Source organism: Manihot esculenta, chromosome 3 (assembly GCF_001659605.2).
Source record: "Manihot esculenta cultivar AM560-2 chromosome 3, M.esculenta_v8, whole genome shotgun sequence".
NCBI classification, from domain to species: Eukaryota; Viridiplantae; Streptophyta; class Magnoliopsida; order Malpighiales; family Euphorbiaceae; genus Manihot; species Manihot esculenta.
In genome coordinates, this window is record NC_035163.2 from 566831 (window position 1) to 688782 (window position 121952).

Below are 121952 nucleotides of genomic sequence, written 5' to 3' on the forward strand. Positions count from 1 at the left end.
TCTTCTTTTTCAGCTCATCAGACTCCTGATACTCTGCAATACATTGCTCGCGCACTAGTTGAGCCTTACCTTCAACATGCTTTACTACCCCAAGCAGGGCTGAACACTTGCGCTCTAAGGTCCTGACTTCATGGTTGAGTTGCTGGTGGCGAAGGTTGAACTCCTCAGCCGATGAAGCCAGGTCTCTGATACGATCAGAGCTCGTGCTCAACTCCTGCTCAAGGACCTCCACCCGAGCTAGGGCTGCTTCCTTCTGAGCCTTCACTTCCTCCAGCTGAGCTTGAAGCTCTTCAAAATCAGCCTTTAAGGCCCCATATTGTTGCTGGACCTCAGCTTTTTGCCTCACGGCCTCATCCCTTTCGCTAAGGGCCTCTGTCATAGAAGACAGCTGCTTTAAAACTCCTTCGCAGCGAACCTCCAAGGCAGCTGCCCTCTCATCAGACACTTTGAGAACTTCGCGAGTCTGAGACAGCTCTGCTTCTAAAGACTTGGTATGCCCTGCTATCTCAGCCGCCTTCTCATCAGCCTTTTAAAGGGCCTCTAGCGCCGAATGCAGCTCCACTTGGAGGGATTGGATTTGCTCTCGAGCAGCTACCAGATTACCCCTTGCGTCACTGGTTGCAGATAAGTTCTCTTCCAGACGCGCCTCCTCAATCCGGCGGTCTACAGACTCCTGGAGGGAGCGATCACGAGCATCCTCCTCCATAAAGAGGCCTGTCGCCTAAAAAGGAAGAACAACTGTCAGAAAAAGAAAAGAAGCAAACCTAAAGAGAGGTGAAAAAACAACTTACCATCAGAAGCATTTCTCTAATTGAAGATCCAAGCTCCTCACGAGAGCGAGATCGGAAGGACACTTGCTCCTTGGTAGAACTGGCTAAAAGACCAGTCAGGGCAAGAAGACGAGGATCCGAAGCCTCTGTAATTTCGTCGAACATTCGCTCTCTGAGAAGTTCGGCGACAGCACTGGCCGGAGACTCGGGGGAAATGTCCGATGCATTCAGAACGTTGCCGGAAGGAGACAATGAAGGCACAGCAGGAACACCTTTCTTTTTCCCAAGGGGAGGAAGAGCTGGAGAAGGTCCTGTGGCAGCCCTGGATTTCTTCCGAGCTGGAGATGGGGCAGATGTTTCGGATGGGGCTGGGCGTTTATCCCAGGTCTTTGGTGGAACGCCCTCAGATCCCTCAGGCCCAGTCCTCACAGAGGCAGGGGCATCTTGAGCAGAAACCTCTGAGACTTGGTCATCTAGGAGGATGATCTCCATTCCTGTCCCAGAGGCCTCTTTGTCTTCAGTAGCAGGAGACTTAGATTTTCCCCCTGGTACCCCTCCAGGAGAATGGGCAATACCCTGCTCCACTTGATCAGAACTTTGGGTCTGCTCCACAATAGCTAGGGAAGCTTCCCTCACGACCTCTGAGGAGGCTGGAGCAGATCTAGACCCTTCAGCAGGCCTCGAAGTTGAGCTCGGTCCACCTTGGCTAGGCAGCCGAGATGACTTGGTGCTGCGAGAGCCCGGCTTCGAAGCTCTAGAAGAAGCCTTGGCTGGAGGTCGGCTAACCTTCTTGGAGGAAGCAGCTTGAACCATCTCCGCGGCAATCTCAGTCACTGAAAGCCCATCCCCAAAGGCGTCGAAAATGGCATGCATATTATCCCGAGACAGGACAAAGTTCTTGGGGAACTTGATGTCATCCATTTTTACCTCAGAAGCTGCAAAAGAAACGAAATTATAAAGAATCAGCATACTTCCCGATATTATGAGCAAAGAAGCAACAGAATAGTCGGACAAGGCATTATACCCGTGTCCTGGATATCCCTAAGATTGGACGCGAACATACACTTCTCGACGTCATACTTCCTATCAACGGAAGTCAGTCGAAGCAGCCCGACCTGCTCAATAAGACTCAATTGGGGCAGATCGTGGCAACCCGGAAAGATCTCCCCCCAACTTAGATCCACCTCCCACGTTCGGGCGGACCCTAATTTTAACTCCACCACAAGAAAGTTCTCCACCCACCCCTTTATGGAGTCCTTGTACCCCGTGAAAAGAGATAACCCAGTACGGGGGGAAAAATAATAGAACTTTTGGGCCGCCCTAACCAGACGGAAAAAAGTGACAAACAGACAGGCCGTGGGTGTGAAACCCCAACTCAGGCAGATAGACTCAAAACAGGACATGAACAAAATGGAGTTTGGGGATAACATCCGAGGAGTTACCCCGAAGTAGTCAAAGACCTCAATAAAGAAAGGGGTAAAAGGAAACGGTAGACCGAATTCTCTCTGCTTCAAGAAAAATACTATGCGACGACCCTCTTGGGGATCTACCAAACCCGGAGGGGGAGGGAAAGGAAGGACTATCCTTTCATTTGAAAGAGGTGCTCGAATGAAATACAACGGAGCATCTAAAAGTCTCTGGGAAATATACTTAGTTATGTTGAAGGGTGTAATATGCGACTCAAGGTTACCAACATCAGGAAGCCTTGAACTGGCCATGGAAGAACAAGGAAGCGTACCTGAGAACACAATGGGGTGAAAAATGCAGAAGGAGTTGCAGGAAGACAGAGAGCAGAAAAGAGCTAGTTTCTTCAGAAGACAGAAGGAATTCGAGATGAAAGGCAATAATGAGACGGAACGTGGATCTAAACAGTTTTGTCTTGGAGCGGCGCGATCATTAATTACTCTCGAAGTTTACCCTCTCAACGGTTAGATAATTAACCGGTGAGAAGGTAAAGGGGCAAAAAGATGATTGTTGGGCTTCTCCACATCCGTCAAGGGCCAGATCCGTGATTACAGCCCATCAACCAAAGGCCCGTTCACCACCTACAAGCCCAACTTAGCCCGCAGGAACAACTCAACCTGTGAAATTCACCACTCCGCCACCTCCATGGTAAATGCCAAGGAAACAGAGGGGCAAGTCATAAAAAGACTCAAAAGTACAAGCAAATGGGAGCATGATAAAGGTCAGACTCGCTCATCGCTTAAAAAAGTTATAAGATTTGACTTATCGTTATTGAACAAAGGCTGCGAGATCGGAAAGAGGCGAAAAGGGCACCTCGGAACTATACAGAGCTGAGAGCTCAGAAATCAAAGGTTAAAGACCGAGCTCACAGGTCGGATTAGTCCAGCTCGGAAAACATAACTTGAGAGCTCGGTCGGCTAAAGGAGGCTCAAAGCTCAACCCATCAAGGATTAAAGACTGAGCTCACAGGTCGGTTAGTCAAGCTCGGAAAAGTAAACCGACCGTCCAGTTGGTTAAGTAGCCCAGAGCTCGGCTCATCGACTAAAGGCAAGAGTTCACGAAATATGGTCAGTTCAGCTCGGAAAAAACGAAACAAAATTTAGTTGGCTAAAGCTACGAAGAAAAGCAGTATCAGTACTCTGTCCAGGACAGAGAAAGAACAAGTATGAGTAAAAAACAAGAACTTCATTAAAAGAAAAGTACATTACAGCACATTACAAAGGCCTACACTACGGGATGAAAGACTATCCTTAAAGGATTTACATAACCACATACGCCATCATCTACGTTTACATCACTGACATCTGCTCTACTATCTTAGTCTTAATTCCGGGGACTATCCTAGTACGGAAAGCGAGCTCTACAGGTCGGCTGAGCTCTGTCTTGTTATTATAGGGGAACTGAACAAGTTGATTTCCATAAGCATTTCTCACTGTTCCCCTGGGCAAACGTTCGGTTACCCAAGTGTGATGCACGGTACATTCGGATAAGGTCGGATATTATATGCCGGCCGTGCACCACACATGAAAAACATAAGTCTTCGAGTTACGGCTCCGAAGAGATCACAGAGCATACATTCGAAGGCATCGCCAGAAGCTTGACTGAGCGCAGCAGATCTCAGTCTCGCATAATACTGGTACTTCACATCGATGGGAGCAATAAGCTGATCTTTCTCGCCACTTCCATTTATATCAAAAGAAGATAACAGGGGCACCGGAGAAATTTCTTTCTCCCTCTTGAGGGAAGGCAAAGTTAGAGCAAACTCCCCAACAGCCCAGAACCTCTTTGAAGCCCGGACAACAAACAGAGGAGGAGGCCGGCCAGACGACCTGGGTAAAACAGTCTCAGCAGTTTGCCGAATAGCCCCATCCATCGGCCGCCCTACCAGAAGGATCCCCAAAGCACCGTCCAGACTCCTTAGAGGTAACATCAAATTTGCAAGAATTTTGAACTGACCCATTCTTATCTCAGGTACTGCAAAAAGTTTCAAAACAGACACAAGTCAGAAACAATTCTCCATCAAGATGATAAAAGCAAGACTGAAACAAACCCCTGGGGCAACAAAGCAATACAAACTCAAGCTCACCTCATTCCGTTTGAAGAAAGCGTCAAATGGATCCTTTGCAGATAAAACAGAACAATCTCGCTAGAGGAAAGAAGCAGACAGAGAAACGGAAAGGAAGAACCTCTTGTTCCAACAGAGGATTTGAGAATGAAGAAAAGTTAGCGTTGATATATACCCAGAGTCTGAGGCCTTAGCACGGGGCAGAGCTATGCTAGACTCTAAGCTAACGGCGTCAGGATTTTAAAAGATAGTCATGGAAAAGGAAAGAAAGGACATGTCCAGATAATGATGACAGAAAAGCAAAGACAGCAAAGAACGCGAAGAATGGAGAAAAGCCAGAAAGGGGAAAGAGCAGGTAGGATTCGAAAACTGCACAATGACAGAAAGATGAAAGGATGTTATTAAGGCACCTGAACACAAACAGGCGTGGTCATAATGGTTCTTGATATTCACCCCCTCGGCAGTAGGAGCAATAACTACCGAGAAGGTGAAGGGGCAATTGATGACCGCTGGATTTCTTCACCCCAGATCAGGGGCTTGACCACAGCCAAAGGCCCATAACGTAGAGGCCCACACACCTGATATGCACAATAAGCCTGGCTCATTCAACCTTCAAGGCCGGGCTCAACCAAGCTTCTTCATTCGGATCGGCCCAGTCCGCGACCAGCAGGCCCTCTCCTCTTAGGTTCAGCGTCCGGCCCGACTCTCGGCCCAACCCAGTTTCTAGAGCCATACTCAGACAACCTAGCAGATCCGCTCGAGCGTACGCACAAGGAGAATCAGAGGCCATTACGCATGGAGCAGGCGGCTGATACCCTCGTACGCCCGAATCTGTATGTCAGAGACGCGTGTCCCAATCATGGAGAGACCTTTACACGTCACCAGCAAGCATAGCGAAATGGATAAAAGGGGAATCCCCTCCCCAGAAAGTTTAAGTCTATTTTTCAATACCAAAACCCTTGTAAAACCCTATTCTATTGGATCTCAGATCATCACCTAGTATCTAAAGAGGTTACAAATTGAATACATTCAAATTCTAAAAGGGAAAAACTCGATATATAGTTTATATGTATTCTAAGATATAAATTTATAATAAGATCTATATAACAACGGTATAAACTATTCATTTATTCTTAATTTATAAAATTCTATCAAAAATATCAATTCGACATTTCAACAATATTTTCTTAATTTTTTTTAGTGAAGAAAAAAATTTAATACGTGCTTCCTCGTGGAAAATAATTTTATTTTTTATTTTTTATTTTTATTTTTAAAAAAACTTTAAATTTTATTCTACATGAAAGGTACGAAAAAATTTTAAAGAACGTATTCACCTGTAAATAATACAACGCAGTTTTGTAAAAGTAAAAAAATATTTTTCATAATTAAAACACAAATCATTGTAAAATATATTTAAAAACATAATTTGCTTTAAAAAATTAATATACGTTATTAATATATTTTAGTAATATAACTAATTATAATTATGGTAAATAGATATTTTTTTTGCATAATTATTTAACAATTATGAAAGAGTTATAATACAATTTTGACTATAGAAAAATCAATTTTTTATTTAAAAAAAGTTGAACCGCATTAATTTTTTTTATAAAGAAAAACAGTATAAAAACTCCTTAAAAATTATTTTCTAAATTTTAGTTAATCTTTAAAAAATCGAAAAACTATTTCCCTATTTTTCTTTTAACAAATCGGAACATATAAATAAAAAAATGATGTTTTTCAATTTTCTTAGAAAACTAGCTTAACTTTGTACAAGTGAGCAGGCATGAATCGTTAAGAACGTTTTTTGAGTATAATCACATATTCATTTAAAAAAATATTGCCTTTCAAAAAAAAATATTGAAGAAACATAATAAACAAATTAAAAAAATAAGAAAAACAATAACAAAAATGTGTAGCCACCCAAAAATGTATCCAAGAGATCAGTTCTTTTAGACGTGATTCATTTAAAAAAAATATTTAAATAAATTTTTTACATGATTTTATTTTTTGAAAATAAAAATTTTATAAATTAAAAAAATAATTTTTGTATTTTAAATTAAAAATTAATAAAAAATAATTAAATTGAATTGAATTATTATAAATTTTTTTATTGAATTGAAATATTCATCTATTTAAACTTTTCTTATTTTTTTAACAGAAAATTAAATAATTAAAAATTTGAATTTAAATCTACCTAACTACTAGATCGAGTCAAGTAATAATTTTTATTTTATTTATTGTATTATAAGATAAACACTTGACTGATGTGCTTGAAATATTAAATCAACTACAACTTGCAGGAGCAAATCCAATTTTTCCAGCAGCAGCATCATACACTACCTCCAAAGTCTTTTGCTGTGAATTTCCATAAATGAGGACATCAGTTGCGTCACTGTTTCCGGCGAAGGCTAAGCACACTTGCGATGCACCATTTGCATACAGAATCCCTCTCACATCAACATCTACACTAACTCCGCCATTGAAGAACAAGGCAATCTTCGGCACAGTAATTGTATTATAGTTGCTAAAATCATAGCAAGTATCAAGTATTGATAATGCAGGTGCTCTCGGATATTTGTTCATCAATTGTCTAAAGGTTGATCTTAAAGCAGAGTATGCGGCAGGTGGCAACCGTGTAATGACAGTGCCGGAGTCAATGATTGCACCAGCAGTTGAAAACACTGATTGGGAAATTGATAAACTGCGGCCTCCAACTTTGATATCAATAAAGTCTAGGGCATAAAAAGATGAGCTAGTGGGAAAAGAGGCTAATGGTGTGAATTTAGCGGATTTAGAGGTTGAGCCACCGAAGGTGAGGAAGCCAGTTGAGCTAGTGGAGGATGGAAGACAATAGGAGAAAAGCTTGTTGTATTTTTCAGCAGTTTGCGAGACTAATGATAATGGATCTCGTCCTAAACCAAGTAGGCCGGCAGAGCCTCTAAAGAGACCTTGATTATTTTGGCCGCAGCCGAAGTAGAAGTTGTCAAAAACATCAGTTGGGCTTAACGTAAGCTTTTCTTTACCAAAGAAGCCGATAGAAAAAGAAGAGTCTCCATATTGGATGCCATATACACATGTTGAGGAAGCACATCTTAGTGAATTGCCTGCATACAAAAATTAAACAAGGTTTTCAAATTTAATTTTTTTCCCACAACTATAAATAGCAAAATAAATGATTGTAAATTCGAATTTAGTTTAATTATCGAACTTGAATTTCTCAAGTTCCTGTTCCAATTTTTTTTTAAAAAAAAAAGAAATTAAAGATGTGGGTACCTGTTGCAGAAGCAAGAGAATCACAGAGAGAGGAGCCACAGGAAATGTTGGTGTATGATGTAGACCGAGAGGGATCAAAAATAGGCTCAATTTGATCATAGCAAGACCTAACACAGGGCTCACATTGCGTCCAGTTGAGATCGCTTCCGGTATCAAAGATAAGAGAAAGGTCCTTTCTTGGGGTGCCGAGTCCTACAGTCACGACATAATTGCCTGTACCAATGCTCTTGCCGTCCTTCACCGGAAGGGTAGCCGCCGCATCTGTCTCCTTTACGTCTCTGCTGCTCGATAACCTTGATTGAATAAAATTGACTCTAGATTCATCTTGCAGGAGGATCTCTGTGTGATTTGGAGCTTTGCCTTGATTTAGTTGCGAGCATGGGCCATGCTTGTGGACTACTCTCAGTGATGTCTTCTTCTCCACTGCTGAAAAACAGGTAAACACTAACGTTAATAATTTTTCATAAATTTTTTATTACTAATATTAAAATTTTCTTCATATTGTGATATTTTAAGTTTGAACTTCCATAAAAATAAAATTTTTTTAAAAAAAAACCTTCACATTTTTTCCCCCATTCAATACCTTCACTAGCTGAATAGTTTTCTCAACTAACATGGGTGAGATTGAGTAAGTTTTTTTTTTGTTTTTTTTTTCTCCTTCTGGGTATATGCCAAAAACGTTATAGAAAGTAAAGGAGATTAAGAAAATTATGGATCTATAGTTAGCTGGTATGATTTTTCTGTATGATGGTAGCCATTAATATTAAGCAGCAGAGAAGAAGTTAAAAAGCTAGAGTTATGTAAGTAATGACCTTTAACAGTTGAAGGTTTGCAAGAGTGGGATGGGAGTAGAGAGCTGACTTCAATTGTATGGCTATGGTGAAGAAGAATTCTTTCTGCAAGATTTCTTTCTTGTAATATGGCAAATGAGAAGAAAAAGCACAGAGAAATAAAATTGGCAAACAGGAAAAATCTCAGACTGAAGGAGATGGGAAAAATGAAGTAGAGAATGGCCATGGATCAACCTCTTTATTATGTTTCATGCACTTGCCCCATATTTATAACCCGAGATATTTCTTTTTTACATTGCGTCTATCATAGATTCAATATAAAATATTTAATGAAATTTTATGTGTAATTTATAAGTTTTATATCGAAATAAAAATTCGTATGTAATTTTATTAAAATTGGAAAAGAATTATTAGTATAAAAGTGGATTACAAGCTATGAATTAAAGGATTATAATCTGGTTTATTCATAGTGGATATATATTAGGATCCCTCACAAGCTCATAGCAATTTAAATTCACTTATATAGATCTTAGTGGAAAGGCCATTTTCTCCACTTTACCATTTGTAATTTATAAATGATCTTAAATTGGCCACTAATTAGCACTTCCCACTTGTCAGAGTTCTTAGGAATTTTTTTTTCTGATCATAAAATCCTGAATTTTTTGGATTTTTAAATTTATATTATTATTTTAATTTTATAAATTTTAGTATAAACTATCATTGAAATTTTTTTTTATCTAATTGTCTACTTTACTGTATTATATATATATATATATATATATATATATATATATATAGAATTAATTCTAATAAATATAAAAATAATATATTTTATTTATCAATTATAAAAAGCATAAGATTATTATATGTTCTGAAACAAAAAATTATTGTTTAGTAACGTTAGAAATAACTAAAAACTTATAATTTATTTTCTTGATTATATATTTGCAAATTACTTCCACTTGCTAAATTAAGTAAACAGTAACAATATTATAATTTATATTAACATTTTACTAAAATCAAATAATATATATTTTTATAATTAATTTAAAATTTTATATTCCATAATTTTTTTTGAAATAAAAATTAGAGATTAGAGAGTAGAATCAAATCTTTATCTCATAATTTTTTTAAATATTTTTTTATTATTATTTTAAAATTATTGTCCATTTTTCAATTTTATATATAGTTAATATATAAATAAATTATTATAACTCTATTTAAATTTACCATATTTTTAAAACAACATCTTATTACATGGTCTTAAGAATTCCAATAATCAACACTTTGTCTATGGCTGCTTCTACCAACCCATAAACAAGTGTTGTTGCCAACAGAATTTGGTGCATATATGTTGTATTTGATTGGGTTTTTTAAGGGAAAATGAGTGTCTAGTGGGTTTGGCTCACTTCCTTAAAACAATTAAATAAATGAAAATTTGGCAAAATTAGAAATATCTTCAACTTTGAATGAGTAGAAGTCATCACATCCTAACCTCTTTTACCTTTTTTTTTTTCCTCAGATTTATTTACCCACTTCTTTCTATGTGTATATGAATGTAAAGATACTTGCAATTAAATTAAATGTGAAGTAATAAATAGAATTTAACTCATTATTTTTAAAACTGATAAACTTCAATCAGAACTTAATTATAAATAAAAACGACTAAATATACACTAAATTCGTGAAAGCTGAGTGTTTTGTCTCCATTGATGTTTGGATTATTTGCTTTTGATATGTCTACATCTTATTTGAAATTAAAAATTTTATATATTTTTTTTCATTCCAAAAAAATATAATTATATATAATTTTATAAAAATTTATTTAAATTATTTTTATGCAAAATAAAACATATGCCAAACAGAAAGTTAATCATTTCATACTCAAACCCTCAAATCAAGTAATTTTTTAAGACCTTGGAGTATTTAACTTCCGAGACTAAATTAATTTATATTCTAAAATAACTCACAAATGAAATTAATGAGTTAAACCTCCCCTTACATTCCAAGGCAATACAGACAATAAATCCCATGATACACAAGAGACAATAGAAAAAATTATCTGAAGAAATAGGATACATCTCACTAGTTAGTTCAACCACAAGTATAAGCATCATGATAAAAGTGAAATCCTTATCATGACTAACAAAATTTAAGAAATTAATACAAATCCACAGGGATGTTAGATGAAGAAAAACAACTACCATTTAGTCCCTACAACAAAATTCAAACACCAAAACTAAAATATCGAATCCCTGTGGCGAAGCTTTTCGTGTATCTCGACAACTTCGATGCTTCTAGTAGAATCTTAATCTTGGATGGAGGAAGATGTATGAGCTCTCGAGTTGATGTTAATACTGTCTATTCCTGTCCAAAATCAAATGAAAGAACCTCCTCTGCAACATCCAACAGCTCCTCAACTTCTATTTCTTTGGCCTCGTACTCCTCTTCTTCGTCACTGGCTTCTCCATCCCTCAACTTCTGTCTCTCCAATTTTTCTTCTTCATGCAACAGTTTCCACTCATTCACCCATTTATCCCATTCATCCTTCAACATTCTCCGCTTCTCTCGGTCTTGCTCACTCAATTGCAATGAAACGTCTTGGTCCTCTGCCTCATATTTCTTACTATACTTCTTCAAATTGTTTGCTATTTCTTCTTCCTTTTCTGGACTCAAAAAGGAGGGTGGCCTTGGGCGCCACAAGAACTATAATAAATGATACAAAATCGATAGTCAAGCAATGATGGCAATATGCGAGCCAAGGAAAACAAGCAACAAGACTCTTATTTGTCATGATTCAACACGTAAGAAAAGTTCATCCATTTTAACCAAGACCAATATACAAGAAACCCTCTCTTTGAATGCCACTTCACTTAAAAAATGAAGTATTAATATTACCAAGACAGTTCAAATTAGTAGATATCCTGGTCGATTACTCACTTACATTATGCCAAGAATTCAGGAATTGAACTCCACTAGGTTACTCCATGTCATGTAATCCAGCACAGAATCAATAAATACACAAGACAAGTGAATATTCAAGAAACTACAGTACCAGTATAAAGCGAACGCGGTTGGACAACTAAATAAGACAACACTTCTACGGTCCTGCCAATGCAACTAAGTGAGCTCTCTGTAGAAATATTAATCTTACCTGGAAGAAATGATCCTTAAGTATCCGATAGAGTAGCTTGCCACTGAAAGACCAGATATTGAATCCATTTTCCATTTCATGATGAACTGAAGTCACTGAAGTTGCAACATACCTACAGATGGGACATCCATCACAATCATAATAAGAATACAGGAGTGAAGGAATCTTTGCTTGATTGCTTCCAATTATCAAGATAAGATAAAACCAAATACTATGCATTTAAATAAATAGAATTATATCTGTGCACTTTCATTCACTTCAAAAACAAAACCACAATCATGCTCAAAGACACCTCCTGTATTGTCTCTACAAAGTTTCTACATAAAATTACCTCCCTGTGGGATCCCATTCAATGTCTGTTGCCATAAAATGCTCAGTTGTTGCCATAGTCTCAAGCTCGTCTACATTATAGAATTCCAATTGTCCATTAAAACCCTTCAGCCCAGCAAGTAATATATAGTGGCCAGCAGGTGACCAGAAAAGAGCATTTGCCTGTTTGCCTTTGAGCGTAGTAAGCTTTGAAACCCGGCCAGTATGATGAGCAGTCCTCATTGAATAAAAGCTTACATCAGGCCTTGGGCTATCCCCATGAATAACAGCAAACCTATGACCCTTTGGCTCCCAAGCAAAGGCAATGATCTTGTCATTCTTATTGTCAAGTTCCAACACCTCAATGGGTATGTCTCGCTCTTTTATCCGGAAGAGCTCAAAGCCCGTGTATGTGGTCCTCTTTGATTTTGTATACCGATCAACCTTTACAGCAAGATAATCCCCATTGCTTTGCCAGTACATTTTACAATCACTAACACTGAAAAGATTCTTCTGCCTTAGTTCCTCTTTACTGGGAATTTGAACAAGAGACACCTATGGATTTCATGATTATAGAAAAGAGGTTAGAACAGCACTAGGAAAATTCATTTCTTATTCTCTTGGAGACAAGAACTCACCCTGGCAGGTTGGTTACCACCAGCAAGTTCAGGAACAAAAAGTGCCAGAATGGGATCAGTGGGCGACCAACTGAAGTCCATAACATTTTCAACCTTCAGAGACTTCTTGTCAATCAGACTGAAGGTCTCAGTCTCATAGACAGAAATCATGTTTTTCCCAATTTTGGCAAAGTATTTGTCATCTTTTCCACCACCCCACCTGGAAAAGGCAAAGTAATACTCCCTCAAGCATAATAACTAATGACAAATATGTTCCATTTCAGCACCAAACAGAGAGTTTAAGGAAACCTGAAAATGGGCCACGACACCCCTGTAACACCACCAGTTCCGCCAATTGCAAATTCATCAGCGCTACCCTTGAAATCTCTCATCACTTTCCCAGTTCGTACATCAAAAATATTTATCACAATCCTCTGAACAGCAAGAAATGTTAGTATAGAAGGGGGAAAAAAGGAACACACACACAAAACAAATCATGAATGGCAAAATAGGAAACCTCACATTTGCATCACGAGGATTGCTTGGTTCATGGCTGCTGTAGGTAACCAAATATTTCTCAGCAGGAGAAAAGTCAATCAGTTTAACCTGCAGGAGATATTATTAAAACCAAGTATCATGAAGACAAAATTTCAGATAAAATACAGACATAGAAACTGAGGCCATACCTGAGGATGAGCATATCGCATTAACCTATTAAAGGCACTTGAACCACCCCAGACAGCGGCACCCTGCCTGTGAACTGTTGCCAAGTATGTTCCAAGGGGGGACCACTGTACAAAACTCTCAGTCCAATACTGCAAAGGTAAACACGAATGAGATCATTCACCAAAATGAAATCAAGAACAGGAGAAAAAAAATATAACTTGTAAGAAATGACAAAAGTGATCAATAAAACTTCTAAATAATATTCTTGGCAATCAATGAGAGTTAAAAAATCATTAAATGATATTATATAAGATGTGGTACACCCTGCTAATCTTTAGTATCTCTCTCCTCTGCTGACATACCTCCACACATGATTATGGAGGAAAAAAGAAAGAAAGAAAGGGTAGGGGGTGGAGAGGAGGAAGAGGTATTTTTTTCCTTTTTTTTGGAAGGGGGGAGGCAAAGAGAGAGAATATCTAATTGCAGAGTAACTAATTAAGAGAGCTTATAACAAAGTTTTTAACTCACAGAACGTTTGTAAACAGGATCAGGTTTCATCTGTCTTGCGTCATTCCAGAAAACCTCAGTATCTGAACCAGCACTTATTACAAATTGATCTCGGGCTTTTTCATCAGTAAGCCAATGTTGAAGATTTTCCTGTGATGTAGAGCAAGCAACATGGTAGATATAACTTAAAAACAGCGCACAAAGCAATCAAACGAGAACCTCAAACAATGGCACTCCATAAAACAAGAACATGACCTAACAAAATGGATATGAGAGCAAATGAAATAGAACTCCAGTGAGCACTTTCATGGCCTCTATCAAGTACCAATAACATGTCTAAACAAAATGCAAAAGAAGAGCCACTAAGTCGATTGGATGCCAAGTGGATCATTTACATTCAGGATAAGCAAATGATAAAGATAATCAAGCAGAATAGTGAGATAAATAGTTGAACTAATTACCCCGGGAACATATGGCCTGAATTCAGGAGGAGCCCACTCATCCGGAACTTTCATAAATTTTTCAAAATCATCAAACATGCTGACAGCAAAAATATGTGATCTATCCAACTTGTAACCATTTGTTTTCTCCTTAGCTAGCTCAGCTTCCTATAATTGAAAACACACAATTAATTAACCACTTAGGAACTTATTTCATAACTCGTGAACTAAAAAATAATGGTTGCAAAACCAAAATATATATATATATATATATGTATATAATGAAATGAGAGGAAGTAGCAGTTCGCAAACATGTGAATGAAGAACATAAATACCTGAGGAGTGTTATACTCTATAAAGCAGTAACCCAAGGTTTTCTGGGTTTCAGGATCAACAGGCATCCAGAGACCATCCTCCTTAATTACACCAATCTGGCCATAAATTTTCCGAATCACACCTTCAAGCTTATCAAATTTTTCTCGGGGAACAACTGGTAGATTATCAACAACAATAATGTTACCAAAGCCAGTCTCAAAATCCAGCTGTTCTTCCTGGTAAACATCTTCATCATCGCTGCCAAAAAAGCAAGGCAGAAGTCAGAATTGAACATGCTGCAGACTGATCAATCATATCATAATGGAATTTATATTGCATAACCTATGTAAACAGGAACAACAAGAAAACTGAACAACATAGCTATAACTAATTTTAGGAGCAACCCCCCCCCCCCCCCGCGAAAGGAAAAAAAAAATTCCCAACCCAGCTGGGAAACTGGGTAGTTATCTACTATTTCAATTATCCTCAAGTGCCACATTAATACAAATTAACGCATGTAGAAACTAAAAGACAACTGGCCTCAGCTGGTCACAGTACTGCAATAACCAAGAGATAGAAGAGGGAATTCAACTTCTTCAAGTTCAATAGAAGTTTACTTACCTAATGATTCCAAAATTTTCGCCACGAGGAAGCTGAATGGAGTTGAGATCGACGAGAGAGAGATCAATACCAGCCGCGGCCGCCCGAGACTCAATTTCATTCATTATCATAACGTCCGCCATGATTTCCTTCCTTCGCTTTTGGGGTCCTCTCTCTAGAGTCTAGAGAGAGAAACAGAAGCAATTGTTGTCTGGAGATAGTGAAATATGGATTTCGAGTTCTGGACTGCCGGAAGACTGAGAAACCATAGACTTGTGTTTTCTTCTTTAGGGTTTTTGGCAGTTTGATTTTTGAGACAACGGGTCGGTCGGTTCCATGAGTAAAATTACGAAAATAGCCACAAGCTAATCAAGGGTTATGTTGGGCCTTTCGCGAGACAGATTGACCCAAAACTTCCATCCAACTTTTTCCGAAATTCACGCTATATGAAAGTGTTTTTTTGAAGTCTAAATCCTCTCATATATTTTTTTATTAAGACTAAATAAATCTAATTTTAAATTTTTATCAAATAAACCTACAATTTTGTATTAAAAAACCAACAATCCCTAAAATTGTAAAAATATTATTTTTATAATAAAATATTATTTTATATTTTAAATATAAAATATTAAATTTTTTCTGAATAATTAAAGAAATTCAGAAATAATCTATTTTATTGTTAAAAATTAGAGAAATAATATTTTATTATCAAAACAATTAGTATTTTAATATATTTAAATTTAAATTTTATTTATTTGTAAAAAAATTATATTTAAATAATATTTTTTATAAAAAATATTTTACAATGATATAAAATTATTTCTTATTATTAAATTTTAATTTAAAAATAAAATTTATTAATAAATTTATATAAAAATTTAATAAAAATATTAATACGTAAAAATGACTTTTTAAAATTATTTTTTATAAATAATTTATTTTTTATAATTTTAATTAAAAAATATTTTTTATTTATTAGATTTTTTAAATATTCTAAAACACTAAAAAATATAAATAATATTTTTTTAAAAGTAAAACTATTTATTTTATTAATAAAATTAACTATCGATAAAGAATTAAGAATTTTTATTTTTATAAAAAATAAAATATTCGACTTATAACTTAAAATAAAATCTTTTAATATAATAACTATTTAATTATTAACGCCATAAATCTGTCAAAATTATTTATATATTTTAAAATTTAATTGAATTATATGTGAAAAATATCTTCATCATACATAAATTATAAGTGATGGTCGGAATATTTGTGAATTTTTTAATAGAAATAATAATATTTTTTAATAATAATTTTTTTATCGATAGGCAATATATGTATATTGTCTTTTTTTAGAGAAGAGAAAATAAAAAGTTAAATTTAAAAAATATAAAGATGAGAGTTAGAATCACAAAAAATGAGAGAAGAATTTTTTTTTTACTCTATAAATAATGTTTTTTAAAAATCTTTTTCATAAAATAAAATAAATGAAACCTTATTGATAATATATGAATTTATATAGAAAAAAAAGATATTAGAAATTTGATTTTTCTTTTTTCGGATATGAAAGTTAAATTTACGTAGTCACTGTAAATTGAAATATTAATTAAAAAAAATAATTTAGTTTTTAAAAAATTAAATTGAAATGACTGCGTCCCTGCGTGAGGCAACGATGATTTTAGCTTCTGCTTAAACCCTAGTGTCTTCCCAACCCAAATTATCAAAAATTGGAAAATGAAGATAGCTGTAGAGGGATGTATGCATGGAGATCTGGACATCGTCTACCAAACAATCCAACACATGGAAAGATTGAACGGCATCAAAATCGACCTTCTTCTCTGTTGCGGCGATTTCCAGGTAAAATTCGTATGTAATTGCAGTTCAAGTTTGTCTCTTTTTAAGAAAGTTCATGAGATATTGACTTTTGAGTTGCCAATTAGGCTGTGAGGAATGCGAGAGACATGGAGAGCTTAAATGTGCCGCCTAAATATCGCGAGATGAAGTCATTTTGGAAGTACTATTCAGGACAAGAAGTCGCTCCGATTCCGACCATTTTCATCGGTGGGAACCATGAAGCTTCCAATTATTTATGGGAACTGTAAGTAAATTTTATATTTTTAGCTTTACTTTTATGAGATGATTCTTAGAAGAAGAGATGCTGAGGGCACTAACATAGAAGACTTCTTTTAGATATTATGGAGGATGGGCAGCCCCTAATATTTACTTCTTGGGATTTGCTGGGGTGGTCAAGTTTGGCAACGTACGTATAGGTGGCCTTTCTGGGATTTATAATGCGCGAGATTATCGTTTAGGTTGGTTTATTTCCTCGTTCTTGAATACTTGGCTATACAATTATTTGGAAGCATTATTTTCAGGGAATTGAGACTGAATGAGATTTTGTGATTTTGGTGAGCAGGACACCATGAGAGGCCTCCCTATAATGAGAATACTATAAGGTCTGTATATCACGTTCGTGAGTATGATGTCCACAAACTCATGCAAGTTGAGGAACCCATTGATATTTTTCTTTCACATGATTGGCCTCTTGGAATCACTGATTGTGGGAACTGGCAGCAACTAGTTAGATATAAACGACATTTTGAAAATGAGGTGATTATAATCCATGTGTCAGTTAAGGAATGACTTCAGTGAGATTGCTATAAGTGATTATAAATTCATAATATTTCATACTGGAACAAAAATAATATAGGAGTTTATATTCTGGTATTTGAGAAATCAAATACTTTGTGCATGGAAAGGAAGGTGGCTTGCCAGACTACTTTGCCTGATAGAAATAACCATTTGGAGTATTTCTATCACGATGGTAGCTTTTTTTCACCACCAATTAACTTTTACACTGCCCAAACTCATTGTTCACATACAAGTTCTTCACTTTGCGTGCAGATTCGGGAAAGAACTCTTGGAAGTAAAGCAGCTGCTCAGCTGCTGGAAAAGTTGAGGCCTCCTTATTGGTTTTCGGCTCACTTGCACTGCAAATTTGCTGCCCTTGTTCAACATGGGGAAGGTGGCCCAACAACAAAATTTCTAGCACTTGATAAGTGTCTTCCAAGGCGCAAATTTTTGCAGGTGTGCATCATATATGTTATTGCCGATTATAACAAGCTTGAGCCATTGTTGGAAGGCTTGTCCCATCAATTCTGATATCCAATGATTTCACAGATTATTGATATAGAATCAGAATCTGGACCTTATGAGATTCAGTATGATGAAGAATGGCTGGCAATAACCAGGAAGTTCAACCCTATCTTTCCGTTAACATATAAAAATGCAAATTTTGGGTGTGTATGAATGTGAAATGACTATGCATTTGTCTTTCTTATTAGAGAGAGAGAGAGAGAGAGAGAGAGAGAGAATTCCCAGTTTTTGGCTGCTGATAACTTCGTGTTTTGATGTGATAGTGGTACACAGATTGAGATGCAAGATTGTCGACAATGGGTTAGGAGCAGGCTGCAAACAAGAGGGGCCAAACCTTTTGAATTTGCACAGACTGTTCCTTCTTATGATCCCAGCCAACTTGACTCAAATAATTTGTCTTTTGGTAAGGGTAATTTAGTTTTAGGCTTTTAGCTAGTGGTCAGTTGGCTTGTGTTTTGAATTGCTTATTACTTTAACAGATAAATTGTGAAATCTTATAGATGTAGCCTTGCAGCCTCCATGGCCTGTGAATTAAAGGATAATTATTGCTGTCATTCATTACCATTCTGGCATATGCATCATTTAGTTTAATAATGAAGGTTCAGAATGTGCAGGCTCTTTATATTGCTAGCTAAGCTAATTTCTCCTCTGCTGCAGATTGTCCTAGGAATCCTCAAACAGAATCTTTATTGCAGCTTTTGGAACTCCCTTATCTTCTTGATAGTGTATCAGAATCAAGGGGAACAACTTATGATCTTACCCCATTAATAAGGGGAGGTAAATTAATTTTGCTTTTCCTTGATAAACCTGTTACCGTAAATTTGATTTGGATGGTTTAAATAAGTCATTTATCAAAGTCTTTGCCTTCTTAAATCAAATCTGTTCTCTGGTTCCTGTTTCCTCCCGATACTTTCAGCTGGCAAGTTCTCCTGCAACACCAGCATCTCAATTTTAATCGTTCTCTATAATTGTTATTGATTAGTTTATTTGAATGGAAACAGGAATTGATCTTCTGTAGCGGAAAAAGTTGGTCATACCTGATAAATTTCTTCAGCATGAAACTAATGGAGAGATGTTTATTATTTGTTTATGTTCATGGTTGGAATTACTTTGCTTAATTTGTTGCTAATTCATTGGTTCCTGAAACTTGGTGCGTCTGCATGTATTTACATTGATAACACAGAACATTGTTTCTCCGTATGCAATTGATGCAAATATGGTTTGGATTATATTGTTTAAGATGTGTAATTTCATGAGATTAATATAGTTTGGCTATTGATTGTATTCTGTATTTTTTGAAACTAATTTTACAAATCTGTAGCCTCTTCTGTTGAGAATAGTGAAGAAATTCCCATTGATGATGTGGATGAGTTAGAAGAATCCGCAGAGGTTGATGATACAGAAACTTGAAACGAGTAATTTGGGAACTTGGACAAGGGTAATAATATCTTTTTACCATCTTTCTTTTTTCGGCTAAAGCTGTTATCATATCTAGCTCAGATTGTGAGCCTTCCTTTCCCCCTCGTTCTCTCTCTCTGTCTCTCTCTCTCTTCATTGTGAAATGTTTAATGAGTTATGCTGATTTTTCTTTGTTGAAAATATGTAATTGATTAACCAATATGCTTATGAAACACTTGAGAGCTTGTAATTCAAGGAACAAAAGTAGTAAATGGGGCCTTAATTGAACTAACTTGTTTTCAATTAAATTATCAATGACAGCTAGGAGAAGATGAAATATTGTTGTTCTCATCTATGATGCTGCATGTGAAAGAGTGAGTATTGCAGTCAATGAGTTGCAGATGCAAACGAGTTGGTTCACCAACTTTGCATCCATGAATGATGGCTGAAGGAACCCACAGATAAAGATGAAGCCGTGTTTGAGGTGTTGAATTTCGCTGTCCCATGCAAACGATGATGATTATTGATGGACAAAGAGCAGAAACTGAAGATTATACTTTTAGCTCAAATTACCACCCTAGTGGTTCTAAGTCATGTCAGTTTGCTTTGGGTTTTTCAATTTATAATGAATACCCGCTTCCACTGATTGGAATACTATTCTCCCAGCAAGTACCGTTGAGTGTCATATATATGTGATTAAAAACATTTACACACAATACTCTTCTCGCTCTCTCCTCTGTGTATCTCCAGTATTAATGGTAGCTGGAAATCTAGTGAAATTTTGAATTGTTAGTTTTAGCTGGCATTCACCTGCAAACGAATGAAATTGACGGAGCTGTCTTTGCTATATCAGGTAAGAGTTAGAATTTGATATTAGACATGACAAGGCCTTCAATGAGTCTAAGTTGTGTCCGGGTTAAATTAATTTAATAAATCATCATGAAGATTCAGCTGTTTTGGAACTCTGGTCGTAACTCTCAGTAGGGTGAACCAGAAAAGTCAATACTAATAAATTGTCAATCCCAAATAGCAAGCAGCTTCGGTGAATTTTTATGGACAAGCAGATGAGGAAGAGGTTAATATGATGAGCCTCAATTTTCTATTGGTGACTGCGAGACTAAAACCCCCCGTAAATGCATCTACAAATGCAGACATGTTTAGGTGGTCTCACCCCTGTTTGTCCCTTGAAGAGCTGAAATGCCTCGATTCTAAGACTAGAAGTGGTGTTCAAGACAGTAGCAAGCCACCCAAAATTGTCACGGAGACAACCATTAATATTTTCTTCTCTACCCATTTCTGTTAATTTTTCTCATTCTTGTTCTCTTCAGTCTTTGCTGCTGCCGAAGCTTCTGCCAGCCTTTCTTTTAACTTCTATGATGCTATACATCAGTTTAAATCCATAGTTACAAACACAGTGAGATCAGCTTCCTCTTCTGATCCAACCATTGCAGGGAAGCTCCTCCGCTTGGTTTCCCATAACTACTTTTGTCGAGGTAACTTTCATCTAAATGCAGCAACAATTAGCATATTATACTTTCAAGAGATTGTTACAGTCGTTGAACCACATGTACAACTCTTATTGATCAATTGCTCAATAAAGAAATGACCAAAATTGTGGCCAAAAAGATATTGCAATCCATTCGTTCTTGATACAATCTAGATATTGCACTACCAAGAATTTGTTCATGGATATAAGATTGCTCATGAGAAAAAATCTTCCTTATAAAATATTTACAAATGCCTGCGTCCAAAAAAGAATAGATTATCCGGTGCAGAGGCCTACTAAGGTTCTGTTTATCATTGTTGTTTAGAAAGCTGTCTGGAATAGCATCACCTTTAATATATTAGTCAGAGGTCATTGAAAATTGGTTTTAACTTAAATTTTTCACATATTGTGGTCATAAATACCTTAAAAAGACCAAACTGTTCTACAATTATTTTCGCTAACTGTTTTTGTAATCGCAGTTCCAAATAGGCTCTAATCTATCAACAAAATCTTGACATCACCTTTGCACTCTAGACCGTGTATGATTGTCCAAAGTTTGGCACCATTGTTTTCCCCAATTACGCCAAAGAAAACCCAATAATTATCCTGCAAACCAAAACGAAAATTGGTTTTATCATCACAGCAGAATATAAAACTGAAATGGTTGCAATGTTGTGCCGCATCAGTGCATTGGTGCTGCTACAAGGAAACGAAACAAAGCTAAGTGATCCAGCAAACCAGTCTCTTGGAGCTTTTTTCTGTTATGGATTCAGCTAAAAGAATACTTGAACTAATCTGTCCAGGGACTGTTTAGCACCCAGAGATGCTGGTGCCATTGCAAGAATTCTGGCGTTCATGTTATTCCATTACTGTTTTATCTGCCTTTTTTCTTTTTCTTTTTTTTTTTGGTTGATTATTCTATATGCAAACAGATTGGAGGATCTATCATCCAGATTCCAAAAGGTAGGAGAGATGGGAGGGCAACAACAGCAGCAAATGTGAGACCTAATATTTTAGATACAAGTCTTACTATCGTTGAAATCATAAAAAGTTTCTCCTCTGAAGAATCGAGAGTAGTTTTGTTAATTTGAGTTTCTGGCTCTTTACTTTTCTATTCTGCTAGCGTGTGTGTATACAGGCTTTGCCATTGCACTTGCTCACAGTGTGGGAGCAGCTCACTGCAGCACATTCAGTGCTCAGTTCAATTTTCTACCAATTCTTGTCCCCTCTCCCAAACAGAGCCTTAGCCGTTCAAAGCCTAACCACCAGCTGATTAAATGTGCAGTTAGCCATCTTTAACTATCACACCCAAAAATTAAACATATATATATATAACTGAAGCATTAATGTCCTTCAATTGATATCAACAGTTCCAGCAATTGAGCTAATAAGGTGATTGCTCATTCGAATAAGATAATCTAGAGGCTCTGGAGTTCATAGAAGATAGAATGTAAAGTGACCAGTTTTTACCTGTTCTTGATTGAAGATGGGATGAGTATCATCGAGGCAATCCTGTGATAGAATCAGTACTACCGATGCTTGAATGTGAATGTCTATATGACACTTCAGATTCAACCCCATTCAGTGTCTGCAAGAAAGTGATGAATCAGGTCCTTAGGCCAATAAGAGAGATTCTTGCATAAACTCAATCCACCACATGCATTTTCTATACTAAGTACTAACATGATTACAAGTATGTTATTTGACAAATTTTAAGTGGCATTCTTAGGAGATAATTTTTAGCAAGTTTTTGCAATTATTACCCATGGTCAAAATTTGAAATTTGAGGTTTCTGATGCAACATCTCATATAGTTAAAATTAGTTGATAATATTATGGTGTGCACCTTTATAAAACACTTTTCGACTTTTTGCAATTGCAGCCTCTATTTTAGAAGTTTGTACTAATTATAACCAATTAACGAATTGATTAAAAGTTAAACTTTTTGTTAACGAAATAAAAATAAAATTTCCTCTCCCCCCTACCCACCTTCTTGCTTTCTCTTCTCTATCTCCACCATCCTCTCAATATTAATTTTTGACTAATTTAGGTTAAAATTAGTGAGCTATAATTGAAAATGAACTTTTAAATTTATATTATAATTGCAAAAATAAAAGGTTTACATTTTTTTATTATTAGATGGATGCCACATCAGCAACGACATACAAAATAATGAATTTTTGCTTGGTTAAATGACATGCCAGCAGCCCCAATTCTTAATATTGACCTGAGGATATAATTGTAAAAAATATTTAAAATTGGATTATACTTTCCTAATAAAAAGATTGCATATATTTGCAAAAAGCAATAAATCTTTGGATTTTTTTTTTTTGACAATGAGGCCTTTTTGTCTTCAGGTATATGTACAAGTGGTTAGCCATAGTCCATATGTCATTGCTTGTAAAGATAACAAATACAGAGTACGAAAAAATAATAAATAGCAGTAAAAGCTAGAATTTTAGAACGTCTAAATCCCAGCTAACAGATGCATTAACCTAGAATACTAACCTGAATTACTTGTTCCAAAACATGGAAAAGTCCCCGAGCATGTTTTCTTTTTGCAACAATGTCATCCTCTTCCTGCAATAGCTCTTCGAAAAGGTTGTCCCTAATTGTTGGCGTTAAGAAATGTTCAATATTTTGAAATCATCTATTCATGCAAGCATTACAATATTGTCCCAAGAAAGTAAATCCCTCCCATGCTTCCACATTCTGCATTTTATGAGCAAAGTCAAGGGATCAATGATTCAAAAATAGATGGCCCTAAATTTGATACTTTGCAACTTTCCTATTCCTCAGGTTGCACACCTTTTTCACCACCCAACAAATACACTTCTATTATTATTAATTTATCATTATTATTATTATTATTATTATTAATGTCAATACTATTATGAATTGGTAGGATGCTTATATCAATAACCATTCAAAACATAATAAAAACACAAAGTGGTAGATGTTCCAAAGCTCTAATCAATGTATATGCACACCACAAGGTCATTATCAATAAAAATTTTAGAAAGTCTTTTGGAAATGAAATTCTAATCCCATAGGAATTCAAGAAATTTGACAAATATAACCCTAATATGATGCTTTATCAAAAAAACTTTAAACTATACTAAAAATATCTTTTGCATACCTGTAAAGTTTTTGTATCAAAGTGTTGTGAAGTTCCCTTTTTGCATGATTGACCTAAAGCATGTGAAAAAATTAATCCATTTAGATGAGCTGGGAAAGGTTTCAAAAGGAAAGAAAAAAAAAATTTAGAGCTATGAAGCAAAATGATGAAATGACCCTCACATAAAACTGAGTCAATGGACAAAGAAGAAGATAAGAGAATTACCAAATAGTGCATCATAAAACTAAGTCAACAGACAAGGACAAAGATGATAGAATTACCAAGTAGTGCATTATAACTTTAGGAACTAAGTCTTGAATGCTCTCCTTGACTATGTCATAGTATGACCTCAAAAGCAATTTGGTTGCAATTATTTTCATTGCTTCATGGTCTGTCACTTCTGATGGCCTCAGTACGGATGGAGGCTGCAATTACCACAGCCAATAAGAAGAGAGCTTAAACCAAATATATACATAAGACGTTCAAAACATAGATATGAAAACTAAGGTTTTCTAAAGCACAATATTACCTCTCTCAATTTGATTGTTGATGATGAACGAGACTTGTCGGATGAATGCTCTGTATCATGAAAAGTTCGACCAACAGATCTGCTAGATGAATTCTCCATAGAAGATGCCTTGCTTCCGAAAATGCTCCAACTCCTGGATGAATTAGCACCTAGGTAAATAAAAAATGAAGTTAGCTTATGCAAATGGAAACCTCAAATCCTTTCTAAATTGCAGCTGCGCAACAGCACCTGAAACAGTCAAGGAAATCTAATCTTACCAACTTAATTTTTCATCTTAAAAATAAAAAGTTATTAGTTCTCATAGGAAATTAAATTACTAGCAGCATTTTCACTATTTAAGAATTTTATTAGGGTTTATATAAATATTTTATTATATTAAGAAAGTTGAATTCCTAATATGTATTTGATTAATATTTTCTTGTTTTATGATTTCCAATCCTAGTAATAGTGGATTAACAATTCCACTCTAAATACCTATATTCTTTAACTATTTCAGCAGACTTTTGTTATTGACAAGATGATACTTTTGAGAATTAATACAAAATTGTGAATTGCTTCTCATCCCTTTTTGAGTGTACCATAGTGGTCAACACAAATTTGGTTTCATAAATTTTTTATCCATATTCTTCCTAACCAGACGAAAATTAATAGAAGTAGAAATAAAATTGAAATTTGTGGCCTTTTATCATTATTTTTTTACCTTTTAGCTGCCTACTACCTTTCTCCCATTTTTTCTAGCTCTACCACTCCCTTCCATCAAACCATCCACCACCACAACCAAAGAGTTATCCATTGCCGACCAACTTCCTCTGTAAAGAGGGGGGGGGGGGGGGGAAGCAGCCCATCTATCACCACAAAACAAAGCCTAACCACTATCCTTCATTAAACTATTGTCATTGATCACTTGATAGTCACAACTCACAACTCCTTTGCCAAATGATATATCAGCGCCAGTCAAACTCCAGTGCAAGTTCGACAGCCAAAGCTTGCCCACAGAAATAATTTTGATCAGATTAAGTTTTAACTTGACTCACAACAAGATCAAAATTATTAAAAAAAAAAACTGATTTCTGGTTCCTCACTGCCTTTAGGCAACTGCTAATCAACACCTCCCACCGTTGGTAAGTAATGACCGACATCTCTATATCAAAGATTCATCTGGGCAAAGCCTACCCCTAAACGCTTACACAGTTGCTATGAGCCCATGAGCATCTGATCAACCTCTAGCTCAGCAAACATGTCGCTAACATGCAACATCACATCAACAATTTTATAGAACCCTTTCCCCACTAATTTTGACACATTAATTCCAATTCTGACATGCTGTTCAAGTAGATACTACTATTTAAGGCTGATAAAAATTTTAAATGCCATATCCAGTGAGACTGATGCAGTGGAATGAAATTTAAATATTAATATCTGCAATTGATGACCACAAGGTACAATTAAATAAGATATGTACTTTGAGGAATTCATACGGTCCTCCTAAATTATTTTATGAATATTGAATCATCAAACTACTATGTTAAAGCATGGAACAAGGAATATATGTTTCAACTATGAGATACGAAGAAGAACCTTGAAGCATGGAAGGACAATATGGCTAGGCTAAAAGTAAGGTTGGACGTGATATCAAGAGTTCTTAAAAATATCATTATAAAGAACATACAAGGCAATAATTTGAGAGGGAAGAGTATGAAGAACACCATGAATCTTAAGCTTTGATGTTGAGATTTACCATGTCAAAATCGAAAATGATAACACTGAGTTGGAAAAACTTCAAACCTATTCTAAAGAAAGAAACTGGTGAGAATGAACAAAAAGAGCTTGAGAATTCAATCCTATGTACAGGAGAAAAATAGACTGCTAAGAGCAGTAAGTATCATAGGAAGAGTAGAAATAGAACTGGAGAATAAATTGTAATTGCAGTAGAAAAGTCAACAAAGGGCTACTGGGGATTTGGCGTGAGCAGTTGGTAGGCAGTTCTGAAATTGTACAGAAATTGTGCACTAGAGGGTCATAAGTCTCTGACAAGGCCATTGTAAGAATATTATCAATGAACTTCTATCTTCTCTCTCTAAATTCTCTTTTTCTATTCTCTTTCTAGTTTTTTTCTCTATCTTCTATCTCCTTTTCTATGTAATTCTTCCTCTTCTTCTTCTCAAGATAACAGCCTGTTAGGTTCCTATGCTATCCTAAAATTAGGCATCAAAGCTTGGCTTTGACGTGGGATTGCTTCCAAATCTTCTTATTGGAATTGGTCATGATCAGATAAATGGGAGACTTCTCAAATCCAAGTCCTTTTCTCTATTCTTCTTCCTTTCTCCAAAATTATTTCTTCCCTCTTCCCTAAGATTTTTTTCCCTTCTTCCTCTATTTCTTTTTCTTTCTTTCCCTGAATTTTCTTCCCTTGTTTCCCTTAAATTTCTTCCCTTTCCTTTCCTTCAATTCTTACTCTGTTTCTTCTTCTTCTTGGCAAAACCCTGTTTTGTACTCTTTTCCTATGGAAACTCTGTCTTTCTTAAATTCTTGAATCAAATTCTTTGTTCTTCCATTGTTTTCTGATTTTCTACTATTCTTTTCTTTAATGCCTAACTTCCAACATTTCAAGACCTTGTTTCTAGGAATTCTTGAAATTTTTGTTCTTCCTCTAGAACCAGAACTTTAAATACAATCAAGTCATCAAAGACATGGAACTACAACCATGGCTGAAAAGAGAAATTGCTGAGTCTTTTTGAACGTTTAGGAGAGAAATATAAAGACAAAACAAGACGCTGAAAAATGGGATCAAAGATTGAAAAAATTGGGTGAATCGACACAAATGCAAATGGGAAATATTGCAATCTCTAAAGTTGCATTGCAGTCTGGACCATTCCTGAAGCCTATTGAAGAATCTCATTGTGATATTGCAATTTAAGAGGATAGTGGACCTAAATTGAGTGCTTTAATTATAGATGACAAGATCCCTGATGTCAAAAATGAAAGACAAAAGTTGGAATTAGATATGAGGCTTCATGATGGTGAAGAGGAAGAGGTTGATATTGTTGGTAATCGAGAGAAGAATGATTAGATTGCTTAAGCCTCCAGAAAAGCGAAGGTGAAGGGTTGAAGATGAAGAAAATCTGATTTCTAAGGGCCAGGAATAGCATTTCTTTTGGATTGCAACTGATTCAGGTAACTTTGATAAAAATTCTCTCTAAAATTGAAATAAGCACAATAGATGGAAGTGATCCTAGTGTGCACTCCAATTGCACAGCCCAAAGTCTATAGAACTCAGATTTCAATGGTGCAATGGAAGTGAGTTGGCTGTACCAATTCAAGAGGGAAAAACTGATGAATTGGAACAAAAATTGGATGTTGATGAATACTTTGTTATTGCTGGAGAAATGTAAGTCTCAAATAGCTAAGTGCAGCCCTCAAATCCAAGTGACAATGGTATCATTCTTGATCCTTACTCTATTGAAATTTCAGAAAACATTTAAAATATCTGGAATTCTACAAGTCAATTGAGAATGGTATTCTTTCATTGTTGAGATTCTTTAGGAGGTTTTCCATAAAGAAAGAAAAAGGGAATTGGGGCAACTGGAAACATTGTGAGGAGGTGGCAGTAATTTTTTGTGGTTTCCTATTTCTATGGGGGATAAATGAGAGGCATCAAGAAGGCAAAATAAGAAATTAATCCTCACAGAGCTTTCATTAACCTAGTAATTCTTAAGTGTTAGCAGTAGGGCTCTATTTCTCTGCAGAGGTCACTCTAAGAATATTATCAATGAAATCTTCTATCTCCTCTCTCTCTCTTAAATTCTCTCTTCCTATTCTCTTTCTAATTCTTTTTCTATATTCTATCTCCTACTCTGTCTAAATCTTCTTCTCAAAATAACTGCCAACGAAGGTTCCCATCCTAAAACAGTATTTGATTTTGATTGAAGAACTGAACCAGATCAATTTGATTTGGTTTTTGGTTTAATGGTTTAGATTGATTAGTGTTTCAATATACATTTGGTTTTAGGTATGGTTATTTTCATAAAAAAAATACAACATATATTTCCTATCCACCAAAACAGTCCAACACTAATTTCTTATCTGATTCACAAGCCATGGAAAGCTTGATAGGCAAGAGATTACCTGCAGTATTACCTGCAGTTGATGTTTTGTCATTATTTGACTGGGAACGAATTTCCTGCCAAAAATAAAGCATAAAGTGCCAAAAAGAAAAAGATGATTAGATAATCTACTAATACATTTAACCTCCTTTCTCCCCTTGGAGCACTATGTTCAATTTTCTCCCCATTTGAAGTGGACATTCTCCACTCTCTTTACAGGAAACTCATTTCTTTGCTGCAAATAATCTTTTTGAATAAAGTTTAACCCAAAATAATTTATCACTTGATGACACCATTGACAACGGGCCTAAAAGGAAAAGCCTGGATCTCTAGCCATTTTCAGGTGTTGATATCATTGTTAAATCAACAATATCTTGAACCATGTTGATGAAAGGACCAACAATTTTGAGATGGGCCCAAATAAGCACCAATTATACAATGAAATTAATCTTAAAAACCATAAAGAATTCTGGAATCTAGATGCATTCTATCCTGCAAGAAATTCTTAGTACAAATGAATTTCAAATCCTGAATTCATAGTTCGGATTTTTAACCCAATAACCAGAATAGATTAACTGAAATGCAAAAGAATATTGTTCCTAAATATAAACTTGGCCAGTCATAGCTAATACCTGTGACGATTTAAGTTGTTGCGTGGCAAGTTCAACAGCTTTTTCCCCACCGATAAATCTTGGATGTGAAGAATTTATGTAATCCATCTAAATTTATTAAAAGGACAATAAACTTAGCATTCAAGTCAAATATAACAAATCAGAGAATGTAAAAGTTCAATATCAATATGAAAATGTTTAGTCCACTGAATTTACACTGTGTTGAACATGTACATGTAAAGAAGTAAAGGAATATTCAAATTGGAACTCACTAAGTTACACTAATCAAACGAGGTAATTACGAAAATCCATTCATGAAGGATTCTCGTTTCTTTAACAGCATTACCAATAACTTTTAGATTTTTTCATTTTGATAAGTAACAAATAGAATATCTAAATAAAGAAAATTTAGCCTACCGCACGGTTATACTAATGTACATTATTCAATGGGAGAACACAAATAAGAGAAGGGGAAGGAGGGGAAGAAAACAAGAAATTACCTCAATCTCAATAATGTTTGTTATCATTCTCTCAGCCGGTTTTACACCATCATGCAAGAACTTTCCAATAACTTCATCTAGACGCCTTCTCAAATATGGATATCTCTGTAATTCAGTTGCTTGAACAGAATGGCTGATCTGTGGTAAAAAGAATTTCTTTTCATTATCTATCATGGAAATGCATAAAAAATCATGTGAAAGCTTCCTATATCACTAATATAACCTTTATCATTTCATCATAAACAAATCTTAGACATTGGAGGCTGGGGTCTAACAGTCGTGCCAATTGTCTTCTAACCAAAACTTCAAACGGAACCTGAAACATCAGTTCCAGATATGATCAACTCACTGCATAAAATCAAGACAAAGTGCAACCACTGAGAAGATGCAAAAACAGACGAACCATCGTATATAATCATCATGGCTCTCACCTCGGGCACAAACAAAGAACTTCTAGGACCATTAGCATTTTGAATTGCTATTTGAATATCATCATCGGTTAGATCTTCACAAGGATCTACTTCCTACAAAGACTCCAACGCAATTAATAGCAATGGAGATTTCAACAAATAAAATAGCAAAAGCATAGGAAATCTAACATCAACCACTTATAATGTAAATTATAGGTGCTCAGTGCAAAATGATGTCCTCACATTACGAGTATGACATCAAACAAACCAACAGGAAATTTAAGTTACAAATGCCTTTAGGTTTAAACAAATCAAAGATGGTAAATTTAAAATATGATGTTTTATTTAAATAGATTTGACACCTCCAAGCCCTTCAGAAAAATTGACTGAAAAATGTAGTGTATCCTGGCTCCTCCAGACAGCTCCGTTGTCAAAATCTCCTGACTTTTTCCATCCACCATTGCAGTAAAGGCTATTGAACAATTATCAAGAAAGAACAGTAGAAGTTATCAATTCGAATATACAAATAAAAATGGATGGATAAAGGGAACTGAATAAAAAACAGAGATTACACACCTAATGAAGAGAAAGCACTTTTGCAAATGCATCATACATATCAATCAAAAATCAAGGATTTAGAAGATGAAACTTCACCTTCACAATATCTTCTTAGGATGCTCAACAGAATGACTCCTTGACCTTGTTCTGCCTAGAGAATGACAACATGAAAATGGGAGGAAAACTAAAAGTAAGGAAAATATACTAACATATTTAGAGTCATGAACAGTAAAATATAATAAATCAAAATTCCTTTTGGCATGCATAAGTGGGTTTGCACATGAATGTGAGCACACACGCAAAAATATGAATATGAACAGGTGGATGTGTGTGGGTATCTAGAAAAAGTTGCAACTACATTCACAGAGCAAGAAGTAGCTAAGCCTTTAGGTGATACAGACTTGTATATAATCATATAAGCAATTCATGCATGATTATACAAAACCAGTTGGCAAAACTGGTTGTATGCTGACATTCTTAAAATGCTCATCACAACCATAATGGAGATTTAAAACTTCCCCTCTTCCTTAGTCCATTGAAAAATTATACAAATAATAGGCTGCATGCGGATTTGTAGTCCTAGGAGCATATAGTATTAACAAGAAAAAGATAACAGTTCAACTTTAAATAGATATTTGGTTGAACAAACACTGCCAGAATGCCAACTACATGAAAAGTTACTAGTTCAACTGAATGAATTAAATTGCATTTATCACTACAAATTGCAAAAGCTATGTAATAACTCATACAATTTCTCATGCTAACCGTATACATACTTTTGACTCCATGTCTTCACCATATGCACGCAGCTCTTTTAACACAACAACCATACGAGCATTCAACTCAGCCTTCAAATTTGGAAGAACCATTCTGATATGCTGTTCCAAGATCTGAAACAGACAATCAACAATCACCTCATAAAGACATGAAAAAAGAAAAGGCAAGAGTAGTAGCTGAAGGAAAAGAAGAATGAGTAAAAGAAGATTATTGGAGGCAAACCATGTAGTTGAATAATGGCTGGTCAATCTAAGAGGTAAGAATAAAGCATACAATTTTTCACGTGCATTTCAGATATTCAAGCAAAGAAGAAAATTTATTTTAGGTTGCACTAGGACCAACCTGATTCAGCTTCTTTGCTAATTGGGGAATTCCACATTTATCAGAGAGGCCATTATATACCTTCAGCAGCACAGCATTAAACAATTGTAAAATATCAAACCAACCCATTCATTTAAATAAATTAAGAGAGAGAGAGAAAGAGAGATTAGAACTCTTTTTAAAAAATTCTTGGAAGGGGTGGAGGTACAGGATGATCATGGAAGAACCGCTCCTCGCGTACAAGTGCATCTTGAATGCTCCGGTTATAGTTAATATCCTATAACACATCAACATGTAAATATCCAAGCTACACAGCACAATGTACTGACATATGTTCTTGATCTTTAACTGAACCAGGATAGAAATGGGTTTCAGAAAAAACTGATAAAAAATGGAATTTTAGGAATTAATTTGTTATGGATCTTCCCATTCATTTTTTCAACATTTGGCAACTGAAATATGGTTATATTATAAATTGCAAATATTTGTGTTACCAACAAAGAAATCATGACAATGAAAAACAATTGATAAGAGATCATGTTCACATTCATCCCCCTAAAACCAGTAGTATGTAAGTAGGACAAATTATTCATGAAGTTACAAACTGAAATTATCTAAAACAATAAATAAATAAACTTGCACAACGGATTATTAAAGGATATAACAAGATGAAAAAGAATGAGGACGAAGAAAGATTATTGATCCCAAAAGTTTTGTATAATTTCCTAATTGTCAGTAATGTCAAAAGCCAATAATAGAAGCAGCTGCAAAGAAGAAAATAGTAGTTGTAGAGATGATAACAATGCACAAAGCAAATAACTACAATACGAATAATGATCTTCAACGAGTCAGACCTCTTGACTGCGATTCACAACACCAATGTAACCTAGGCGAAGTGGAACAACTCTTCCAAGCAGAAAGTTACATGCATCAGTTCCTCTGTCCATTATATCAAGCTTCAGAGTGGAAGGAAAGAAGTAAAAGATGATTTAGTTGCTTGCAGCCATAATCAAGTCCAAATGGTGACTAAACTTTAAAATAGGAGGAAAACAAATTTCTTATTACAGAAAAATGATAATGCAAACCTTTGTTATTACACCAATTGTCCTAGAACCTGCAAGGTTGTGAGTTAGATGCAACAGATGCTAAAAATTAAATTAAAAGCTAAAACAGAATATATATATTCCTTAATGCTTAACATTATAAATGAATCTTATAATGAAGCAAACGAAAATCAAGTCATCAACCAACCCTTTGGATCAGCTTCTCTAGCCATCTGAAGAGCATCAGAATTAGCCAAATCCGAGTTGGCTGGGGTAACTGCTAATATGATACAGTTTTCTTGGGTGATATGGGCCATTATCATCTTTCTAATTCTTGCTTCTATATCACTCGGTTGATCTCCCACAGGAACCTTGGTAATGCCAGGTAAATCTATAAGGGTCATATTCAGAACATTTGGAGAAGAAATCTTCAATCGAATTTGTTTATCCGAAACTCCCTTGTTAAAACCTGCTACTCTTTCTGTCTCAGCCTGGAGTAATAGAAACAAGTCAAAATAAATAAATAAATAAAATAAACAGTACTTGCTGCTTTAAATCATAGTAATTCAATCTTCACAACCTACAATCAATTAATTTGCTACATTTATCATCCATTCACACTTGCATGATAAGCTAAATTGAAAAATCATCCTAAAAAACAACTCAGCGCAGAAGTCACTCTTCTCCAACCAGAAGCTCACAAACTACATCTGGGAACTATAATGATACACAAAAGCCAAGCAGTAGAACAAAATAAGTTAAAAACAATAATATAACAACAACCTGAATCTCTCTGCGAATTTTGGAGAAATCATAGAAACGCCTGGCAGGCAAGTGTCGAAACTCGCCCCACTCAGCGCCATCATCATCAGGACTTACCGAACAATGCTCCAGCATCAAAACCAGTGGTCTACGAGTACAAATATCACAACCACGAGGAAGAAAGTCACGACCAACAAGTGCTTCAAGGACGCTAGACTTCCCGCTGCTCTGGCTACCAACCACCGCCACCTGCGGCAACGATATATTGAAAGATTCGAAGCCGACCGGAGCAATGATATCCTGCAGCTTATTGATTATTGGAATGACCGATGAACCGATCGTCGAAACCGGTTTCGCATTGGCATTGGGATTTGGCTTCTCACCCATTGTAGAGAGCAGAGATGATAGATAGCTTAGGAACGACGAGAGAGAGGAATATGAACAGTACTGTGAAGCAGAGAGTTTTGAGTTGAGAACCTCGCGGCATGGCTATTGGGAAAGGGGATTCCACGTTGAACAGTGTGAAGTGGACCCCGTGGAGACTGGTCTGGACCCACTGCTCTGCTGCAATACTTCGTTAGGATACTTAGGAAGTTGTTAGTGGTAAGGTACAGGTTTTTTTAGTGTGTTTCGTCTGTAGCATTATCTTTTTAGGACCGTGACGCTTTAGTTTACTTTTAAGTTTTAACAATGTATTTTTTTTTCTTTTAATAATTTACTCCAATAAATATTTTGGATTTTTCTAAGAAATTTTTAAATTTTTATAAAACTACTTAAATAGTTTCATTATTGAATTTATTTCTTTTAATTTATTATAATAATTTTTCTATTTAAAAATATAATTTATTAAGCGCAAACAGTTTGACGAATTAGATGAAACGAACTGCGTTTTGTATTTAAGATATAACTGTATTTAATAAAAATTTTTTTCTTTTTTAAAAAAACAATTTGATTTTTATGTTTATTTACATTCTTCAAAGCCTTCCGATACTTTCTGCATAAAGATATAAATTATACTTTTCAAAAGATAAGTTTTCTTTATAAAAGGAAAAAAAAACATAAGACATAGAAGTTACTTTTCTTGCTTTTTAAGAAACTTTCCTTCGCTTCTTTACATTGCTTCCATAAAATAATAATAATTAGAGTTTTGTTAATTTACTTCATAATTTTATTTCAACTAAAAGAAATCGTCTCATAACACGACAAGCGATCGTTCTGTTGAACATGGTGGGATTTGAAAAGATGCAATTAAAACCGATAACTAATCTTCAAAATAATGCCCTTTTCTCCATCCATTTTTCATTTGTTTATTTAAACTCATAACTTTCCTTGTGCTTTCTTCATAACCATTCAATAGCTTCTGATGCCATGGTGGGATTTGAAAAGATGTCGACTAAGGAGCTGTCGGGAGGAGCCAGAAACGCGGCAACCGCTATATTGTTCTGTTTTAAAGGCAAATGCAGAAAAAACATATATTTTTTAAAATTTATCTTCTTTAGATATTTAATAGAAAATATAATTAAACAAAATAAATTGTTCCACCCTTGCTTCCATATAGTTGATCTCCCACATGAAAATTTGGTAAGGCCATGATGGCTAACCAGATTCAAAACTTCCAACTCCAGTATATACAAGGAAACTTATTCAGCTCATCTTTGCATATAACTTGGCAACCGTCCAATCAGGCAAATACACTTGATCAAACGATTGTTAACTCATGCACCTTGCTCATGTTTCCGACACGTAATCTAAAGATTTGTTCAAGGTATATAACTATTTGAATGATTTCATGCAAGAAAAAGAACACCCTTGTTCCTCAGCTGCTAAGTGATTCAGGTGTATCAGTACTGCAACAGGTTTTATTCAATAAACTTTCAGAAAAAAAATATCAATTAATCAGTGTGCTGAAAGATCTCATATTAACAAGTTTAGTAACACTTGAATCAAATAAATCTATGGCCGGTGGTTTTGTGATTCACTTTGTTCAACAGAGAATTAAACAATACTAGTATCACCTGTGCTATCAAGTAAATGAGGCTATAGCTTTGATCATGAATTCCAAAATGGAGAGGAAGAAGGAACACAAAATGAATAGAATCCCAGCTCTATATTTCCCATGCTCTTGAAGTTTAATCTTGTTGAAAGCTTTTTTACAATGCAACAGCTACTTGGAGTTGGAGATTGGAGGCTCCTCCAACCACTTGGCACGAAAGCCTGTTCCTTTACAATCAGAGCAGCGCATTGACCCCTGAAACATCAAGATCACTGAAGTTTTAGCAGAAAGCCAGACATTGGTATCCAAATTAAGAAAAGTGCACAAAAATTACTGGCTCTCCCAGTTTAAATATACCTTCCCAGCACAAATGACACAGGTTGTGTTTCTGGAGGGGACTTGACAGAGCATATTATCACCAAGAATGAAGAAGCCTGTACCTGCACACCATTTGCATTCAACGTGCCCATTTGAGCTGCAAGAAATGCATGAAACTGGTCTTGGTTGCTGTAAGCATCATGAAGAACATCAGTTATCGTATCACATTTTTCAATAAGCTTGAACATAATCTACGAGGCTCATAAAGGCTGTTCTTCTCCTTCAATTAGCTCAGTCCATCAAAATATCAATCTTTTTATTCAACAAAAGCAAACTTTAGCAAATTCTATATAAATTACAATTTCCAAATTTGAACATCCATATAGCACCACTCGCATCAACAAAGACATCTTTTGTAGTTAACTATTGGGTTATTTACTAGTTAGTTGTTGTAATACAAAAAAATTCACCGGTTAATCCTTTGATTTTAAAAAACACATTAAAATGTCCCCGTATATTAAAAAATCTACTAATAAGTCTTTAATCTAGTCCGTACTTCAATAAATTTAGACATTAACCCTAGTTTGACATGAATAATTTTTGCAAAAAAAAAATTCAAATAAATTTTTATAAAATCATTCATTATTTCACTTCCATAAGTGACAAAAATTTTTAAAGTCAAAAAATTTTAAATCTTTTTATTCCAAACAAAAATTTTACAACATAAAAATTTAATTAAATTGAATTCTATTTCAAACGGAGGGCAAGAGTTCTATTATTTTAGAGTTCTACTATTTTAGGTACCTATAATATGAAAAAATCCCATTAGTTATCTTTACTTCTATAAAAATATAAACTAATTAGTTCCTCCTGAGAGGATTTTAGAATTTCTCAACACAGTAAAATTAATAACTAGTAAAATTTTAAAAAACTCAATGTTTTAATGTAATTTTCAAAACGACAAACTAGTAAGTTCGTGTGCCACATGAACTAAATAGTAATTTTCCCTAAATTATTCATACAATCATTTTATCTGTTCATTTCTATTTTCTGCAAAATGGTAATAGCATTTCTCTTGAATCCAGCATGCAACTAACAGAACAACACTGTAGGATTATGAAGCTAAGATTTTCCATCCCATCATCATTGATTTCATTCTCTTAGTTAATTCAATTCATCGTTTGCTGAATGAAACATATTCGTAATAACTGAAAACCCTAATCGACATCTAAAAGAAAACCAATTAAATGAATTTAGTTACCTGTGAAATTAACCAAGCTTGTTCCATGCGTTTAACGAAATTAGAGGAGCTTTCATATGAATCCACCGTTGAAGCCACAACCCGAAAACACCTAGAAGTCGTGGAGATGGTTGTAGCAGAAGGCACAACCCCCAAATTGATTGGTAGTCTCTTGGTAGATACCGAGAAGCTCATTTTGTGAATGGGTTTGGCCAGAATCAGAGGCTTGCTACAAGAACACACACAAATCGTCATTTTTTTATGGCAGAGGGAGGATTTTCTTTATCTGGGTTATGAATAGAGAAGAAAACTATGGGCTTTGGGAGATTTCTTGTGGCGGAAATCCAAGGGCAGCTTCCTTTCCCTCTCGTTGAATGTCTTACGTTACGTCTGCGAGCGAGCCCACAGTGAAGTATCTTTCTTGTTTGGACCAAGATTTTCATTTCATTTCATTTTTTATTTCTTTATTTTCTCTTATAAATTTTTTTTCTAATTCAAACAAAGGATAAGGTTTTATAATAAACCATTTTTTTTTAAAAAATATCATTATTTTATTATTATATATTAATATTATTATTATATAAATAAAAATAATATTATTTTTTATTAAATAAAATTAAGAGAATAGAATATGAAATCTTTCCAATTATTCACATTTATAATCCACTAATCTGCACAAGATTAATTTTATTTTAAAACTGAGTTTAAAATTATATTAGTATTTTTATTTTATTATTGGTTTATAAGTTTAAATTTATTCAAAGTATTGATTAATTTATTTTTTTATTAGCCAATTAACATAAAAAAATATTTTTTCTCAGCATATATTGAATTATATTTTTTTCTTATTATTTATTAATTATATTTTTATCTCATATTATTAGGATTTCATAATTTAAATTTCTAAAATATATTGAATTATTTATTTTTTATTAGAAAATACAAATTAAATAAAATTAATCATTAACTTTTATAATAATAGATCTTCCTATATATATATTTTGCAATCCTATCATTTATGCTCCAATTTTTATATTTGTTTTTATTATTCAATGAATTATTAAAATTTTTATTAGTTGTAAAAATTTAAAATATAAATAAAATTTTATAAACTAAAATATATAATATTTTATTTTATTTAATATTATTAATGTGAAATATATTTTTTTATTTAGCAGAAATATGTAAATAATTTATAATTCTGAGTATAAATATTTAAAAAAATATTTTAATATATAATATTTATAGGTAATATTTTATATAATAAAAATATATTTATAATAAATATCTATTTAATATAATATGTTTAATATCACATATGACAAAAATGAAACAAATTACTTTCATTATATAAAATAAATAACTATATATTTTATTAACATAAAAATTTAATAATTATATTATAATTTATTATTAACTTTTTAGAATTTAATTTAATTTTTTAATTATAATGGTAATTAATTAAAATATTTGATTTTATTATTTAAAATTTTAAATATAAATTAAGGCTGAAATTTTTTATGCAATATATCTTAAAATTATAATATTATATATAAAAAAATTAAATATAATATATTTATTTATTATTTTTTAATCAATCAAGATAAAAAATAATTTATAATAAATGTACGCTCATGTATTTTAAACAATTTTATCATTTGCTCCTTTTCTCATAATATAAATTACATGTAAAATAAAAAATTATATAAATTTATTATTAATAATAGTTTAATTAAATAAATTTTATTTTATTTCTAAATGTAATATATTATATTTTTTAATTCTCAATACATTAAAACATTTTAATTTTTCATAGTACATTAAACATGCTACTTTTTATTGGTATTATTATAAATATTTTAATACTTTATACAAAAACTTATTTAAATAAAAGAAAAAAGAATGTTCTTTTTTTATTTTAAGAAATATTTATAGTTTTAATTAGTTAGAACCACACTTTTTTTTATTTATAATTATAATAAAAATAACTATAAAAATTTAAACAGAAAAAAATTAAAATTTAAAATACAAACTATACAATTAGTTTAATTAATAAAAGTTGTTAAAATAATTTTTATAATTAATTAACTTTTAAATTTTTTTATTAAAATTTAAATTAAATTAATTTTAACAATGAATTTTAAATTTTTTATGAAAATTAAATTAAATTAATTTTAGCAATTAATTAACTTTAAAATTTTTATTGTAATAAAATTGTATTAATAATAAAATTTGTATATCATGCTATATTTTTATAATTATATAAACATGTTTAAAACAATTTAATCTTAATGGTCATTTTTTTAAAGTTTAGTATTTATATTTTGTAGATATATAATACTACATTTTTTAATAAATATAGTAAAAAGAGCCTTACATAATTTATTTTATATGATAAATTTTCAAAAATTTAATTTGAGAAAATATAAATTGAGTATTATAATCATATTTAATTTTATCTTATTTTCAATAAATTATTTTAATACTTTCTAGTATTTAATAAAATTTAATGTATTTAAAATAAATATAATTAAAAAATTAATAAAAAAATTATATTTATTATTATACATAAAAAAGTAAAATAAATAAAAATTATAAGATGGGTGTAGTATTTATTTATTTATTTATATTTATATATATTATATAATAGTTAAAATATACATAGTTAATTAGTTTTTAATGACTTATTAATTTTAAATCCCTAACAATAATAGTGTTAGAATTTCAAGAGAGTGACTTTTAATTGAGTTTTTAAAACTATACAAAAATAATTTATGCATTTTTAAAAATATAATAATTAATTAGTTAATTTTACTATATTAATAAAATAATATTAAAATTATGATGTATTAATTTAAGTATAAACTAACCATATTATCCATAATTAAAATAATGTAAGAATTGATACTCCATATTTTTATAAATCAATAAAGTTATATGATAATAATTTTATTTTGTGAAAATCTATAATTTAATTAATAAAATTTCAAATATGATTAAAAATAAATTTTATTATTATTATTTTTTAAAAAAATTATTAATAATATAATTAATTTATATTTAATTATTAAAAATTTTATAAATTTTAGTATTAAATAAATTACAATATTTTTAATAAAAAATAAATTATAATTTATTATAATTTATTTTGTTATTTAATGTTTTTTATTAAAATAATTATAAATCATTAAAATTAATTTTTATGTTTTTAATTTTATTTTTTTGAGGAATGCGAAAAATACCCGATAGGTTAAGAAAAGGGAATTTTGGTAAACAAGAAAAGCAAGCACAGAGCTTGTGAAGGACTAAGCAAAAACTCCACCATATCCAACTCTGACCCAATTGGTGGCTCTGTGCTCCGATTTTCTCACCCTCAAATCTCATCGACGATCCTTCCAAAGAGCATCACTCTATTTCCATTCTCAGAATCTACTCTTCTTCTATCACTGATTTCTCTGTGGCCACTAACCTAACCCACAAGCTCAAACCCTTCATCATCATTCGTTTTCTGCTACTCTCTTTCCCCTTCTCCCCATTATCCATATACTTTTGTTTTACCCTTATTTTTTTCTCGCCAGATAAACCACCAGAATGGTTTGATTAGTGATCTCTAGTCACCTTATCTGTTACATCACTCTCACCATGTATCAACCTTCAAAAGTAACCCAGGAGTCCGGTCCCGTATTTGATCTTGCAGGTCAATTGGGTCTTTTTGCCTTTAATACAGCTTTTCAGAGCATAAAATCAAATGGGTGCTCTTCATTCAAGTCAGATTATTTGTTTTTCGATAGCTCAGTTGGGAAAACGAAGCGCAAAGTTGCTGCTTCCTTGAGCTTCGGTAGTCGGGGAACTTCGAGTGTTAAAAGGATTTGGGTTGAGTTCAATAGGGTCATTAGATTCCACTGTCAGAGAATCCCAATTGGGTTTGCTTCCGTTGGGGTTGGTTCTGGATATAGTAATGGTGATAATAGTAATGGTTTAAGAGACAATGGGTGCGACGTTTTGGTAGAAAGGGGCTTGCCTTTGAGCGGTGTAGAGGCCGAGAGCCCCAAAAAGGTTCTCATTTTGATGAGTGATACCGGGGGTGGCCATCGAGCCTCTGCAGAGGCTATCAAGGCAGCGTTTAATGAGGAATTTGGTGACGACTATCAGGTTGGTTTTGGATTTTGACAGGATATGATTCGTTTCAATTGCTGTTTCTTTGTTTGATCACTGTTTAAATATGGAAAGGAAATAAAATGGAAGTGCTTTTCATAACTAGTTAGATGATGAAGCGGATATTTGCTTTGAACTTGTGTAAATCAATTCTATCTTAACTGGATGTTGCTTAGCTTGGGCTATGTCAATCATTATGCAGAACAAAATAATTTTTTTTACCTTGTGATCTTTTTCCCATAGGTTGTTTGCTGTTATTTTATTGTCGGGCGAAAGATTTAATGGGTGTTTGCATATGTATTCTGCATAATAAGAGTGCGTATTGCAGGTGTTCATTACTGATTTATGGTCAGAGCATACACCTTGGCCATTTAATCAATTGCCCAGGAGCTATAGTTTCTTGGTGAAACATGGGCCATTGTGGAAAATGACATATTATGGGACTGCACCTCGTGTGATCCACCAATCTAATTTTGCTGCAACTTCTACTTTTATAGCCCGGTGAGACTTTGTTGCTCTCCTCCAATATGCATCCCTTGGTTTGTTTTTTCTGGCGTCAATGTAATGTAATATATATTTTGCATCCTTATTCCATATTCCAAGACTCACAGGTCACAGCATAGTCCATATGACAACACCTCCATAGTGATTGGCTTCTATGTTGCCCTATGTCCACCTATTTTTGAAGTTCCCAACAAGGGGTTCGAGGCTAGATCATAAATCAGCAAGTCGAAAATTTCAGCCATGTGATTAATGAATTAGTGCAATATGTTATTGACATAAGATGAAAGCATCAATTAAGAATCCTAAAGAGCAAACTCAGTGGATCATTTTCCGTTGTTATTTCCTCATCATAAATTGTATTACTGGGATGGTTTCACGGTGGGGTGGTTTTATGGTAGCATGCTATGCTATTCTCATTTAACCCTTATTTTGTCTATTCTTGTAGTGAGGTTGCAAAAGGACTGATGAAATACCAACCTGATGTTATTATCAGTGTACATCCACTTATGCAACATGTTCCTCTTCGTATATTGAGGGCAAAGGGTCTTTTGCAGAAGATAGCTTTCACAACTGTAATCACAGATTTAAGCACTTGCCATCCTACATGGTTGGTTTTGTATATGTAATTTTTGTTCTAACGATGTCTTATCCATGGCGTTGTTTTGATTTTTTATATTTTGATTTTGATGTTTAGGTTTCATAAGCTTGTAACCAGATGCTATTGCCCGACAACAGATGTAGCAAAGAGGGCGTTGAAAGCTGGGCTCCAGCCTTCCCAAATTAAGGTTTATGGTCTTCCAGTGCGGCCTTCATTTGTTAAGCCTGTTCGACCAAAGGTTTGTGATCTTTGTGGCTGATGCTTTTGAACTTTGAGATGGTGATACCTCTTTGGTCTCTAACTCTTTTACATATTCTGATGCAACGTATAGTTTGTCAATTACCATGTGGTTCCTGAGACTGAACATGCAGTGAGTTATTGTTTATACAATTTTAGCAGCAAATGCTATAACTCTGAATTAGTATAGCCTGGGAGTAAGATCTTCAATCTGATAACTTTAACTAGTAGAGTTTCAACCAGCAAATATAAACTCTTTTCTTCTTCCTAATTAATGTCAAACCTTGTTTTGATGTGATGTTGACATATATGTTTATTTGCTTACGTTAGGTTACTGTTTCTAATATCGTAGCGTGAACTAAGAAGAGAACTAGGCATGGATGAAGATCTTCCAGCTGTGCTGTTAATGGGCGGAGGGGAGGGGATGGGTCCCATTGAGGCAACTGCAAGGGCGCTAGGAAAGGCTTTATATGATGAGAATCTTGGTGAGCCAATAGGTCAGGTCCTGGTGATATGTGGCCGCAACAAAAAGTTGGCCAACAGATTGCATTCAATTGATTGGAAGATTCCTGTCCAGGTATTGATATATCCTCTTATAGTCCCAGCCAGAAGGTTCTATCACAAATGGCCTTTTCAGCTTCATATCCTGCATTTTTCTAACCTTTCCTAGCAGCGATTGAATGTCTTATTCTACTTCTATCTGTCCCTTGCATAATTGACAATTGTTTTGTCTAGGACATTTGATTGTGAACAAATCATTTAAAAAAGTTCTATTTCCAGTTTTTTCTCCTCATTATGTGTATAATATAGCCAACCCGAACTAGTTGATAATACAAAAAACACATTTAGAATTATTCCCAATAATTTTGGGAATACAAGGTCTGTTTTGCTGGGCCCCTGATCTCTTTCTCTCTTTCTCTTTTTTTGTATAAATTTCTGAAACTTTTCAATAATCATATTGCCATTCTTGGTACGAATTCAGTATAGGCCCACTTTTGAGATTCATGTTGATGTTATAATAACGTGTGAGTGTGTGCGTGTGTGTATATATATATATATATTCCATGATATAGGTGAAGGGGTTTGTCACTAAAATGGAGGAATGCATGGGAGCTTGTGACTGCATAATAACAAAGGTAACTTCTTTCATGACAATATGGTAGTTTTTCACTTTCATTATCTGCCATCATCTAATGGTTTCTCTTTCTGCAGGCTGGCCCAGGGACAATTGCAGAAGCAATGATACGAGGCCTCCCTATAATCTTGAATGATTACATTGCTGGGCAAGTAAGTTAGTTAACCTTATTCTGCAATACATTAAATGTTTCAATCATCTTAAATTTTTTATGCTGACAAAAGAAGTTAGGCTTGTTAATGAGCAGAAGCATAAGGTATGTGCTTCTTGAAATTATCAAATTATGCATCAAGAAACTTAAGCATATGAAATTACTGATTTTTCTCCGTTCTGTATATTTTGCCATCTCTCATTGCTAAATCTGCAGAAACTTAAGTACATTAGGCTTCATTTGTTTGGCAGAAAATACTTTTCAGGAAAACACATTCCACATTTTCTGACATTTGGGTTATTCAGAAAAAGTAATCAACAGAAAATATTTTCCTGGTCAAATGAAAAATTAAGTTATTTTAAGGTAAATGACTTTTTCTTTTAAATCATTTTTTGCATTGAGAATTTTATTGAGATTTCTATATATAAATTTATTAATATGTCTTACCTTTTGAATTAAAATTAAACAATGAAAAATAAGTTATTTTGTTGAAAATATTTTTCATGAAACACATTGTATACAGTACAAATACAAGCTATTTTCCGTAAATAAATGGAGCCTCAAATCAACATAATTTGGTTTTTAGTTGCATCCAATTAAAAATGATCTATTTTCTGGAACCTGTGGTAAGCTTATAATCCACTGCTAGAGGGCATTGTGTTCTTAAAGAGAAACTGCTTAGTGTTCATCTCTCTAACTACATGAATGGATGGAGAGAGAATGGTTTGCCTCCAGATATTTTCCAATAAAACTGGCATTTCCTTCTTCGCCAGCTCCTCAATCTCTGACAACCATGTTTCCTTTGTTGGAAAATGCAGGAAGTAGGGAATGTGCCATATGTGGTGGAAAATGGATGTGGGAAATTTTCAAAGTCACCAAAAGAAATTGCAAGGATTGTTGGTCAATGGTTTGGGCCAAAAGCAGATGAGCTTAAGGCCATGTCACAAAATGCTTTGAAGCTTGCAAGACCAGAAGCTGTATTCAAGATTGTTCATGATATTGATGAACTGGTTAGACAGAGAAATTTAGTACCTCAGTATTCCTGTGCCTCTTAGCTCTCTCTCTCTCTCTATCTATCTATCTTGTCAGAAATCAATTTTGATAGGAGCTCAGTTGTTATGTATAGTGGGCTAATTAGGTCATGGGGATATGATTGTTTATTGTGAAAGAAGAAGAAAGGTTTCATTATTGAGACGGAGAGGGAAGATCGCTCAAGATTCAATCTTGTCATTCTTGGCTGTTTTGGGCTATTTATAGTTTATTGCCATCATGGGCAAAAAAAAAAATGTTTTAACTTTTTTTGGGTGGATGCAATGAAATGAAATGAAATTTCTATCTCTTCAGACTTTATATGAAAATAAGATTAATAACTATTAAATTAAATATTTATATTGAGATTTATACAAGTATATTACGTCTAAACTATTTTTATTATGCTTTCAACAAATATTAGGTGGAGTTTGAATTCTCATTACTTAAGTGCGTTGAAATATTAATATTATAGCGACTTGTTCATAATCTATCATTGTTTTAGTTAATTTAGATATAAACTATTTAATCGATGAGTCGTACGTTTCAATTTTGTTTAACTACGTAGTCCAGCCTTACTTAGCCTTTAAGATTTTAGTTTATTTCGTAAGTAACTTTTAATTAAAATTAAAAATTATTTATGCTATTAACTTACTTTTATTATTGTGAGAATGAAATTATATTTTTTTAATTGCATCAAAAATCAAAATAAATTTATAATAATTGTGTTATTACTGTCATTTGCGTTTGGTGTCGTATAAAGAAATTTACTATTAATTTTCAGAGTTATTTTATCTTAGAGTTATTAGATTTTATTCCTAAGATTCCCCATCAATTTACTTTAAAATTCCTTTTATTTTTTTATTTTAAATTTATTTCTTATTTTTAATTAATAACTACTCTTTATAAAAGTTATTTTAATTTAATAGTGATTATTAATACTTAATATATTTATAATTAATATTAAAAATTTATTATATTGTTTTGTTAATTTTAAAATAATTTTTATATTTTAAATGGTAAAAAAATTATATAAAATTTAAATTTTAAATGTTATAAAAATATTAATAATGTTTTTTCAATAAATGCGATAATGATTATTATTTATAAGAATAAATATTTATATTTAATTTAAAAATAATAAACAAATTAAAATTTTATTATTAATTATCTAATATAAAAAATTTCAATTGAATTCTATTATGTTCAAATTAATTTTAAATAAATAATTTTTTTCATAAATAAAAATAAATTGAATTATATTAATATAATTTAATTATTTTTTTAGAAAAATTACATAACAAGGGTATTTGAGATTTCTATATATACATTTTTTAATAAATTTTATTTTTTAAATTTAAAATTAAGTATTAGAAAATAAAGAAAAATATTTTTTAAAATTAAATTATTTTTCACACTAAATATTTAATTTTAGTGGTTGTCAATTCAAAGTATTTTTAATATATATATAAGTAAATTAATTAATTTTTATATCCAATTAAAAGATTTATTAGTATTTTGCAATATAGTTATCTAATTCTTTTATTTTATATATATTGAAAGATTTTATTAGATATCTAGTAAATGTCAAAAATGTCCTCTTCAATTTAATTTTCAACGTTTTAAACAAATTAGTGTAAGGTCATTCACGTTTTATTAATATAAATTATTTATTTTTTTATTAATGAGAAAAATTAAATACTTACATTTTAAAATAATATCAAATAAGTTTAAAAATTATAATGACAAATTAATTATTTTCTAAAAACTTGGCAAAATAATAATTCTCCCACAAAGTACTCACCAAGAAAGTGTATAAGTAAAATTACACCGGCGATTGGTTCGCGCGGTGGCTCCGATTATCACATGTCAAAATGGGATTGATTAAGGTACCGGACCTGAACGGTTGCCACGTCATCCGAGAGCTGGATGAGAGTCTTGTCGTAACTCCACCATTTGTCACCCTACTTTAACCCCCTGCTGACAACAGAAAAACATCTGAGAAACGCCATACTTAAATGCAAGATTGTTGTTAATCTTCAACAATACCAGACCAACGTACGTGTCAATTTTGCCACACAACCTCCCATGGATCTCCTTTTCTTTCTACTGGCCTGATCATGAAGATTTTTTAGCAAATTCAAGATTACCCGGTTCACGTTTGGGGAAAAATTGTCATTCTACTGAGAATTCCTTGGTTTTCTTGCATTTGACGCAAAATGGGGTGGAAGTATCAAGCTGGGTTGGGATTGATTGGCACAGTTGTGTTCATATGGGTTGCTTCTGCGGAGGTCACTCAGGTAATTGGCTTTAATCGCGTCTTCTCTCTTTTCTATCTTTGATTCTTCTTATTCTGTTTGTTTGCCAAGAGGGCAGGAAAAACGAGAGGGCATTTGCTAAATTATTCTTATTTTGTATTCTCATTGATGGGAACAAGAACAATTTAATCTTGAATTCACATGTCCTTGTTCTTTTTCTTCTGCATTCTTTTCAGTTCTCATGTTTCTTTTCTTTTATCAGTGACAACTCTGGGATTTGTTCTGTGATTGTTATATATCTACTAATTATAAATATGGAATTTCATTTCTTGTTTTCTACAGAACATCTTTGAAACGTATAAACAGCCATTTGCACTCACATATCTTGGGGTGTCTCTTATGGTGGTCTATTTACCCATAGCGTTTATAAAAGACTGGTTCTGTAGTTTGTTCCACATTTACTTGTTGAATGATATCGGCAATGGCAGCTCTGTTGCTTGCTCTTCTACTGGACTTGATGTTCCGCTTACAATTAATGATATGTACCAAGTGCCGGAGACTGAAGCCAGTTGCTGCCTAGTAACTGACAAGGACCTCCGTGAAAGGGAGGAGGGATGGCCCGTGCTTGTGAGGAAAGGGGAAGAAGAACCTCCTTCGCCTGGACAGAATTGCAAACTTAATTCATTGGAAGTTGCCAAATGCAGTTTATGTCTTGCTCCAATCTGGTTTGTAACAGAGGTAATTTGGTTCATTCATTATCTATCCTTTGGGAGACATTGGTCTTGCAAAGGAGCTTGATGGGGTAACCAATGCTTATTGCTCATAGTTACCAGAAAGAAAAAGAAAAGTCATTGCCATTTGAAGCCCATGGAATTAATCTTCCCAACTAAGTGCATATGTTATTTTTTCTTGTTATTTATGGGTTTAAAGATATAGATACTTTACTTCTTTTGGTAGTGAGGAGTCTTACAGATTTAAATAAAACTCCTTGATCTGGAAAATCATGGTATTTCTATTGATAACTTAGTATTGCAACAGATGGGAAAGGTTTCCAATCGCCAATGATCTGCAATTTGAAATCATCTGATAGCCCTTCTGATTTTGTAAGGTTTCTGGGGATTCAACAGTAGTTTCCATCATAATCTAGTGATTGGTGGTGTATTGCTGACTGGTTATGTGAGAATGGCTGCTGGATTGGCTAAGCTGATTATAATAGAGAATTCTTAATAGACCTGATAATTCAATGATTTGATCATACTGTATGAGAAGTATATGCTCCTAAATAATCTGTTCAATTGTTTGCAGTGAGTCAGTTGTGCTTTTTATATTTTAATATGCATGTGTCATATGTGATTGGAGAAGCGGCAACCTGATCTGGGTTTGATGTCTTAAATGTAGTGTGAATCCTCTTTGGCTGTCTTTCTTTTTTACTTCAGTTTCATAGTTTTCTTTGAGATGGCATTCATCAAGGTCGCCTTTTTAAACATGTTGTATAATTATTTTAGTTACTTTGAAATGCAGTATCTTTCAAACTCCGCTTTAGCAAATACAAGTGTTGCAAGTACAACTGTCTTAACTTCTACTTCGGCGCTCTTTACCCTTTTCTTTGGAGTTTTGCTTGGCCAGGATTCCATAAATGTTGCCAAGTTGGTTGCTGTTTTTATCAGCATGGCTGGTGTTGCCATGACTACAGTTGGAAAAACTTCAGCAGCCGATGAAATTCTTAGTGTTTCTGAGTAAGTTATAGGGTCACATGTGTAGGCCTATATAAATCTTCATTGCACCTCTCTTTTCCCTTTCCACCACTCTTTATTAAGCCATACCTGACTTAATATTGACGATATATAATTTATCTGTAATCTGCCAACAATTTGTGAAGGCCAAAACCAGGGTTATGGTAAAAATTTTGGGTCTAATTGCATGGTGGGTGTTGTGTGTTTTTGCTGGGGGGGGGGGGGGGGGGTCCCTGGATTGGGCTTCATTATAATGTTATCTCTGTAATGCTTCCCTCTTTCATTCTTTCGTTTCTTATAGCTGTGGTTCATGGTTTTAAGGGCAAGAAGGCATTCAATCATGGGGGACATATTTGGCCTTTTCTCAGCGATATCATCTGGCTTATTTACAGGTTAGATAGGTGATATTTGAATTTAATGGCAACCATGGTCAATTTAATTTTAGTTGTGGGCACTTTCTGATATATCTTGCTTTACCGGCCTAAATGCAGTGCTGCTCAAGAGATGTGCCGGATCAGAAGGCGAGAAGCTTGATATGCAAAAGTTCCTTGGCTATGTTGGTCTTTTCACTCTTCTTGGGCTTTGGTGGCTTTGTAAGTAGTTATAACAAAGTTTTTATGCCCATCATTTGCATATGAAGACATATGCTTGAGAATTATATTATGAGACTTAATTATTATGAACTGTCAACATATAGCCCTCCAATCGAAAGGTAAGAGGAATTTTTAAAATTCCATATATTTATCATTAAATGATTGGAAAGGGTACTGATTTATGTTTTTCAACTTGTAATTTTGCAACTTTAATCTTCGCTTCAGGGTTCTCCAACTCATAAAATCCAGAAATTTATTTCTAAAGTTTAATACACTATATTTTGGTTAGGTTTTATTTTTTAGTGCACCTTAGTTGTTGTCTTATGTTGGCCCAGACCACATGATCTTTCTATGTCATAATCAAATCATTAGTGATGATAAGCCATATGGTGCTTTCTAATTGATTGCAGCATAAAAAACTTCAATTTTCCTAATCTTATCCTACTAACCATTGTCCTTCTCCTTTTTCTGGATGTTTTTAAAAAATTTGCTTTTCTTATTTTTGAGGGAAACTGTGGTTGTGATCCTGTCCTTAAATATTATTTCTTATTTTCATAGTTTTTTCCTGCATTTATCCTACAGCTGCACATTTCATACCAATATTGTTCCTTGCAGTGTTTCCACTGAATGCTCTGGGGATCGAACCGGCATTCAAGTTGCCACATCCAATGTACGTTGGTGAAGTTTTGCTGTTGAATGGCTTTATAGGGAGTGTTCTATCAGATTACTTCTGGTATGTACCACGATTGCCAATTATTTTGTGATCGATTGAAACTCTAATGGCGTGATGTGTTCTGATTTTCACATTGAAACTCTAATGAGAGAAACAAAAGCATTGGGTACTTATTTCTTACTTGGTTAAATGACAAAACTTTCTCCTCATTGAAAATTAGAACTAGCAAATAAATGGTGCTGAAATTTACTCTCTTCATTGTCTTGCAATAAGATTGATTTTGTGACATCCACTGCTTGGTGGATTGTCCCACATTGGTTGATTAGCAGAGAAATATATCATGTATATAATCTGGCTCAAAATAACTAAAATAGTTTTGAGTTAACCATTTTGAACCTAAAGATAAAAGGGTTTAAAAGTTATTTAGAACCTGTTAGAGCTAGATTGTTATAATTAGTATCAGAATCTCTTTGGGTCAACAGAGTTGCTATGAGTACGTCGCATAATTTAGCGGAGGTGTGTGACATCCTTTTGATATGTACTATACATAACCTAGCACAAGACTACTAGAAGTATATAAACTAACAAAAAAAACTATTTAAATAGCTTAACTATCATGGACCTAGTGGTGGAAGAATCTAAAGTTATTAAGGGCCAGTAGGAGCTGTGCTTTTATAGGTTTTATATTGCTGCAATAATATAGGGCACTTTCTGTGATTTGGACGACTCCACTGGTCGCAACATTGGGCATTTCCTTGACAATACCCCTTGCAATGGTGGCTGACATGGTTATTCATGGCCGACACTACTCCGCTGTCTACATCTTTGGATGTATTCAGGTCAGTTACTGCTGCTGCTGCTGTTTACTATTATTGATATTATTTCGTGGCACCTGTAATAGCATCATTACATAGACTCTTTAACAATATGTAGTTAAATTTTATTCTACTTCAAATCCTTGACTGCATCTTTTGAAGGGCTTAGAACTATTAGAGAGTTGTGGTGATTCTGTCAAGTTACAATTCGATTACTTGGAAGCAAACTTGATTAACAGGTTTATCGGACTCAGGTTTTTGCAGGTTTCATCTTAGCCAACATTTCGGACAAATTTTCCTTCAAGAGGGAGTTATGGCAGTCATGAACTTTTCAGAGAAGCGTAATCCTGCAAATGGGGAGAGTGTATGCAAAATCTTGAAGAATGAACTTTAATCCATCCTGTTACTATAAATAGTTGTCTCCTGCTAAGCTAGACTTTTATGTATCCACTTTGCTAATGCAGTTTCATATGTCATCTGAATTCCATTCCATCTGAAAATACAATAAATTGCAAAAACCAAATCTAAACCCAAGCAAGAATGGTGATGCAATGTAATAATTCCCAATCCTAAGATTGTGATAAGTTCACGGCTTGCAGGCCTTTTACTTCCATGCAGCATTGTTTCGTCACCCCACTGCACTGCTGCCTCTCCTTAGAGTTTGTATTTAAATTTGTTACTAACTTGGAGATTTTAATCCTATATTACCTAAAGTAATAGGAGAGAAGCAATTTGTATTAATTCTGTCAATTTTTTAAAAATAATAATGAAAATTGAGAGAGTACAATTTGAAATTAGCAGGTTAAATTTGAATTCTGAATTCACCACTCTTTAACATTATTTAAAAAAATAATAAAATTAATTATTTAAATATTAAATATTTTTTTAAAAAAATTATTTTTATAAAATAACATAAATATGAAATATTCTTTTTAATTTTTTTTTAAATAAGGGATTGAATGGAAATCTAAATATGAGTTTAGATTAAATCTCTCTTTCTTATGTATTTACTGTTTATATGCTTTAAACATTATCAAATACTGTCAGAGTAAATTTTTTTAAAAAAAAAGACATTAATCATTAGGGTTAGACATTTTTTTTCTTTGATAGTTAATTTTTTAAAAGAATTAAAGTTCTAAAATTTTATTTGAAAAAGAAAACAATTTGCTTAAAATTTCTGTTGGAAAAATATAAATAATTAAATGAGGAAGGAAACTCCTTCCTGCAGAAAATAAAAAATAAAATAAATAAATATAGTGGGGATGGGATGGATCCAGTTGAGAGGAGTGGGGAGAGAGGGAAGAAAGAGGTCTCTGCTGCAGTATCTACTGATCTTCTTCTTCGAATAACATCTCAACAAAAACATGGACAAAGGAAAAGGAGTGATGGGTTCCGGCCGTAGATGGGCTGTCGATTTCACTGACAATTCAACAGCTCCTTCTTCTCGGGACTTTCCCGATCCTCCTGGTTTCTCTCGCGCTTCGCAAGATCAGGTTTTGCAAATTTGTTTTGTATTCCCCTCAAAGTCCCATCTTATATCTACTTGCTTTAATTCTCAAATATGTGTTCTTTTTGCGTGTGTGATTGTGTTTCAGGACGATTCAACTGTAACTAAGCAAAAAAAGGATGCTGAAGCTAATTGGAAAGTTCAGGTCTCTCTTCTTATTTGATTTTGTTTTTTCGTTCTTGAATTGTTTTCTTGTAGTTTCTAGATAGAAAGTTGCTGGGTTGTTTTTTTTTTGTTTTTTCCTAAAAAAAAACTGGAAATTGATTACTAGTCCTTCTCCAGACCTACTATCATGGGATGGATTTTTGGTGATTGAAACAACTTTAATGATTTGAAGAGTCTCTTATGAATAGGTTATGTTTATTATAATCTTGAAGCAGGCAGAAACGTTTAAAATTGTTTACAATCGCCTTGTTTTCAATGGTGGAAGGATTTGGTTAATTTCCAATCAAATCTCAAATTGGATAGTTATTAGGCCAAAATTTAATTTACTATTATTCTTTCTTATATTTGTATTGTCTTTATCTTTTCAATGTCCAAATTGGATAATTTTAAAACTTGGTGATGTAAATTTCCTGAAAAATAATAACTTGAATGTTAATGGGTTTCTGGAGCTAAGCAATTTGTTTAGGATGTGGTTTAATTTTTTATTCTTATGTGGTTATTGGTTCCTGAGAAATGATGCTTAAGCAGCTTGGTTATTGAGGGGGATATATAGAGCAAATTTTGGTGGAGAGAGAGTATTATCGGTCACTATTATTCGTAGGTGTTATATTAGAAGACTTTTTATTGAATCCTAATGCTTGAAGCAGATCAAAGAAATTTTTTAAGTTTGTCTGGTCTGTTCAAAGAAGAAACACATTGAAAGGAAAGAGAAATCTTCTGGTTTTATGCATGTTATTATGATTCTCCCAGATCTTTATATTGCTTTCTGAACACGCATTGCCTCAGTTTCAATGTTTCTGATATTTCTGTGGAGTTATCAAAGCTTTACCAAATTGATGCTCATTATTTTGTTGATTAATGCTATAGTCTTTGTATTGCGTGAATAGAAAGCTTGGGAAGTGGCACAAGCACCTTTCAAGAATTTACTGATGATGGGATTCATGATGTGGATGGCTGGAAACACAGTGCATCTTTTTAGCATTGGTATTACATTTTCAGCTCTTTGGCAGCCAATAAGTGCTCTTCAAGGGGTTGGGAAGGGTAAGCTGTTCCTAAAACCTTACTTATTACTGTAATGTTATAATGAAGGGGTTAGGTTCGTAGAGGGGGTAACCCACATTATGAACTCATTTTACATGTGAGATCATCGTCTGCTGGACCTCATAATGAGAGTTGATACCAAATTGAATATACATTGGTTTTTATTCTAGAATGCTTTCTACTGCATGCATTTGGGAAGAAGCCGTGTCATTCAGTCAAAATTCGTTCCCACTTCCGCTCCTTTTTCTTGTTATCATTTTTTTTCACTTCCTGGGGGAACTCTATTCTTTATACTGAAGCCTTTCAATCCTACCTTCTTTTCTTCAATAACATTATCTTGCAAAGAGTATATCAAGTAGTAGATTGTGACAATGTCCATCAACTGCTGGATTTATCTACTTTCTTTTTACCCTTTTTTTGGAGATCCATCTTTAACTGTTTTTACTGGTAATCTTTGGCCTGTTCCTTTTTGTTTCTCAGATCGGTATCTACCTTGCTCTTATAGCATTTTTACATGAAGCGTTCCCATGATAATTGATATTTGGATCTACAGTTCTCATCAAGTTCATGTTCAAAACTAAATCCTTGTCTTTTGTTTTTGTTTTCAGTTTTTGAGCCATACAAAGACAGTAAAGTAGATCTTCTTGGGCCCAAGTTGCTGTTTATTGCCCTTAATCTGGGGGGTTTGGCGCTGGGTATTTGGAAAGTAAGATTCATTTTCCTTAGCCTCCCTCAATAAATTGTTCCTTCTAAAATGAATGGCAAAACAGAAAACAATTCATCACATTGAGTTTCTGTATCTTTGACTTTGGCAGCTTAACACACTGGGGCTCCTTCCAACTCATGCATCAGACTGGGTCTCATCCTTGCCTCCTGCTCAGGTTTGTTTTATCTTCCTGAGAAGTTCAACTTATACCCCTTGTTTGGAATAAAAAAATTTCACAAGAATTCAATTCAATTCTTTTCTATCACTTTTTTTTGTTTGGAATGGAAGGATTCATTTCCCTTTTAACTTATAAAATTTCATTTTCAAAGCAAATGAAATCATGCATGATTTTATTGTAAGAATTCATTTGAATTCTTTTATTGCAAAATGGAGGAGGGATAATGCTATTGACGCCTGACCAGGAGATTGATCACCTGGAGATAATGCTACTAAACATTGTCTAACTGTGGATTATTTCATTGTTCAATTCTCAGGAGGTTGAATATTCAGGTGGTGGCATCCCCCTGCATTAATGTGGTTCCTCTTGCAGTTGACTATCAAGGCGCAAAAGAATAGACAGAAAACGCGCTATTCTTGGTCGATGGCCTGTTTCGTGCGGGTGCAATCACCATGGACAATTTAGCTTCCAGATTGTTTATGTAAGATGACATGGTTGAGAAGCTTTTTGATTTGTTCTACTCCATAGGCTTTGATTTTATGTAGAATTCGTTACTCCCTCTTCTCCTGCTCTTCTGTCATATTTTTTCTTGTTGAATAACTGATATGAACACCATATTTCTTTCTTTCATAAACCCAGATCTGCAGTAGTGCTTGTATTAATCTGATGATAAGTTTATCTTGGAAACATTCTAATCGTTCATTATATTATGTCTGGATTTTAAATATTTGCTATGAAAAAGAAATTAATTATCTTCTGCTAAGACACAAAATTATTTTTCTTAGATTCTTCTAGTTTGTATTTGGTGTGCATTACAGTTAAAATTGTTAAATATTCTTAGCTTTAAGGTATCTATGGGCGATGCTAAAGCCCATTGTAGGCCATTGACTCATACTCGTCTAAACTGTACCAGTACCACCACCTCCGCCGCCGCCGCCGTCATTTCTTTCATAACAAGTCATTCACAGATTTTTTTAAAAATTATTCTTTTCAACTTCTCTCTGTTTTTCGCCAAATCAATAAAAAGCTATAAAATTTAATGCAAACCCATTTTGCTATGAATCCAATCTAAGCTCCTCACTTAACAGATTTTTTTTTCTTACCCCATCAAAACTTCACAATTAAATTTTCTTTTCATGTTAATATTGCGGATTTAGGGCTATAATTCCTTTTTTTTTCTTTGTTTCATTAAAAAAATCAAAAAGTATTTATTAAATATGAAACAAAATATCGAGGTTAGACTCAATTTTGTTCGCATAAAAAATAAAAATTGTTTTCGATAAAAATTTGATTCATATAAAAAAAATCGAACTCTTATAATATATAAGAGAGAAGAGAACTAAATTATCCATCCCAACATTACTCGTTACCTCGCAAAGATTGTAGATTATTGTATGTTTTTTATTTTTTTTGTTCATTATCTTTGGCAATATGATTCTGCTTTTTTTTGAAATTGCCATTCACTTTGTTTGCAATGTTAAAGATAAGCACAAAACTAAATAAATTAATATAAAAAATCATGACTTATGATCACCACCAACTCCAAGAAGTTGGTTAACTAACCCTTTTTCCATCATTAACTTAGCATTTTTATCTGAATATTGCTCTTAATACTAATATTACCCTCTGCATATAGTTAAGTCTAAAATAAATAATTTAAATTTGTTCAGAAATTTCATTCTATACTCAATTTAGTTAAAAATTAAATTTTCTTAGCTAAATTTTTTCATTTCATGATTTAGATTAAAAATTAAGGTGTTTTTTTTTTTTAGGTATTTTATGGTATATAATTTCTCTTTGCTTTCACGAAAACTTGCAAGACAGCTTCTGTTCCCATCTTTGCTCATCTTTTGTCCTTAATATTTGTTGGGGCAGACACAGACTTGATCCACTGTAACGTGCCCTTCCTTGCATGGGACCAATAGTTTTTTTTTTTTAACCATATTTAAATTCCATACAGGAGATTACCTTCTCGAACCTCCAAGGACAGTGGACTGCAGCTTAGGACCAGTCATCAGTATTTCACTGAGCTTATGCTGAAGCAAATAGTAGAATGCAATAAGGCCAATGATGGATTTAACAGACAAGCTTGGACTCTTGCCTCTTTCATTGCAAGAAAGGGTTTTGAGACATGAATACAAGAAATTGGTAAAGTGCTGTAATGCAATGAAGGTTCGGCTTCTGCAAAATGATTTTCTTTCCTGTAGCTGATAATGATTTTTGGGATACTTACATCAAGTTACATTGTCTGCTTTAAAACTGTAGTTCACTACAGTTACCCACTTTCTGGAGATTTCACTAAATTAGTAACGGCTCTGTCCGTTACTAATCGAAATAAAAGTTCATTACCAACACGATAGATTAGTTATCTATGTTGTTGAAGCAAAATGCTGTCAAATCTCATGATGTTAGCAAAAAAGCACTACTGCGCAGCATTGCAGGAACATTGAACCAATCTCATGCTAAGTAAATATTAAATCTGTTTTTATAGTTGTAATTGTGATTAACGGACAAAAACAGATTGGCCCAAAGGAAAAAGTTTCCAACTCAAATTCAAACTTTTACACCAGTCTTTAACTGCCTTCATACACCTGACAAAATGGAAGACTTGAACAAAACTACGACAAAATTGTCGTTTTACTGCTTTGAAAAAACAACTTCAAAATTGGAGCTAACATGCTCCGACAGATGAAAATTAACTAAAAAAACATTAAATCGGTTTTTGATATTATTTTTCTTTGTCCATTTTCTGTTGTTCCAAGCACACCCTGATTGACTTTTTTAATTATGTATAATACATTTATGTCTAATTTGCAGATGATTCTAGAATGGCTCCTTTGACAATGGAATACACATAAATTACGAGATTGTTGATATATATTTTTTATATTATATTTTTTAATGAGCACAAAAATTAAGAGTTATTAAATATAATTATAAAATTATTAATTTTATATTAAAAATAAAAAAATATATTATATTATATTATATTATATTATAATTTCTTATATTAATAATTTAAGTTAATACTATGATAAAAAAAATATGATTTACAATTGTTGTATAAACTTAGTTAGAGAAAAAGACATTTTTTTTTTTTGTTTTGTTTGTCAGTAGTGACGTTTAATTATCTTTCTATTATAGTGCCACATATCTCTGCCACTTAGATTCGTATACATAGATGCGTCATAGCCATTTTCGTGCCAAGTACATTCTTTCGGAACACATGCAAATAGGGCTGCAAAGTGACTGAGCCGACTATTCTTCCTAACATCACGTTACCGAACTGAATTTCCTCTCGTTGAACTCAGTGCTCATGATAAATTCGATCTACCCTAAATATTTAGACTAAAATTTATGGTTGATTTGCTCAAAAATAATTTAATGAATTTTAAATTTATATTCATTTTTATGATCCGATTTTATCATTAAGTCTAGAAAGTCCGGCCATCAGGCCGTATGAAAATATATTTTTCATTAGCTTCAAATTATAAATTATAATTTACTTTTTATTGAGATAGTAATTTATTAATTAATTTATTAATTTATTTTATATAATATGTTTTGAAAAATTGATTTTTTTTTTAAAAAAAAATCAAGTAATATAATATGACTAGAGAATATATTAAAAAAATAATATAAAGTTACTGTATATTAATTATATTTTTAATTTATATAAAAATTATTTTTTACGTAATTAAAGGAGTAATAAAAAATTATTTTAAAAAATTCAATAAATGAAGCCGGTTTGATATTTAAAGCTAACTGAGAAGATAATTATTGATAATTTATTATGACAGGCAAAATTAATTATATGAAAATTAATAAATTATAGGGGGTTAGGTGGACGATAGGAAGAACACAATGGTAATCGAGGAGTGGCCGCCATGTATTTACCACGTGCAAGTCTATGTTTGACGAATCAGACCATGCGAAACCAGTCGATCCGGGTGGCCGTTTCAGCTCGGTTTGTTTCGGATGGAATCAGCGGTTCTTACTCGATTCTTCAAGGAGGCTGAAACCTTAAACTAGACAACTAGATCATTTTAATCTCACTTTCGATCTTATTTCAATTTTAAATTTTAATTTAATTCCATCATTATGTATTATACTCAAATTTTAGTAGAGTTAAATTCGAGTTTGTTTTTTTAATTTTAAAAATATTTAACATTAAAGAAAAAATAAATTACACTTAATACTAAAATAATTTTAGTGTAATTAATAATTTAATCTTTTATTTTTAAAACATAATATTTAAATCTTTATATTTTAAGTCTATTTAACAAGCAATTTTTTCATTTATTTTTTATTATATAAAAATAACTATTTTACTTCATAATTATAAAATTTTTAAATTAAATATATTTCCTTTCAATAAATTTTAAATATTTTTACTCTACAAATATTATTTATTATTATATTTTAGTCTTTAATAATATAAAGTCATTCAGATATTTAATATGATACACTCACATACTTAATTTGATAGGAAATACAGTTCAAATTTTACTCTCTAATCTCCGATTTCCAATCTCCATTTCTAAAAGAAAGAAATTCAACATTATATCAATAAATATATTTTAGTATTTAACTCAAATTCACATAAAATTAAATTTAAATTTATTTATATATTCATAAAAATTTATATGTGAGTAGGAGAGAGTTTTCAAATTCATTAAATTTAGATTCAATAAAAAATTAAATTCTTTTAATAATCTTTTCAAAAAATAATTCAACAATCATAGTCTTCCACCTTAACTGAAAATGTGGCTCATTCATTTCTTCAGCAACCAAAGGAACAACATCTTCGATTCGTTATCTCTTGTCATTTGTGACCCTTTCAAGGACTTTCCTTTTTTTTCATTTGCTTATTCTTTCTTGCTTTTCCATCGCGAAAATTATATTTTTGTTATGTATTCAAGATTGATCTTTCTAACCTTAAAAAAAAAAAAGATAAAAGATGAAAATTAAGAACGAAGATAATTAAGTGATTTAATTTATTGAAAAAATATATGTGGAAAAAGAAGAAAAGAACAATACTTGGTATCCCATGGAATGCCTCAACACTTAGTCATTAATTTCGGGGATATTAGCCTTTGATTAGAAACTAGAATTCATTTTTACTCTTTAGTTTACATCAAATGAGTTTTACAAAAAATTAATACAACAACAGTTTTTATATTGCAAATTATTTTATAAATATATACACGAACGAATCAACGGTTAATTATTATATTGATATTACACTTACAAATTTAGTCCGATAATAAATATATTTAAATAAATATGAAAGATCTCAAGTTATACTCTCTCCATCTTCAATCTCCATATCAAAAAAGAAATTATTAGACTGATATTATAATTAAATTTATTTATACAATTATCTTGCTGTTTATCTTTTCTTCTAATTTTATTGTAAATTTTACTACATTCTACGGTGTAATTTTTTTATTAATAAAAAATATATAATATTGTATTTGTTAAAAAAAATCTATTATAATTTTGTTATAACATAAAATAAATAATTATCACATTCTAAATTCATTTGTATATGTCACTAATATTTACACATAATAATATTCCAGAACATTTGACTAATTTTTCTTTTATTTGTTTTTTCAGATATATTCAGACATAATTCTACCAACAATTTACACAAATTGCCATTATAATAACACCACAAAATTGAATAAAAAGATATTTACGACGGCGGAGACCGGCGGTGGTTCCTCTCGAGAAACCCCTCCAAAACCACTCTCTTCTTTTGCTCCTCCGGGTTTAAATCCGGTTCACCCGAAACCAACCCATTTTTCACCGTCCCATTCGGAGTCGGTTTGCTTAATCGAGCGACGAAATATAACCATGCAGACGTACAAAGAATCGCACATAACCGACCCCATAGAAACATTATTATTAGGGTTACCATCAAAACTGACATGCCAATCAATGGGTCGAAACCTTTATCAATTTTTCCATTTTCCTTGCGAGGCTTCTTTTTAGTATTGACCCGTGTTTTTTCTGGCGGGTTTGTTGCCGGAAAAGATGTCAACCGGTGAATTGTTGGGGCGGTTGCGTTGGTTCCGGGATTCGGTGAACCGGGTTGACTGCACGAGCTATTTCTTAAAGTGTCTATTTTCCGGCGGAAAGACAGCTGTTTAGCAGAATCCAAGAGTTTCCCATTCTCAAGGATGATGTTCTGTTCAGAACTGTGACTTGTCTGAAACAAAAAGATGAAAAATGAGAGCTGATGAATTCAAAGGTCAGTACGAGGATGACAAAGTCTTTTAACTTTGGCCACTAATGAAAATTTTTCATACCTTGTGGGGACTTTGTCGTGAAGCTTGATCTGAAGTAGCATCAACTTTAGAATCAGTCGCCGGAAACTTATCTTGGGAAGCCGGGGTTTTACGCTTTGAAGGGATCTCGTCGGAGGAGGATTTCCTCTTCGGTTTTGATGACTTCTTTAATGTTGTCAGAAGTTTCTCTGATACAGCTGCAGAGTATTCAACAGGAACGGTTTTGGTGACGGATTGTTTTAAGAGAAACGTTCTTGATCGAGAAAACCAACTACGCTTGTGATCGAATTTTGCTGATTTTTTCCGGGAAACGTGATGTTTCCCGGAAAATCCAAAACAACCCAGAAAGAAAGTTGTTTTGGAGTTGGGTTTGGGATGGTTATCGTCGTCGTCCATAAGAGAGAGAGATGGGAATCGGCATGGATGAGTATTGAAGAAATGAAGACTGGGCAAGAATTAATAAAAATCAATGCATAGAATATTAATTAATTAATTAGTTTTTTTTTTTTAATTGCAAAATTTGAATCTGATAGGAAATTAATGTATTATTGTAAATGGTTTGGTTTGAGAAATGAGGAGGAAGAATTGGACTTCGTGGCTGAGTCGTTGCTCATACACGTTTTCAACTGTGGTACGTTTTCACCTTCAATTGGAACTATTGACATACTAAACATAGGCTGCTTTATTTTAATAATTGATAAATAAAATACAAAAATATACTTATGAAATTATCAAATTTTGCTACATTATCACAATTGATCTATCATTAAAATTCTAAATAAATTAAAAAAAGCATGATTGATACTTTTAAATCTTAATAAGTGTCAAATAAATTAAGAAGATTTTAATAAGTGATGGCATTTTTTGATGTTTTAATAAATAATTTATATAAAAATTTTATAAAAAAAAATAATATTTTTATATAATTTAAGGTAAATTTAAATTTTTTATAAAAATAAAAAGTCTTTTTCACTTACATTTAGATTGATCTAATTTATTGATAAGGATAATTAATCTGATTAATTTTATTTTTTTATTTTTAAAGTATAGAAAATAGATAAAATTTTGAATTTAAATTTTCCTATCTACTTGTTATCTGATAATAATATCTCTGGAAAATTACTAAAACTTGCATAATATTTTTGCAAATGAAATAATTAAAAGAAGAAATGTATACTAAGTTTTCCATTGTACCAATATCAGAATTAATCTCTGAATTTGGGTGGTTCTTTTGATTCTAATCTATAAAAAAGGTTTTGAAGCTCATTTCTTCTAAACAAATATTTTCTGTAATTAAATACAATATATTAAATACTGTTACATGAATAGAGATGACAGCACGAGTTGAGAAAAGGGAAGTGGCCCCCAATTATTTTTATAATTTTATAAATAGGCATATCAAAATATATATTTCCTTTTTTTTTTTTTTAAATTGATTGTTAAATTTTTTATTAGTCTCTAAATATATATATATATAAAATCTTAAATAATTATAATAACTTTATTGTTAATTGGCCCCTTAAGATTTTTTTTATCGATTCTTAATATTTTATGACATTTATCATAATTAAAATTAGGCACAAATTAAAAATAACTACGGAACCAAGTGTCACAGTTCTGGAGAGGGGATTAATATTTAGACAAAAATAAACAATCCCACAGAATTCAGAAACCAACATCGCATCAGAGATATGATCTATACAATGCCATGGCTAAATCTTATCTGCATGCAGTTTGCTGCAACAATACATTGGATCATTGAGCATTGAAACACAAGCATGACGTTGATTTCTAACGGCAAAATGAAACATACATTTAACTATAACATAGTTTAACAAGAAGCTTTTGCTCCCCTTCTTACCAGTAAGGCAGCATTTTCACATCATTTATGGAAAAATATTCCATGTTGATACTGATTACCCAGTTACTCTCTTCATCTAAAACAACATGCAGCACCAACTCGACTCCAAAGTATCACATCCATTGACATTCGTAAAGGGTCAACTCAGTCTGGCCGAGAAACTCAACCTCATTCTCACTTTACTCGTCTCCTCCTCTCTCTGTCTCTATCCCTACTTCTACCATGATCGTCACGCTCTCTACTCCCACTCTTTTCATGGCGATCCCTCTCCCACCTTTCACTTTCCAAATCATGAGCTCTATCCCTATCCCAGTTCCTTTCCCTCTCCCTGTCTGTATCATTTTCCCTATCCTTGTCCCTTGTTGATGATTTCCTTTGTGGGCTTTGGCTTCTGCTCTGGCTGCGGTGTCGCTTTCTTGATGATTCACGGCTATCATCCCTTCTATCCCTCCTTTCTGAAGATGTTCTCTCTGTTATAGACAAGTGAAGGAGATAAATTTACTCAAATACAAAGCATTGCAAAACTGGACGTGCATGAAACTGTTACTGGTGTTACAAGGATAAATGGTTAATAATGCTATACTTCTCAATTTCAGTTGCGAAACATTATAGTTCTAGCATGCCCAAAAGAATTGTAAACCTAAAACAACAGATGAAATGAAAGCTTTCTTGCTAGTGGAAATGCACATGTAAGGTTCTGCAGGCTTTAAAAAAGGGCACTTACTACTGTTCCCAGGGACATCTTGAGAAGAATCCAATAAACCATATTCTGACTGTAGCCATTTCCTATGGGTTGCAACTTTCCTCTCAATATCCTCTGCACTTTTTATCCCCCTCTCTTCGAGGGATTCCCGATATTCTATCAAAGCAACCTCCAATCGTCTCAACTTCTGTCTGCAATATCATAAGCAAAGTCAGCAAAATCTGGACTCTAGAACTCCAATGATTGCATGTTCCATGGACAATTAAGAGCAGAAGGTCATAACCAAAGACAATGAGTGGAGGTGTATTAGGACTGGTAGTGAACACACAAAGATGCTTCTAAATAAATTACAATAAAAAAATAAACAAACTCAAATAACTTTTTTAATGCAAACAACAGATACGGGCCCTTGAAAATCAGGACATATAGAGCAATATCTCTATTTATTGAAAGAAAAATAAAAACATGAAATCAAACTCAAAGGATGATACCGCTGCTCTTCATTCATCACGCTGTCAGGTTGCATGGGAATACTTGCATCAGTGGCAAACTCTGTTTCATCATCAGCCTTACCAGGACCATCACCAGCATTTTCACTTCCAGACGATGAGTAGCTCAAGCCCAAACCTCTAGCGCTTCTTTTTTGCTCATCATCACTGTCATCATCATCTCGTGCCCATTTAGAAGCCGGCAAAACAGGATCATTTTTCTCTTTCTTTGTGAAGGCTTTTAATTCAGGTTGCGGAATTGGAAGGGTTGTTGCTAAAGATGCAGACCCTCTGCTTTGAGACTGCATCCCGTCCTCCCCATACAGGTTCCAACCTGACAATCCCACTGGCTCTGATTCAACATTTGTTTCTCTGCACCCACTTGAAAATTTACTAGAACTAGAATGACTCTGAGAAATTTTCAAATCATCGTCTAACTCATAGCCTCTCTGCTTTTCTGCCTCTTCAAGACTGAGCAATCGAGCAACCATCATTTCTCTACCTCCAACAAGAGACAATCCATTATGTCTACAACGTCTTTCAAGTTCAGCAATGGGAAGACTCATTAGTTCCTTCGTAGCTGCTCCTTTGCCCATTGCCAATGCAGCATCTTGGTTGAACTTTCCTCCATCACCTGTATCTTCTGCGTTGATCTTTTTTTCTATTTCTGGTGCATCACCACATATAGAATGAAAAGAGACAACACCAGAAGTACTAGATCGTAGAAAAGTGGCCCGTAAACCATTCACATATGCATCCGAAAACAGAAACCAGTCAGACCATACTTGCAATACTTTCAGAACACGTTCCTGTTGGTACCCAGAAAATGCACATATTACAAGAGGAAACAAATGAAAGAGAATGGAGAATCAAACTGAAAGTGAATAATTATAATAACAGCTGACCTTGAGGGCCTCAGCAGTGATCCTTCCAGTTATACTACGATATAAGTCATTAAAGCTCTCCATTATGTCAGGTAGTGTGGCTTCAAATTTGGTGCGATATGCAGAAGCATTTTTTACAGGTGCACTGCTGTTATGTAGAATGTCAGAGACAAGCATGAGCCTTGCAACTTTAGTTGGAATTGGAGTTTCTTTAAGTGTCAGCGACTCTGTTAGAACTTCAACTATCTGCCATGCAAACCAAAATACATGTGCAACATAAGTACAATGAAGTATTTCATTTAATAACCACAAAAAAAACCTTTTTCTCATAATTTTTTTCATTTTTTCTTTTAATTCTTTTACTTCCTTATTGATGAAAAAACTGTTACCATGATGAACATTATATTAGCAAAATCAGGCCAGTTGAAACAATGCGTAGGCTAACATCAACCAGAACATGGCAATGAGATTCATGCCAAGCAAATACAAAACACGCAGCACTAGCTTGAAATGTATTAAGCAGAATATCAAAAAGAAAATAAGTTGAATGCACTGATATGAAGCAGCACCTCTCCTGCAGCATCAGCATTATCCAAAGCAAAACCCATAGCGTCCTTTATCTGACTTCTTTCTAATGTTAAAGCACGTAACATATCCTCAAACTCATCCCTCTGGGGATCAGTCAGGGTTCGCTCTGGGTCAACACGCTGCAAAAGTTCAAAACAGTAAGGGAAAAAAAGAAGTCCTATAGTTTTATTAGGTTTAGAAATTGATTCCAAATAATACAGGATATATTAGCACAGTAAACTTAGCAACATAAATTTATCCGTTACCTTTAATTTTGTCTGTTTTACAATCCGTCATTCATCTGTCTCTATTTAGTGATGGATTAACAATAGTATTGCAAATTGTATATTAACTTGCATAATGAAGGATTTAAATGTTGATATCTTTTGACATTGTTTAGAAAATTAATTCAGAACATTAAAGGTAATTCAGATAATAATGACGGATTGGTGATCATTACATTTTCTTTAGTTTCTAGTTAATCAAATTATATAGTCCATTTTGGTTTATAATTTCCAACGGCTTAACGACAATGGTTTTTCAATAATGGGAATGCTAGAAATCACAATGATAAAACATACCCTGCTTTTTCCTGCAGCATATGTGTTACCAGACTCATGCTCAGGGCTCCTTGCTGTGGGCAGAGGTGGTGGCATCCATCTAGGAAGGGAGGAAAAAACCAGTGAGAAATCTTATTAATCCTCCAGTACAGCATAGTCATGAATTTGTATATGCTTTCCCAAATAACTGTACACCAATATCCATGGCATTAGCAATGTTACATTACATACCTGCCACTACCAGTTATCATGATAAATGGTTCTGTTCGCCACCTTTGAAGAGTATCCCCCTGCATTCCCAGGAAGATTGAGCATTCTCAAGTCTCAACTTGCTCTCTCATACAGATATATATGTTACAACAGTATCCTCTTTTCAAATTACATATCAGAATATTAACTGCCAAAGCAGATTATTGTAACAAACATAATAACTAAATAATACCACTTGTTGCTAGAAATGAAAATAAGCTATTTTTTGAGAACGACGGAGTGTATATTTATGAGTCCAAACACACTTGAGCTAACTAGGCATGTAAAAAGATGTACCTGGGCAAAAGAATACAGCCTCCAAACATAGTATGTGTGTTCCTTTGAGCCAAGCTCAAACAAAAAGTTGAAAAGAGGATTCCCACGGCCTCTTTCCATGATAGCTTGTTCAAAAGCACATCCTCCATCCAAAACATACAGGGCCATTGTATCAATTACATGGCGGAGATGATCATCATCAGGTGGAACAACCATTATATCAGGAACATTTGGAGTAAGAACCTACACATGAAAATCAAGTTATCAACAAGATATATACACTTAAGTAAAATGAACTTTAACCTTCATGAATGATATCTAAATAAACAAAATAGATATGTTTCCAAATCCTCAATCACTAAAAAAAAGAATGCATGACCAAAATACGATGTTATTGAGAGTTGAGATGTCCATGGAAACAATAAATTTAAACAGTCAATTTTTTTCAACAAAATTAACCAATTTATGTCACAGTTGAAGTATATATTATAAAATAACTACAACTGGTTATGCTCAAATCAGACTGCCATTCCACAACAGTTCCAAAATGAACCCATGGAACAGGAAGAAATGGAAATTCTCCATTCACAATTTTATTGTTTCATTTCATTTTCATTGGGCAAAGAGTTGCAAAATATTGTGGTTCTATTAAAATAAAGCAGGCAAGAAATTTGTGAACTTACCAATTCAGAGTTATGGTTTGGGACAGAAGTTACCGGTGGGCCTGATGGACCAGAGAGAATTACAGTGGCACCCTATCAAACAGAAGTTAAATTCCTCAGAATCACAGCACATGGAGATAGAGAGCTTTACATTTATGTTAAGTATTATCAAATAAAAAAACATTAACCACTCATTTCTTTTCAAGAGGAAATTATTCTCAAAACATCAAGTTCATGCTTACATCAATGTGCCACAAATGTAATAATTCATCAAAAGAAACATTAAGCCCATAAATCAACTAAATATAAATTCAGGTGTTTACAGAAACATGTCATAGACCTCTTTACTCCTGATGGCCATATGTCCTGGTGGTGGAGCAGGAAGTGCTTGTGATGGAAGAGCAACAGATTTACCCCAGCCTATCTTCAACTCATATTCATACACAACAACTCCTGTGACATGAAATAATTCACTACAATAACAATCATGTTTCAATGTATTCACTGCATCTGAAAAGCAGCTCTCATATAATGGCATTGAACCGAGTATCATTCATAACTCAATAACATTATCACATGATGCACAAAAGTATAGGACTTTTAGCGTTCAATATCCCAAGGCATAAAAAAAATTATGCCCACAGTAAAAAATACGTCCTTTTCTCCTTTCTTGGCAGTTGGCACTGGCCAAAGAATTAAGTTTAGTTCAGCATATCACTTTTTACTTCCAAAAAATTATAAAGGACATTTATTTAGACAAAGATAACACCCAAAAATGGCAAAACATATCAATAGTAAATCAGAATACTTGAAAATGCAGTACCATGAACTTTCCAAGGAATAAACAACTCATCCTTTTCATCCAATCTCATTTTTCCATTCCAGGTTCCAGCCTTACTTTTTTTTTCTTTTTTTTTTTTAAAAAAAAAAAAAAAAGAAAGGTTGCGCAAACAAAGCCATGTCTGAAATATTAGCTGTACAATGACTCAGACTCCATAACCATACCCATGAAATGGCACAGGTATTTTAGGGCAAAGTGTCAAGTACATGTAACAGAGAGTTAGCAATCCAAAATTTCAATTAAAATATTAGTAGTATTAGTGCACATTTGAAAATTAAATTACACAAAACCTTGCATTTCATCTTTTGCAGCCTGTCCATCAGCTCTATTCATAAATGCTACAAATCCACAATTTCTTTGCCGTCTTCGCTCTTCTTCTGTTCTAGGCCACATTATCTTGACACTAGCAATAGGCCCAAATCTTCCAAAAGTCCGCAGAAGAAAATTCTCATCAACCTACAATAATAAGAAAAAGAAAATGTTAGCATTTTTTAAGGCATTAACAAAAAGCATTGATAAGTAATAACACAAGAAATATCAAATAATCATCAAACCTGAGGAGAGAGATTCCCAACATAGAGATTTGTAGTTTGTGGATCACCATCATCAAATGATCCCTTTCCACTTGGATCAAAGTCATCAGGCAGTTCATCAAACCTACTAGATGGCTGGAAAAATGAAAAATGAAGATGTTCATCCATGTTTCTGAAAATGAAAAATGCAAAGAGTAATACAAACATAATACAGTAGGAAGCATTATCACATATGTCAAAAATTGCTTGGGATAAACAAAAAAAAGTGTATAAATCCAACAAATTTTATGAGTATGATTTGAATGAAAAGGCATTGAACTACAAAATTTAGGAATTCATTTACCCAGTTTCAAAATATCACTTATGGTGAGGGGATGAGAGGATGAACTTACAGCAGAAATCTCACTAGCACGCCCATCACGCCAGCGTTCACGTTCCTGATTACGTCTCTCCCTCATCTCATGTTCATGCTTCAGCTCCTCCATGAAATGATCAATGTTCCGGGTCTTCCCCTTTTCCTTTTCCTTTTCCTTTTCCTTCTCCTTAGGTCTCTCCTCCTCCTTCTGTAAAGTATATGAAAAGAATGCTGTTACAAACAAAAACTTCCCAAAAACTAATACAAAAGGATGCCTTAACTTGTCACACTACTAACCTTCTTCTCAGATTCTTTTCCCTTGATTGCCATGGGAGGTGGCAAAAAAGATGGAACATACCTGCAGAAGTAACGTTAAAGATAAACATCCAGGTCACTTAGACAGACATGTAATTTGACATTACAGCCAACAACAGCCACATCTTTTTGGCAAAGATGAACTTCATGTTCTATTTTCATAGCTCTTAATGTGCAACAGAACAATACTGCAAATGTTATTTGATTTTAACATCATTTCAATTTTCATTTCACTGTACAGAGTTGAAAACAACTAGTAGATGTCAACCTCTTGTTTACAAGTAGCAAATTGATTGTTCATGGCACAAGATCTGCACCAAAATGCACACGGAGACCCAAGCACTCCCTTGATTACAACCCTGGTTTACACTATTCAGAAAATCAGAACATTTGCACCCTTTTACAGTTAATGATGAAACTTAAGAGTATTTATTATTGTGCCATTATTCCTCCTAAGTGTTGACCTTAGTAGAAAAACTTTCCTTGTTTTTCACTGTTCGAGTATAACTTTCAAATGAAAGCAAGCACAAGGAAGTATGAGTTGGTTTGCCACACAAAGGTCAAAAGTCATAATGATATTGCACACTTTTTACCACCATGAAGTAAACCTACAAAATGTGTTGAGATTCTGATTTCCCATAAGGCACCATAAAAAAATTATCATTTTCATGGCAAAATATCCCCACATATGAACACAGAAGAGGTAAGTGAACTGCAGGTAAACAGTGTAGTGCTCTCAAGCAATAGGAAAATCTACTTCCTTAAGAGTTGCCAATAGGCCAACAAAACAAGAGAGAACTGACTGCAGGGCTTTATTTTGGAATTTCAGCCAACAGATTACTCTATAGTTCACAAAAATATCATGGCATTTGAAAACCCCATAGCATATCTACAATAGCAATTTCAAAAGAATTCAAGTAGACTGCTGCATATGAAAATTGATGTTCAAACTTGAAATTTTATTTAGAGACATTCAATGGAGAAATTCATTTCACAAAAACCTCAGGGATAGCGCTTATGAAAGAAAAAAAAAATCAGAAGTCTTCAAACTGAAAGAGTAATTATATACAGCTTAGAAGCGTCTCATGAATATGCTATGAACACTATGGTAGAAATTTCAAGTTGAACCAAGTAAACTGAACCAACATCAGATCAAGTCATTTTCAAACTTGCGCACCTTGAAGAAAAGAAGAGAAAAAAGGGAGCTGCAGTGAGAAAATCACATTTAAATTCTTCTTTTTATCTCAACTATACACAACATTGCACCATTTATCAGAAGACTTCTTTGGAGATATTTCTACATCCACTTTCTTCCTTTTATCTCATTGCAAATCACATTGGGGTTGGGGATATCAACTTCCACTTATTACCAAGTAATTATGAACACCGCAAACTATTTCAGCCGGTACTTTACTTTTGCAGATTGAATTGAGATTTCTATTTATACATTCTCAATGAGAAAAGATGACCACTGACTTCCAGATGGAATAATTCCCAGTTTCATTATTAAATGATGAAAGTAAAGCATTAAAGATCATGTTCTTCTGTGGTTTAATGCTCTGTTCTGGTTGCGTCCATGTATGACCTCAATAACGCAAACAACAACAGTTTTATTTTACAAATCAATATTGACATTAAGAAGTCACCAACTTTCTCAAGACTAAAACGAAATTGCATTGTGTAAGAGTGGCAAGATCCATAGTTCACAATTATATTGCAGCATAAAAACATCAGAAGCTGAAATCTGATTACAAAGAGTGAGAATGTTCCAGGATCACAAATAGCTACATGCAACTTCTAAAACAATAGAACTCAGAATTGGCAAATCCAAATATCAATTAACATCTTTATTTCAATTACTTTTCTGATTTACTGCAAATCACCATTAAAAACCACTTTAAAGAACAAATGCCTTCAAGCACAGCAAACCACTACAATCATCTCCTTATTTCTTCAATTTACAAGCCTAACAAACAAAAAATTACATCTAAGAATATCAGCACCATATTATTGTCCTAACTCTGTGATGCCTTATGAAACAGAACTGCAACATGGTTAATCATGTTTATAATCAATCAAAAGCATTTATTTATTTACCTACTTCCCTTTTTTGGACCAGATACCCCATCTTTGGACTTTTCACCTGCCATTTGCGAATGAATAAAAAAGGCCCATACTTTTATTAATGTGTTCCCGTAATAATAGAAAACTACTAATTTATCCATAGCATGAAAAGAAAAAAGAAAAGAATAAAACATAATATGAAAAATGAAACTGTAATTCTAAAATCAATAGGCAGAAGTTATACTTCCAGACTGACCTTCAGAATCAGGCTTTACTCTCTCATTGGGATTGATGGTTCCACCTCGAACAAAAGCCTTAGACCCAGGCACGTTGTCCCCTTGAAATGACTCCACAAACTCCGCATACAATCGAGCTGTTTCATCATCCTCCCTCTTCAGATAAAGAGGGGTAGGTAGAGAGGAAAAAAGAACCAACTCATTAAGAAAACTAACAACTTTATTTACAAATAGAACTGAATCAACTTTGAAATTGGAGGTACCCAAAAGATTAAAATGCATACCTTTTTCTTTGCTTCTTCCTCCTCTCTATGCTTCTGGAAAGGTGTCTTTTTGCGCGTAATAGAGAAGGAACTCATCTTTGCAGCAATTTCCCAGGAAATAATTCTCCCAAAAGCACAGAATACTCAAATCAGCATATGCATCTGATTCAGAAAAAAAAAATCGCCAAATTCGTCATCACACTGTATTCAATTAACCAACGAACTCGATTTCCAAGTGTTAAAATCAATCTACGTGAGATTATATTTCGAACTACCTACTGAAGCAAAGGCCACAAACCCGATAAACCAAAACAACTAAGATACCATTACCAGTTTCTAATTTAACTGATCCTGTAGCTACATAGAAAGGAATGGGGAAGAGAGAGATGGAGAACGAACCGAGTTGAACCGGGTGCAGCGAATTGAATCAGTGCAGCTATCTCTAGGGTTTGCTCAGCTGCAAAAATGAAGGTTTCGCAGTCGAGCCTCGTGGAGAAAACGGAGTGAATGAGCTTTTGGTATTTGGTAATAGACCAAGCTTAATCTATAAATTATTTTTCATTGGAGGCCTGTGGAGTAAAAGTAATAATTAAAGAGCTATTTCTGAAAATAGCTTCTCTTTTTTATTATAAATAAAATTAATTTTATAATAAACAAATTATAAATATACTTAAAATTTGTTAATATTTATTTAATTTTTTTACTTGCTATGTTTCAAAAAGAAAAAAAATAAATTAGATATTTTTAATAAATATAATTTATTTCTTAAAAATAAGCAGCAATAATAATAATAAATTATAAAAAATAAATACCTATTTAATTGATATAATAATTGAATAATATATTAATAATCCATATATTGTGATATAATTTACTAATACTTAATTTTTATATATATTTTTTAAATAGGATCGGAAAATAAAATATGAGATCTATCAGATTTACTCAAATGCACTTAATATCAAATTAAATTTGCACTCTCTATGTGCAATATTATTAATTATTTTTAAAATTTATTTATTTGAGCATATGTATTTTTATTTTATTTAACAAAATATAATTATAATATTAGTGCTTATATTCAATTATTAGATAAATCATTTAAAAGAGGAAATATCTTAAAGGCAGTCATTATTAGTTTTTTCATAGTAAAACTTTCTTAATCATAATTTATCTCTACATTTATTTATAATAAGAAAATTTTATACAAACAACGTTATTTACTTACATTAATTTACATAAAAATAAACCAATAAAACTATGAAAGATAAAAATTAGATAATGATATTTACTAAAAATATTATTAGTTTATAGTATTTATTATTTTAAATAAATCAATTTTTTTTTATAAAAAAGTAAATTTAAATAAATATATTGAGTATTTGTCTAGTACCTTTTTATCACATAATTATCTTCCAAAACATCCTTTACTAAGCTTGCTTGCTTGCATTCTATGTGGTTATTGAAATATATATCCTTAAATGACAATCTCTTATTGTTTTTGAAAAATAAATTACGTTTGAGAAATATTTTCCATTCAAAATATTTTTTGAGACAAATATTTTTCATAAAAAATATTTTTAAATTCATATATAGTGATATAAATATAAGTTCAGAACATTATTTTTTTCAAAGGGAAGAATAAAAATAAAAAAATATTTTCGATTAACAATTTTTCCTGAGTTCCCTACCAAAGAAATATGTAGTTTGAGAGTCTTAAGTTGAAATCCAATTTCTATTCTATTGCCCCCCAAACATAAGAAGGGAAGTCCTTGCGTTAATAATCAATCACTGCCAAGATAAACAGAATAAATTACAGCAATCTTTGTAGACTGCCAAATGGCTGAAGATGAATGTTCAAACTTGGCAGATCATATCAGCACAAAAAAGAGTAAAATTTGCAGACCAGGAACTTGTAGGAGAAAATCAAATAACCACCCATAAGTATATATGCAAAAATACAGTATACTTCTCAGGTCAAGCATTGTAAAAATGAATGCTGCATTGACAATGGATACACAGAACAAATAAATAATCACTTCTCATCTGTAATTTATGCAGAGAACTGCCACTGTTATTGCTAATACAGGTACATAAAGGAAAGAGTGTACATTTGCCACATTAAACAAGTTGAGATCAAGAGTCCAACCCAAATGAAATGACAATCCAAATCTTCATTCATATATATATATATATATATATTTCTTTCCAGGTGGATTTAATTCTACATAAAACTTTGGTAGACATTAGGTACTGAGATCACAGTGTCTCTCATTACTGCGCCAATTTCTTAAGGTGTTGAAATGTCCGCTGCTTTATCCACTGTCTATCATATGGCAGATATGCCCGAACTGAGTGATCATAACTGCAGGCCAAAAGCAAACAGCATATCAGTTATTCTCCCAAGCTAGTATCAGGTGTGCATTCAAGTTCACTAGTAATGCATAGAATTATACTTCACCAAATTTAAAATGAGGACACTTTAGTTCTCTATCCTAGAATATAAAATATAGCATTACATATTAGGCCCATTAATGGGCAGCATGTCACCAAAACCTTGCACTTTTCACAGGAGAATCTCTAATTGTCAAAACATAGGACTTTAGTTCTTTATCCCTAGAATATAAAATATAGCATCATATATGAGTTCTTTGTGAACTATAGCACCACAAAGCATTCATACTTGAATCATGCAACCAAGAGCAGTCACAAATAGCAATTTTGCATAGGAAGTTGTCAAAATTGTTTGCTATTTCCCATTTGCAATCTTAGCAGACATTGCCTCACGACACTTTGATATCTTGCTGGATAGTCCATCTTCAAAGGAAATATACTCTTCTTCAACCATCTTCATAGATGTACCTTTTTTTCATCTTTAAAAATTAAAATTAATAAATCCAAGTGGCACCAACATAAACTTCACAGGCATTTTGTTAGCTTTAAAGTGTTTTACAATGCAAGTAGACAGATAGACAGTCGGAGAGAGGCAAAAGCATACACTAAAGCACTCATGTCTGCAAGGCCATCTATAAAATTGTAGAGATCTGCAATGTCATAAGTGATATTTCTGATAGCTGGGTTTAGTTCCTTTAGCTTCCTTTCGTATAACCCACATATACCTGTAAAAAATTGAGCCTTAATAGAAGGAAAACTTTTCTAAGCATGCATAATTTAACCAATTACCACAAAAAAAAAAAGGAAAACTGCAAATTAGTAAGAAGCTGAACTATTAAACCCCACAGGACAGCAAACAGCAATGTGATGACAGAGTTAAAAGAAACAGAAAAAAGAAAGACAAAAAGAAAGAAAGAAAAAGAGAAAGGGGGAAAACAAAGGGGGAAAAAGCTAATAGTTTGAAAGTAAGAATGAATCAATTTCACATTAGCTGAATCAGAATCACACTCTCTCTGCCACAACATAGCATACACCATATCAGAACTAAAAAGTGTTAGAAAGAGAAACAGTAGTTGTGTGGGAAATGGACGAAGCCCAGATTACAGGATGAATGACATTGATATTAACAATACAACTGAGGCAGCTAACAGATATTTCAATTCTTTTCCAAAGAGTGCTCCAGATGAAGCAAACCACATAACATGAGTGGGACTCCTAAGATGGACCATGAACTCATGATCCATTAGACCAAATGCTTTGCTTTAATGCTCTTAATTTGAAACAAAGGTTTCGACAAAAAGAAATGGGAATATTAATAAAAAGAAATCCATGAAAATATTGTCTAGTTCACTTGTAAATAAAAAAGACAAAGATGATGATCACGACAACAGTGGCAATTGCATGATAACAATAAAAACAAGTATTACATACCATCCATAGCTTGACTAATTGAATCATAGTCCATAAATGTTCTAGATGCTCTACTTTGCGAGGTCTGCATCAGAATGATGGTATGTCTATTAGCCTACATAAGAACAGAAAACAATCAGTCAGTAACCTAGCAAGATAAGAGGATATAACAACTCACATGATGAAAAGGCCAAGAAACTCCATAGGCATTATTGATAATAATTCCATTCTGCAAAAGCATAAAAGGCCTCGTGGACAAAACTCAGAGGTTTTCAATCACCAAATAACTGTAATATTGTAAGTATTCCAAGACATACAATCCAACAAAAAGGAGCTACCTGCGAATCCCTGCAGGCTACAGCATAAACTATGCTTTACCTTTAGTTGGTTTATCAACCATTTGATAGAGTGCATTAGTTACTGGGGAAAAAATCGCATTCATTGCATTAACTTGATAAAATAAAGCTCCCTTAAGCTATGCAAAATGAGAATATCATCAATATTCAATGACGAAGCTAGTTGGAGCAATATATTCTACTGACATACTAAATTTCTAGCAGCTACAAAGCCCATGTCTTTGCATACTCAAATCCCAGTTCAAACACCAAGAATCAATCTTCACATGATTTCAATTTTTTGAATAGCATGAGAACAAATAATGACCTCAAATCCTCAAAAAAACCTATAAATGAAAGCCGCGAACCAGTAGCACAATATATAAACAAGAACCACCTCATTAAATATGCAATTTTCAATAGAAATTACTAATTAGAGAACCAACACACCAGATGCTACGCCTTGCAGGAAAAAAAAGGCTTTATTAGGAACAAAACGATAAATGAAGCAGTATGTGAAGGAAGGAAATGAAAAACCCTAACTTTCCCGGGAAAAAAAATGGCAAGAAAGAGTTAATAGGGAAAAAAGAAAACAGGGAAAAATAAAAAGAGAAGAAATCGAATTACCATGCGAGAGGGTTAATTTGAAAGCTTGAACAGCAAGCGCGAGAATGGATTCTTTGCTTCAAGCTTCAGCTCTACAAGAAGGGAAAATATAGAATTGACTTTGTAGCAGACCAGAATGCCAGAGCTGGGTGACTTCATATATACGCTAAATATTTATTTTTCTATATATTAACAAATATTTTATATGTATATATTGCTTCATAAAAATTTATATATTTGATTAAAAATAAAGTAAAATTATTTTATGAAAAAATTAAACTTCATAAAAAATATATATTTTATATTATAAATTAACTTATTTATAAAAAAAAATAATTTGTAAAAAAAATGTTTAAATTAATATAAGAAATTACATTAAATTAATAACGTTTTTGTTAAGTTATTTAATTTTAGTAATAAAAAATTAATAGCATTATCATTAAAATAGTGTTTTATTTTCATTGTTTACAAATTATATAAAATATTAATGTTGTTTATACTTTTTCAAATTTTTACTACTTTTTATTAAGTTGATAACTTTTCATAAAATAATTAATTTATATATATATATATATATATATATATATATATATATATATATATATATATATATATATATCGTTTCTTAAAAATTTATAAATGAAAAATATAAATATCGTAATTTCAATTTTTAAAAAACTTATGAAAAAAAAACTCATGTTTTTATCTTTTCTAAATTATTATTATATATTTTCATATGATTTATTTGAAAATATATTTACTTTGAAAAATAAAAAAAAAATATAAATTTTTTATAAAATTTGTGATACTCGTTCAAAAAATGTGAAAAGCAAAAAATATCATTCGATCTAAAAAAAATATTCAAATATATTAACATTCAATGCATTATTAAAATTTACTTTTTGTGTGTTTTAGTACAGAAATATAATCTAATTATTTTTATTACATTTATAACCATAAAATTATTAATTTATTAGCTGTTGATATTTTTTACTAATCCTTCTAAATAATAAAAAAAATATTATATTTATTTATATCTTATAAAAACAAAAATATACTATTGTTTTTTCACATAAAAATTTTAAACAACTTCGTGGATTTACTTTTTCTTTTTAAGTGTTTTGACTTGAACATGGCAGTAATTGTCTAACCAACCACCGCTTCATATTCTATTCCTCATAGGTTTTAATCAATTAACTACATCATCAATCCACCTGTGAAATTAATAAAAATTTTTATTAATATTTCACCAGTCTGATTAGACAATAGTCTGATATCTAATTAGATGACACACAATATCACCAGTGAAAAAAAAAATCAAATATTATATATCTCAAACTTTCCTCAAAATTCATCATTTCAATTAAGACGAAATTTCATAAAAAATTATTGTTAGAGAATATAATTCAGCATATTCTCATTACACTTATAATTATGAAATCCCTTCCTATTAATTGGTAATAGTCAAATTTTTAAAAAATTTAATAACCATCTTTACCTTCTCAACGATGTAAAAACTTATAAAAGATATCGATACACACATTTTTATTTAATTATTATTAAATTTAAAATATTTTATTACATTGATCATTGTTTTCAATTTGATTAAGGGAATAGCTATTATAAACATCAATCACCTTGTCCTTTTTTTTATATATAAATTAATTTTTTTATATAAATTAATAAATCACAGCCCATCAATTTCAAATTCTAAAAAATTAAATTAAATAATATTAAATAAAGTCAAATTCAAATTTAATATTATATGTACTCAACTTAATTTGATCTAATTATACTCTTATTTACCCCATTGTAATTATACTAAATTAATTATAAATTAACTAAAATTACATTTTAATACATTGTAATTTAAATTTGTTACATTTTTATTTAATTAAGCTAATAAAAAAATCAATATTTGAAGGTTAAATTTGTTTAAATCTTATTGAATTATCATTCCATGTAAACTTAATTACGGTAATACTGTCAAATTTCTCCTGCATCAAGCAAGTCTGGCAAAGAAATAGTTGATAAAGCTTCACTTGCTTATAAGGAGGCTTAGGTTGATGAAATTGGCTTGCAAAACAATTCCAATTAAAGCTTGTAATTCCTAGGCTAAAGAAGAAGAAGATGACAGCAACAAATAATACAAGCAGAAACATTTTTTCTCAAGTGATGTAAGAATTCTATTACAGAAAGACACCTGTATATCTGTGATGCCTGGTGAAGAAATTTACACAAAGTGATTTACTTTTCTTCTGTTAGAATGGCCAATATACAACTCAATCTTAGCACCATTATGCTGCAAGGAGCTTCTGAATGTCCCTCTGCAACAAGAATGAGGAGAATTAGACCAACCAATTATCAACAGAGATTGAATGCCTCATATGCAAAAATACTCAAAGTTGGTCATTGAGATCTTGAAAAATAAAAGAAAGATCGATGCAATAGGAAAATTTACTATTTTATCTATGTGATACGGAAAAACTCATTGGTTAGTCTATCAGTTTTGAAAAATACATTAAAATGTCTTTAAAGTTTTAAAAAATCTACTAATTACCCGTCATGTGTTCTATTATTTAGTCGCTCAGTTTTATAAAAATATTTACTAATTAGTCTCTCTGTATTGAGAACATTTTAGATTTTTTTTATAATGCTTAACCACTAAAATTAATAGAGGAACTGATTAGTAGACTTTTAAAACATGACTAACTAATGTGTTTTCCTATACTACAGGGACCAAATAGTAATTTTTCCTAAAACTAATGATACTTGCCAGAATGATGATGACCATTTCAGACACAAATGGATTACATTACCTCATCAGCAGCAACATTCGATGGACTCGAAAGCCATAGTTTTCTTAAAAACATACTTTGATTAAAATTTTAATATAGCTATCATATCTTTAGAAAATCATGAAAGACCAAACAAATGACTTCACCATTTCCTCTGTTGCAACAATTAAGAAGAATCAACATTCAAGGATGTCAAACTGTAGAAAATATCAGAAGAAATATACCTCGATTTGGAAAGGCGAAGTTGTTGGTGGATATCTCTCCACAACCTTGCCATTCTTGTTCACAAGGAACTTCTCAAAGTTCCACTTGATCACATCACCTAAAAATCCTCCAGCACTTGACTTCAGGAATTTATAAACTGGAGCTGTATTCGGTCCATTCACATCCACCTGTTATGCAAAATCACAGGTATTTTAGCTTATTTTTCGCCATATCTTGTGGCAAGGAAACAGGGAATTGTGCTGCATACCTTATCAAATATTGGGAATTCTGCTTTGTACCTGGTACAAGCAAATTGTTTGATCTCAGGGTTTGACCCTGGCTCTTGTCCTCCAAATTGATTGCAAGGGAAAGCTAGAATCTCAAATCCTAAGAGCAAAAAACAGAATCAATAAGGGAAAAAAAAAAGAAAATTCACTTTCCAAAGCTTTAAAATTTTCAAATTTGTTACATAAATGTCAATAGCCACTATAAACTGAACACCTGCATTGCTAATCTGCAATCTCTCTCCTGTATATTTGTATTCTCTGAAACTCCGACCTTTCATTTTAACATGCCGTACCCGTGTTGACACGACACTCCATGGAATACGACATGAAATACATGTCCGACACATATTCGTGCAATCGGATGCTTGAGTGATCTATTTACGCATAATTAACAAAACATTCTTTTCTCTCAAGATAAAGAACATGCATTTAAATAAAATTAGTTATTTGATTGTATTTTGAATGGTGCACTTGGTTGTAATTGGCCATCTATTTAGACTATAATTATTACTACATGTAGTAACTTTTTATTTTTCTATTCTAGTTTATTTTATATAACATAACGTATTCAAGCACCCGTATCTAAATTTAGATCCATATTTCCATATTTTCTATTTAAAAAGTTGACAAGTCAGACATGGAGTATATATCCATTTTGGACAACCGTATCCGAGTCTAACATAGTTTGTATTATGTCCATTGAACCGTATCCGAGTCTAACATAGTTTGTATTATGTCCATTGATTGTTTCTCAATACAATGATTATTGATATGATTTCAAAAAAGGCTAGAAGACAGCAAAGATCTTGCAGAATTTCAATATCCACAGTGTAAATGAGCATGTTCCCAAAATGATTAGGAAACTTGTATGCATTGGAAAACATCAGATTGCCTTTTAAATAGTTGAAGAAGAAACTGCATGCCATACAAACGGAATCCTCCATTTCAGTGCTTCATTTGACATCTTTTTAAATTCTTATGAATAAAACAATTCAACTGTAGAGGCCTCAGACTGCAAAATGAGCAGATTTCAAATACAAAAGACACTAATTCCAACACAAATCCACTTGAAAGGTGCATTAAAAAGAAATTATTGGACAAAAATTATATAGCAAAGTACCAGCAGAAAAAACAAAAAGAATTCAAGTGCCTTCCTCTAAAACTATAGCTTACCTTGAGTCTTGTACTTCTCATATAGGTGTGAGAGTTCTGTATAATTTGACGATGTCAAACCACTACAATGCAGAAAAAAAACATTCCATAAGACCTCAAGTGGCCCAGAATAGATGAAGGCATTAAAAATTGGTTGGTGTCCAAGCAATTGTTCACATATGAAACATGAAACTTTATTAAGCTTATAGGAACATAGAAGGTAGCAGACTAAGTATCTGCCAAGGAGAGACAGAACATTCTTAAAAGGAAAGGTTTACCATTTTGAAGCAACATTAACAATCAATAGAATTTTCCTCTTAAATTTGCTGAGAGAAACGTCCTTCCCATCAATGTCCTGAACATTGTGAACAAAAAAAATAGGTCATTTGGTCAAGCTACATTTTATTGCTAGTTAGTAATTATTTAGTGCATTAGAACTTCAAATATTATAAGAATAAAAATATTTTGCAAGTGCCGAATACAAGAAAATGAATAAAGAAGAAATAAAGTAAGAATTGCAGAGAAGATAATGACTTCTCAATCTTATGTATCCTGTACCAACATCAACAGTTGAAGCCTAACATCTGCAAATAAGTTGTAGATTTTGATCTTTCAAGCTTTCCTTAGTTAATAAATAAAAGTTCCTTAATTGAGAAAATTTAAAACAATACCCAACGTTTGGAACTCGAAAAATTCACCTTCACAGTGTAGCTGTGTATACTTTTCTCAGTGGCAGCTCTCGCATAAACTCCAAAAGAACGAGTTTTTGAGAGAACCCCAGGAAAATTTTGCGATTGCAGAGAGAACCCATGTTGCAGAAAAGTCGAATTAGTAGACCCAAATGAGGAATTCACAGAAGGAACAAAGAAAGCTACTGAAGGCCGTGAGGAATAAGAGTTTGAAGTTAATTTCAACATGGTTAGACTCTGTAAAGGCGAAGAGGAAGTCACAGATGCCATCTGAGTTTTGCTTTTTTCTCTTCTGGGACTCTTCGGTGGATTACGGGAATCAAAGAGTGCTTAGAAGAAACTATATGACAAGCTGAATTCTGACAAAAATGAGATTTACGCAGTGGACGATAATGCTCCACATAGTCTGGTTTTTTGTCGTTAATATGAAACAAGCTAACGATAATGGCATTAAAATTAAAATTAATTAATTAATCTACCGTGGTTGGGCTTTAAGCCCAACTGCAATTCAATGGGCATGTTTGCTCTCACTCGTTTCATTTGCGGGACAACTTGTCGTCTACCGTGTTTCAGTCATATTAGCAGTCTTGAGAGATGCAAGCAGCTTGAACGAGTATGAGCTCGAGACGTCGAGGTGGTTGGGATGCTCCTGGCGCTTGATTCTCTATCTCCAGCTTTGATGCTCAACCTCTCAGGTCTCAGCCTGGTTCCCTTCCACCCAAAACGATACATATAATTTTTTAGTGAAAGATGAGATTTTGTGGATGAAATGTTCTTCTTGATGTAAGTTTGTGTACCTACTGTAAATGTGGACAAAAAGCCATCTGGGATTTAGTGGGCTTGCGATGAGTTTAGCAATGCCCATAAAGAATCCACATTTCATGTGTCACGAGCAGAATTCTTTACCAATTAAAGTATCCATGCGACGCTAGTAAACTCACCCCAAACTTGAAAATATTAGTCAGCCTTACTCCAAGCATGCCAACTTAAGCAATAGAGATATACAGTACAGAAGTTAAGTAAGAACAATGTCAAAGAGTTAGACAAATAATAGCCAAAACACTTTATTAAATATATTGTGGGAATACAAAATCAAGCTATATACAAGTACCCTCAAACACTCACACAATACTTATGTACAAGAAGCTCTCAAAGATAGCTCTCAAAGCTCTCTTAAGTTGCTCTCAAGTTTCTCTCAAGTTGCTCTTAAGTTGTTGGACAAATGCCCAAGCACTCCTATTTATAGGCTGTCCACTTCCTCAATGTGTGGTGGAAAAGCCCTCCCAAATGTGTGGCCAGAATTTTCCTTCCAGAAATTTCAGGAACTAAATGGTAATTTCACACTCCTGGGAAGCTTTTGGGTTCTGTTGGCCAACCAGCTCGTGGGACTCCTGCTGGTGAGAAACCTGCAGGTTTCTAGAAGCTTCTGGGCTATTCCAGCCTGTTCTGGGCACCACTGGCCCGTTTTGGTGCCTTCTGAAATTTTCGTAGGCCAACCAGACTCCCCTGGAATTTTCGTTGGCCAACCAGAATCTCCTGGCACCTTTCCGCGCACCCCCAATGCTTCTGGAAGCTTCCAGCGCCTTCCAGCACATCCCAATTCCTTTCCATCACTGGCAGACTCGAACCTCACGCTACCCAGCTCCATTTCTCCGAAGTGACGCTCCTTTACTCAAGCTACGAGCGCAACGAGCCAAAGGGGAGCGTGGAGCTGAACTTGTGCAAGACCGCGATGGCGAACGGTAGGGGTGCAAGCACTTGGGGAATAAGTGAGCCCGTGACACATAGAATCTGATCGTCAACCAATTTTCATAATTTATATGTATATGGGTATATCTTATCATTTGATTTAGAACTATGTATCTTGGTTGTTTTAGCTGCATGCTTTTCTGGAACAGATTGGTAAATTGTCTTTTGGGTATTGGCGAGGCGTTAAATAATCACCAGGACCAACTAAGCTTCCAGCTTGCGAGAACTCTTATGTTCTGAAATCTAAAAAATAAGGTTTTAGAAAAGTGTTCCTCCTTTTTTATTATTTTTCCCTTTGTCTATTAGCCAATACCTAACGGCCTCCTATAGAGACAGGAGTCTGTACGTACAAATGGCATAGAAGCAATGGAAATTGAAATTTTATATGGAATTTGATGATTTTAGATGATCCAAAAAGAGATAGATTTAAGTGTCGTGAGCTTAAGGGTGTTAACATTCTTAGTTTGTCATTATCAAGCCTATGATAGTTATTTTCATAAATTTTGAATTTTTGTGTGTGGAAGTTGTACTGTTTTTGCTATAGGGACCCAATTTCTATATGGATAATGTCTTCTTTTGTCCTTGATGTTTAATTTATGTTCACCTTTATCCTTAAAGAATATTTGGAATACTCAATTCTGATGTTGATCTTGTGGTTGTTAGCTATCTTTTTCTCACATTGGACTTAATCTTCTGCAGCTGGTTTCTAACAGAGATGTGAAAGAAGACAAGACAAAAAGTGGCAGGTGGAAGAGGAAGAGAACTTTTCAAGCATTTAAATTCCACTTTTAGCCTTGAAAGTGCTAGAAGATTCAACTAAATATATTTACCCTTATTAATTTACCCATTAATCAAATGAATTATTTTATTATTTAGGAAAAAATATATAAAAAAATATTTTGTAATTTCATTAATTTTTTAATTTAATATACGTGAGTTTATGATTTAATTTTATATTAAATTAGTATAATGTAGTTAGTAAATATAAAATAATATTTTAATGCACAATTAAATTATAATTATAGGTTTTGAAATGAAAAGTTGAAGAGAACACAATATTTTTTTTATTTTTTATTTTTTATGGGGAATAGACTTTTAAGATGATGGAAACAAATCCATTGTCATTTTTCCTACTGAAGCTGTGGTGGACAAATGGCTTATCCTGAATGGTGAGTGGACCCAAAAGAAGCAGAAGAAGAAAATGAAATAAAACAACTCATTTACTGCAATTTATTGTTAATCTTCTCTGTGCATACCTGCCAAAACTCTACTTTTTATTATTGGTTGAAAGTTATTCTAATAACAAATAATTAAAATTAGGGTAAATTATAATTTAGTCCCTTTAATTTAGTGAAATATAATATTTCGTCTCTCTATTTTAAAAAACCTTCAATTTAATTCTTCACATTTAAAAAAACTACAAAATAGTCTCTACTGTCAAATTTTCAGTTAACCTTCCGTTTATTTTAATGAAAATGACTAAACTACCCTTTAAATAAAAAAACTCAATCAAACAGTATTCACTCCATTCCAACACAGAAGAAGGAGTAGGAGGAGGAGGAGGAGGAGGAGGAGAAGGAGAAGGAGGAGAAAGGATCGGGAAAAGAAGGAGAAAGAGAAGAAGAAAAAGAAGAAGAAGAAGGAGGAGGAGGAGGAGGAGGAGGAGGAAGATGAGAAAACGAAGAAGAGGATCGGGAGGAGGAGGAGAAGGAGAAGGAGGAGAAAGGATCGGGAAAAGAAGGAGAAAGAGAAGAAGAAAAAGAAGAAGAGGATCGGAAAAAGAAGGAGAAGGATGTGGAGAAAAGGGTAGTTTAGTCATTTTTATTAAAATAAATGCAAGGTTAATTGAAAATTTGATGGTAGAGACTATTTTGCAGTTTTTTTAAATGTGAATAAGTAAATTGAAGGTTTTTTAAAACAGAGGGACGAAAGATTGTATTTTACTAAATTAGAGGGACTAAATTACAGTTTACTTTTAAAATTATAATTTTGTATAATTTAAAATTATAATTTTAAATGAAATTAGTTCAATGTTTTTTATAGTGGGTTTAGTAGTGATTTTATCAAGGGTATGTATATAAAAAATAGCAACTGTATGAAGAAATAAATAAAAGATTGTGATATTTGACAAAGGCTGACTTGTCATATACTCAAAGGGAATTGGATATAGGAAGGAGACTGAGGAGTTGTCCTTTTCATTCCTTCAAATTTTCCATTGACAAATTCAATTTTTTTTTTATTTTTATTCTTTTATTTGGAATAAGATTAAATGCTATATGATATAAATAATTTTCTTAAAAATGACAAAAAATGATATCTGCAGAATATATTATAATATGGATTTAGGTGTTTCAATATATATATAAATTAAAAATTAAATAAACAATTATATAATAAATAATAATTTTACATATTGATAAACCATCATTTTTTAAGTATAAGTAATTTTCTAGGGATTTAATTTCTTAATATAATTTATTTTGAAAAGGTTGTGTTAGATTAAACATAATATTATCTTTTAAATAATTATTAATTAATGTCTTTAATTGAGTGAGCATTCGGTCGGTTCGGTTCAAAACCGAACCGAACCGAATAAACCAAAAACTGAAATTTTAGTGTTTATGAAAATCGAACCGAACCGATTTTGATCAGAAATCGAATTAAATCAAACCGATCTGATTTGATTCGATTTGATCGGTTTCGATTTTTAATAATTTTTTTTATTTTTTACACTTTATATTTAATATTTTAAAATTTAATTAAAATATTTTAATCTTAATATGATTTAATTTCTCTATATTATTGAAAAAATATATTATTATCACTAATCGGTTCGGTTCGGTTTTTTCGTTTTTTTTATTAAAATCGAACCGAACCGAAATAACCGAAATTTCTGAAATTAAAAACCGAACCGAATCGAAATGTATAAAAAACTGAATCAAATTTTCAAATTGATTCGATTCAATCAATTTTTTCGATTTAAACCGAATACTGCTCGCCCCTAGTCTTAACCACATATTAGAAAAGCTAGCAATTTAGTTAATATAAGTTAATTTTTTTATTAGTTAAAAATAATATATTTGATAACTATTAAATTTTATTATCTTGCAATTAAAGAGTATTATTAAATTTTCAATCTTATTTTATATGTATGAATAATTATTTTTAAAATTTTATAAATCTATCTTTTTTTTTTTAATGTCTTTTACTTATCTCATTTTGAAGAATGCTAGCTTTTATATTCATAATTTATTTTATAAATAATATAATTTTAATTTATATATAACTTATATAAAAAATATAATAAAATTAAAATTAAAATATATGAATAATAGTTATAATTTTTTTAATCATAAATGTAAATTTATATTAATTTTTAACTAAAATTAGTTTTATTGTAATAATTTTAAATAATCAAAAGTAATTTTAATAATTTAATAATTTCATTTTTTTAAATTGTATATATATATAATTTTATTTTAATAGATAAAATAATTTAAATTAATTAGTATTATTTATTAGATTTAGATAGTAAGATTATTTAAATTATAAATTATAATAGAGTTTTTGGTATAATTAGAATTATTATTAAAATAATTTTAACTTTTATTTAATAATAATAATGATAACATTAACAATACAAATGTAAAATTTTACATAAATTTTCATTATTTAATGTTATTATTGATAAAATGATTGCCATTAAATTTTATTAATGATAATTTAATATGAATTAATAATAATTTTATTGTTATTAAATTATATCTGTTATTGGAGTATGAAATAATATTTTTTTAGAAAAATATTTAATAATTTTAGTTTTTTAATAAAATTTATTTTAAATTATATAATAAAATTTTTTTAAGTTGATTTTAAATATAAATAGAATAAATACTTTAAATTTATATAAAATTTAAAATTATATAAATAATTAAAATTAAATTATAGATAAAAAATATAATTTGAATTTAAATAAGAATCAATTTTAAAATAATAAAAAAATTATATTATTTTTTATCCAATGAAAATAGAGGATAATCAGCAATTATTAAACTTAAATAAGAATAGTTCATTATTTTCCTTATAATCACTTATATATATATATATAGTATGGATTATTAATTAAAATAATAATATTATTAAAAAGTAATTTAAAAATATAATTATAATCTATTTTAAATAATAAAATTATGAATTATTTAAATAATTAAATTAATTAATTTATAAATAATTTAAAAGTGTAAAGATATGTATTTCCTCTCTTTCTACTTTCATATACGGTATAAATATAGATATTAATGAAGATAATTATTGAGATTTGAGTAACTGTATAACATAAATAGTAATTAAATTAAATTAATTATAATTATAATTATTTAATTATTTTTTAAAACCTAAAACTGTTGAAGGCGGAGGGAGAGATTATTAATAAGTTTAATTTTATTCAAAAGTATTTTATAAATTATGAGTAATTATTATGTAAAATTACTTTATATTAAATTATTTGGGCAAGGAAATTAAATGCGTAAAAAGGAAAAAAAAAAAAAAAAAAAAGCCTTCGTCAAAACTCAACAGTACAAACTACGACAGTGAAACCGAAGCTGTCCATTTTCCAATTTCCAATCATCCGTAGGAGAGAGAGCAACAAATTCAACAGCTGCCAATCCATCTTCTCATCAGTCCACCAAAAGTCACCGGAGCTCAAAAACATCACCGGTTCTCGATTAAAGCTTCTAACTTTCTTTTTTGTAGGTTTATATCAATTCTCTTATCAAAATATGTATATTTGTTATGTTCTCTGTTGAATTCTTTCTCCTCACCTAATTATTTAGATTATTTTTTTTTGTTGTTTTCTTTCGTCTTCTCTGTGACTCTGATAGGTCCTTCTTAGTTTTTTGGTAAAGGTTGAATTTCATATACGGATCGCTTCCTGCTCCTTCTTCTACAATTTGCTTCTGATCTCTAGCTCCGTACGCAGCCCAGTTGGGCAGGTAAATAAGCAGTGAGTTTTGGGAATCTATTTTGAGTAGCTTTTCTTATTAAATTATCTAGTTTACAAATTTGTCTTTGTTATTGCTCTTTTAAAAACCTCTTTACATGGAAAGTTTGTCATTTTTATTGAAATTTGTTTCTTTTACTGTGGATTCAATTGAGCATGTGATGTGGGTATCTTCTATTTTATTTTCTTTATTTGATAGTCTTAACTGTTAGCTCTTTTGGATTTATACCTGTTTTGATCAGGCCTATCTGATCTGAATATTGTATTATTCAATGATTGCATTTCAAATTGGTTCCTATGTGTGTGTTTCTTCTAATTACCTGATTGAATTTTGATCTTAGATCTTGATTAGTATTTATTGTGTTTGGATGTCGGTTTGGCGGATTGAGGCTTGGTTGATTTTTCCTGTAACCATCTGTCATCCAGATTGATATCTCCTTTTTTTAAAAAATAAAAAATAAAAATAATGATGCCTGAATATTTATGATTTGGTCAGTAAATGATTTAACCCTCAGTTCGGTTGGTTGTGAAACCTTTGGAATAGAAGGATTGTTTAGTTTTGAAGCTATGGCCTTTGATTTTAAAGGACATACACAAAAAAGAGGATGTGGGTTGTAATTGAGTTTACTGGAAGCGTTTGCGTAGTTGTATGCAATAAACACTATATATTCCAGTGGAACAAACTAAACAAATAATAGCATTTTATGTTTGGTGTTTCTGCTGGCTGGAACTGTTACCTTGTTGGCTACCTTTTTGTTATATGAGTTATTTGTCACTGCAACCTTCTTTTGTATTTCAGATAGAGATGGGTATTTACCTCAGCTCTCCTAAAACAGAGAAATTCTCAGAGGATGGTGAGAATTATAGGCTCAGATATGGCTTGTCATCCATGCAAGGTTGGCGTGCAACCATGGAAGATGCTGTGAGTAACTAATTCAGCACATTATCTATCTGAATGTCTTAGCATTTAAGTTCTATTAGTGGCAGCTTTGGTCCTATCGTTGTCTGTTCAGTAATTTAATAATATATAAGATCCTTCTAATATAGTGATGGTGTTAAGTGGGAATCTTTAAAGTTATTATCTTATACAATTACTGCTATTGATAAACTTTGTTGGGCATGGTCTCATTTTTTCTTTTACTGGGATATATACCTAACACATTGTAAAGGTCATTTTGTGATTTACTACTATTTTTTTCCCATTCTCAGGTTATTAAGAGTGATGGGTTATGGTTTTAATGAAATAATAGACTTGCAATCCATAACTTATTAGGATTTTGGAATTAGTTTGCAGATAATTAAGTTGGTCTGGGTTACTCTTAGTTCCCATTGAATTTTCATCTTCCATTCTTTGTGGGCTGGGGGAGGTGGTCTCCTTGTATATTACCTGAACAGACATTTGAAGCTTTTGGAAATTCTACCTAACAATATACAATCTTGGGTGTTGCAGTAATTTGTGTGTGTAGTATTAGATGAAATATTGCATGTTTATATACAAGAGTCCTAATGAAAAAGGGAAAGATAATCCCTAAAATCAAGTCCTACAATCAAGCCTATGATCAAGCTAATGTATACAATATCTCTACATATCAATACATATTTACTTCCTATAACATTGGGAAACTGTATTTGTTTCACAATGCCAAAGGAACCATCTGCAAAACAAAGTCTTCCCCCCTTAATCACCAATCATATCTTGTGTTTCTTTTATATACTCTCTTTTTCTTGTGTTGCATATGTAGTTAAATCATTTTGCAGAAATCTAGTATGGTATATAACTTTATTTCTTGCATACTTAATTTCGGAATGTTTGTTGCACACATGATTACTTTATGTTCACCAATTTCTTTTCTTTTTTCATATTGCATTACAAATATCCTGTTAGTTATCTATTATTTTTTTTCCCCTAGCATGCTGCATTACCTGATTTGGATGCTTCCACTTCGTTCTTCGGTGTTTATGATGGTCACGGAGGTAAGAATTGGGAGGTTCAGGTATTTTTGTGTGGTCACTTTTGCTTCCTTAATTGTGGTTTTCTCTTAATTGTGTGCAAACTCTAGCTTTATTTTTTTTAGCATAATCTCTTTTACTTTCTTAGTTAATATTGAGTTATGTTTTTCAAAATGAACAATCAAAGTGATCTATAGGGTTTTCTGTTTTGGACTTCTGAATTCTGATGAATATTTATTGCCATATTGACTTATCTGTCAAATTGTACTCAAATTTCTGTGACACCTATTTAAGCATGTGATCTAGCAATTGTGAAATGAATTGAATGAAGCTTTTTAATGGAAATTAAGATGTTTGGTAAAGCGATTCGGAATCCTTAGGAGTTAGGCCTCACATTTGCTTTCCAAATTTTTGTTCCATTTTAATTTAGAATCATTATTTCTATCAATCTTCCATATTTCTTCAACTTTTGTGCTGCTAATCAACTTAGATCTGTATCATTTTCTTTTCCAGCCATAACAGGTTCTTTTGTTATATTATACACATTAAATGGCAATATGACTGGACTTGTATGCACAGATTTCACTCCATCTGCTTGTCATTATGCCTAAATTCGTCATGTTCATGCACTGTGTTGGTAATGACTGGCTTTTATTGCTACTCACGTTGTTTTGGTAACTTGCAGGTAAAGTAGTTGCGAAGTTTTGTGCAAAGTTTCTTCATCAGCAGGTCCTAAGAAGCGAAGCATATATGGCTGGAGAAATAGGAACTTCTGTTCAGAAAGCATTTTTCAGGTTGCTTCGTTTAATTACTGGAGGGTGCTTCTTCATGTTTTTTCCCCTTGGCAGTGTATTTTAAGTATGTTCCTGGATGTCCAGGTGTTTCTATGCGGCCATTATGCATGTGATTATTCCTGTCAATGATGCTTGCAATTTTCTTTGTAACTTTTTGTTGTAATGTCTAGCTATCAAAAATAAACTTTCTTAACATTCTGAGATAATTTCTTGAAAGCGTTAATCTACTTTCTTCATGTATTTTATTTTGTATCTCAAACTTTGGCCCTTTTCATCAATATTGTCATTTAGGACCTTATTTCTCTGTAACTTATTTGTCTTATTAGATAAGATGCTGTGAACCATTAAGAATAATATATGCTCTTGTTCTCATTGTTTGTGCTTCGTCCAGAATGGATGAGATGATGCGTGGACAAAGAGGATGGCGGGAATTAGCTGTTTTGGGTGATAAAATAAACAAGTTCACAGGCATGATAGAAGGGCTGATATGGTCTCCAAGGAGTAGTGATAGTAATGACCAACCTGATGATTGGGCTTTTGAAGAGGTATTTAATAAGACGAAGGAACTAAACTCATAATGGTATCTTCTAATATAGTGCAACTATGTAAGACGTAATTCATGGATCCTTTCCCAATTCTTTCTAGCATCTATGGTTATAGCTTATAAATACTTTATTCCGAATACATGATCAGGGCCCACATTCTGATTTTTCTGGACCAACTTCTGGGAGCACAGCATGTGTTGCAATTATTAGAAACAACCAACTTGTTGTTGCAAATGCTGGTGATTCTCGATGTGTGATATCTAGAAAGCGCAAGGTATTTTTTTAACTAACTAGGGACCATAATTGGGGAGAAGGTTCTTTGCCTTACAGTAGCTTGCATCTCTACTTTTTATCAATTTGCCGTTAGCAAATTCATCCAATTATAAGACATAGGACTGCTTTATTGGGAAATATGGAATTAGAAATATATATAATGGCCAATAGCTAGTTTAGAGACTTATTTCTGATAAATACTGTTCTCTCTCTCTTTTTTTTACCTGTTTACTTTGTTGCAGGCATATGATCTATCTAGAGATCACAAACCTGACCTTGAGGCTGAGAGAGACAGGATTTTAAAAGCTGGTGGTTTCATACATGCAGGACGGGTCAATGGCAGTTTGAACCTTGCAAGAGCTATCGGTACTTTAGCTGTTTGCTTTTAGGCAAATTAATTGTTTTGATTAGATTTTTATGTAATTGGTTTCTGGTTCATATACTGGACTGGTGTCCATCCATGTTTATGCAAGCATGGCTTTGGACCGGGTCTCTAGGATGAAAAGATAGTTCATACCAATGAGCTCAATAATTTCCCACATTGAAAAGCAAGGGTTATGAACTTTATGCCTTTTTTATTTTTATTTTATGATTTTATTTTTATTAAGTTGGTTCATAAGTTAATGATTTTTGTTCAGTTATATATCCAATGGGTCTGGACTCTGGAATGTGTTATATTGGCATGACACTAGGATCAGTGTAATTAATCTAGTTATTAAAGGCGCAGGTGTGCTCCCGAGTGGCATTTAGGTGCATCAAAATAAAATAAAATAAATAAGACATGTATAACTCTAGGTAAGACTAAAATGCAAGAACCTCTAATAAATATCACAATGATAAAACAAACCATTTAAAGTTTTAGTACTACGTTGTTGACATCTTGTCAAACATAAATATGAATCTGTTTAAAAGTGCCAATCTAAATCCTTTATTCTACTGAATTACTTGTTACTAAATTGCAATAAAACCTAAATTTACTGAAAGACTGCTCTTCAATCTTCATCAAGAGTAACATGGTCTCCATGTCCATCTTCACAACTTCCAAAGTTCTCTTCTTGTCTATGCTCATTATACTTATCAATTCATCCTTAAGACTACTTGACAATCTCTTCTTCATCCTTATCTCCAAGTACTAGAAGAGTATTGGCTCTCAAATGACTCTTCAACTCCTGTAGCTTTGGCAAACAAACCCCAAGTTGAATTATCATCTTGATACACAACCTCATCCTCATCATCCCAGAGGAAATTGATTTCATAAGTTCAATTTTGCTTATTCTGTTTAGAGAAGAAAATAAAAACCCTAAGTTTTTGATGTTCAATTTGATCTGCAAGTTTGCTGCATCTATTTTTTGTCTTAATTGTTTGGGTGATTTGGTGTGGATGAGCCTATGGAAGCTGAATGATGGACATTTGATCTTAATAATATCACACACATGCACACATCAAGCATGAATGTATGAAAGGTATGTGCCTGAGTGCTTGTGCCATGGGTGCTAGAGGCGAGGCGTTGAGCCTCAGGCTCACCTTTGACAACTATGGGTGGACATTTGATGTGGACAAAAATGATAGACTTGAATAGTCCCAATTCTAAACCTTAAAAACATTTCCAACTACACGAGGGAGGCGAGTTTTTTGCAAAATTTCACAATCATATGTCAAGCTTGCTTTCATCTGAACACAAAGTAAGTAGAGCAGATTCCCAAATTCAAAGCACATGCACATGTTTGCATGTTAATTAGTAGGTCATCCAGAATCACATGTGTGCATTCATCATTATGCATGGGGGGGTGGGGGGAGGGATATCTACATCTACTCTCTTCTGTTTTTCATACTTTTCTATGAAATGCAGGTGACATGGAATTCAAGCAGAACAAATTTTTGCCTGCTGAAAAGCAAATTGTAACAGCCAATCCAGATATAAACACGGTATGCACATTTTCTTTTCTACAATATCTACAATTAGTCAAATCCTATGTTGCATGTATAGATTGTTTGGATTATATAGGGATATGCTTTTTTCTTTTTTATAATATTTTGCACCTCAAAATTTTCTGGTATTGCTTTAACAGCTGCTTATATTTCATGCCTGCAACTTCTTGTAGTTTAACAAGTAGTTTAACAATCCTTGATTACTTATCTTTTCCTTTTCTGTTTCCTTATTACAACTAGGTTGAGCTTTGCGACGATGATGAATTTATTGTGCTGGCATGTGATGGAATATGGTATTCTTCTAACACTTTCATTTCTTAACTGCCTAACATAACTGTTCATTGTATGGTGATGTTAATCACTTGATTTGGCTAGGTGCATTATGCAATTCCTTGGGGTTGGCTTTTGCAAAGGAATAAAATACCTGGACTATTGCGCCCAAAATGCAATACCCTAGAAAATGAGTCTGACTTTGTTGGTTTAAATTAAAACAAAGTCAGAGATGGTTCCAATTCCACCTACTGAGCTTTTCCCAAGTGCATCACTAAATTTTATAGGGTCCTTTATCTTTTTTTTTTTTTTTTTCTCTCACCAAGTTCTTTTGGGATTAAGGCTTAGTTGTTGTTGTTGTTTATTCAGTTCTTCTGCTGCAGTTCTCTTTTGATTCACCTCTCTAAACTGCATTGTGCTTTATAATATGCCCGCCAAATTGATTTCTTCAAGTTAATTTAGTGACCATAGCATATTGGTCTTTCTTAGTATGGCTCATTCCCTTTATGCTTAGGACAGGATGATGATGCTTTTGTTTACACCCCTGAAGTTTCAGAAATCACTTGGTTCACCCTCGACCGTGGTCTATTTTCATTTCCTCTCTTTGAATATCCGGATCATATTGATAGGCTCCAGATATTTTGCTGATGATTATGTTATATTTGCTCTGATTGAACTATTCCTACAGTTTTCTTTCTTGATATTGTTCACTAATGATTTTTTCAGGGACTGCTTATCGAGCCAACAACTAGTAGATTTTATTCATGAACAACTGAGTATGGTAGGTGCTGCATTTAGACCTACGTCGTTAGGATTTCAATACACAAGGTTGTTTCATTTTGGGAAAATTACTATTTAATTTTTGTAGTTAAATGTGGGAGAAAATTTTAAAATACCCTCAATTTGGATCTGAGAGACATTTTAATTTAGTTTTAATTTATTTTTCAAGATTGAGAGATCTATTAATAAATTTTTCCATATTACATTTTTTATATTATATGGATTAAATAATAAAATATTTAATGGCTAAAATTAATATATAGATTAATTAGTAGCTTTTTGAAAACCTTGGGCATGTTATGAATTTTTCCAAATTACAAAAGTAATAGTTTTTCATTTAAAGGAAGTGGCTTTTTTTTTGTGCCCTTTTCTCCGTTGAATTTTGTTCAGCATAAAGTTTAAGTTAATAAACAACTGCTTGAAGCCTTGAACTAGAAAGGACAACAAATTATTAAGTATTGGCTGATGATATCAATGGTGTCTTCTACCTTTTGATCAACATTGTTTCTGAACTTGAAAAATTCAGGAAAGCAAGCTTTCTGCAGTGTGTGAGAGAGTACTGGATAGGTGCTTAGCACCATCAACAGCCGCGGGTGAAGGGTGCGACAACATGACCATGATGTTGGTGCAGTTTAAGCAACCAATCCAGCACACTGCCTCTTCCAATGAACAATCCTCGGAATCCGAATTTGCTGACTCTGGATCTAAACAAAAAGAAAACGAATCGAAGTAGCTGCTTATCTGTTGATGTCTCATCAGATGCCATTGTCCAGTCCCCTGGCTAGAAGAATGTACAAGGGTCCTCCATTTTCTTGAAAAGTTGGATCCTTTTTATAACTTTGTAGATCTTTTAGATCTTTTGAAGAGAATGGGATGAAAGATTGAGAAATTCTGTTCCATTATCATTGTGCTGCATGTGTGCTTTACATTTGAACCACATTATCACATTCAATAACATGTACAGCTCTTTGTGAACATCATTTGTTTCCTCAATCTTGAGTTCATCACCTGCTTTCTTACACCAGGATTTCTGGAAAATATGTAAAAGAAAAATTTTATATATGTCTAAAGTATTGAGATTTCTCTTTACAATTTCCACTGTGGTAAAATAAAAAGAAAAGAAAGCAAAATAGTATTTTTCTCATGATCTATGAATGATTAGTTACAAGAATTCCTTTAGACATTCATTACAGTTGTCTGATCTTGCCATGAGATTTTCTTCTCAACACTTTTGCCATTGATAATGCCATGCTTGGGTTTTTTCTTAGTACTCAACAATTTCCTAATATCCTCACTTTGCATAGACGAATTTTCTGGGGGAGCAGGATCTTGCTGTAGTTGAAGATTATGTGATTTCATAGCCATTAAATATCTATACCTCTGTCTTAAAAATCTAAAATTCAGACAGAAAGGAAATTATAAGTTCAGGAATTAAGAATCTCCATATCTAAGTAGTTCAAGATTTAGATTGTAAGAATCCAGACCATTTGAGGAAACAAAGTTCATACCTAATTTCAGTTGACAGAATGTCTCTCTTCTGCTTTGTCATCTGCAATTTTTTCTTCTTTGAAACAAATTCCTGAACAACAAAAATTATCAGAACTCCTTATGCAGGCCAATACAAATAAATACTATTCCCAACTTTGTAACCAAACAACACAAATTTCACCATCAATTTCCCTTTGTTTTTTTTTTTGGCACACAAAAGCAACCATCAAAATCAGCAAACAGAGCTCATAATGAACCCTGACAAGGACCTGTTTGGCATTGCCATTGTAACTTTGGAATTAAGAAAAGCATCCTATAGGTTAAATTGATCTGTTTTAGCAGTACTTCTCTGGCCTCTTAAACACTACCCAAACGCGGCCTTGGAACAAAAACTATAAAGATAACCAAGTAACAAAATTCAATAGAGTGCTCAAGGAGAATATGCAATTTCGAAACCCACTAGCCTTATGAAAAAACACACATGAATCCATCCATAATAGAGAAAAGACTAACCTTTTGAAATTCTAAAAAATCCTGAAGCAGACTTTGATGTTTCAATTTAAATTTGTCCTCCTCAGTGGATTGAGATTGACTCGTCTTATGCTTCAACATTGCTCAATCTATCGTTTGTAGCCTTGAGATATGAATCGATTGAACCTCCTCAATTCTCGATCGAAAAAGAGAACGGAGCTTTATTTATAACAATCTATAAAGAACTCCAATTCAGATATGGATTTGAAAACGTAAAACAATTTTAAAAAAATCACAAACTAAAAACCTGCTCATCTCCGATACATCATAGAAAAACTCAAACCCAATTGGACAAAAGGACTAAATATCGAGAAAATATCCGCGTATCTTGTTTTCTCTTAATCTGAAACTTGCTGAGCAGAAGAATCCAAAAGCAGGCCCATGAAGGAAGATGGGATTGAGAGAAGGGTATTTATGGGAAGATAAACTTCTAGGGTTTGTGTTATGAAGATAGAAAGAGAGCTGTGGTTGGAGGAAAATTGAAGACATATTATCTATCCATCCATGAAAATGCTATCTTTCTTGTGTGTATATGTAGTCTTCTTTCTCTTTGGTTTTTTGCTTTTCTCTTGCTCTACAGAAAATCTGGAGCAGCTGGGCCATTTTAGAATTTGGAGACCTAAAAGCGAAGGTGTGAGTTTTGGATTACAGATGATGCTGAGAAGGTAGAAGATAAGAGAGCTACAGTCTCTTGATGGATTTGCCAGCCCTCAGTAATTAATTACTTTTGCTAAGTTATTATATGATATAATATTATTTTTTAATAATAAAATATTATTTTTTATAATTTAAAATGTTACCTCTTCCCTTCCCCCTTAAAAACCCTAGCGGACTGCACAGAAGAACTCAACAGATCAACCTCAAAGTTTCTTACAACAGAGGCATAACAGAAAACTTCTCCGAGAAAGATTGAATTTTTATTTTTTTGGGTGAGAGAGAAAGCTCAAATTTCCAAAGAGAAACAAAATGGGTGAAAGAGAAAGCAGCTCACTAGTACCAGAATCAGTTATGGATTCTGCGAAGACTACTCTGGCCAACATAGAACAACTGCATACTCATTTGCTTCAGTTCCTCCCGCTTTCTGACCCTGAAGTCCTCGCCGAGATGCCTCCTCTCCAACGGGCTCAGTCTCTCCTTTTGCTCGCCAAGGCCACTACTCTTCTTTTCTCATGTGCACACCACTTGTTCACTCTTTCTCTTCATTCAATTCTTATCTAGCTTCGAATGTTTAAGTATTTTTAGCATGCATAATTATGACTATCAATGCCGTGGATTTTCAGTGAGATTGAGATGCAGTGGAATTGACCCAAGTGAGCATCACGTCAAGACAGAGCTTGTATGTCCTCTCAATTTTTAAATTTGAGAATTTGGGTTTTGGTGTTTAAATTGCTGCTGGAAATTTCAGTTAGTATTTGAATTATGAGGCTCCTGATGTTCCTTTTGTTGCCACATTACGCATATGTTTTTGAAATTTTTCTTCGCCCTTTTGTATGTTTTTCTCCTTCAATGTTGCTTTCTCTATTTGCATTAAAAGAGCTTATGATTAGAGATTGTATCTGTATGGCTCACCAATAATCTGATCTTTGGGTTTTGTATCTGTAGGATAGGTTGAATTTGTATCAAGACAAGCTTGAACGGTCTATAGATTTGAGTAAAGGTACTTATTTTCCCTTGCAACTAGCTCTTATTCGAGAATCAAACGAAAGAAATTGCAATTATTAGATTTTATGTCTAGGCTAAGACACTTCTCATTTTGAATGGAAGGTGATTACCTGTGCTTGAAGTCTTAATTCATGATGGTGAGTTTTGGTTTTTATCTATTTTCCTTACCGATTAAACGAGTTTCAATTGTTTCCTGAAGCACCATTGCGTCCTTCTACCACCTTAAATTACCAGGCCGCAACCCGTTTCATTGAGCATTCGTTGCCTGATCTTACCCGTGGTAAGTAATAAATCCCTTCCTAATATATATTGGATTAAATTTCTTTTAATGCTGATACCGTGTTAAAAGTTTATTCTTCCATCCAGAACAGAAGAAAAATATGAGAGATATCAGCAAAGGAGAAGGATCCAAGATGAAGTATTTGGAGAGGAAGATCCAAAAGAAGAGGAAATATGAATCATCTAGCAAACATTCAGTCCAAGTTGCTGCCTTGGATTTTCTTGAAAAAGCAACACGTGAGCTTCTTGGCGATAATACAAGTGGTTTTAAGGGACCGATACAAAATGATGTGTTAGATGACGACAATCCGCACATGGATTGATTATTTTCGCCCCATATTGATCCACGGCAAGGTTCTTTTCTTACAACTTATTTTGTTTGTTTCGTTTTCATCAGATTGTTGTTAGTGTTACCTTAATATTTTCAAAACATTTATGGAAAATTTTCACTTTATCAGTGAGTATCTTGGTTGTGTACCTCCTGATCAGTGTCCTTAGGGTGAAAGGCGACAGGGTCCCTTATTGACGCCTTCTTGAAAAAGGCGATAAAGGCAAAATTTTTTTTATAGATTTTAAAAATACATTTGTATATATACTTACACACACCTAATAATTTCCCACTGTTAAAATAGTTATTCAATCTTAGTAATTAAACTATGTAACTAAACCAAATATAAATTTATCAATAATTAAATAAAACTAAGAACATCAAATTAACCATCAATCTACAACAAATGCAGAAATTTAAAACCAGTTATTAAACAATAAAATCACTAATAATTGCTGTTGCAGAAATTAATAATTTTATAGGAAGTAGTAACTTAACTTACCTGTTGTGCTGTTAGTTGAAGTTGGAAGGAGAGGGTTGAAGGAGAAGGAGAGGCTGCTGAATGTCACTGCTGTTAGGGAAAAAATGTTGGTAGCTGCGGCTGGTAGAGAGGGAGAGGAGAGAAGAGAAGAAAAGAAAGAGAAAAAATGCAGTTTGCTGCAGCTGGCTGAAGAGGGAGAAAGAGGAGATAGGAGAGACCAAAAAAAAAATTTTACAGCATGATGCAGGCATGCAGCCGGCTGAATAGAAGAAGAGAAAGAGAGGGAGAGAAGAGAAGAGAAGCAGAGAGGAGAGAGAGACTGAGAGAGACATACCTGGTGTTAGAGAAGCTTTGTAGAAGGAGAGAGGCATTGGCTGCTGCTGGTTAATGTTAAAATAAAAGGTCTCTAGGGTTCTTTTAACTTAAAACCATTTAAGACGTATTTTTTTTCTCAAAAAGGATTACCCCTTATTGGCAAGGGGCAATGCCTCTCCCACACGTGCCTCAGGGGAGGAGCCTCGCCTGAGCCGGCGAGGCAAGGAAGGGTCGCCTCGCCATGCCTGGCGCCTTATTAATGCCTTAGGAACACTGCTCCTGATTTAACTCTGGATCTCTCACTTTCTTTGTTAATTTCATGATTGTGAATGACCCAGTGACATTTTTAAATCAAATTGGTTATTTGCCGTATAATTGCTAGATATTGTGCAACTCATGAGTAGTTTGCTTTGTAGTTTTGTGAAAGTGTCTAAATAATGTGGTTGCTAATTCTGCATGTGATAGTGTAAATAAGAATGTAGAACAAATATGTGGATATTTTGTATGGCTGTAAAATCCTACAACAATGGAAATAGATGAACTCCAGCTACTGTTGACCAGTGCTCTAAAGAATCTCATTGGAAAAAACCTCATTGTTCTTGTTATTATTATTGGAATGTTATATGGTTCCATTCGAGTTAATACATGGAATGAGAATAGGAATACAAAATGTCCTTTTTTGATATGTGGAATGGTAATTAGGTGTAGGTTTCTTTTTGATGGAAAATTATAATGGATTAGAAAGAGCATAAGCGCATAATTTTCTTCCATTATATAATTATGATGAAAAGATTTCAATGATGAAGTATTATTTAATGCTTCAGTGCTGTTAAAATTATTCAATTCCTAAAATTTTTGGCATAATAATGATAAAATAAGAAGATTATTTGATATTTGTTTGATTGAGATTGTTTGATTTCAGAAAGCTAATTTAACATTCCAAAGCTAACAATTCATAATCTGGACAGTGTGATCCAGAACATGAATCATTAATGGTTGCAACTTTTTCTGGCAAAGTTGATCGATTGTAATTTCTTTGAGAAAGCTGTACCAGGTTCTAGTAATTATACACCTGAAAGGCTATTAAGGATGTTTTTTTATTAGTATTTAGATTCGCATTTTTCTGTCGACTTGGAAATAGATGACATTTTATAACGTCGATATGGAAAATTATGTTTGACAAGATAAATGGAATGAAAGTTTCTCTGCCTGTTTTGACATCTTTATCCTTTTCTATCCTCTCAGGACTGCACCGTGGAGACTGGATCTACTGGTTCTGTCATCTGCTTGAGCTGTACCGATATTGCTTTTCTTGTTTCTGTGGTACAAGTCTTCATAGTTTCTATTATCAGTAGCAGTGTCTTCTTGGTGTTTGATGATATGAATATATTAGCACACACCATGGATGGAGAATGGAGAGCTCACCGTAGTAGATTATTATGGTCTTTCATCCTCCATTATCACTGTGAATTATTTCGGATTGAATTAGTCTTTCATCTGTCTCTAGCAGGAAAATTTTAAAAAAACAAAAAGGAGAATTAAGTTAATTGTTTGCGTCTGTTATGTTGTAATCTGTTGTACAGTTGGTTGCGAATGATCAAATATTTCCTGGGATTATCTGTGGATGATTGGATGAAATGATTGAAATTGTTCGGGATATGCAGTTGGATTAAATCAAGTCACCGGTGTACTTGGCAACCAAACTGTGTATGCTATTTGCAGTGTGCACTGATTTTGTATTTCTACAGTAACCACAGCTCTATGAGCACCAATTGTGGATGGTTAGCCTTTGGAAATAGGATCTTTGTGCCAGATTGCAGCTTTTTGCCATTGGTTTTACTATGGGCCTTCAAGTTTTAAGGCAGGAAAAAAAATATTTTGTGGTTTAATTTATTTTAAAATATTATTTTATAGTATTGTACTGGTAGTAAATAGTAATGTAATTATTAGATAATATTAATGTGAAAATTATATTATAATATTGAATCATATAAATAATTATTTTTTTTCCTAATTTTTAATCACTTTTGGCTATTGTATTTTAATTTTTTTTTTTTTTTGTCTTAATGGATTTATCCTGAACTATATACAATTTGAATTGTTAGATTTAACTTCGTTCACATTCCTAAATTAAATCCTAATTATCTCTAAACCTTAAATTAAATAAATATTTTAGTTTACAATGAATATAAGAGAATCATAAAATTTTAAATTTAATAATATATAATAAATTTATGTATTTAGTATCAAAACAATAATATTATAATTTTAAATTAAAATCAAATCCATTTTATAAGGCCAAAATTAAATAAAACAAAAAATATTAATAAATTTTAGGTCAGAATTAATTGAGATTTAATATAGGGATGGATAATAAGTGGGGAGTAATATAACTTAGCAAAATATTTGTAATATAATTATTGATCTCGACAAAGTTTATTTAAAATGTTTAGCAGAATTCAGCGTAATTTGTTAAAATATTTAGAATATGGATTCGTTAGAAAAATTTACAAATATTCAGAAAGAAAAAGGAAAATTGATTACATTCATCTTATCTTTATTGTTATCATTTTAAAATTATAGGGCAATTTTTTTCCCCAAATTATTTTTAAAAACCGTTAAAAAATTGAAGAATCCGAAACGAGAAGTTGTTTTAGGCTCGGATCAAGTAGACCAATCGAATTGAAGGTGGTGTTGGAGAGGGATACGGATACATTTGTTTCGGCGAGAACCGGTGAAGTGCTACTGTGCGAGCCTATTATCCTCTACTTTCATCAAAATCACATGGCGTCTGCAACCACCGTCGCCTCAACCCCACAGCTAGGAAACTGCCGCTTCCTTTCTCGCCGCAAAACTCCTGCCTTTTCCTCTCTCTCCTTCTGTAAGTTGCTTTTTTCCTTCTGGGGTTTGGATTTCTTTAGTAATTCTTAATGCACTTTGTTATGGTATGGATTGTTTTTGGTTTATTTGCTATTGCTTATTGATGGGTCTTGTATATTGCTATGTGCTTCAATTGAAAATTCTCACCTCTTCTTTTTGTTCTTCTTATTACCATTGAAGAAAATTCAAATTCCCTTTCAATTTGTCTGAACTTAAACTCAAGGCGTTAAACCCTCTTCTGCCCAAATGCGCAACCCGTTTTGTTGAGAATAAATTTGTAAGCAAAATTTAAAGGATCTGAGTTTAATTGCTTTAAGGAAGTCCCATTTTGCACAAGCAGATGAAGAGAATAACTAGGTGCATATGACTTGTCAGAGATTCAGAGATTGTTGGCTTCCTCATTTTGGTCCTAATAGTCCTCCTTTAGGTTTTATCTTTCTCGTTATTTGTAGTTAAGCCTTCAATAAAATGGAGTGATACTAATTTTATGTATAATTTGACTGGCCCTTGGAGAAAATTGTGAGCCAGTCATAAATGGTGAAGTAGCTGAATAATGCCAGCTAAGTTATCACTTTTTGTCATTCCTTACCATTTATAATGGCAAGCATAATTAGGCTTGAAAGGATCTGAAACCAATAACTGAAGCCTTGAGTTAACAATCATTCATTACCATGCCTTTTTTTTGGGTTACATATAAGTATACCCACTTTAAGTTTTATATCTTCTTGTTAATTCAGAGAATCCATAAGTTCACTTGTCAAAGTTTCTGCTGGCTCTACCTATTTCAAACCTCCTTATATGCTGGATAATGATGTTGTTTATCATGCATGTCCTTTATTTCCTATGTGCTTATGTTATGTTCTTATGCCAAAATGAGATTTATGTTTTTCTGCTGGATTCAGGCAAAGTAAACTCATTTGCAAATCATGTTGGACCTCTTATTACATCACGGCCACATGAGACTAGGAAACAGTCCTGGTCCCTAAGGTTGAATGGTTTATTTGGAGGAAAAAAGGAGAATAATGATAAGGGTGATGAGAAACCACCATCAAAGGTCAGTATTATCTCTTTTTCATTTTTTATGTATACTAGATGAATGTTGTGTGGGATAAACCTGATTTTTGGGCATGTGAAGCATCTACATATGCTTATGAATATGATTTTCTATTTCAAAACTCAATGCTACTTTCTAAGAAGCGGACACGTTAGCATATTCCACATACTTTACATGTTAGCATATTCCACATACTTTTCCCATATTTTGAATTGAGCAAAATTTAGTCATAGCTTCAACCACACTAATCTGGCATCTTTTTGAATTGTTAATTCTATAGCAGCCAAACATTTGCTCACCTGTTCAAATTAAGTTAAATTTCTTACTGATATAACTGTACATCACTTAAATTCAGGCAGGATTACTGGGAAATATGCAAAACTTGTATGAAACTGTGAAGAAGGCACAAATGGTCGTCCAAGTTGAGGCTGTTCGCGTGCAGAAAGAACTCGCTGCGTATGTATATTCTTAGCTCTGTGTCTATATTTTCACTTATTTTCATACCAATGTTTTTGAAGAATTATATTGTTCCATTCTGATCACAGAGCTGAGTTTGATGGCTTTTGCGAAGATGAACTAATAAAGGTATGAGAAATTCTGCTGCTCCTAAGCATGTTTCTGATTCATTCCTTTCAGAACCTTGACGCATTGTTGTGGCTGTGAATACTTCTATTGAACTGTTGAATCTTTTTTCTTCTAGGCAACACTTTCTGGTAACCAACAACCTGTGAGAATTGAGATAACTGAGGCTGCAATGGAACTAGGAGCTGAAGTATGTGTCTTTTAGACTTTTCAGATAATTCATTCTGTCATTTATTTATGCTTAATTCAAAGCCACCATTTTCTATGTAGAAACTGTCTCTTCTGATCACTGAAGCCTATAAAGATGCACATCAGAAGAGTGTCAAGGTAAGTTGCTCTGACGAACAATGTTTTTTTCTCCCTCTTGTGCCAATCATCTCATTGTTATGCATGTTCTCGTCTCTCATGCAGGCGATGAAGGAAAGAATGAGCAATCTTGCCCAAAGTTTAGGACTGCCACCAAACCTCAACGAGGAGTTGAAGTGAAGTGATATGTGTTTAGACTATAGTGGCTTCAATTTTGTATTCGAGCTTTGCATAAATTAGCTATTTCATAACGTTTTAGCCTTTTTGGGACATTGGTTCTTTGTAAACATTTTAAACTTTTCCTACAAATGTTGAAGAGCACAGATATTTCCTTATAGCAATGTGAAACTCATTATCAAATCAATATTGATCTCGATCTCTACATGATTTCAGGCTCAAAAATAAACGAAATGAATAAAGAAGATGAGTTGAAAAGGAAAAATCCAAATTTCCCTTTCATATTAAAACAAAACCCAAATCAAAATCCCCATTAACATTACCAAGCTCCCTTTCAAACTTGTAGCGGTGCTTGTGGGGGCAACTGCAGGACCCTCAGACTCGGCCGGAGAAGGAGCCGGAGAAATATCAGTGTACCTGTGCCTTGGGGAAAGCACTACAACAATCATCTTCTGGCCTTTCACGCAGTGTCCCTCTGCTCCACTGATGAAATAGAATGGCCCTGATCGATCAAGCTTCACCTTTGTGTTCCCATCTTTGTACTCTTCAATTGGGTTCGAGATGTTGCAGCTCAAGTAAGCCTCTCTAGTCACTTGCAACACCGAATCCTTTTCACTGTCGTACTTCCACACTGACAGAGATCAACAAGAAAAGGGCAGTAATGTTAGATGATAACATAGCAGAATAACATTAACGTTAGTGAGATTAAAATCATGTCTGAGTCGATATACCAAGAGTGTCGCCGATGCGAAAACGGGAACTTTCAGCCCATTTGTTGAGGGAGTCAGATTGAGAAGATGGGATTTTCCATGCATCTGTTTTTCCACCAATGATAATTTCTTTAGCTTCTGATAAGCTCAAGAATAGAGTGATCATGAGCAACAGAGAAGAAGTTGCAACTCTTAGAAAGTGAGCCATGGAAGGACAGAGGAGAGCTTGGAGAGAAAGATAGAGAGGGAGAGAGTATGCAAATTCTTGAGATGAGGGAAGATTGAGACTTGAACTGAGGTGGCAGAAAGGCCTCTTGGTTGAATTTATAGGGAGGAGGAGAGTGAAAATATAGCCGTTAGAGAAGATGAAAGTGTGGACCCACCAGAGGTTCAGGTAGTGGGACCGTTGTCTGGTCGTGTTATGAGTGTGTGTGTCCCCATTGCAAAGTTGTAACGATCAAAATTGCATGAAAAGGCGGGCAAGGCATCTTGAAACGGCCCAAAAACAAATGGCTTTTGCTGGAATTTCATGGGGTTGTCGTTTGCTTCCAAGCAAATTACTGTCGCTGCTGCGTTGTCCTTGTCCAGGCTACTCTCCATTGTTAAGCTCCCATTTACGTCGTGTTTGGGAAAAGAAGGAAAACTTTCAGCTCATTTATTTAGACTGTTTGGATCTAAATTATGCAAGTGAAGTAATGAAAATTTAAATAATAAAGAGAAACAAATTTTAATTTCTTTTATGTTTGACAAATCATTAAAATATTAAAAAATATAATTTTTCTTTTTAAAATAGTTTTTTGTAACAGAGTATCTAAATAAGTTTAATATAAATAATACTTTTATTTTTAACATATTTCTCCATAGGAATATTTTAGATTAAATAAGTATATTTAAAAATTAGGATTATATATTTTTCTCTTTTTTATTTCTATTTAATGTATAATCGAAAAAAATATATATATTTCTTTTATTTATTTATTTATTAAAATATAATTAATTGTAAAATTATATAATTTAGCATATTTTCTTTGGATTTTTTGACTTTTGGTATTTAAATTGTTGTTTTTTTTCCCCAGATTTATCATGGGTGCACTTCCGAATGAAATTAGCCCCCTGAAATCTAATGCGGCCATTGTACCGTTAAGCTTATTTTTGCCACGCATTGTTCGGATTGGGCTCAATGTGGACTACAATGGCACAGTCGAACTTGTCGCCAAAGCCCATCACCGGTTCATAGGACCATAATTATCTTTGAAAAGATCGGTCTTACTCCCTCTCCCTCCTAATTTTAAATGGAACCTAAACAAAACTGGCGGTTCGATCTTATTCGAACCATTAAAATAAATAATAAAAAAAAGTCCACCCACCAGCTCCTCGCTAGTACACGTGTCCTGAGGCCATGAGGTCATGGCATGCAACGGCAGGTCTGCAGCTACGTGTTCATTAGCCTAGAGTTAAGTTTTAAACGTGGGAAAAGCTCTCTTCCATTATCATCGCCTTTCTACTGCTCTTGGGTTGAAGAAAGGATGCCAGGGAATGAAGAATGGAGGAAAACAGCCGACACCCACAAGATGAGTCCTGAAGAAGTGAAAGCAGCAGGCTTAGAGGGATCCAAGAGGCCACCAGGGTACAACCCAGGTGAGATCTTGCACCAGAGGCGTAAATTGCCCTTTAGCCAAACCGTCATGGCAATTACTGGCCTCCTCATTACAGCTAGTGTTGGGTATATGGTTTTGTACGCCACTAAAAAGCCTGAAGCAACCGCAGTAGATGTAGCCAAGGTGGCTACTAATACTGCTGATCCTGGAGATACTCATCCTAGGAAGTAGATTTTAGATGACAGTATATGTTTTTGTTATTTTAATTTTTTGGTTAATATCTGGAATGGAGTAGCTCATACTTGAAATAATCATGACAATTACTCATCCTTGGTTACTTATGTTTCTCGCCGACCGATCTTTCCCTTTTTGGACAAAGGGACCAATAAACAAATAGCAATCCAATGGAAGCATTACAAGCTCCATAAGAATCCATATATTTAAGAAAAGGGTCTTTCCTCAACAGCAGTAAAATAAAGGACTCTTAACATCAGAATCGTTATGTCTCCATTCAAAAATGGCAAAAATGTTTACATCTAAAAACATAATTATCTACCATCTTTGGAACGTACCCTGTTTTGGTGAAGAATCGACCAGAATTAATCAATTTTCACTGATGAATAGATGAGCCTTGTGAACCATAAGCACGCATAAAACCCAATGGTGCCAGTTAGCACAAAGAAGGCATAAGATACTATTAGCATGTAGCCAAAGTATAATAACCCAGAAACGAACTTCGTTATTTCAAGCTTTGTGAAGAAGTAGAATGTGGCATAAAGGAAGAGATACAAGGCGGAGGAGCCCGACGTAAGGTATGACCTCCACCACCACATATAGTCCTCGCTGCACAATTGGAAGTAGCAGAGCACTATAGTTATTTCCGCACAAGTGACAATGAGGATGATGAATACTAGGAAGAGGAAACCAAATATGTAGTAAAACTGATTCAGCCAGATTGAGGTGAGGATGAAGAACAGCTCAATGAAAACAGCTCCAAAAGGAAGTATTCCTCCAATTAGAATTGAGAAGGCTGGGTTCATATACCAAGCCTGCTCTGGAATCTGTCTTGGAATTTTATTTGTCTTCACAGGATCTTCAATTGCCGGCTTTCTGAACCCAATATAACTTCCCACAAACACAAGAGGAACTGAAATTCCGAACCATAAAAATATCAAAGCAAACATGGTCCCAAATGGCACAGCTCCAGATGATTTCTGTCCCCAGATGAGAGCATTTAAGACGAAGAAAATGGCGGCGACGATTCCAGGGAACATGACAGCGGTTCTGAAAGCAGTTTTCTTCCATTCTGTTCCTTTAAACATTTTGTACAAACGAGCAGAAGCATAACCAGCAAAAAGGCCCATGAAAACCCAAAGTAAGAGCATGGCAGTCATAAGGCCACCTCGGTTTGATGGAGAAAGGAATCCTAGAATTGCAAAGATCATGGTAACAAGGGTCATTCCAAAAAATTGAACACCTGTTCCAACATAGACACAGAGTAAATCGGAATCTGATGGGGGCCTGAAAACATCTCCGTGGACAAGTTTCCATCCAGTCTCTTCTTGGGCTTCTTCCTGGGTCTCAAGTTCATTGTACTTGGATATGTCACGGTAAAGTGTCCGCAGCATAATCATTGCCACCATGCCCGACAGAAACAGGACAATCATCAATGAATTTACAATAGAGAACCAATGAATTTGATCATCACTCATTAAAAGATAGGTATCCCATCTAGATGCCCACTTCACATCACTTTCCTGAAAGCCAGACAAAGGATAAGAGACTGAATAGAACAACAGCAGCTCACATATAAGCAAGGCAAGTCACTGCTATATTCCAAAGATATTTATGCTAAATTGAATACAGGGAAGAGGGAAAAAAAAAAAAAAAAAGAAGAAATTACAGAGTTAGAAAAAGAAAAATGCAGAAAAAAAAATACATTCAAGCTCTTTTGTCTTTATTTTAATCAAACTATGGTTGAAAACTCCTTTTGTTGTTCATTATCCCTCCCTATTAAGTTGAAATAGAAACCTGTAACACTGAACATAAGTTGCAGTACTGTGCAAGAAATCACCTGGAATTCAACATCATATGTGAAAATAATTTCTTTTTTCTCTTGAACTTCTTGAGGAGTGTTGGAATTAACATTTCCTTTGGGATCACAGGTTGTTAACCGAGTTTTCTCATCATTCCATTTTCCTTCATATTCGTGCTTAATACTGTACAAGTCAAATATAGAAAATCACAACTAAATAACATGGAAATTATAACTCAGAAAAGAAGCAACAAGTTTCCAATAATAAGCATGATCCAGAAAATCTAACCTCAATGGTTTAACTTCAAATCCAACAATTCTTGCAGAGTCAGTTTGCAAATCTCTATGGAACTTGACTTTAAATGCCAAATGATTGTGGATAAAATACCTTTCCTCCTTGCTCTGCGTATAATTTTCCACTAAGCGAAACCAAAAATCAATCCACTAAAACAAATGAAGTTTAAAGTGCAATGATATACCCCACTATATTGGCCTTTGAGACCAACATGAAAACCAAGCTGATACACGATAGTAGATTCCTGATCCAACCTTTGTCTTGGAACCACAAGAGGAAGGTTATCAAGGATCCTATAACATGCATGTCAAAACAATTAAAAAGGCGCAACTTGAATGAATTATCACACCATTAAGAACATATACTATATGGGTAAATAAAAGGTGCTGCTTACATGTTGACCCGATACTCATCATTGATCTTCTCTTTGAACTCTTTCACAATTTTGGCATCAAGTTTAAGACGGCAAACAATATTGCACATCTTTGGTTCCCGCATCCTAAACTGCAACAATTCACCATAGCAGAAAAAATGAGTCACAAGAAACACACATTAAAAGAATTGGCCCAGACTTACACAGGATGATGTAACTAACCACATAAGGGGAATTTTCTATACGGTCACCACGAAGCACTTCCCCAAGATTCTCTGCACTGTCCAAAATCTCAGATGGGCGACAATAAGGAAGAGAATAATATGAGTAAGGGAGCTGTGTTTTTGTAGAGGTCAGTTTGTTCACTTTCACTTTCAACTCATCTCCCTGCATTTTATGGGAAAACAAGGAACCAAATAGACAAACAATACACAGTTAGTCATTTCTTAATTATTTTCCACACTTGGGAGAATGTCTAAATGTCTGCTGCACTACATTGTCTGATTTGAAGAACGATAATATAATATAACAATAATTTAGATGGAATGGGGGGGAGGGATGGAGGCAGTGTGATAAGAAATAGGGAGGAAAGGCACCATCTATCTAAAAAGACCCATACTATCAATGCTAATTAGTTTCATAAACCATCAAACAAAATGCATTTTATATATTGCCACTGGCAGTAAACACAGATTACAATAAACAATATGGTTTGAGTAAGAATGTAAATGCAGCAAGGACTACAAAAGTAATCCAATCTTATGGTATATCATCCATGAGCAAAACCAAGTCAAAATGTGGAACAAACTAAGGATTAAGTTGCACAGCAATAGATGCTAGTGGACCATTTCTAGAACTCTAAACATGCAATTCAGCAGCGCTCAAATGTTACAAAATTGAGCATCAAAATTGCAATGCATCACTAGAATCGAGTCAAGGTTGTTGTGGCCTTTTCCGGCTCAGAATGACCTAAGCTAGTAAAATGAAAAAAAAGTTCATCATGCACTTTTGGAGCTTCAAATCTTCATGAAACATGTAACAGGAAAAGAACGGAACCCTGACTAGGAAACAGAAGTAACATGGTGAAACAGAAATGGTCGCTTCAAGAAGTTAGCTTTAATTGATTGGATCCTGGGAATTTATAGCCTATATCCAGTGATTAGCTAACAACATAATGCAGGTAGATAATGTCGATCGATATTACACACATATTCCAAGTAAAGTTCACAGGCTAAGACCATTCCATGCATTAATCCTATTAAGTGACTTAAGTTTTTAAAACACAAGCTATACTGCAACAAATCCATTTGGTCAGAACATTATCAGGTAAATCGAACAGAAATAACGTACTAATTCTTCAGATTTCCTACGATTTCCTTCATTTTCTCAACGGTCTAATAAAAATTAAGAGAAAAAAAAAAAGAAACAGAAATCATAAAGAAAAGAGAAGTCAGATCCGAAAAACAAACACAGATCAGGTCAGATACTATTTTTCGGTTGGAAATCCAGAAAAAAAAAAAAAAGAAGGAACTCACCTTGACGAAATCTTCAGGAGCGACGCCAGGAAGGTAGAAGCAGCGAGCGCCGTGGATTAGAAGCGCAAGCATTGCACAGATCGTCGGCATTAACGGAAGTAAAGATCTCCCCACTCGAGGCTCCATGGCGTTTTCTGCGAATTGGCTAGAGAGAAAGAGTGTGTGTGTGGGCGTGTTTGCGTGTTTTAACACTGAGAGTTAATAAGTTACAATAAGAGGTGGGGTCAACAAGGTGAATGAAAAATGAAGCTCGGGAGTTGGGGCTGGGTAAATTATATCAACAATCCCTTAACTTTAAGTATAGTTTCATATTAATCCCTTAATTTTATTTTGTAAAAAAATCCTCAATTTTAATTTTATCTCCACTAAAGTCCTTCTTAATTGTAAAAACAAGTTTCCAAGTTAAAAATAATGAATTACATTTTTTCCTTATTTCTTTCCTTTTTATAATTAAATTAATAAAATTTTATATTATGTTTTATTATATTTACCAATAAAAATAATTATCATTAATTATTACTTTTATTTTTTTTGAATAAAAACATAAATTTCATTAAAATTTAAGAATGAATAACTAAAAAATACAATCAAAAAATAGAAAAGATCTCAACCAGACTCGGAATACCATGGCTAGTTCGAGTAAACGTATGAGTTACACTATTAGCAGAACTACGAACAAAGTTAATAGAAATAGAAATCATATATGAGATAAGAGACTTACAATAAAAAATAAGACTACCAAATAATGACAAATTCTGATAATTGGAATAAGTTATAGCTCAAACCAAAAGTTGAGTCAACCACTACTTATTTTCTTAAAAAAAAATATTGACTATGTGTTTTTAATTTTTTAAAATTTTATATGAAAAATAATATTTTATCCTAGATGAGAACCGTTGGGTCTCTCTCCCTCCCTTGGGCCGAGTCAGGGGCCACGAGAGTGCATCAAGCCCAGGGCTCGGAATGTCTACAAGCTGGCCTGATCGGCGGTTCAGGTTCGGGCCCAGGAATACATGGAAGGTCGAGTTGTACACAAACCCAAAATTGGAAAGAAGGAAGCCAGTCCGATGATGATAAAAGCCCCGGCCCAGTCCTTCTGCAGCCCTCTTCGCACGCACACTGGGGAAAATTAAATGGTCGCCTGACATAGGTAAGGAGACTGGCACTACTGTACGTACGGACCTGCCCGACAGTGATGGGTGTCACTGTAGCAGAAAAGCCGTTAAGCATCACTAGCAAGCCAGGAGAAAGAGGATAAAAGGTAGGAGGGATCCTCCTGAGGGGGCAGACTCAGCTATTGTAAACCCTATTTTCTCTGGATCTCAGACCATCAATTGGCGCCGTCTGTGGGAACCGAAAGAGATCTTTCCGTCACCGGAGTTCCTCTCTCAATACACCCACTGAGATCCATAATGGTAAACCACAATGAAAATCACGCTATTAACACCCCAAGTGACTCAAACCCTACCCAAGAAGGACAGCAGTTCTCCTTTTCTAACCCTACAACTCCCATCAACCAATCACCAACACTGTTCCATCCCTCGCCGAGCTCGGCAGGAAACGCACCCATACCAACCATATCCAACCAAGATCTTCAGACCATGGCCCTCCAATTACAGAACACTGCCCAATGGTTGGGGCAGATAATGCAGCAAAGACGCCATGATACCCCGTCAAGTACACCTCCAACAGCCGAAAGAGTTCAGACCAACGAACCCCAACCAACCTTCAACCAGCCAATTTCTCAATAGAGTAGCAGAGAGACAAGAGAAAAAAGCAGGAGAGTTGATAGGGAAGAGGAGTCGGTGGCTAGAATTCACGGAAGAAGGATGAGAGAGCTTATAGAGAATGATGAAGTGGAGAGTTACTCCATGGGAACAGTTGGGAGATCAGAAAATGAAGAATGGTGAGAAGAATATCGCCCTGAGAAGAAACCTAGACAAGAGGAGGAAGGAGTAGATCAGAAGCTGCAAAGGATGAAGGAACAACTATTGGCTGAGTTGGGGGCCAAAGACTGCAGGCAGATCCTTTTGCCCACGTCATCACCGTTTTCAGGATGGATTCAGCAGGAAACCATACCTAAAAAATTCATGATGCCACCCATGGCAGCATATGATGGTGCAGGAAATCCGAGAGAGCACATCCTTAGTTACAAAACTTTCATGGAGTTGCAGACCCTATCGGATGCCTTGATGTGCAAGGTATTCCCTACAACGCTCACAGGCCCAGCGAGAGCCTGGTTTAATAGCTTGGAGGCCGGGAGCATCAAAAGTTTCAGTGACCTCGCCAACATCTTCATCAGCCGGTTTATAGCAGGGGTACCGGCTGACAGAAAAACCAATTACCTGGAGACGGTCAGGCAGAAGAAGAATGAGTCTTTAAGAGAATATGTAGCCCGTTTCAATACGGATGCCTTACAGATACCCGAGCTAGATGAAGGGAGAGCCGTAGAAGCTATGCAGAAGGAGACCACATCACCGGAGTTTTTTGGCTCGTTATGCCGGAAACCGCCTACTTCTTTGGTAGAACTGATAAAGAGAGCAAAAAAGTACATAAGGCAGGATGATGCCTTGACAACCAACAGATTTGCTAAGGAAGCAACCGAAAGGAGAAAAGCACCAGAAGAAAGGAGGTCGGACAGACACGAAAGGAGAGCGGACAGGCATGAGAAGAGATCGAATAGGGGGCCCGAGGCATACAGACAGCCCTGGGACAGAAGAGAGCAAAGACCACCTGTAATACCCGGCTAGACTCCGGTATCGGAATTCCTACCGTCCGGTGGAATTTCGGATGTCGGAGACCTCTAGAAGGGTAAAACCATGTTTTCATGAAATGTTTTAATGATTTTGATGATTTTAAGTAAAGAGGAAATGAGTTTTTAGAATAAAAACACCCTTGGAGGAAACTCAGGTTCGGCCGCCGAAACTCAAAGTTCGGCCGCCGAACATGCATGCTTTTCGGGTGAGCCTTAGGCCCCCGAAGGCATAAGTGAGGGAAGCTCAGGTTCGGCCGCCGAACCTCAAGTTCGGCCGCCGAACATGGCATGCATGCGGGGGCACGTTCGGCTCCCGAATGTGGCCTGGCCAGCCACTATAAAAGAGCCCCTTAGCCGAGATGGGCGAGCTTTCTCCCCATTTTCGGCCAAGGTGAGCCCTTCCGCCGTTCCTCACCATTCTTGAGTTCTTTCCTTCAAATCTTTCAAGATTTTCACAAGTTTTTACATTGTTTTGAAGATTTTCGAGTTTAAAGCAAGTTTTGGAGCTTTGAGGTTCAAGAACTCAAAATCTCCCACCTCCGAGTTTAGGACGTCTCTCCCTCGATCTTCAAGAGGTAAGAGCCGATCTTAAGCCCATTTCATGTTTAAAGTGAGTTTTATGCAAGATCTATGGGGTAGAATGCATGTTTAGCTCATAGTTAGGTTTTTGAGTTAATGTTATATTTTGAACAATGTATGTTGGATTTGTGTTGTTGTTGTGTGTTGTAGTTGGGGTTTAAGTTAGTTTGAAGCCCCTAGGAGCCAATGTATGTATATTTGCATGTTTTGGTTGAGCTAAATGCATGATTGGAGGTTTTGGAGGCAAATGTGCTTGAAGGAGCCAAGTTTCTGCCCTTTGGCAGAAACCAGGTTCGGCAGCCGAAGGAACTTTCGGCCGCCGAACATGGCTGGGGAGGCAGGCCTTTCGGCTGCCGAAGTTGCCCCCGAAAAGAGACTTTCGTCTCTGTCTGGGACTTTCGGCCGCCGAAGGTGCCGCCGAACCTGCCTGGGTTTCGGCTCTAGAGGGACTTTCGGCCGCCGAAGGTGCCGCCGAACCTGCCCTGTTCTGCCTTCCTTTGCATGTTTTTACATGATTGTTTTGAGGTGTTTTAGGGGGTTTTTGGGGGATGTTTTTAGAGTTATGTTCTAGTATGTTGGCCCCTCATTTGAGTCCACCTGTGTAGGTTCGGACCCGAGGAACCGAGGACCTCAGCAGTGAGTCAGCTGCTTCAATCAGTGTCAGAGCTAGCCAGAGGTGAGTGGAATGACTCTTATGCTTTTAAATAAATAAATAAATCAGTTTTGAGCATGTTCATGCATCACGGATGCCATGTGATATTTTAGGATGCTTGCATTAGAAATCACGAATATGTTGCATTGCATAATATGTTGTTTATGTGGATGAATGTTGAATGATCCATTAGCCCTCATATGTTATGACATGATGATATGATATGGAAGTCCAGGTGTGGCCTGCACTACGCCCCTGGCACTATGTAAGAGGAAGACCGGAAGTGGCCTGCACTACGCCCCCGGCATCATGGATTATGTATGTTATGTTATGTTATGTATAAGAGAAAGACCAGGTGTGGCCTGCACTACGCCCCTGGCATGATTGGAAATTGTAGAGGGCTAAATGGTGACAAGTTCATCCTTGATATGATTAGTTGTGATGTGATGCATTTCATGATATCATATGTTTTAAATGCTTTACTATTCTGCTCACTGGGCTCTAGTAGCTCACCCCTCTCCCAAATTTCCCAGGTTTGCAGGTACGGGTTAGACAGAGAAGTCAAGAAGAGTAATGAAGTCTTATGTATGTAATAGTTAGAAAGTGGACATGACAGTTTATATAATGATGTATAGATATGTAATGTAATGATATTGAGGTTAGAAGTGTGCTTGACCCTAGTATATTGTAATCCCTTTTGAAACATGAACTTAATGTTATTGATGTCCATGTTTAGCCAACTCAACTCTTGTTATGCCACCCATTGGGGGCTTTGATGAGATCCCACAGAGGGGTCAATTTTATGATTATGTATATGTTCAGTGCATGCACAGGTTGAGTTTGGTGTATGATAGAATGTATGAAAGAAAAGTTTTAAATTTTTTATGTATAATTGTTGATCATGTATGGGATTAAACAGGTTTACAGGTTGCATGTCAGGCTTGCTACGGGTCCCGGCGGCCTTAAGCCGATCTGGATCCTAGCGCCGGTAGCGGTCCGAATTTCGGGTCGTTACAGAATGGTATCAGAGCTCTAGGTTCATATGTCGGACCTAGAGTGTCGGGCTCATAGATGTTATAGAAGGTCAAGCACAATAGGAAAGGTCATGTCCACTAGGATAGGATGTGGAGTCCTGTCTTACATGATGATGTGAAATGCCATGATTATATGCATGTGCATTAATGATATGCTATGATGTGTGATGCGGGTTCATGTGTGCCCACATGAACCATATGATGCTAATGTTTATGTGATGTGTACTGTTTTCAGAAAACAGGATGAGAGGAACTCGTCGATCAGCAAGATTGACTGGAGTACCACCTGAGGATGAGGGCACGAGCGCCCGTCCTCCAGCATTGCCTAGGGCAATGTCTAGTAGGTCTAGCAGAGAAAGAGCAATAAGAGACCCTAGAAGGTCTTTGGATCTGGGTAGAAGCAGATCAGTCAGAGGAACAGTTCAGGGAGGAGCGTCAGAGGACATGGGGGATGATATGGATGTAGAGCAGAGGAGGGATGGCAGTCTGGGAGTCAGTATGTCAGAAGAAGGAATGAGAGAGTCCCAAGGAGGCACTCAGGCCTCGGGATTTGTTCAGCCACCTTACTACCCCCCCTTCTCACAAAACCCTGGGTATTCGATGGGAGGCACATCAGACTACCACAGCTTTAGCCCTTATCCCACACAGATGCCATACCCACCTTATTATCCACCATATTCACAATACCCAATGTATCCACCCCCACCTTACTATCCAAACCCAGCAAACCCTACCCCAGGGGATGTTGCACCTCTTCCTCCTCCAACAAAAACAGCAGCCCCAGCTACCCAACCTCCTAGACCTAGCTCAGCCAGTGGGAGCAAGGTCAAGATGACCGACTACATGAAGTTGGGTGCTCCCCAGTATGAAAAAGGGGATGACCCGTTTGTATATCTGGAGAGGGCCAAGGTGATCACAGATGAGATTGGGGCTGATGATAGTAGAGCCATTCAGATGGCTGGGTTCACACTTAAGTGCAAGAAGGCACGAGAGTGGTTCAAGAATTATGTGAACCCGAAAGTGGATAGCATGTCTTGGGAGGAGTTTGCAAATGAGTTTGCAGGATGTGCTTTCCCAGATAGTTCAAGGGAGCTGAAGATGATAGAGTTTGAGCAGTTGAGGCAGACTGATGAGATGGGTGTAGAGGAGTTCACAGACAGATTTTTGGAGCTGTTGCCATTTGCAGGGCAAAGCCTTGACTCAGACCAGAAAAGGTCAAGGAGGTATATCATGAAACTCCACTCCAGATATTCCTCCTTGATCCAGTCAGCAGATAGGGAGAGCTTCCATGCCATAGTAGATATGGCCCGAAAAATGGAGGCCAGTGCCATCGTTCAGGGGACAGTTAAACAGTCAGTGGCACAGCCTTCTGGTTCTAAGACCCCAGGCTCTTCTTCAATGAGTGCAACAACTTCAGGTAGCAAGAAGTGGGACAGAGGTCCCAGGAAGTCTAAGAAGAACAAGTTCTGAAACAAGGTTAAGTCCAGTCTAGGACTAGGGAGTGGCTCAAGCTCTGGTGCAGATAATGCGGTTTGTGCAAGGTGTGGTAAGCCACACAGAGGAGTATGTCGGTTTGGGACGACAGCCTGTTACAGATGTGGTCAGGAGGGGCATATGTCTTGAGAATGTCCAAGAGCAGCCCCGATGGCACAGTCCCAGCAGACAGCTTCAGGTAGTGTAGCGCAGCCAGCAGCTCCAGCCATGACTCAGGCCAGTGGCAGAGGTAGAGGGAGAGGGGCAGCCTCTTCTTCAGCGGGTTTCAAAGGTGAAGGTCCATCAGCTCCAGCAAGGATCTTCACAATGATACAGCAGGAGGCAGATGCATCTAACACCGTGGTGTCAGGTAACTTAGTCATTGGTTGTTCAGATGTGTATGCCTTGATGGACCCTGGTGCATCTCATTCTTTTATTGCTCCGAGAGCCGTCCAGAGGTTAGGGTTGATGATCTCTGAGTTAGAGTGTCCTCTCTGGGTCAGTGGACCCAAGTGTGATCCATCAGTGGCAGAGTCAGTCTGCCAGTGTAGTCCTGTGTTTGTTGAGGGAAGATGCTTGTCCGCCGACCTTGTGGTTCTAGACTTGACAGATTTTGACGTCATTCTAGGGATGGACTGGTTATCTACCCATGGTGCTACCTTGGACTGCAGGGACAAGGTAGTCAGGTTCAGAGGTCAGGATGGGTCAGAGGTTGTCTTCAGAGGAGACAGGAGGGGTACACCTAGAGGTCTGATATCAGCTCTTCAGGCTTGTAGGTTGCTTAGGAGGGGATGTCAAGGGTATTTGGCTCATGTGAGAGAGCTTAGCAGTCAGGTTAGAGAGCCCGCCTCGGTGCCAGTGGTTAGAGAGTTTCTAGACGTCTTCCCAGACGAGTTGCCAGGTTTACCACCTGCTAGGGAGATAGAGTTCGAGATAGAATTGATGCCTGGAACCCGACCGATCTCTATCCCTCCCTACAGGATGGCTCCAGCCGAGTTGAAGGAATTGAAAGAACAGTTGCAAGAGCTGGTAGACAAGGGCTTCATCCGACCGAGTACCTCACCCTGGGGTGCTCCAGTCTTGTTTGTCAGAAAGAAGGATGGATCCCTTAGACTTTGTATCGACTACAGACAGTTGAACAAAGTCACTACCAAGAACAAGTACCCTTTACCAAGGATCAACGATCTATTCGACCAGCTAGCAGGAGCAGGTTGTTTCTCCAAAATAGATCTAAGATCGGGGTACCATCAGCTGAGGATCAGAGATGAGGATGTGCCAAAGACGGCTTTCAGGACCAGATATGGGCATTTTGAGTTCCTTGTAATGCCGTTCGGGTTAACTAACGCCCCTGCAGCATTCATGGACCTCATGAACAGAGTGTTTAGCCAGTACCTGGATCACTTTGTTATCGTCTTCATAGATGATATCTTAGTGTATTCCAGGAATGCAGAGGAGCATGCCCATCATCTGAGGTTGGTTCTGCAGACCTTGAGGGAACATGGCTTATACGCCAAGTTCTCCAAGTGTGAGTTCTGGCTGAGGAGCATTTCCTTCTTGGGGCATGTAGTGTCAGAAAATGGAATAGAGGTGGACCCCAAGAAGACATAAACTGTGGCTAACTGGCCTAGACCCACTTCAGTGACAGAGATCAGGAGTTTCTTGGGTTTGGCAGGTTACTACAGGAGGTTCGTTCAGGACTTCTCGAAAATAGCAGCTCCTCTGACCAGACTAACCAGGAAGAATCAGAAGTTTCTGTGGACCGACCAGTGCGAAGAGAGTTTTGCAGAGCTTAAAAAGAGGTTGACTTCAGCGCCAGTTTTAGCTCTGCCATCTAGTGATGAGGACTTTACAGTCTTTTGTGATGCGTCCCGTGTGGGACTGGGTTGTGTACTGATGCAGAATGAGAGGGTGATTGCTTATGCTTCTAGGCAGCTGAAGAAGCATGAGTTGAATTACCCCACACATGACCTTGAGATGGCAGCAGTAATCTTGCACTACCTCTATGGGGTAAAATGTGAGATCTTCACAAATCATAAAAGCCTGCAGTACATCCTGAGTCAAAGAGACTTGAACTTGAGACAGAGGAGATGGGTGGAGCTGCTGAGTGACTATGATTGCAAGATTCAGTATCATCCGGGTAAGGCGAATGTCGTGGCAGACGCCCTAAGCCGGAAGTCACTAGGCAGTCTATCCCACATCACGGCAGAGAGGAGACCAGTGGTGAAGGAGTTTTACAAGCTCATTGATGAAGGTCTACAGTTGGAGTTGTCTGGTACAGGTGCCTTGGTTGCTCAGATGAAAGTGACACCCGTGTTTCTGGAGCAGGTGGCTCAGAAACAGCATGAGGACCCAGAGTTAGTGAAGATTGCCAGGACTGTTCAGTCAGGCAAGGACAGTGAGTTCAGATTTGACAGTAAGGGGATCCTCCGCTATGGGAGTCGATTGTGTGTACCAGATGACATAGGGGTAAAAGGAGACATTATGAGGGAGGCTCATAATGCAAGATACAGCGTTCACCCCGGAGCCACCAAGATGTATCAAGATTTGAAGAAAGTTTATTGGTGGCCAGCGATGAAGAAAGAAGTGACACAGTTCGTGTCAGCCTGCGAAGTGTGTCAGAAGGTGAAGCTGGAACATCAGAAGCCGGCTGGAATGCTTAACCCGCTACCTATTCCAGAGTGAAAATGGGAGAATATAGCTATGGACTTCGTAGTGGGGTTACCGGCGGCGTCCAACAGATTGGACTCCATATGGGTGGTTGTGGACAGACTCACCAAATCTGCTCACTTCATCCCTGTCAGGAGTGGCTACTCTGTGGACAAGTTGGCGCAGGTATATGTGGATGAGATCGTCAGGCTGCATGGGGTTCCGGTTTCGATAGTGTCGGATAGAGGGCCCCAGTTCACCTCCAGGTTTTGGCGGAGTCTGCAGAATGCCATGGGTACTAGATTGGATTTCAGTACTGCCTTCCACCCCCAGACGGACGGACAGCCCGAAAGGACCATCCAGACTATCGAGGATATGCTTAGAATGTGTGTGCTGGACTTTGGCGGTTCTTGGAGGCAACATCTACCTTTGGTGGAGTTTGCCTACAATAACAGCCATCATGCTAGCATCGGGATGGCTCCATATGAAGCTTTATATGGGAGGAAGTGCAGGTCACCTGTTTGCTGGGAGGAAGTTGGAGAAAAGGCCTTGGCAGGGCCTGAGCTAGTAGAAATCACCAGCAGGGTGGTACCCATAATCAGAGAGAGAATCAAGACTGCTGCAAGCAAACAGAAGAGTTATGCAGACATCCGCAGAAGACAGGTAGAGTTTCAGGAGGGGGATCTGGTATTGCTCAAGGTGTCTCCAATGAAAGGAGTGGTTCGCTTTGGGAAGAAAGGTAAACTAGCCCCACGATACATCGGACCCTTCGAAATCTTGCAGAAGATTGGGAATGTGTCGTACAAGCTAGATTTGCCTGCTTCAATGGCAAGAATCCATCCGGTTTTCCATGTTTCAATGTTGAAGAAATTTGTGTCAGATCCGGGCAAGGTTCTTAGTGAGCCTGATGTGGAGATCCAAGAGGATCTCACCTATGTTGAGCAGCCAGTGCGGATCATAGACACCCAGATCAGAAAGCTGAGAAACAAGGAAATCCCGATGGTGAAAGTCCTATGGAACCACCACAATATGGAAGAGTGCACCTGGGAGACACGGGAGTCCATGCTCCAGCAATACCCTTATCTTTTCTAAGGTT

General features: G+C 34.2%; 19 protein-coding genes and 1 non-coding gene across 38 annotated transcripts; 9 read left to right on the top strand and 11 right to left on the bottom strand.

Moving 5' to 3' along the window:
• Positions 1–6513: 6513 nt before the first annotated feature.
• Positions 6514–8592, bottom strand: LOC110610943 (aspartyl protease family protein At5g10770). Of its 2 annotated transcripts, none has more exons than XM_043954583.1 (3): positions 8388–8592; positions 7576–7998; positions 6514–7406 (listed from the first exon to the last, which is right to left on the bottom strand). In XM_043954583.1, exons 1-3 carry the CDS (start codon positions 8590–8592, stop codon positions 6586–6588), a joined length of 1449 nt encoding a protein of 482 aa, XP_043810518.1. In that variant the 3' UTR covers positions 6514–6585. The 2 variants fall into 2 exon arrangements, with proteins under 2 accessions (XP_043810518.1, XP_021606718.1); XM_021751026.2 differs by having other exon boundaries at positions 7576–8001.
• A 1809-nt stretch (positions 8593–10401) lies between these two features.
• On the bottom strand, positions 10402–15324 carry LOC110611343 (eukaryotic translation initiation factor 3 subunit B). Its single transcript, XM_021751606.2, has 11 exons — positions 14996–15324; positions 14395–14632; positions 14081–14227; positions 13641–13769; positions 13133–13261; positions 12969–13052; positions 12756–12880; positions 12468–12666; positions 11852–12384; positions 11521–11632; positions 10402–11072 (listed from the first exon to the last, which is right to left on the bottom strand). Exons 1-11 carry the CDS (start codon positions 15115–15117, stop codon positions 10728–10730), a joined length of 2163 nt encoding a protein of 720 aa, XP_021607298.1. The 5' UTR covers positions 15118–15324; the 3' UTR covers positions 10402–10727.
• A 1284-nt stretch (positions 15325–16608) lies between these two features.
• On the top strand, positions 16609–20323 carry LOC110610917 (lariat debranching enzyme). 2 transcript variants are annotated; one of them, XR_006350145.1, is made up of 10 exons: positions 16609–16828; positions 16912–17069; positions 17162–17283; positions 17388–17581; positions 17876–18058; positions 18152–18270; positions 18391–18530; positions 18785–18904; positions 19449–19801; positions 19851–20323. XR_006350145.1 is itself a non-coding variant. In XM_021750994.2 (10 exons), exons 1-9 carry the CDS (start codon positions 16706–16708, stop codon positions 19535–19537), a joined length of 1248 nt encoding a protein of 415 aa, XP_021606686.1. In that variant the 5' UTR covers positions 16609–16705; the 3' UTR covers positions 19538–19565; positions 19847–20323. The 2 variants fall into 2 exon arrangements, 1 of the variants encoding a protein (XP_021606686.1); XM_021750994.2 differs by having other exon boundaries at positions 19449–19565; positions 19847–20323.
• Positions 20324–21194: 871 nt separating this feature from the next.
• LOC110610916 (dynamin-related protein 3A) lies at positions 21195–34314 on the bottom strand. 4 transcript variants are annotated; one of them, XR_002487292.2, is made up of 21 exons: positions 33764–34312; positions 33189–33471; positions 33023–33051; positions 32792–32893; positions 32146–32214; positions 31959–32018; positions 31616–31729; positions 30936–30990; positions 30644–30753; positions 30303–30395; positions 30095–30187; positions 29872–30009; positions 29393–29479; positions 28783–28837; positions 24658–24806; positions 24410–24553; positions 24150–24202; positions 23519–23618; positions 22482–22599; positions 21434–21617; positions 21195–21344 (listed from the first exon to the last, which is right to left on the bottom strand). XR_002487292.2 is itself a non-coding variant. In XM_021750991.2 (20 exons), the coding sequence occupies exons 1-19, from the start codon at positions 34127–34129 to the stop codon at positions 22510–22512; spliced, it is 2190 nt and encodes a 729-aa protein (XP_021606683.1). In that variant the 5' UTR covers positions 34130–34312; the 3' UTR covers positions 21230–21617; positions 22482–22509. The 4 variants fall into 4 exon arrangements, 3 of the variants coding, with proteins under 3 accessions (XP_021606683.1, XP_021606684.1, XP_021606685.1); XM_021750991.2 differs by having other exon boundaries at positions 21230–21617; XM_021750992.2 differs by lacking the exons at positions 21195–21344; positions 21434–21617 and adding an exon at positions 21638–22280.
• Positions 34315–35614: 1300 nt separating this feature from the next.
• On the bottom strand, positions 35615–37724 carry LOC110610658. Its single transcript, XM_021750690.2, has 3 exons — positions 37315–37724; positions 36093–36242; positions 35615–35990 (listed from the first exon to the last, which is right to left on the bottom strand). Exons 1-3 carry the CDS (start codon positions 37546–37548, stop codon positions 35907–35909), a joined length of 468 nt encoding a protein of 155 aa, XP_021606382.1. The 5' UTR covers positions 37549–37724; the 3' UTR covers positions 35615–35906.
• Positions 37725–40563: 2839 nt separating this feature from the next.
• LOC110611819 (monogalactosyldiacylglycerol synthase, chloroplastic) lies at positions 40564–45414 on the top strand. Its single transcript, XM_021752316.2, has 8 exons — positions 40564–41445; positions 41777–41949; positions 42398–42559; positions 42647–42788; positions 43140–43364; positions 43861–43923; positions 44000–44074; positions 44892–45414. The coding sequence occupies exons 1-8, from the start codon at positions 40936–40938 to the stop codon at positions 45126–45128; spliced, it is 1587 nt and encodes a 528-aa protein (XP_021608008.1). The 5' UTR covers positions 40564–40935; the 3' UTR covers positions 45129–45414.
• Positions 45415–46884: 1470 nt separating this feature from the next.
• LOC110610629 (thiamine-repressible mitochondrial transport protein THI74) lies at positions 46885–51787 on the top strand. 2 transcript variants are annotated; one of them, XM_021750649.2, is made up of 8 exons: positions 46885–47402; positions 47703–48098; positions 48987–49096; positions 49415–49485; positions 49585–49686; positions 50302–50419; positions 51063–51198; positions 51429–51787. In XM_021750649.2, exons 1-8 carry the CDS (start codon positions 47322–47324, stop codon positions 51498–51500), a joined length of 1086 nt encoding a protein of 361 aa, XP_021606341.1. In that variant the 5' UTR covers positions 46885–47321; the 3' UTR covers positions 51501–51787. The 2 variants fall into 2 exon arrangements, with proteins under 2 accessions (XP_021606341.1, XP_021606340.1); XM_021750648.2 differs by having other exon boundaries at positions 46887–47402; positions 48882–49096.
• Positions 51788–52404: 617 nt separating this feature from the next.
• On the top strand, positions 52405–55476 carry LOC110610516 (ER membrane protein complex subunit 4). The gene is made up of 6 exons (XM_021750462.2): positions 52405–52667; positions 52770–52826; positions 53734–53887; positions 54496–54593; positions 54703–54768; positions 55088–55476. Exons 1-6 carry the CDS (start codon positions 52539–52541, stop codon positions 55124–55126), a joined length of 543 nt encoding a protein of 180 aa, XP_021606154.1. The 5' UTR covers positions 52405–52538; the 3' UTR covers positions 55127–55476.
• Positions 55477–60360: 4884 nt separating this feature from the next.
• Positions 60361–61526, bottom strand: LOC110611114 (uncharacterized protein At5g23160). The gene is made up of 2 exons (XM_021751248.2): positions 61089–61526; positions 60361–60988 (listed from the first exon to the last, which is right to left on the bottom strand). Exons 1-2 carry the CDS (start codon positions 61461–61463, stop codon positions 60473–60475), a joined length of 891 nt encoding a protein of 296 aa, XP_021606940.1. The 5' UTR covers positions 61464–61526; the 3' UTR covers positions 60361–60472.
• Positions 61527–62674: 1148 nt separating this feature from the next.
• LOC110610636 (protein RRC1) lies at positions 62675–72481 on the bottom strand. The gene is made up of 18 exons (XM_021750655.2): positions 72324–72481; positions 71946–72086; positions 71682–71817; positions 71459–71504; positions 69344–69404; positions 69084–69254; positions 68713–68826; positions 68449–68614; positions 67658–67770; positions 67339–67410; positions 66677–66898; positions 66362–66420; positions 66152–66230; positions 65573–65710; positions 65025–65249; positions 64123–64928; positions 63653–63822; positions 62675–63398 (listed from the first exon to the last, which is right to left on the bottom strand). The coding sequence occupies exons 2-18, from the start codon at positions 72018–72020 to the stop codon at positions 63103–63105; spliced, it is 2949 nt and encodes a 982-aa protein (XP_021606347.1). The 5' UTR covers positions 72021–72086; positions 72324–72481; the 3' UTR covers positions 62675–63102.
• A 1471-nt stretch (positions 72482–73952) lies between these two features.
• Positions 73953–76841, bottom strand: LOC110611308 (enhancer of rudimentary homolog). Its single transcript, XM_021751547.2, has 4 exons — positions 76691–76841; positions 75750–75843; positions 74923–75043; positions 73953–74289 (listed from the first exon to the last, which is right to left on the bottom strand). The coding sequence occupies exons 1-4, from the start codon at positions 76691–76693 to the stop codon at positions 74199–74201; spliced, it is 309 nt and encodes a 102-aa protein (XP_021607239.1). The 5' UTR covers positions 76694–76841; the 3' UTR covers positions 73953–74198.
• A 1855-nt stretch (positions 76842–78696) lies between these two features.
• Positions 78697–82266, bottom strand: LOC110611307 (phospholipid hydroperoxide glutathione peroxidase 1, chloroplastic). Of its 2 annotated transcripts, none has more exons than XM_043955009.1 (6): positions 81782–82266; positions 81389–81465; positions 81132–81193; positions 79940–80058; positions 79692–79859; positions 78697–78996 (listed from the first exon to the last, which is right to left on the bottom strand). In XM_043955009.1, the coding sequence occupies exons 1-6, from the start codon at positions 82067–82069 to the stop codon at positions 78967–78969; spliced, it is 744 nt and encodes a 247-aa protein (XP_043810944.1). In that variant the 5' UTR covers positions 82070–82266; the 3' UTR covers positions 78697–78966. The 2 variants fall into 2 exon arrangements, with proteins under 2 accessions (XP_043810944.1, XP_021607238.1); XM_021751546.2 differs by having other exon boundaries at positions 81809–82211.
• A 315-nt stretch (positions 82267–82581) lies between these two features.
• LOC122723403 lies at positions 82582–82679 on the top strand. Its single transcript, XR_006350352.1, has one exon. It is a non-coding gene; the product is annotated as a small nucleolar RNA snoR103 (small nucleolar RNA).
• A 5440-nt stretch (positions 82680–88119) lies between these two features.
• Positions 88120–96065, top strand: LOC110612404 (probable protein phosphatase 2C 60). 10 transcript variants are annotated; one of them, XM_021753177.2, is made up of 12 exons: positions 88124–88296; positions 88429–88539; positions 89347–89469; positions 90458–90521; positions 91183–91291; positions 91683–91836; positions 91985–92110; positions 92352–92475; positions 93959–94035; positions 94279–94331; positions 95035–95089; positions 95615–96065. In XM_021753177.2, the coding sequence occupies exons 3-12, from the start codon at positions 89353–89355 to the stop codon at positions 95819–95821; spliced, it is 1086 nt and encodes a 361-aa protein (XP_021608869.1). In that variant the 5' UTR covers positions 88124–88296; positions 88429–88539; positions 89347–89352; the 3' UTR covers positions 95822–96065. The 10 variants fall into 10 exon arrangements, with proteins under 10 accessions (XP_043810541.1, XP_043810540.1, XP_021608869.1 ...); XM_021753179.2 differs by having other exon boundaries at positions 88129–88300; XM_021753183.2 differs by having other exon boundaries at positions 88129–88300; positions 88440–88539.
• Positions 95990–97228, bottom strand: LOC110612406. Of its 2 annotated transcripts, none has more exons than XM_043954607.1 (3): positions 97090–97228; positions 96597–96667; positions 95990–96118 (listed from the first exon to the last, which is right to left on the bottom strand). In XM_043954607.1, the coding sequence occupies exons 1-3, from the start codon at positions 97186–97188 to the stop codon at positions 96037–96039; spliced, it is 252 nt and encodes an 83-aa protein (XP_043810542.1). In that variant the 5' UTR covers positions 97189–97228; the 3' UTR covers positions 95990–96036. The 2 variants fall into 2 exon arrangements, with proteins under 2 accessions (XP_043810542.1, XP_021608878.1); XM_021753186.2 differs by lacking the exon at positions 95990–96118 and adding an exon at positions 96127–96481.
• A 418-nt stretch (positions 97229–97646) lies between these two features.
• LOC110612405 (nuclear nucleic acid-binding protein C1D) lies at positions 97647–102002 on the top strand. 2 transcript variants are annotated; one of them, XM_021753184.2, is made up of 7 exons: positions 97647–97820; positions 97936–98278; positions 98388–98443; positions 98710–98764; positions 98969–99049; positions 99136–99402; positions 101418–102002. In XM_021753184.2, the coding sequence occupies exons 2-6, from the start codon at positions 98074–98076 to the stop codon at positions 99369–99371; spliced, it is 633 nt and encodes a 210-aa protein (XP_021608876.1). In that variant the 5' UTR covers positions 97647–97820; positions 97936–98073; the 3' UTR covers positions 99372–99402; positions 101418–102002. The 2 variants fall into 2 exon arrangements, with proteins under 2 accessions (XP_021608876.1, XP_021608877.1); XM_021753185.2 differs by having other exon boundaries at positions 97819–98278; positions 99136–99397.
• Positions 102003–102754: 752 nt separating this feature from the next.
• LOC110610452 (nucleoid-associated protein At4g30620, chloroplastic) lies at positions 102755–105358 on the top strand. Its single transcript, XM_021750376.2, has 7 exons — positions 102755–103053; positions 103955–104106; positions 104462–104562; positions 104652–104691; positions 104807–104878; positions 104959–105015; positions 105100–105358. Exons 1-7 carry the CDS (start codon positions 102957–102959, stop codon positions 105172–105174), a joined length of 594 nt encoding a protein of 197 aa, XP_021606068.1. The 5' UTR covers positions 102755–102956; the 3' UTR covers positions 105175–105358.
• LOC110610453 (early nodulin-like protein 3) lies at positions 105322–106186 on the bottom strand. The gene is made up of 2 exons (XM_021750377.2): positions 105903–106186; positions 105322–105802 (listed from the first exon to the last, which is right to left on the bottom strand). Exons 1-2 carry the CDS (start codon positions 106087–106089, stop codon positions 105456–105458), a joined length of 534 nt encoding a protein of 177 aa, XP_021606069.1. The 5' UTR covers positions 106090–106186; the 3' UTR covers positions 105322–105455.
• Positions 106187–107307: 1121 nt separating this feature from the next.
• LOC110612394 lies at positions 107308–107822 on the top strand. Its single transcript, XM_021753165.2, has one exon. It carries the CDS (start codon positions 107408–107410, stop codon positions 107708–107710), a length of 303 nt encoding a protein of 100 aa, XP_021608857.2. The 5' UTR covers positions 107308–107407; the 3' UTR covers positions 107711–107822.
• A 53-nt stretch (positions 107823–107875) lies between these two features.
• On the bottom strand, positions 107876–111914 carry LOC110612393 (transmembrane 9 superfamily member 8). Its single transcript, XM_021753164.2, has 7 exons — positions 111718–111914; positions 110405–110569; positions 110204–110313; positions 109994–110102; positions 109804–109916; positions 109554–109698; positions 107876–109236 (listed from the first exon to the last, which is right to left on the bottom strand). Exons 1-7 carry the CDS (start codon positions 111841–111843, stop codon positions 108079–108081), a joined length of 1926 nt encoding a protein of 641 aa, XP_021608856.1. The 5' UTR covers positions 111844–111914; the 3' UTR covers positions 107876–108078.
• Between the last annotated feature and the right edge of the window lie 10038 nt (positions 111915–121952).

What these genes read in the sequence shown, in the direction of transcription:
- LOC110610943 (XM_021751026.2), bottom strand. Translation starts at nt 8,592, where the DNA reads ATGGCCATTCTCTACTTCATTTTTCCCATCTCCTTCAGTCTGAGATTT. An exon ending in CAAACCTTCAACTGTTAAAG is followed by an intron (nt 8,002 to 8,387) that starts GTCATTACTTAC and finishes CCTGTTTTTCAG; the next exon opens with CAGTGGAGAAGAAGACATCA. An exon ending in TTCTCTTGCTTCTGCAACAG is followed by an intron (nt 7,407 to 7,575) that starts GTACCCACATCT and finishes TTTTGTATGCAG; the next exon opens with GCAATTCACTAAGATGTGCT.
- LOC110611343 (XM_021751606.2), bottom strand. Translation starts at nt 15,117, where the DNA reads ATGGCGGACGTTATGATAATGAATGAAATTGAGTCTCGGGCGGCCGCG. An exon ending in GTGTCGTGGCCCATTTTCAG is followed by an intron (nt 12,667 to 12,755) that starts GTTTCCTTAAAC and finishes TGCCTTTTCCAG; the next exon opens with GTGGGGTGGTGGAAAAGATG. An exon ending in TTAAGGATCATTTCTTCCAG is followed by an intron (nt 11,073 to 11,520) that starts GTAAGATTAATA and finishes CATTTATTATAG; the next exon opens with TTCTTGTGGCGCCCAAGGCC.
- LOC110610917 (XM_021750994.2), top strand. Translation starts at nt 16,706, where the DNA reads ATGAAGATAGCTGTAGAGGGATGTATGCATGGAGATCTGGACATCGTC. An exon ending in TGCGCGAGATTATCGTTTAG is followed by an intron (nt 17,284 to 17,387) that starts GTTGGTTTATTT and finishes TTTGGTGAGCAG; the next exon opens with GACACCATGAGAGGCCTCCC. An exon ending in TATAAAAATGCAAATTTTGG is followed by an intron (nt 18,271 to 18,390) that starts GTGTGTATGAAT and finishes TTGATGTGATAG; the next exon opens with TGGTACACAGATTGAGATGC.
- LOC110610916 (XM_021750991.2), bottom strand. Translation starts at nt 34,129, where the DNA reads ATGGGTGAGAAGCCAAATCCCAATGCCAATGCGAAACCGGTTTCGACG. An exon ending in GTGAAGACATGGAGTCAAAA is followed by an intron (nt 30,991 to 31,615) that starts GTATGTATACGG and finishes GTCATTCTCTAG; the next exon opens with GCAGAACAAGGTCAAGGAGT. An exon ending in CCTAAGAAGATATTGTGAAG is followed by an intron (nt 30,754 to 30,935) that starts GTGAAGTTTCAT and finishes ATTGTTCAATAG; the next exon opens with CCTTTACTGCAATGGTGGAT.
- LOC110610658 (XM_021750690.2), bottom strand. Translation starts at nt 37,548, where the DNA reads ATGACGATTTGTGTGTGTTCTTGTAGCAAGCCTCTGATTCTGGCCAAA. An exon ending in AAGCTTGGTTAATTTCACAG is followed by an intron (nt 36,243 to 37,314) that starts GTAACTAAATTC and finishes TGATGCTTACAG; the next exon opens with CAACCAAGACCAGTTTCATG. An exon ending in GTGTCATTTGTGCTGGGAAG is followed by an intron (nt 35,991 to 36,092) that starts GTATATTTAAAC and finishes TTGATGTTTCAG; the next exon opens with GGGTCAATGCGCTGCTCTGA.
- LOC110611819 (XM_021752316.2), top strand. Translation starts at nt 40,936, where the DNA reads ATGTATCAACCTTCAAAAGTAACCCAGGAGTCCGGTCCCGTATTTGAT. An exon ending in ACTTCTACTTTTATAGCCCG is followed by an intron (nt 41,950 to 42,397) that starts GTGAGACTTTGT and finishes CTATTCTTGTAG; the next exon opens with TGAGGTTGCAAAAGGACTGA. An exon ending in ATGATTACATTGCTGGGCAA is followed by an intron (nt 44,075 to 44,891) that starts GTAAGTTAGTTA and finishes TGGAAAATGCAG; the next exon opens with GAAGTAGGGAATGTGCCATA.
- LOC110610629 (XM_021750648.2), top strand. Translation starts at nt 47,322, where the DNA reads ATGGGGTGGAAGTATCAAGCTGGGTTGGGATTGATTGGCACAGTTGTG. An exon ending in CTTCTGCGGAGGTCACTCAG is followed by an intron (nt 47,403 to 47,702) that starts GTAATTGGCTTT and finishes TGTTTTCTACAG; the next exon opens with AACATCTTTGAAACGTATAA. An exon ending in CAATCTGGTTTGTAACAGAG is followed by an intron (nt 48,099 to 48,881) that starts GTAATTTGGTTC and finishes TTTGAAATGCAG; the next exon opens with TATCTTTCAAACTCCGCTTT.
- LOC110610516 (XM_021750462.2), top strand. Translation starts at nt 52,539, where the DNA reads ATGGACAAAGGAAAAGGAGTGATGGGTTCCGGCCGTAGATGGGCTGTC. An exon ending in TCTTCAAGGGGTTGGGAAGG is followed by an intron (nt 53,888 to 54,495) that starts GTAAGCTGTTCC and finishes TTTTGTTTTCAG; the next exon opens with TTTTTGAGCCATACAAAGAC. An exon ending in TGGCGCTGGGTATTTGGAAA is followed by an intron (nt 54,594 to 54,702) that starts GTAAGATTCATT and finishes TGACTTTGGCAG; the next exon opens with CTTAACACACTGGGGCTCCT.
- LOC110611114 (XM_021751248.2), bottom strand. Translation starts at nt 61,463, where the DNA reads ATGGACGACGACGATAACCATCCCAAACCCAACTCCAAAACAACTTTC. An exon ending in CACGACAAAGTCCCCACAAG is followed by an intron (nt 60,989 to 61,088) that starts GTATGAAAAATT and finishes TTTTTGTTTCAG; the next exon opens with ACAAGTCACAGTTCTGAACA.
- LOC110610636 (XM_021750655.2), bottom strand. Translation starts at nt 72,020, where the DNA reads ATGAGTTCCTTCTCTATTACGCGCAAAAAGACACCTTTCCAGAAGCAT. An exon ending in CAAACCATAACTCTGAATTG is followed by an intron (nt 66,899 to 67,338) that starts GTAAGTTCACAA and finishes TTTCATGTGTAG; the next exon opens with GTTCTTACTCCAAATGTTCC. An exon ending in ATGATAACTGGTAGTGGCAG is followed by an intron (nt 66,231 to 66,361) that starts GTATGTAATGTA and finishes CTCCCTTCCTAG; the next exon opens with ATGGATGCCACCACCTCTGC.
- LOC110611308 (XM_021751547.2), bottom strand. An exon ending in AATTAGTCAAGCTATGGATG is followed by an intron (nt 75,044 to 75,749) that starts GTATGTAATACT and finishes AATTTTTTACAG; the next exon opens with GTATATGTGGGTTATACGAA. An exon ending in GCAGACATGAGTGCTTTAGT is followed by an intron (nt 74,290 to 74,922) that starts GTATGCTTTTGC and finishes TTTGGCCTGCAG; the next exon opens with TTATGATCACTCAGTTCGGG.
- LOC110611307 (XM_043955009.1), bottom strand. Translation starts at nt 82,069, where the DNA reads ATGGCATCTGTGACTTCCTCTTCGCCTTTACAGAGTCTAACCATGTTG. An exon ending in TTTCGAGTTCCAAACGTTGG is followed by an intron (nt 81,466 to 81,781) that starts GTATTGTTTTAA and finishes CACAATGTTCAG; the next exon opens with GACATTGATGGGAAGGACGT. An exon ending in GTTAATGTTGCTTCAAAATG is followed by an intron (nt 81,194 to 81,388) that starts GTAAACCTTTCC and finishes TCTGCATTGTAG; the next exon opens with TGGTTTGACATCGTCAAATT.
- LOC110612404 (XM_021753177.2), top strand. Translation starts at nt 89,353, where the DNA reads ATGGGTATTTACCTCAGCTCTCCTAAAACAGAGAAATTCTCAGAGGAT. An exon ending in ATGATTGGGCTTTTGAAGAG is followed by an intron (nt 91,837 to 91,984) that starts GTATTTAATAAG and finishes ATACATGATCAG; the next exon opens with GGCCCACATTCTGATTTTTC. An exon ending in CTGGCATGTGATGGAATATG is followed by an intron (nt 94,332 to 95,034) that starts GTATTCTTCTAA and finishes TGATTTTTTCAG; the next exon opens with GGACTGCTTATCGAGCCAAC.
- LOC110612406 (XM_021753186.2), bottom strand. Translation starts at nt 97,188, where the DNA reads ATGTTGAAGCATAAGACGAGTCAATCTCAATCCACTGAGGAGGACAAA. An exon ending in ATTTTTTAGAATTTCAAAAG is followed by an intron (nt 96,668 to 97,089) that starts GTTAGTCTTTTC and finishes TTTGTTGTTCAG; the next exon opens with GAATTTGTTTCAAAGAAGAA. An exon ending in ATTCTGTCAACTGAAATTAG is followed by an intron (nt 96,482 to 96,596) that starts GTATGAACTTTG and finishes TCTGAATTTTAG; the next exon opens with ATTTTTAAGACAGAGGTATA.
- LOC110612405 (XM_021753184.2), top strand. Translation starts at nt 98,074, where the DNA reads ATGGGTGAAAGAGAAAGCAGCTCACTAGTACCAGAATCAGTTATGGAT. An exon ending in CACTACTCTTCTTTTCTCAT is followed by an intron (nt 98,279 to 98,387) that starts GTGCACACCACT and finishes GTGGATTTTCAG; the next exon opens with TGAGATTGAGATGCAGTGGA. An exon ending in GTCTATAGATTTGAGTAAAG is followed by an intron (nt 98,765 to 98,968) that starts GTACTTATTTTC and finishes TGTTTCCTGAAG; the next exon opens with CACCATTGCGTCCTTCTACC.
- LOC110610452 (XM_021750376.2), top strand. Translation starts at nt 102,957, where the DNA reads ATGGCGTCTGCAACCACCGTCGCCTCAACCCCACAGCTAGGAAACTGC. An exon ending in GTGCAGAAAGAACTCGCTGC is followed by an intron (nt 104,563 to 104,651) that starts GTATGTATATTC and finishes TTCTGATCACAG; the next exon opens with AGCTGAGTTTGATGGCTTTT. An exon ending in GCGAAGATGAACTAATAAAG is followed by an intron (nt 104,692 to 104,806) that starts GTATGAGAAATT and finishes TTTTTCTTCTAG; the next exon opens with GCAACACTTTCTGGTAACCA.
- LOC110610453 (XM_021750377.2), bottom strand. Translation starts at nt 106,089, where the DNA reads ATGGCTCACTTTCTAAGAGTTGCAACTTCTTCTCTGTTGCTCATGATC. An exon ending in TCGCATCGGCGACACTCTTG is followed by an intron (nt 105,803 to 105,902) that starts GTATATCGACTC and finishes GATCTCTGTCAG; the next exon opens with TGTGGAAGTACGACAGTGAA.
- LOC110612394 (XM_021753165.2), top strand. Translation starts at nt 107,408, where the DNA reads ATGCCAGGGAATGAAGAATGGAGGAAAACAGCCGACACCCACAAGATG.
- LOC110612393 (XM_021753164.2), bottom strand. Translation starts at nt 111,843, where the DNA reads ATGGAGCCTCGAGTGGGGAGATCTTTACTTCCGTTAATGCCGACGATC. An exon ending in CTCCTGAAGATTTCGTCAAG is followed by an intron (nt 110,570 to 111,717) that starts GTGAGTTCCTTC and finishes CATAAAATGCAG; the next exon opens with GGAGATGAGTTGAAAGTGAA. An exon ending in TTTGAAGTTAAACCATTGAG is followed by an intron (nt 109,699 to 109,803) that starts GTTAGATTTTCT and finishes TGACTTGTACAG; the next exon opens with TATTAAGCACGAATATGAAG.